We start from the raw sequence: 144,179 nt of genomic DNA, 5'->3' as shown, positions 1-144,179 counted from the left end.
GAAATTACATGACCTTGATAATATATGTTAAATTGCTGCTTACAAACAGTAGAATAACATAGAAACAAGTCATTTATGGAACTTGCTCTCCTAAAGAAATTAGTAAAAAGACCTACTTTCCATTTTGAACTGCGATGCTAGAATGTGTAGTGTCTGTTTAGCAAGGATCCTACTTTTAGATCTCATACCCACACCCATGTCATGTCCGTTGGACACGAGAATAAGGACAAATACGGAGAGTCCGGATACTGAGGGTGAATATATAAATATCTTGGCTAGATACTCTTTTGAGTGTAGTTCACGATGAGGCTAAATTTTTATGCTGTTTGGATGTACCACTTTGTGGTCTTTTTTCCGAGCCATTTGGGTTGCTTAAATAATGAAATCCAAGTTCTCACTTATATCCAGATTTGACCTGAGTTTGTCATAAGAAGTTCTTTTTGGCTTAATTAGCTCCAAATCTGATCATTGGGGAGCAATTTCGAGAACTCTCCAAAGTCTACTGATTTTTACCCTTCTTATATTAGCAACTGAGAAGAGTTTGCAATCCTCCAGTCTTGGCTCCTTTTACATACTTAAAATAAGAGTATTTAATTAGACTTGTTTAATGAACTAGTCTTACACTTGTTTAATGCACTAGACTTGTATGATTGCCACTGGGAGCTTCTTTTAGAATTTTATTTCATTTAAGCATGCCAATTAATCCTTTCTAAAGTTCAGGAAGGTCATCAACCAATTCAAACTTTCCAATCTTTTAAAAAAATAATATTGGCTAGAAGTTATCTTAACTGAATAACTTTAGTTAACACTTTAAGATTAAGAGGCTGCTTTTTAGTGTTGTATGGTATCTGTAGAGTAGTAACTTATAAAACATAATTGAACGACTAAAGAGTGAAACAAGATCACAAAGAAGAAAAATATCAGCAATTATAAGTTTATAGCTCACAAGTTTTTCAGTAAAGAAAGATATGAATTGATGTAGTTTGTACTCTGTCTTCCAGATTTGATATTGATGTGTTCAGATTCTAATAATTTATTTGGGACAAGATTTTAGGATCAATGAACTTTCCTTTTTATATGTGCGATATTGTCCACAGAGAGATACCACTGGAATTGGGGGGTCGTGGTCCGAGTTTTTAGCCTATGTTGCAGCTTCCATTCAATCTGAAGAGACAAAGCTTGGTTTTGAGGGGAAGTCGGAAGTTGATGGTGAGTACTTTATTAACTCCTCGTTTTTAGTTGTTACTTGTAAGACATTTCAGCAAAACTCTATCTTTTCTGCTCAATGCGTTTAAACCAGGGATTGCTTTTTCTGTTTTAAGCAAGTAATCTTATGTATATAGCGGCGTTGACAAATCGGCTTGTAACTGGATTTTCCAAAGGCACTGCCACAATTTGCAATCTGGTTTGTGGTGCCCTCGTTTAGTCTGAATAGAAGTTGATTGCAACTATCTCTTCGACTTGTGAGATATTTAATTTTGGTCAGTCTATACTGACTAGTTACTAGCATTTTCTTTAAATTTACATTTATGATTCTAAATAGTACCAGTTAATGGACTAATAATAAAAACTTTCATGAGCTAATTTAGTCATTTCCTTAGTCATTAAATGAGCAAGAAGCTTTCAGTGATAAAATGTACTTGCGCAGAGTTATAATTCTGGTCTCCTTTATATGCTTGCCTTCATCCAAGAACCTTGAACTGTCAGATCGAACCATTTACTCATAAATATGAATATAAATAAGAATAATATTAAAAGGCTTAATGGCCCAATATTACTTGGCTTAGTTGTTCCCATCTTCTTACTTCTAAACACAAGGTATTTTAGAGGGGTTTGAAAATTCTTCCCTTTCTGTCTTAATTAAGAGGTCAACTGAACAAAAGATGGTTTGTGTGATATTTTTTTGTGAGATGGGAGTTTAGGGATGCATTGAAAAGTATATAAGAAATTGGTTCAGTTTTGGATGCTTTTTTTTAGAAACAAGCTCCAAGCTCCAAGCTCCTATAAATTTATTTTATATGGGTACGACAGAGCTAATTAGGTCTACCAATCAGCTAACAAATCCCTTCATATCAGTTTACAATATCCCTGAATATTAACTTCTTATATCTTCCATTATCACCATTATCAGCCCCTAATTTGGCTTAATAAAGCGGGCTATTAGAGATTTACCACTATTCAATTTACAACTAATATATATTCGTAATGCTAGTGATATTGACAAGCCTCTTCAAATTGATGTAACATTAGTTTGCCACTAAGAAATCTGTGCCGTTGGCGCATAAAAACTTTTGTGAAGACATCAAATGTTTGAAAATTAATATATATCTGAGGATGTTTCATAACGACACCTGTAATTGCATCTCTAATATAATGGCAATCAACTTTGATTTATTTTGTGCGTTTATGATATACCAGATTTGCAGTGATTTAAATGGCACTTTTGTTATCTGGTGTCGAGTACGATTAATTCAAGAAGCTCCAAGATTAGAAAGAAGGCCATGTAACCTAACCATACAGTTTCAGAACAGCTAGTGACATAGGTTCCATATTAAGCCTTCGTGGCGTGGAAGATTTTGAGACATTATATTGTTTCTTACACTTCCAAGATATCAAGGCATCTCCAAGAAATGTACTCCATCCCAGTTGTAGGCTTTATAGTATCCGGGCATCCAGCCTAATCAGCAACACTATATGCTCTGAAGTGAAGATTAGAATGTGTAGGAAAACTAGTCCACCCATAGGTGACCTAAATAAATATTGAATAATATGCTTTAGTGCAGCAAAATGAATATGGCCAGAGATGAATATGTCGAGGTGATTGCATGAATCTGCCAACTATATGGATGGTATATGTATATGAGATATCAGGTCTTGTAATTGTCTATATAAGTTTAAAGGATTATGTAAAAGCTACCCATCATCTTTTCGATATTTAACATTCACCTCCATTTAATAACAATAGCCTCCTTTGAACAATGAACTCACTAAGATCTTTGACATATATATACTGAATTAAGAATGCACCTTAATCTCAAGAATGAATTTCTATGCTCAAAAATTATTTAAGATTCCCAAGACCTTTCATTTAAAATGTAGCATTTAACATTTATTAATCTTTAATATTAGCAAAGTCTCAATACAACATTGAGAAGCATGGACGGTTCTATACCGCCATGAAACCACTACATAATCTGAGCTTCCTTCACCTTCCATTTTGCAAGTTGCTCCTTTTCTTTGGTATCGGGTGCAGAAATTGTTCTATCAATATGACCCCATGGTTCTTTTCCTTCGACGATATCTCAAATTTGAAAGGCCAAGTGGACCAGTTTTTCAATTAAATCGAACAAGGAAGAGATCAGATCATTCTAATTAACATGATTTAAATAAAAAACAAGAACCAGGAGATGAATCCCAAGAAAGACGGGGTAAGAAGAACTACGAATTTGAAGCAAGACAAGAAATCAAATACTAGATGAGATCAGTTCTGATACCACGACAAATAGATAAGAAAATGGTTTATTCTGAATGCATTTCCTTACAAACAAGCTCCTGTATGTGTAAATACAGCAGAGCTAATTAGACCTACCAATCAGTTAACACTCAACAGATTCCTTTATATCAGCCTATTATATCACTTATTATCAACCACTAATTAGGCCTAATTAAGCTGGCTATTACAGATTTGCAGCTATCAATTTACAACTAATGCTAAAAATATTAACATGCATTTGAAAAATAATTTTTAGAAGGATTTGACTTTGGCATCATAAGGACATTGAAAATAGTTTTTTTCTCAGGTCCTGCATATGCAAAACTGATTGCTCAAAAGACGAAAGGGTTGCCAAAAATTTCTTTTCCTCTTGATAAACTGGAGGCTGCTGCTGCGACTGAGGTGAGGAGAAATGTTTCTCTTGCACTTTTTGGAGCATTTGATACCTGCCAGAGTTTACTAGTAAAAGGTAAATTCTGTCAAATTTCCTCATATACAGTGTTTCTCAATAAAGAATTGTTTTACTCTTTGGAATTCCTCAATAGTGAACTTGAGAGAACCTACTCTAAGCTTTCATATGGCTGAAGGCATGATCATTGGACTATAATGTAATTAGAATCTTAGCTTAGAAAAGTGTTAGGAAGCTAACGTGTTAATCGATAAAGCCAATTCTTTAATATATTGTTACAATGTGTGTATATACGCATGTAAATGTATCCAGGACAAAGAAAAGTTTTTCTTTTAATATCAAAATAAATTGTCGTGCTTTAATCTGTAGCCACACTATCATAATATAATCCAATGGTAATAGTTGTAGACTTCGAGGACTCCAATAACATTTGGACTCCATAGATACTATCTCTAATATATCTAAAAGGATCCAATATTATTTTTATAAATTGTAAATAATTATATTTGATATCCTTTATTATAATACTTAAGTCTACCACAGTATGCAGTTAAACAATAAGAAAAGAGGAATTATCTTATGACCAATCAAAAGCCATTCCTAATTTTGGACCAATGATATTCATTCACCAATCAGAAAATAGGAATTATGTTAGAACCAATCAAAAGCTTAAATTTTAGACCAACAATATTTATTTTTCAACTTTCTTTCTATTAAATTTTAATTAAGATATTAACCGCATACAAGTTAATAATATATGTTCCTCAACTTTCCTTTTAAATTTTAACCATGGCATTAACCACATAAAAGTTTATAATATTTGAGTCTACACAGTATGCACTTAACCAATTAGGAAAGAATTATATTTTGAGGTAACAACTAAATTTTAGACCAATCATTTTTTTAAAATTTAATTTTAGACCTTATATATTATTTTGGGACCAATACCACCCCTAAATTTTAGACCAATAATATTGATTCCTAAATTTTGTACCAATTACATTTATTCTCTAAAAATTTTGTTTTAGACCATATTTATTCTTTAGCTATCTTATTAGTACATGATGATAAAAGGTCTGTAATTTTTAAAATTTATAAATTTACGGTTATGCTTTATTAGAACTTAATAATATATATTCTTACAAATAAGTTAACTACCTGTAAATTTTTTATGTCTATAAAAATTATAAAAATTAATCATGGGAACAAATTAGTTAACCAATCAGAAAATATGAAAATTTTAGGACCAATCAGAAGTCATCCTCAAATTTTAACCAATAATATTCATTTTTCAACTGTCCTTCTATTAAATTTTAATAAAGATATTAACCACATACAAGTTAATAATATTCATTTCTCAACTTTCCTTTTAAATTTTAATCATAGTATTAACCATATACAAGTTTATAATATCTGAGTCTACCACAATATGCAGTTAACCAATCAGAAAAGAATATATTTTGAGGCATCGACTAAATTTTAGACCAATCATATTTATTTTTTTATCAATTAATTTTAGACCTTATTTATAATTTTAGGACCAATACCACCCCTAAATTTTAGATCAATAATATTCGTTCCCAAATTTTATGGCAATTACATTTATTCTTTTAAAATTTAGTTTTACACCATATTTATTCTTTAGCTATCTTATTAGTACATGATGATAAATGGTCTGTAATTTTCAAATTTTATAAATTTACGTTTATGCTCTATGAAAACTTAATAATATATATTGTTTACAAATAATTTAACTACTTGAAATTTTTATATATGTCTATAAAAATAATCATATATGTATGGAATTCTGGGAACAAATTAATTAAGTTATATAATTATATGTGAATAAGTGACTAATGACCTTAATCCGCTTCATAAAGGGCGAAAAATTGGGGACTTTGAAATTCCCCAACCCACTCCCCATTTTTCATATATAATATTAAAATTATATAAATTATTTAAAATAATATAATTTTATATGTATTTTATTATTCTTTTTTAAATTTTATTATTTCATAGTAATATGATTTACTAATAATATTTGTATGTTTATTTTATAATTGTATTATGGTTAAATATCATAATTGAGTAATTAATTAATTAATTTTATAGTATATTACAATATATTAATTTAAAATATATGAGAATGCAAATATTCTTGGTTAAACTGGGACCAAAGAGCAAATTAATATCCAGTCAACATCATAGACAATTTGGATCTCACAATGACCCCGATAGCGGGTCTCTAACTAGAGAACCTCTTATATATAATACTCCCTCCGTCCCCCTCAATTGTTTACATTGGAGGGGGACACGGAGACCAAGATAATGTATGAAAAATGAGTAAAGTTAGATGAAAAGTGGGAAAAGTGGTGGGACCCATCAATATTTAATAATAGATTTGAGATAATGGAGGAAAGTAGTGGGTGTAATAGTAGTTTTTATTGTTAAATATGAGATAGTGGGGGAGGATAGTGGGTGTAATGATTGGAAAAACTTACTATTTATAGTAACGTAAAGAAATGAGAGGGACATCCCAAAATAGTAACCGTAAAGAAATGAGAGGGACAGAGGGAGTATCTACTTGAAAAGAAAATATGATTTACTATATATTTTGTTTAAAAAATTTATACGTAAATTTATGTAATAAAATCTTATAAAATATTGTTTAAATAATTTATACTTAATTTATATATTAACAAAATTATTTTTAGATGGAAATAATACTCAATGCGTAACATGGGACCATGAGTTAACATCATCAATTATATCCGCTTTATCCATGAATATATATATATTTATATAATTTTAATTTAAAATATATTTTTATATGATTAATCAATATTTATTATTTTACTTAAAGTTAATACTCCCTCCGTCCCATTTTATGTGACCTCATTTCTTTTTTGGGACGTCCCAAAAAGAATGAACCTCGAATACTTACTATTTTTGAACACTACTTTTCACTATTACACCCACTAACTCTATATATTTATACTATCTTATTATTAAATAAACACTATTACACCCACTACTTTTCTCCACTATCTCAAATCTATTATTAAATATTGATAGGTCCCACCACTTTACCCACTTTTCAACTACATTTACTACCTTTTTTTTAATCTCCGTGAAAGTCAAACCCATTCACATAAAATGGGACGGAGGTAGTATATATATATATATATAATAGAAACCAAATTAGCCTAAAAACTAAAAACCAGTTTATGGACAGTTTTTTATCACTATTTTTAACTACAGAAATCACTAATTTGTACATAACATATCACTAATTTATATATAGCATATCTCGCGAATATAAATATATATACACATATATGCAACGTATATGACCATCATCTTCACCCAAATCGTAATAATGGACCTCTTACCACCATTACCAGACGTTTCCATGACTTGCCACTATTGTCTATTATCACCAATAGTCACATACACTTTCCATCATAACTTACAAAAAATTAAAGACTACTTATCATCATCATACAATTCTCTTGCGACTTCCTACCGCTAAGAACCTTCCTACGGATGAAATTGATCATCTATAATCAATTATCAATAGTTTAGATAAGTAGATTTTCTCAATTTTGATAATAAAAATCGTTGTTTACATACTTTATAAAAACAGTGATTAGTGTAGTATAAATTAGTGATACCCGTAGTCATAAATAGTGGTAGGGAAACTGGTTTCTAGTTTTTATTTTAAGAGTGGTTTCTATTTTATCATGGGCATATATATATATACATATATATATATATACATATATATATATATATATATATATATACTCATACTCATGGCCATAGTGTTATCTGTCCTTAAATGGCGCCACTACTTGCTTGGGCGACGCTTTATAGTCCATACCTACCGATCAGTAGAGTTTGAAATACCTTTTGGAACAACGTGAAGTTGGGCCTGAATACCAAAAATGGGTTAGTAAATTAATGGGGTTTGATATTGGAATACAGTACAAACTAGGGGCCTCTAATTGGGTTGTCGATGCACTCTCTCGACAACACCCATCTCAGCTGGAATTAGGTGTTTTGATATCTTCTCATGGTTTGCAATGGGTAGACGTGCAAGCCTGTATACAAGATGACCCTTTCATCACCTAGTTGTGCGCAACTGTGACTAACGGTAAGTCGTTGCAGACAGGTTATCACCTGGAATACGGAGTGTTAAGGTATAGGGGACGTGTAGTGTGAATTGATTCCTAAGTTGTTATTTTCCTATCATGATAGCCCAATAGGAGGGCACTCGGGCGAGTTGAAAACTTACCGAAGGATTGCTTCATGCTGGTTTTGGCCTGGGATGAGGAAGCGGATCAATGAGTATGTGCAATCATGTGCAATATGTCAGCATGCCAAGTCGTCCTCTCTCAAACCTGCTGGGCTTCTTAACCCAATGCCGATTCCCTCTACGGGATGAAGTCACCATGGACTTCATCGAGGGCCTCCCTAAGTCCAATGGCATGGATTCGGTGTTCGTGGTCGTGGATCGACTCACGAAGTATGCCCATTTTGTGGCTCTTAAACACCCGTTTAATGCACAGGGAGTGGCAAAGATGTTTGTTCAGGAGGTTGTGAGGTTACATGGGTTCCCAAGCACAATAGTTTTAAACAGGGACAAAATTTTTCTTAGTTTATTCTAGAAGGAACTTTTTAAACTTGAGGGCACTACATTGAATCATAGTACTGCATATCACCCGCAGTCGGATGGACAAACGGAGGTCGTCAACAAGTGTATCGAAACATATTTGAGGTGTTTCGTTAATGGGAAGGCTCGCACGTGGAGGCCCAAAGACAACTTAAGCCCAATGGACCAGAGCTACCTAGGAGTGGTAATGTTGAGAGTATTTCTAATATAGCGGTAGATGGAGGTCTAGGGTGAGTGGGTTATCATCTATCTTGTATTGACTGAGACATTTGGGAGAGGCCATGTCTTGAACTGTGGTAGTTATCCGGTATTTACGTTTTTTCTAGTATATGAGAAGCTGCTTATTAATTAGAGTGCGATTTATACTTGCAATTGTTAAATTGAATAGCTGAATCTACAGCAGATTCTCAAACCGATCGCAATGTTATGTAATATTTGATTTATTATATATTTCATTTAATATAATAAGGAGACATTTATAATGGATCAAGAGGACTAAGAAATGATATTACTTTTAAAGAAAAATTATGCCATTATTTATGTAATAAAATTGCATAAATGATGTTGAATGGATTTATACTTAAATTTATATGTTAATAAAATTAGTTTTGTTTAAAAATTAACTTTTCGGGGCGTATCATGGGTAAAACGCTAGTTATTATTATTTATTATTGGATAGTTAAAATTAACATGTTCATTCAGCGGAAGAATGAAGCAGGTCGAATACTTTGTGTTGTGAATATAATTGGTACTTCATGCTTGTTAATTTTGCGATAACAACTATTAACATTACCAATGGTTATTATAATTTTATGCATATATTTGTATAGGAAAAGATAAAATTAACATTTATTATTATTTTGACAGTAGTATTAGTTAGTAGACTATAAAGTAACTCATAGGTATATAAATTTCTGTTAGACGTAATTGTAGAAGTAGTTTTACACTTCAAAAAAAAAGTAAATGTATCTTTTTTAATTAATATGGAAGTAAATGTTTGTATCTAGAATTGTATCATGAAAGCAAAAAAGCTTGTAGATCTTTCATATAAGGTGTAGGTTTATAGTTTAGGTCTATGATTATCATGTCTTCTGTCATTATAATGAAGAAAAGCTAAGCTGATGCCAAGATTCTCTTGTTTATGATTATATTCACTTAAGCCCAGAATTGTAACCTGATTATTAGCTGATATTTCTGGTAATGTTTCGACAACTAAACTAGTGATGAAAAAAAAAGAAGACGAAATGAGAAGAGGATTATATTTGTTTATGTATACATATATATTTAATTAAGAAGACAGATATTGGTCCATGAGTACTGGCTGATAATTAGAGGTGACTTAATATTGTAATATGGGATAATCTTTCACCAAGTCAGCAGTCAGCTCACGTTCTCCGTTATTTCTGTTGTGTTTTATTTTTTGTTGATGGCTTTTGGTACACAAGGATTAGTGTTCACTAACTAACCTTGCTCCATTTATTTTGGCTCAGAGAGAGAGGCTGGGCAAAAACTAAAGGAATTGATAGCAGCTGAACAGGTATCTGTACACATCGCTACCATTATTTAGATGATGGAGTTCTTTTTGTATAGATTTCGTGGACATGTTGTTTGTGTTGCAGGTGTTAACATGTTTTTTATATCTTTTGTTGCATGACTTACCACCATTCCAATATAGATGTAGTCATCATACTGACTGGTTGATGGCAATTTTCCATCTTTATTGTTTTCACTAGTACTGGTGTTAATGTCACTAGCTTTTAGGGTTATGATATGCTGGGATGTTAAAAGTGAGGAGTTGCGTACAGGTAAAAATCCATATTGTATGGCTATAGTGTATACTTGAGTAACACTGAAACTATCCAGAAGGCTGGCATGACATTGGATTAACGTGCCTCGAGTTTGGAAGGGGAAGACTTTGCCTGCTCTGTGTCTAAGAAAGTCACATATTTATTCCAAAAGCCGTCCTTGTCTTATCATTTGTTCCTTTTTATCTATGTCATACTTGTTCTTCCCCATATGCAACAGCACTGTTTGCTTCTCCAATAAAACCATGATTTTCCCTCTCATTTCTTCACACTAAAACTGTATGACTGTGGTGACGCTTGAACGCACATGCACTTTAGGCAGAGAGTGTTAGGAAAGGGAAATTGGAAAGTAGAAGATATTCTTGTGGATTATGAAATATGTTATTTAGTCTTGTACCTAAGAAATATATTTGTGAAATGCGGGAGTTATCTAGATTTCCATAATATACAAGTTTCCTCTTGGCGAGTTTCTTTGTATCACTTTATTCACTCCATTTGATTGTATCTCAAGCTTTCATTGTGACTCATTATTATTGATCTGGGAATTTGTAGTTTCAGTGGTTTCTACCTCTTATCACTTTTGGGGGTTCCATATCAACATTGTGCCCTTACCTTGAGCAGTTTAATATCTTAATATTGCATCTAAATATGGTAGAATAATGTATGAAAACACTGGCTGATTATGCAGAAATCCAAACAGTAAGATATGAAAACAAAACAGAAAGTCTTGATTAAAAATATGGTGTGTGTTTTTTCTCTCTGTGTGTATATGATTGAATTAATGCATATGTTATCAGGAAAAGAGTCACAATCTCAAGACAAAACTTGATTCAGTTTTGTCTTCCAAAAGACACAAGTCACATAATGTGAAAGAGGACGGAACCTCACAACCTTTGTCTGGTAACACTTTACTAGGTACTTCAGGTGCACAAATCATTCTGTTTTGTGTCTATTTTGTAGGCTGTTGGCCATTCATTAGGCAAAGATCTCCATTTATTATATGAAAATGAGATTCATCTGGAAAGTCTTTGTATGCGTATTAGCTATTGCTTGGAATTTGACAAAGCAAAATGAAATTCAAGTTAAGCATGTTTTCTCTTTTCACTGCCGAAGATGTTTAACTAATGAATTAATGATGGTAACCAGTGTTGTGAGAATCGCGATTAATCGCGCTTCGCGAGTAAGCGAAGATCCAGCGAGTTGCGTATGACCGATTTAGCGCGATTTTGAAATTGTCCGAAAATCGCGAGTTAAGCGCGATACTCGCAAAAACTCGCTGTAAAAAGCGCAAAAACTCGCAAAAGTATAGAAGGACCGAAATACCTTTAAGTTAAAAAAACCCTACTTGTATCTTTATAAATTATAACCTACTGCCTCACAACTCATAGATGAAGATGAGGAGGAGGAGAAAGAATTTGAAGGACCTGAGATCGAGCTAAACGATTCGGAAGCCTTTGACTTACTAAATGTTATTGATTGATAATATGATAGTTTATGTGATATTTCCACTATGTTGAAACTATTATTTTGTTTGAAACCAATATTAGAAGCAACATTCTCGGAATTATATAATTATATAGATAATTTCATTTTTGTCTAAAAATCGCGCAAGTAATCGCGCTTCGCGAGTTGCGCTTCAAAATTGGAGCTTGCGTTTTTTTTTATTTTGCGTGTTTCACAACACTGATGGTAACTGTCAATAGCGTAAATGTTTAAATTTATTTGTAGTGTTAACATGGTATTGAGGCCAGGCGATTGATTTAAAATTTACAACTTAATAGTCTTCCTGTGTATTAGGCCCCCTCTATGAAATGAAAAGGATCCGTAGGTTATTTCTCCTCTTTAGTATTTTCAGACCCAATTCCCTGTGCCCCGTATCAGGATATTTAGAATGAATTTATGGTTGACAAAAGAGAAATGAAGATACTTTGTGTAATACATGAAATTCGTGTCACCTTGAATTCTGTTCTACTCCTAGTTGTTAGCACCCTTGCGGTACCAATACCGTGTCTGGTGATAAACCTGCGTACCTGAGTGGAGCGATATTTTTTTTTGTTTAGAATTCATTTTTCTTCTTCCTGACAAATGAGGGAAGTTTTTAAGTTGTTACTCCCTCTGTCCCATTTAATTATATATGTTTCTTTTCAACTGCTCGACACACATTTTAATGCTCTTATAAAGTATAGTTCCGTAACTTATTTTTGAGATTTGTTTTTCTGAATAAAAATTTAACATCCAAACTTTAATTCAGAAAAAGAAAATTTTAAAAATAAATTGCACAACTACACTTTACGGGAGCATTAAAGTCCGTGCCGCATCCCCGTCCCCCAATGTATACTATCCAGGGGGATGGAGGGAGTATATTGGTTTAGAATTTGGATGAACTAGGTCTGCGTGGAAGTGGTTCATATGAGGTCGAGTTAGCTATTACTTACACATCAGTTTGCATTTGATTGAATATTGCTGGTATAGTTAGGAGCACCAAGAGAATTTGTTTAATAATTTACTAAAGAAGTAAAAAAATACATCGTAGCTATGATATTTTCTGCAAGTTGATGATTATGTTTTAACATTTAAATATTTGCATTTTTTCGTAATTAAAAAATAAAAATAACATCATACTGCAGACAAATCTTGGCATGTTTTCAGCATTTAATAATAAAAATTACGTCTTGTATATACTTGCAAACAATATATTTTTTTTTCTCAATTTCGGTTTTTATGTTGTAAAATTTGGTTTACTGTAGGTACAGTTGAAAACAAGCATGGAAGCCAGAAAATGGGTCCAAGTAAAGTTGCTAATCGCGTTGTACCAGCATACCGCAGGTTATACGTGTTTTACGAAATTTGATGTCTATGTTGATATATTGAATCACTTATTCTGAAATTTAGCCTTTTACTGCCAGGTCAAAAGTTAGAGGAGTTCTTTTGCAAGACACCGAAGATGATGCAGATAATTGAACAGGACACCTTAAATGTAGCTTGAGTATGCTGTGCATTACACCATTAGAAATGTAGATGTGACAAGTTCTAGACTTTTGTTTCTTCTTTCAGTTCTATTATGTTCAGTTGTGGTAATTGTATTTACTGCATTATGATTAATATGCTTAAAGGCTCATACTTTGGGATGTAGGTACTTGTAACTTTCTGCTCCTGTATCAAAAGCATTTGCATATTGTTTAATAACATAATGTGCACTGGATGCATACATTTTCAACTTCTATGTTTTAGAATATGTTTTATATGTTAATTAATGAAAAAGAATATGTTTTAGCTGGCGTAAAGGGAATGCAATTTGATGCAATCAATTTTGGCATCTCCTCTCCGATTTTCGAATAAATTAGGCTTATTGAGATATTCACATTTTCTTCCTCCTTTTCCAGTTTCAGTATCATTTGGTACATTGTACTGTACTTTTTATCTTTCTCAAGTGATGTTTATAACTTATATGTTCTTTGTTCAGCAATTTTACAGGTTCTTGCTTAATCCAAGTTCAATCTCAGGCCCTCAAGAAGTACAACCTGTGATGATTATCTAGTAATACTACACAACACAAATCACAAAAGTTGGGGCCAACTACCAGTGCACAGGCACTCGATTTACCTGGTGTTGGGTCTAGTAGGGTGGTTCGTATCTGGGGTTTACTTATAAAAGTTTCCTGTCAATCTGTTAATTTGTGTATAAAACTATATAAATATTTGTATTAATTTTTTTACTCGGAACATGCATATTCTGCATCCTCTTGATCTTCTGCCTAGGTTTTCAAATGTCCAGCAATCTGGTGTGAAGTTTTTGTCCACATTCGTGCTTGATGTCCAGCAATCTGGTGTGGCTTTTCGTTGAATTGCACGTTAAGGCAAAGTACAACTTCCTCGATAAGTAAAGACCAAGTTGTTTAGAAACCACAGGACAAATTTAGAGAACTTTGCTACCCTTATAAAGGCGTGACGGAACTTTGATCAGAGTATAACATTTCACCAGGGGAAATAATCGGTATATAACACTAGGTCGATGAAACTACGAAGTACGAACACCGATGGTCATCGGAGTTAGAGCACCTTCCTCCAATCCTCCAAAACCATTGCCTAAAATTGAATAAATGATATTGTTATGCCCAAAAATCGGCATGGCCTCGGCAGGCCCATAGTCATATATGGATCACGGAGGTGGGCCTGTCCACCTCTATTTATGAAGATTATCCGGTTCTCCTGCCCGGAGGGAGGAGGATTGGGCCGCGGATTCTGGACTCAATGATTGTTCTAGACTGAGTTCCTTGGGCTCATCATTCTAATAGGCCATCACATTAGTGAGCTCCCGCTACTTAGAAGATTTATGAAGACTTAAGGAGGACTCTATAGAGGTCATCATCCCTAAAGGTCATCATGAAGATAGAACAGTGAGCCTACGGCTTCACTATCTCATGATCTCATTATCCTTGGGGGTCATTATAGATGAAGGTTGCTAGTCTGGGGGGGGGGGTCCCCATCCCATGGCTCACTCTCCAGCTAGGCCTCTAGGCCCCTTTCGCTCAACTACAAGGTGGCCTCATCGGAGAGGTTAGGTGCTTTATTCTACTAAGTCCTTTGGGCTCTCGTCATCAGAGCTACGCCTTCCACTTCGGGTTACATCACCCCGTAAGATGATGATCGGGCTCCCTCGCCCCATAGAGGATGAACGGGTTCCCTCGCCCCATACGAGGATGATTGGGCTCCCTCGCCCCATAGAGGATGAACGAGCTCCCTCGCCCCATAGAGGATGATTGGGCTCCCTCGCCCCATACGAGGATGAACGGGCTCCCTCGCCCCATAGAGGATGATCGGGTTACATCACTCCGTAAGATGATGAACGGGCTCCCTCGCCCCATAGAGGATGATGAAGACGTGAAGGCTCGTGCCTGGACCCGTTGGGCCCACGAGTATGGGTCTCGAGGTCTTTACCTCCGCTTATTGGATCATTATCTACATTTCGACCCGCTCCATGACAACCTCTTGCCATATGGGCCTAGGCCATACGAGTACGGGCCTCTTTTGACGGCAGCCCTCAAGGTCCTACGGACCTGGGCCCTGATGGACCTGACTGACACTTAGCCCATGCTAAGAAGTTTGGCCCGTAAGAACTACGTGGTAGCTTGAACCCCTATAAATAAGGGTACGTAGGCCTCTTGTGCTAATAATCTGATTCTTGCTGAGAAACGCTTGAGAACACTTTCTCTCTTTCTCTCGAGGATCAAACACAAGATCAGCTACATCATCCATCACTTCCCGTCCCGTGTTCTTCGCTGTTCCTTCTGGAAATCACTCAGGTACCCACATCTGTTGTTAACCAATTTCTCCCGTTAACAATTTGGCGACCACAGCGGGAGATCAAAACATCTTAGGGAGAAAGATGCCGTAGGAAGAACAAGCCCAAGAGAGCAGGGAGGACCTCTCAAGCAGGCCTCGATGAGGAGAACAGTGCGGTCCCTCATGCTGATGACCCGAAAGGGGACCCCTGGACACTCCTGAAGGAGAGACCCCAAGAAAAAGAGAGGCATCAAGAAGACTGGTCGTTTCTCAAAAGACAAGAGAGCCTCGAAAGTGACCCCCAAGAGCTGGGAGAATGATTTTGAATGAGAGGTGGAGGCCAAGCAAGCAGCTAGGAGGGAGAGAGAACACCAACGCAGAGAGGAGTGACCCCCTCTCATCAGGACGAGAGGGAGAGGTCGCACCACTCAAGGTCCAGACGGGAGAGATCCCCTCCCCATCATTCCCGCCAACCATCTGGGCCGCGGAATAATGAGGATGAGGAAGAATCCCGGATGCATCCCAACGGGAGGAATGATCCTCCGCCATCTCTCCATAGTGAAAATGATAGGCGTGGCGGCAACAATGAGGACGAGCGCCTTAGGAAATTGAATGGCATGACCTGAGAAGGATATTAGATCGAATGGAGGTGGAAAAGAGGCTCTTTCCAGCTATTGTGTCACGTTCTCCCCTCTCTCGGGCCATCTTAGAGTCGCCTCCTCCTCCTTTCTACATGAGGCACCATCCGGGGCTCGCTTGTGACGGGATTAATAGCGCCTCAAAGCTAGCATGGGAGAGCCGAAGTGCCCCAAGCTAGAGGTGTCCGGCCTAGCGCGGGAGAGCCCAAGTGCCCCGAACTAATGTTGGAGATGCCAAGTGCCTATGCCTAGCATGCATGGGAGAGCCCAAGTGCCGCAAGCTAGAGGCCAAACAATTTTTAAAGAGAGAAAAGGAGCGCCAGCGCAGATAGGAGCGATCCCCCTCTCATCATGACAAGAGGGAGCGGTCGCACCACTCAAGGTCCACGACGGGTGAGATCCCCTCCTTATCATTCCCGCCGACAATCTAGGCTGCGGAACAATGAGGATCAAGGAGAATCTAAGATTCGGAGCAGTAGGAGAAATGATCCTCCTCTTTTCTGCATGATGACAATTACGAGCGTGGGCCACCTTAATGAGGACGACCGTTTGGGGAATTTGAACGTAAAAGACTTGAAGAGCACCCTGGAGGGGTCGTCGTCCTGGGGGGTCGTTACCCTGAGTGGTCCTCGCCCGGACGGATCGTCACCCTCGGGGGTCATTACCCTGATGGGTACCTCGCCCTGTGGGGTCGTCACCCTGGAGGGGTCATCGCCAAGGGGGGTCGCTACACGTATCAACAAGAGCCTAGGGGTCGCTACCTCTTGGCCTCGCTGCCCCTTGGCCTCGTTTTACCTCAGTGTTGTCCTTGTTGAAGACTGCTAATGAGCTTCCCTTACTTGGAAGATTTATCAAGATCAAGGTCCTCCCCCCTAGAGAGGGGTCATTACGGGCTCACATGATGTCCCCCGAGGTCGCTACACGTAGGCCTCGCTATCTTGGGGGCGCTTCACTAGGGGTCGCTCCAACTGGGATTGCTATACTCAGGCCTCGCTATCTTGGGATCGGTTCACCAGGGGTCGCTCCCTGAGGGCCGCTTCACTTGGGGTCGCTGTATCTCGGTAGCCTCATTAGGTGTCGCTCCCTCGGGGTCGCTCCCTGAGGGTAGCTTCACCAGGGGTCGCTGTCTCCCGGTGTCACTTCTCTCGGGGTCGCTCCCTGAGGGTCGCTTCACCTGGGGTCGCTGTATCCCGATGTCGCCTCTCTCGGGGTCGCTCCCTGAGGGTCGCTTCACCTGAGGTCGCTCCACCGGGGGTCGCTATATTCCGATGTCGCTTCTCTTGGGGTCGCTCCCTGAGTGTCGCTTCATCTGGGGTTGCTCCACCGAGAGTCGCTGTATCTCGGGGTCGCTCTCTCCGGGTCGCTTCACCTGAGATCGGCTCCATCAGGTAGCTAGGTGAGGCCTCACTACTTTTGGGATCATTGTCCAGGCCTCATCATGTACATACATACACATTGTTTGAAGGCCTCGTTCGGATTCCTCCTCGCATCTCTAATGGCGAACACGAATCGGAGGTTATTTGTTATGCCCAAATTTGACATGGGCCTCAGCAGGCCCATATTCGGTTATGTATCACCAAGGTAGGCTCATCTACCTCTATTTAAAAACATTAATTGCTTTCCAACTGGAGGGAGGACTGGATCGAGTACATTAGGCTTGTGATTATTTTGCACTAAGTACTTTGGGTTCATCATTCTGCTAGACCGCCTCATTGATGAGCGGCCGCCTCATTGATGAGCCTCATCTACTAAGAACATATTTGAAGGCTTCAAGTCTCATCATTCTGCTAAGCCGTCTCATTGATGAGCCCCCTCCACTTAGTAGATATTTGAAGGCATAAGGGCTCATTATTGTGCTAGGCCGCCTCATTGATGAGCCTCAACTACTTAGAAGATATTTGAAGGCCTAAGGGCTCATCATTCTGCTAGGCCGCCTCTTTGATGAGCCCCCACTACTTAGAAGATTTTGAAAGGCCTAAGAGCTCATCATTCTGCTAGGACGCCTTATTGATGAGCCCCCACTACGTAGAAGATTTTTGAAGGCCTAAAGACTCATCATTCTTCTAGGCCACGTCATTGATGAGCCCCCTCAACTTAGAAGATATTTCAAGGCATAAGGGCTCATCATTCTGCTATGTCGTCTCATTGATGAGCCCCCACTACTTGGAAGATTTTTAAAGGCCTAAGGGCTCATCATTCTGCTAGGCCGTCTCATTGATGAGCCTCATCTACTAAGAACATATTTGAAGGCTTCAAGTCTCATCATTCTGCTAAGCCGCCTCATTGAAAAGCCCCCTCTACTTAGTAGATATTTGAAGGCGTAAGGGCTCATCATTCTGCTAGGCCGCCAAGGGCTCATCATTCTGCTATGCCGCCTCATTGATAAGCCCCCACTACTTAGAAGATTTTTGAAGGCCTAAGGGCTCATCATTCTGCTAGGACGCCTCATTGATGAGCCCCCACTACTTAGAAGATATTTGAAGATCTGAGGGTTCATTATTCTGCTAGGCCGCCTCATTGATGAGCCCCCATTACTTAGAAGATATACGAAGACCTGAAGGCTCATCATTCTGCTAGGCCGCCTCATTGATGAGCCACCACTACTTAGAAGATTTTTGAAGGCCTAAAGACTCATCATTCTTCTATGCCGCCTCATTGATATGCCTCATCTACTAAGAACATATTTGAAAGCTTCAAGTCTCATCATTCTGCTAAGCCGCTTCATTGATGAGCCCCCTCTACTTAGTAGATATTTGAAGGCGTAAGGGCTCATCATTCTGCTAGGCCGTTTCATTGATGAGCCTCCACTACTTAGAAGATATTTGAAGGCCTAAGGGCTCATCATTCTGCTAGGCCGCCTCATTGATGAGCCCTCATTACTTAGAAAATATACGAAGATCTAAAGGCTCATCATTCTGATAGGCCGCCTCATTGATGAGCCTCCACTACTTAGAAGATATTTGAAGGCCTAAGGACTCATCATTCTGCTAGGCCGCCTCATTGATGAGCCTCATCTACTAAGAACATATTTGAAGGCTTCAAATCTCATCATTCTGCTAAGCCGCCTCATTGATGAGCCCCTTCCACTTAGTAGATATTTGAAGGCGTAATGGCTCATCAATCTGCTAGGCCGCCTCATTAATGAGCCTCGATTACTTAGAAGATAGTTGAAGGCCTAAGGGCTCATCATTCTGCTAGGCCGCCTCTTTGATAAGCCCCCACTACTTAGAAGATTTTTGAAGGCCTAAGGGCTCATCATTCTACTAGGACGCCTCATTGATGAGCTCCTACTACGTAGAAGATTTTTGAAGGCCTAAGGACTCATCATTCTTCTAGGCCGCCTCATTGATGAGCCCCCTCTACTTAGAAGATATTTCAAGGCATAAGGGCTCATTATTCTGCTAGGCCGCCTCATTGATGAGCCCCTACTACTTGGAAGATTTTTGAAGGCCTAAGGGCTCATCATTCTGCTAGGCCGCCTCATTGATGAGCCTCATCTACTAAGAACATATTTGAAGGCTTCAAGTCTCATCATTCTGCTAGGCCGCCTCATTGAAGAGCCCTCTCTACTTAGTAGATATTTGAAGGCGTAAGGGCTCATCATTCGGCTAGGCCGCCAAGGGCTCATCATTCTGGTAGGACGCCTCATTGATGAGCCCCCACTACTTAGAAGATATTTGAAGATCTGAGGGTTCATCATTCTGCTAGGCCGCCTCATTGATGAGCCCCCATTACTTAGAAGATATACGAAGCCCTGAAGGCTCATCATTCTCCTAGGCCGCCTTATTGATGAGCCCCCACTACTTAGAAGATTTTTGAAGGCCTAAGGACTCATCATTCTTCTAGGCCGCCTCATTGATGAGCCTCATCTACTAAGAACATATTTGAAGGCTTCAAGTCTTATCATTCTGCTAAGCCGCGTCATTGATGAGCCCCCTCTACTTAGTAGATATTTGAAGGCGTAAGGGCTCATCATTGTGCTAGGCCGCCTCATTGATGAGCCTCCACTACTTAGAAGATATTTGAAGGCCTAAGGGCTCATCATTCTGCTAGGCCGCCTCATTGATTAACCCCCACTACTTAAAAGATTTTTGAAGGCCTAAGGGCTCATCATTCTGCTAGGACGCCTCATTGATGAGCCCCCATTACTTAGAAAATATACGAAGACCTGAAGGCTCATCATTCTGGTAGGTGATGCGTTTAAAATTAATATCCGCAAGTGCACGGTGTCTGTTATTAGCAGAGACTAGCAAGTACGGGATCGTATCCACAGGGAGACAGGTTTCAAGAAATTCAATCTAATTATTGCAAATTGCTTCCGGAATAACAAAGATGAGTTTTGAAGATTTTTATATAACTAACAATGCAAATAAATGTGTTCTGAAAATCAATTAACTAAAGGTCTAGGGCAATCGGATTCACCATGCTTACACCAAACTGGCTTCTAAACTGAGATGATAAAAGTGGTCACGTAGCTAGAGTATGTCAGTCTCTCTCGAGTACTAACACTCTCGAAACATGATGACACAATTAACAACTCTTAGTAATTAAACTGATCAAGTAATTAGAACATGTGTTAATCTCTCTCGAGTATTAACTTTCTCAGAATTCCAATGATGCTCTCGCATTCACATTCATTCGGCTAATCGTATGTGTGCCTCTAATGGGTATTTTATCTCTCAATTTATTACCCTTATTCGCATACACTTAATCAAGGATATTGGCCAATTACAGAAATTAAGCATTAAAACATATCGACTAGAATTACTTGTAATCAATCAAACTACTGTGAACATCATGCCAATACTATAGTGTAAACATGGATTCTCCTTACGCCCTAGAAAAGAATTACTCACTCATGCTAAGAATAGAAGAAGTATAAACAATCATCAAAGACATGTAGAGAGAATATATAAAAATACCTTAAACTCGTATTAATCAAGAACTCAATATCCAAGCTAAAACCCAAAAAACTACAGTGTCTACGGGAGGAAGAAGATGAAGCCAAACCTAACTAACGTAAGTCCTATATATCTCCTTTTCTCCCAACTAATAATAAAAACTAAAATAATATATTTTTCTATTCCTACAATAATAATAATTGTTTTTAATGTTTTTGAACCAATATCTCAAATAGAACTCCAAAGCAAAGTAGGATTAGTCTTCAAAATTCGCAGCTGTCTTTTCCTCTCTGTTTCTGGCTTTTCCAGTAGGATTTTGCTTTTTGGGCTATCTCTGAATTAAAGAAAATCTCCCAAGCTTCGCGTGGGCTGTAAGATCATCCAAATCCGACATCCGGAACTCAAGATATGGCCCGAACAGTGCGGAAACCGGGTAGAGCCCAACAAATCCGATTTTTCATAGAATTTAGCTCCAAAAATAGATCTTTTTGCTCAAATCCTTCTCAACTTAGACATTCTTTATTTCCTACAATAAAACATTAAAATCTATTAATAACAATCCAAATCAATGCAAAATATAATGAAATATGAGAATAAAATCATATAGAATATATATAAAAATATATTCTATCAAACATCCCCACACTAAGCTTTTGCACGTCCTCGGGCAAATAAGCGAAATAAACTAAGTTCTAACTAACTAGCACCACTTTCGTAGATGACACGATTGCATTGAGCGTATGCAACAAGCCGTTAAACCCCTAGGCAGCCCTAGTAGGACGAGTTTTGTCTCGTGAGGGTTTATAGTGAATATACCCACAAAATCCATTGTTCTGCCAAGTCTCAGATATGCAACTAATATGAATGCAAACTAAATGAATATACATGAAATACAATCATGAAAGCATCAACCTCGTCAACAGATAATCCTCAGAATAAGCAACAATCAAGGATTTCATCTATATCACACATTAGTCAAGCAACTCTTCCACTGCAAGTACGGAGTGCATCGTGTGTGCTCAACATACTCTCTAATGAAACAAAACATAGACTGGCAAATTTCAACAGAGTCTTAAACATGAGTCATTAATCAGAACAATGCTTAAACACTCCATTGCATTAGAGTCAACTATAGCTCAGGGTCGCAAGGGAATTTTTATGCCTCTCCTATATGTTTATACATCTTTTTTTTTTCTTTTTTTCTCTTTTTTTTAATCTACTTGCATGCTCAATCTAAGGTTGGGACGCTTCTCAGGGTAAGTGAGTTACGACTACCATAAGATTTCGCTAGCTAATTATTGTTTTTTTTTTTAAGTCAAGTAATTCTCCAGTAACCAAGGGTAGTGAAAAGTCACCAAGAAAGATTTATTTCTAGTACAATCGCGCTTAATACCAGCACATGTACATGGATCGTCCCTTTCATAATTTGCCACCCGCTGATCTCAAAGGAGTACTTGATACTTTATTTGCAATATTTATATATATTTTTTTTCCTTTTTTTTTCTAAGAAAGGCATATACTTCCCACAGCTTTCCCAAACATAAGATTTACATACTCTAAGCTCAAAAGGGAATAGTCAGAATTCTACGCTTGACTCATGGCTATGATTCAAGAAGTAAGCTAGTCTAAGTCGTGTCTCTAGAGCATCAAATAGTGTCATTATAATTTCCGCACAAGCAACTTCCAAGCATGCAAAACATCACATATGGTCTAGATTACTAACCAAGATATTATGCAAATAAGCTCATCACGAGAAATTGACTCGGTATTATATACTTTCATGAAATATGCAAGTGCAACCTAAAAGCATGTCAAATTAATTAACTATATGCTCTAAATAGATGCAACTAACATGAATTTCCTAAATTTGAGACATGATAATATATAATTTTTTTCAATTTTTCAATTTTTTTTGATGTTTTTAATATATAATTTTTTTTTGATTTTTTTTTGATTTTTGATTTTCTTAACATTGAGACCCCATCCCCACACTAAAGCGGTTCATTGTCCTCAATGAACAATTAAACTATAGACTAGACTCACATACTGATAGAAATTACTAAACCTACGCTATAAAGAAAAGAAAGAAAACTCCCCTGAGATTAAGATGCATGGTGTGAAAAGTGTTTCACAATAGAAGCAGCAATGTCAGACAATTGTTTTTCCATGGAAGACAATTGTTTCTCCACTCTCTCTTGAGTTTGAATCATTTGAACCTGGTTTTTCTTTAGCTCATCAACCTGTTGCTCGAGTGTTAAGGCTGGACAAGTCGAGCAAAATAGCGATAGCAATGACTTATAATATCAGAAGCATAAGCATCATGAGCTATATATCTTGTGGTTGAAGGCAATCCTGTGATTTTAAGCCAAAAAGGGGTAGCATAATCCGCCGGAAGTTTCTGCGGCTCCACTAACTCCCAGTCAAACATGTTAGCTAGTTGAGCTTTTGTGATCTGATGATTTGTATTAGCAATCCGGAATGATAACAAACCCTCTGTAGTCACCGTGAATGAGCTCAGAAATTCATAGGTAAGGGTAGAATAAGAAGGTTCATCCATCAATAACAAACCACGCCATCCAACTTTAGCAAGCTTATATGTCAATTCTTTGGTAATATTCAAGTGATAAGTGGCATCAGAATCAACATACTTGTTGGGGAACACCGGACGTTTGGATAATGTTGCATAGAGATTCCGTTGGGTGTCTCCACTGGTTTTGACTGCAGGGTACTTGACAATAACAGGCTTTTCGGTTTCAGAGCTTTGTTTTTGTTTCTTCTTTGGAGGTGAGACAAGTGCAGAGGTACGAGTCATGGTAAACACCGCGAGAAGCAACAATTGAACTCCTTTTAATGTCTAGGCTAACAGTGCATACAAGACCTGTAAGCCGTAGCCTGCTAGCGGCAAAACTGGCCGGCTGATTTGCGACCTTTGAGCCTACCAACTTGTGTTGCTGTGATGGAGCACTGCTACAGAATATTGCTGCTGAAGGGTGTCCGTGCAGGTGGGTACAGAAAAGAATTCTGGATACAGGTAACTGTAAATTCTCCGTGTGCATATACACCAAGACTAGCCTGCAAGAAAATCGACCAAAGCTCTGTTTTTTTCGTGTTGATTCAGAGGAAACAAAAAAAGAACGTGCACACCCTGCATACAAAACTGTATCGCTGCGGAAGAGAAGAGATCAGATTTCAGCGTGCTTCGACTAGCTGGTCAGGCTGCAAAACTGGTGGCTTGCGTTGTTGCTGTAAACAGACGTGAAGGAGGGTAGCGGGGTGTTCAAAGACTAGGGTTCAGAACTCTTCCTTATTCCGATGAAAAACAGAGCTGCTCTGGGTTTGGTTAAAACACACCTGGAACATCACGTACGTATACATAATAGAATACTTTACAATTATTACAAAAATTTCTTTTTGTTTTCTTTTTCAGATTAAAAAGAAAAGAGTTTTAATATAATAATAATAATAATAATAATAATAATAATAATAATAATAATAATAATAATAATAATAATAATAATAATGAATGTATTACATATATAAAATAATACAAGTTGTGGCATATATATAATATGATAATATACGTTGAGAATTTATACATATATAATAGAATATAATAAATTATAAATATTACATAAATAATATAATAATAATAATAATAGTAGTAGTAATAATAGTAGTAGTAGTATTAATAATAATAATAATAATAATAATAATAATAATAATAATAAATTAGTTACATATATTATAAAATAAATAAGTAAGATTAGTAAAATAACAAAATAAATATTTATATAATATATAATATACAAATAATTATATAATTATCAATAATGATAATTTAAAATAATTATATGTTAGTATAATTTATAATAATAATATAATTAATAATTTATAATAGATAATGATTAATCTAAAAACAACAACAAAAAAAAAAAAAAAAAGAAAACAAACAAACAAAAGCTGAAGATACGTGATGTTCGTGTGTTGCCAGAAGGTTAGGAGCGCTGGCTAGCATGTAGCGCACTGCAGCTCCCCGGGGACAGCTCCGCAATTACTTTAACCAGTAGGAATTTAGCCGTAGCTAGGCAGAGTAGAGCCACAGCTCTCCTGACCATTTCTTTGATAGCTTTTAAACAGTAGATTTTGAGCCGTGAATATGTAAGACGGACCTGCAGGTCTTTGTTGCCTTAACATTTTTTCCTCTTTATCTACCGTCAGAGCCCCATGAGTAATCTATTAAAATATCTGAAAACACTTCACACAAAAATTATCAAGACACCTTGGGAGTATATAAAAAAATACAAAATATAAAAATTCTACAAAACTCTATATAATTTTATTTTTTTTTGTTTTTAATAGCTAACTTACTATGAGCTTGGGTTGCCTCCCAAGAAGCGCTCTTTTAGAGTCATTAGCTTGACTTCTAACCTTGATTTAGATGTTAGTAGAGGGGTTGGGGATATAGAAGGTCTCTATTCCACCAACAAATGCACCATCAACATATATAGTTTCAGTCTTTGACCATTGACCTTGAACTTCGTCCCATCTTGTCCCATAATTTCAACAGCACCATGAAATTTGATATCGGTTACCGTGAACGGTCCAGACCATCGAGATTTAAGCTTGCCAGGAAAAAGTCGAAGTCTCGAATTGAATAAAAGCACCTTGTCACCAACTTGAATATCTCGGCGATGGATCATCTTATCATGCATTCTTTTGGATCTCTCCTTGTAAAGCCGAGAATTGTCATAAGCATCAAAACGAAGCTCATCTAATTCATTCATCTGAAGAAGCCTGGCTTCACCCGCAGCTTTTAGATCCATATTTAGCTCCTTTATAGCCCAAAAAGCACGATGTTCTAGTTCAACTGGAAGGTGACATGACTTGCCATAGACCAACCGATACGGAGTAGTTCCAATGGGGGTTTTATAAGCTGTCCTGTAAGCCCACAAAGCATCATCTAGCTTCAAGCTCCAATCTTTTCGAGACTTGGCCACCACTTTCTCTAAGATACTTTTTATTTGACGATTTGAGACTTCCACTTGGCCACTTGTCTGAGGATGATAAGCTAGGCCAACTTTGTGAGTAACACCATATTGCTTCAATAGAGTTTGAAATTGTCGCTGGTGAAAATGAGAACCACCATCACTAATCACAACCCTTGGTACTCCAAAACGTGGGAAGACAATCTTTTTGAAAAGTTTCATAACAACCTTGGAATCATTGGTTGGTGATGCAATAGCCTCTACCCACTTAGATACATAGTCAAATGCAACTAGGATGTATTTGTTTCCACAAGAAGTTGGGAAAGGTCCCATAAAGTCAATGCCCCATACATCAAATAACTCAACCTCCAAAATACCGGTTTGTGGCATCTCGTGACGTTTAGATATATTCCCTGTTCTTTGACAAGCATCACAAGCAACACAAAAGGCACGAGCATCTTTAAATAGAGAAGGCCAAAAGAAACCTGATTGAAGTACCTTAGCAGCAGTTTTAGATGGACCATGATGTCCTCCACATGCCAAAGAATGACAATGTTGAAGAATGTCATTAACCTCAGATTCCGGGATACATCTACGAAAGATTCCATCAGCACACTTCCGATACAGGAAAGGGTCATCCCAAAAATATAGTTTAGCATCATGGTAAAACTTCTTCCGCTGTTGAAAGGTCAAATCTGGAGGGTGAGAGCCACTCACACAAAAATTAGCAAAGTCTGCATACCATGGAGTTTCTGCAGTGATAGCAAATAAGTGATCGTCTGGAAAAGAATCATCGATGAGAGTGTCAGAAGCAACATTGGATTTGAAGTGCAATCGTGAAAGGTGATCAGCAACCACATTCTCAGCACCCTTCTTGTCCTTGATTTCCAAGTCAAATTCTTGGAGGAGTAGAATCCATCTGATGAGCCTTGGTTTTGCTTCTTTCTTAGCCAAAAGATATTTCAGCGCAGAATGATCAGTGTGAACAATGACTTTAGAACCAATGAGATAAGTTCTAAACTTATCTAAGGCATAGACCACAGCTAGAAGTTCTTTCTCAGTAGTAGCATAATTCACTTGAGCTTCATCCAAGGTTTTACTTGCATAGTTGATTGCATGTAACACCTTATCTTTTCTTTGGCCAAGAACTGCCCCAACAGCATAATTACTTGCATCACACATAATTTCAAATGGGAGACTCCAATCTGGAGGCTGTATGATAGGTGCAGTTATCAAAGCATTCTTGATCCTGTAGAAGGAATCCAAACAAGCATCAGTAAACACAAAAGTGGCATCCTTAAGCAACAATTGAGTGAGGGGTTTTGCAATTTTTGAAAAATCTTTAATAAAACGCCGATAAAACCCCGCATGACCCAAGAAACTTCTGACTCCCTTGACATCAACAGTGGGAGGAAGTTTCTCGATCACCTCAATTTTTGCTTTGTCAACTTGGATGCCACGCTCAGAAATAAGATGACCAAGTACCACTCCTTTATTGACCATAAAGTGACACTTTTCCCAATTTAAAACCAGATTAACCTCTTCACATCGTTTAAGCACTTTAGAAAGATTATGCAAACACTCATCAAAATCAGATCCATAAACACTGAAATCATCCATAAAAACTTCCATAATAGACTCAATGAAATCAGAAAATATGGATGTCATGCAACGTTGAAAAGTAGCAGGCGCATTGCACAGTCCAAAAGGCACTCTACGATAAGCAAAGGTACCGTATGGACATGTGAATGTTGTCTTTTCTTGGTCATCGGGGTGTATTGGGATCTGAAAGAACCCTGAATACCCGTCCAAATAACAAAAGAATTTATGTTTTGCAAGTCTTTCAAGCATTTGATCAATGAATGGGAGAGGATAATGATCTTTTTTAGTGGCGGTGTTCAACCTGCGATAGTCAATACACATTCTCCAATCCGTGACAACTCTAGTGGGAATCAATTCATCTTTATCATTCCTAATTATTGTGGTCCCTCCTTTTTTAGGAACTACTTGAACCGGGCTCACCCATTTAGAATCAAAAATTGGGTAGATGATGCCCGCATCAAGTAGTTTTATCACTTCCTTTTTAACTACTTCTTGCATGTTAGGGTTCAAGCGACGTTGTCCCTGAATGCAAGGCTTATGATCATCATCAAGATTTATCCTATGCATGCAAAAGTTTGGGCTAATCCCTTTAAGATCATCAATACTATACCCAATAGCTTGTTTATGCATACACAACACAGTGAGAAGCTTAAAAATTTGATTATCATCAAGTCTTGAACTAATAATCACAGGATAAGACTCATCATCATCAAGAAACACATACTTAAGATTAGGTGGTAGAGGTTTTAGCTCTCGTTTCTTCACATAAGATTTATCACAAGAAGTAATAGAGTTTGTTACCTCACAATTCCTCGGATCGACCTTACCATCCAACTCAAGAATTAATGAATCAATTTCGGCATGTCCTTCTCCTTCTGAAGCTTCAAGCATAAGAACTGCTTCTAAAGGATCATTCAATAAAACTTGCGGTAGCTCATCATCAACAATTTCATCTATGACATCAATCCTGCAACAAGTATTCTCCAACAATGGGGACTTAAGAGCAGAGGTTAGAGTAAAAGAAATTGTATGATCACCAATGCTCAAAGAAAGAGTCCCATTTTTAACATCAATTACAGCACCTGTTGTACAAAGGAATGGTCTACCCAAAATAATAGGTATTTGACTATCCTCTTCCATATCCAATACCACAAAGTCCACAGGGATATAAAATTTTCCAACCTTGACAGGCACATCCTCCAAAATACCCAAGGGATATTTAATAGAGCGATCTGCCATTTGTAATGTCATTTGTGTGCATTTTAGCTCTCCCATGTTTAATTTTTGAAAAATAGAGAGAGGCATGACAGAGACGCTAGCGCCTAGGTCACATAAAGCTTTGTCAATAAACAATGCACCTAAATGACATGGGATTGAAAAACTTCCGGGGTCTTTAAGTTTAGGTGGAGACTTATTTTGTAAAACAGCACTGCATTCTTCAGTAAAAGCAACTGTCTCCACCTGACCGAAAGATCTCTTCTTTGTAAGAATATCCTTTAAAAACTTTGCGTATGAAGGAACTTGAGAAATCAAGTCAGTAAAAGGAACAGTTACCTCCAGATTTTTGACAAGGGTCATAAACTTACCAAACTGCTGATCTACCTTTGTTTTGTTCATCCTGCTAGGGAATGGTAGCTTAGGCTCGAATGGTGGAGGAGCACTATTAATATTCTCTTTATCAATTTTCTTGCTTCCTTCAGTTCCACCATTATCTTTCTGATCAACAACTTCATCCACCTTGTCATCTTTAGTGCTTTCCGTTTTTTTCTCAGTAGAAACATCTTGAGTAGGCATTGAGGGACCATCATATGTGCGACCACTTCTAAGAGCAATAGCATTCACGTTCTCTTTGGAATGAGTTGGTTGAGATGGTAAAGAACCAGGTTGCCTTGTATTTGAAGAGCTAGCCAATTGAGCAATTTGAGTCTCCATCATCTTGTTATGAGTCCTCAACTCCTTAATCTCTCTCATGTTCTCCTGCATTTGTCGCATGCTTTCTTCTTGACCTTTTTGCATTTGCATTAGTATCTTCATCATATCATTGGTTTGATCAGGCTGTGTAGCTTGAGGGATTTGTTGTTGAGGGGGTTTCTGAAATCCAGGTGGATTTGTAGGTCCCTGAGTAGGCCTGTATTGCTGTTGCGGAGCCTGTTGATATGATTGTTGATATTGCTGCGACTGATTAGAAGGGAGATTCTGAACATTGTTATTCTTGTATGAGAAGTTTGGATGATCTCTCCATCCTGGATTGTAGGTGTTGGAGTAGGGATTGTACTGTTGTCTCTGCTGAAACGCATTTGCGTGCTCCATTTGAAAATTTTGTGAATTCTGAACATTGTAGGAGCATTCATTACCCATGTGGCCTTGGATTCCACATACTTCACAAACTTGAATATTCATAGGAGCCACAGAAGATAGTGCATTAATACTCATAGGAGGAGTAGCTGCCGATTTCGAAGTCTTTAATGAATGGATCTCTTGAGTCAATGTAGCGAGTTGAGATGATAGAAGAGAATAGGCATCAACTTCAAATTTACCCCCTTTCTTAGGTGCTCTCGGGTTATTGAAGTGATTTGCAGCTAGATTTGCAAGAAAAGCATAACCATCATCAACTCCTTTGTCTAGAAAAACACCACCTGCAGCATTATCCACTGTGCTCTTCATTTCAGAGTCAAGACCATAATAGAATCGCTTGAGAAGAAACCACTTCTCAAGACCATGATGAGGACAAGAGCGTTGAATATCTTTGAATCTGTCCCATGCATCCTTAAGAGTTTCATCATATTCTTGTTTAAAAGTGGTCAACTTGTCAACCAAATCATTAGTTTTGTTGGGAGGGAAATACTCAGTGAGAAAGGCTTGAGCAATTGCATCCCACTCAGTCACATTGATATCATTCAACCACTTCTGAGCTTTATCACGAAGAGAAAACCCGAACAACATAACTTTTACTTGATCTGTAGTGACTCCTTGAAACTTGATGGTAGAGCAGAGCTGTTGAAACCTTTGCAAGTGAAGTGTAGGATCTTCAGTTGGAAGACCAGCAAACTGATTCTGTTGGATCATAGTGAGCAACGCCGGTTTGATCTCAAAGTTTGCTGCTTGAATATTTGGCATAGCAATGCCAGTAGGCACACCACTCGGAGAGGGCTGCGAATAATTCTTCAAAGATTTAACAGGAAGATCACCCATTTTAATCTTTGACTGTTGTTTCCCCTTCATTTGTCGATCAAGGTATTGTTGTAAAGTAGTGTCAAAATCAGGATCAGGAGGAGTTGATTCCGCGTCTCCTGTAGACCTGGGCATGAACAACTAAACAAGGAAAACAGTAAAAACAGTCTCAATTGGAACTAAAGCTCCAACGAGACAATGGAAACAATCTAAATAATCAAACTAAAATCTGTAGAAAACTAGCCGTCTCCCCGGCAGCGGCGCCAAAAACTTGATGCGTTTAAAATTAATATCCGCAAGTGCACGGTGTCTGTTATTAGCAGAGACTAGCAAGTACGGGATCGTATCCACAGGGAGACAGGTTTCAAGAAATTCAATCTAATTATTGCAAATTGCTTCCGGAATAACAAAGATGAGTTTTGAAGATTTTTATATAACTAACAATGCAAATAAATGTGTTCTGAAAATCAATTAACTAAAGGTCTAGGGCAATCGGATTCACCATGCTTACACCAAACTGGCTTCTAAACTGAGATGATAAAAGTGGTCACGTAGCTAGAGTATGTCAGTCTCTCTCGAGTACTAACACTCTCGAAACATGATGACACAATTAACAACTCTTAGTAATTAAACTGATCAAGTAATTAGAACATGTGTTAATCTCTCTCGAGTATTAACTTTCTCAGAATTCCAATGATGCTCTCGCATTCACATTCATTCGGCTAATCGTATGTGTGCCTCTAATGGGTATTTTATCTCTCAATTTATTACCCTTATTCGCATACACTTATTCAAGGATATTGGCCAATTACAGAAATTAAGCATTAAAACATATCGACTAGAATTACTTGTAATCAATCAAACTACTGTGAACATCATGCCAATACTATAGTGTAAACATGGATTCTCCTTACGCCCTAGAAAAGAATTACTCACTCATGCTAAGAATAGAAGAAGTATAAACAATCATCAAAGACATGTAGAGAGAATATATAAAAATACCTTAAACTCGTATTAATCAAGAACTCAATATCCAAGCTAAAACCCAAAAAACTACAGGGTCTACGGGAGGAAGAAGATGAAGCCAATCCTAACTAACGTAAGTCCTATATATCTCCTTTTCTCCCAACTAATAATAAAAACTAAAATAATATCTTTTTCTATTCCTACAATAATAATAATTGTTTTTAATGTTTTTGAACCAATATCTCAAATAGAACTCCAAAGCAAAGTATGATTAGTCTTCAAAATTCGCAGCTGTCTTTTCCTCTCTGTTTCTGGGCTTTTCCAGTAGGATTTTGCTTTTTGGGCTATCTCTGAATTAAAGAAAATCTCCCAAGCTTCGCGTGGGCTGTAAGATCATCCAAATCCGACATCCAGAACTCAAGATATGGCCCGAACAGTGCAGAAACCGGGTAGAGCCCAACAAATCCGATTTTTCATAGAATTTAGCTCCAAAAATAGATCTTTTTACTCAAATCCTTCTCAACTTAGACATTCTTTATTTCCTACAATAAAACATTAAAATCTATTAATAACAATCCAAATCAATGCAAAATATAATGAAATATGAGAATAAAATCATATAGAATATATATAAAAATATATTCTATCAGTAGGCCGCCTCATTGATGAGCCTCCACTACTTAGAAAATATTTGAAGGCCTAAGGGCTCATCATTATGCTAGGCCGCCTCATTGATAAGCCCCCACTACTTAGAAGATTTTGTAGGCCTAAGGACTCATCATTCTGCTAGGCCGCCTCATTAATGAGCCTCATCTACTAAGAACATATTTGAAGGCTTCAAATCTCATCATTCTGCTAAGCCGCCTCATTGATGAGCCCCCTCCACTTAGTAGATATTTGAAGGCATAATGGCTCATCATTCTGCTAGGCCGCCTTATTGATGAGCCTCGACTACTTAAAAGATATTTGAAGGCCTAAGGGCTCATCATTCTGCCAGGCCGCCTCTTTGATGAGCCCCCATTACTTAGAAGATTTTTGAAGGCCTAAGGGCTCATCATTCTGCTAGGCCGCCTCATTGATGAGCCTCATCCACTAAGAACATATTTGAAGGCTTCAAGTCTCATCATTCTGCTAGGCCGCCTCATTGAAGAGCCCCCTCTACTTAGTAGATATTTGAAGGCGTAAGGGCTCATCATTCTGCTAGGTCGCCAAGGGCTCATAATTCTGCTAGGCCGCCTCATTGATGAGCCCCCACTACTTGGAAGATTTTCGAAGGCCTAAGGGCTCATCATTCTGCTAGGCCGCCTCATTGATGAGCCTCATCTACTAAGAACATATTTGAAGGCTTCAAGTCTCATCATTCTGCTACGCCGCCTCATTGAAGAGCCCCCTCTACTTAGTAGTTATTTGAAGGCGTAAGGGCTCATCATTCTGCTAGGCCGCCAAGGGCTCATCATTCTGCTAGGCCGCCTCATTGATAAGCCCCCACTACTTGGAAGATTTTTGAAGGCCTAAGGGCTCATCATTCTGCTAGGACGCCTCATTGATGAGTCCCCACTACTTTAAAGATATTTAAAGATATGAGGGTTCATCATTCTGCTAGGCCCCAAAAATCGGCATGGGCCTCGGCAGTCCCATAGTCATATATGGATCACGGAGGTGGGCCTGTCCACCTCTATTTATGAAGATTATCTGGTTCTCCTGCCTGGAGGGAGGATTGGGCCGCGGATTCTGAACTCAATGATTGTTCTAGACTGAGTTCCTTGGGCTCATCATTCTAATAGGCCATCACATTGGTGAGCTCCCGCTACTTAGAAGATTTGTGAAGATTTAAGTAGGACTTTATAGAGGTCATCATCCCTAAAGGTCATCATGAAGATAGAATAGTGAGCCTACGGCCTCACTATCTCATGGCCTCATTATCCTTGGGGGTCATTATAGATGAAGGTTGACAGTCTGGGGGGGGGGGGGGGGTCCCCATCCCATGGCTCACTCTCTAGCTAGGCCTCTAGGCCCCTTTCGCTCAACTACAAGGTGGCCTAATCGGAGAGGTCAGGTGCTTTATTCTACTAAGTCCTTTGGGCTCTCGTTATCAGGGCTACGCCTTCCACTTCGGGTTACATCACCCCGTAAGATGATGATCGGGCTCCCTCGCCCCATAGAGGATGAACGGGTTCCCTCGCCCCATATGAGGATGATTGGGCTCCCTCGCCCCATAGAGGATGAACGGGTTCCCTCGCCCCATAGAGGATGATTGGGCTCCCTCGCCCCATACGAGGATGAACGGGCTCCCTCACCCCGTAGAGGATGATCGGGTTACATCACTCCGTAAGATGATGAACGGGCTCCCTCGCCCCATAGAGGATGATGAAGACGTGAAGGCTCGTGCCTGGACCCGTTGGGCCCACGAGTATGGATCTCGAGGTCTTTACCTCCGCTTATTGGATCATTATCTACATTTCGACCCGCTCCATGACAGCCTCTTGCCGTATGGGCCTAGGCCATGCGAGTAAGGGCCTCTTTTGACGGCAGCCCTCAAGGTCCTACGGACCTGGGCCCTGATGGACCGGACTGACACTTAGCCCATGCTAAGAAGTTTGGCCCGTAAGAACTACGTGGTAGCTTGAACCCCTATTAATAAGGGTACGTAGGCCTCTTGTGCTAATAATCTGATTCTTGCTGAGAAACGCTTGAGAACACTTTCTCTCTTTCTCTCGAGGATCAAACACAAGATCAGCTACATCATCCATCACTTCCCGTCCCGTGTTCTTCGCTGTTCCTTCCGGAAATCACTCAAGTACCCACATCTGTTGTTAACCAATTTCTCCCGTTAACAGATATCATAAATAAGTTGAATAAATGATATCATAAATAAGAATTATAGAGACTTTGAAATTTCTTCACTTTAACTAAGCATTTCTCAAATTTAATAAGTCCCCGAACTTAGTCAAATTTTGTCGAACTTATATAACAGATTCCACATTATTTATTAACACAATTAAATAAAATTGTATATCTTAATTATAATAGCTTAAAACAATAAAAAAATATACTATAATTAAACTATAACCAAACTCATGTTGTCGGCTATATTAGTCGAACTATAGAGGAGATTATATTATATATATACACCAATTTGAAATGAGGGTCATGTTCAAGAGAGAACCATTAGAGAGGGAACCCTTAGAGTTCTTACCTTATTTCTAGTATTAGTTAGGGTTCTGCAGCAGAACTTTACATGCAAAAATGGTCAATATCTATGTATTATATTTTAAATTATTTTTGAACACACACAACGATGAAAAAACATGTATTTAGATTTAAATACTAAAAATATATTTAAAATTTAGGGTGCTGCAGCAGAACCTTGGTGGTTCTCTGGTTCTATTTAAAGGATCAGTTCTCTCTTGACCGCGACCATGTGATATATTACATTTTAACTAATAATTATAGTATTTACCATCAGAGCATAACGGCTCATGGGTTTGAGAAATCATTTTGTAAAAAAAAATGAAGAAAGAACCCAAATTAGTGCTACAATGATATTAGTCATAGTGATTTATAGCCTGCTAAGCTATTGGACCATGTAGATCAATCCAGTAATACATCCAGTCCACTCAAGCACTGTAGATTAATTAGTTAGTCACAACAGAATTTCCCGCCTCTTGTGCATTAATTTTCTGGTAATACAACTTTTCATTAAAATATCTTTCGTCTCTCTCAATTATAATGGTATGAGAGCAAAGATCTTCACTTGAATAGTACTACAAAAATTAGGTTAATAAACAGTATGGCAACACATGATATATGCCCCAGTCTTAACAAATTCCATGACTATGAACAACTTATACAAATGAAATATATATAATAGTACCTGATGGAAGACAAGTTAGAGTTCAACATGTGAAACTAAATGAGGACATTATCCTTCACAAAGTTTTACATGTTCCCAAATGTCATTTCAACTTGATCTTTGTGAAAAGGTTATGTGATGATATGCAATGTGTCAACTGCAAGTTTACTAACCAACCTTGTTTTCTTCGGGTCCTTTCATTCAACAGGCCTCTCAAACCATTCTCTAGAAACTTGTTTGAGGTCATAATTGGATTTGTTTAAGCAGCAGACACGAGTGTGACCCGTTGTTTAAAAGCAAGGAGGAAGGCGCATATATACTTCTTCAGGAAGATCACCGTGAAAGAAAGCGTTATTGACATCCAATTGATGATGTGGCCAATTTTTAACAGTAGCAACTGAGAGGAGAGAACGAACTGTGACAAGTTTTGCAACAGGAGCAAATGTGTCATGATAATCAATGCCTTTTTATTGTTTATATCCTTCGCAACAAGACGCGCTTTATAACGATTAACCCGAACCATTAGGGGAGAATTTGGTTTTGTATACCCATTTGCAGCCAACGGCTTTCATCCCAGGAGGCAATTGAGTGAGTGTCCATCTGTTATTTAGCTCCAGGACTTGAATTTCCTTAACCATAGCGTCCTTCCAATGAGGGTATTTCATGACATCATGGAAGGTACGTGGCTCATGTGTAGTTAAAATAGATATCAATTCTTTTTGATGGATGGAAGAGAACTTCGCCAAAGGGAGAGAAGTTGTGAGCGGAGAAGGAGATGATGATATACATGTATTAAGAGAACAATGATAGTCTTCCATGCAACGTGGAGCACGATGGGAACGAGTTAGTCGGGAAGGACGGGTAGGGGAGCATTTGTAGGAAAGGCTTCCAAAATAGGAGAGGACTCCAAAGAGGGAATCGAAGATGAAATGGAGGGAGATGGAGAAGCTTCTTGACATGAGAGGAATTATGAATGTTAGTCACAGGAAAATCGTTGGACTGTTTTTCTGTAGGATCGTCATAATAAATTGATGTACTTGGTGCAAAACATGAAATTACACACCCAGAGGGGGGGGGTGAATAGGTGTTATGGCTAATATGACCGATTTTTAATTGTTACCGAATAGTTAAACTGTCACAGATAGCTTGCTGTTAATTTCAGAGTAAACAGTCAGCTAGCTAACAATGCAGATGCAATGCAAAACAAATATAATCAGTAAGCTAGCAACACAGAGAATTTTAACCAGGTTCGACCCCTAACCCTAATGGTCTACGTCCTGGTCCCCTACCAACTGGTAAGAGATTATATTATTAATCAATAATGTTAACAATTACAATGATTCAATAATATAACTCCCTTTAACCCTTGTTCCTGTTATCAGCTTGCTGAAACCCCTGAACCACGAACCAAAAGCTCTCCAAGACCTATACTTCCCAAGTATACTCTTCTAGCTAACTAGTCCCCTTGTTCCCTTGTTTCACAAGCTGGATACACAGCAACAAACCTTTACACTTTGAACAATAAAATGTATGAGTGTAATACAACCGAAACTATGAACTCAATATAGATATATAATCAAATATAAGTACTAGAGCTCAAGTAAAGATTTTGCAATGAAAGTATGTTGTATTTTAGAAAGCTTGAAGTGTGTTCTTGTTTTTGAAAACGGAAACCACACTCAAGTATATATACACAAAGATCCAACGGACAAATTGCTAACAAATTCCAACGTTCTTGTTCCAACCGAACTCACGCATAATTTGTTCCCAATTTGAACGTTTAATCTTGTGAAGTTTACTGAGTAAAAAGCGTCAAAACGTTGTGAAGATATCTCAGTAAAACATTTATATAAAAACCATAATTTGAAATCAAATAGAAGTAGTTAGAGATAAGATCGAGTAAGAGATAAAAACTCCTATAAGTTAGGAAATCGTTTTTGTTTGAAACTCTTGTTTAAAACTGAGCTCTAATATTTATATAAGTCATATATAAATATTAAAGTCCTTACAAATCGATTCCTAATAAATCTCCTTGCTTTTCGACTTTGATCCTTATCCATTTGTTATTCTGATCACGCTGTGAGCTTGCTGATATAACCTGAATGACAACCTGCAAGCTTGCTGACAGTTGAACATAATACTGAAACATATCAAGCCGTTAGCACATGCATATATAACTTTGATAGCTCGCTAACAAGCATCAGTTTTATGCTATTAGCTTGCTGGCAGTGTGATCATCAAAACACTGAGAGTATCAGAACATTGAAGGTAATCTGGTTGACGAGAAAGTGCATCAGAATATGAAAAAAGATGCTCATAAATATTGACATGTCTAGATACATAAATTTTCTTTGTGGCAATATCAAGAATTTTATAACCTTTATGGTTGAAAGGATAACCTATAAAAATGCCAGGTTGAGCACGAGAATCATATTTATTGGAGATGAAATTATAATTTGGAATTGTTCCAAGAAGAGTCTCATGCAGAGATCGATTAGATAAAAGAGGAGTTGGAATTTTGTTGATGATAGGCAGCGGTGAGTAAATATTCGCCCCAATATTGGAATAGAAGATTGGATTAAAATTGTAAAGCTTGTGCAGCAATAAGCAAATGTCGATGTTTACGTTCAACAACACCATTTGTTGAGGTGTGTAAGGACAACTTCTTTGATGATGGATGCCATTAGAAAGAAGCCAAGATTGAAAAGCATTAGAGAGAAATTCAGATGCTTTGTCTGTTCTAATTTTTTGTAAAATAAGAAGATGAATGGAGCTCTGACTGGTAGAGATTGTATTGATATGTTTAGAGTATTGAGTGCGAATGAATGTGTTAAACAATTGCATGAATTTTAATGTTTCATTTTTAGGATGCATGAGATAAATCCAGGTGCATCGAGAAAAATCATTAATAATTGTCAAAAAATAACGTGCACCAAATGTGCTAGTTATAAAAAAAGGTCCCCAAATATCGACATGTAAAAGCTGAAATGGATATTGAGAAAGAATTGAACTTTTATTAAAATTAGGATTTTTTATCCCGCTACGCATGGGTATTTAATTTTTTATAAATTAAAGATGTAAACAGACAATCATAAACAAATTTTATGTGTAATATGTTATTGTGTCTAAATTATTTAATTAACTAATCTCCAATCTCATTTATTTACATATCTTTTTGGCACACATTATAAATATATATATGAAATACATCTTCACAGTTTATCTTTCAAAGTTTCTTTTTTAATAAAATTTAAATATTAAATTTGTATTAGAAAGTTTAAAATAATTATGAAACTATACTTTGTAAAAGTCTTAAGAAAACATTTTAAAATCTTATATTTATATTAACAGTAAAATGTACTAATACTATGAGTTAGGCATGTAAATTAAAAAAACCTTGGTAAAAAAAATAAGAACAGTGGATAAAATGTGAGATCGATTAATATTTAATGTACAAAGTAAGTAAATCTTTTTTGATAAATTTACTCAATAAATCTTTTTTAGGGAAATATAATTTAACAATTTAGATATATAACGATAATTTAAATTTTTTCACTTACCAACTCGTTCTCATTCTATTATTTTAAATAAGTTTGATTTATATTGTGTTTCATTTAAAGAATTTCATGATGTTTGGACTTCAAAGTTGGAACTAATTAAAATTGTTTGTAATTTATAAAAAAAAAATATTTTGTATTTATATAAAAATCAAAGTTATATTAAAAATAATAAAATTCCATGTGAAATATTAAAATACTAGGTGTGCATTAAGAGCAGTTTCACATGCCCTGAATCCCAGTATCACTTACTCTGCCCCCGGGACTTCTCTTCATCCTTTCAAGAACCCTTTCAAAAGTAGGCTTCCCAGTGGTCTCCCCTAGAGCAGCTATCAGATCTGCTCTTCGTGGGTCTAAAAATGCTCCAACTGCCGAGCCAAGTGCAACCGCAGCCTGTTGCAACCCATTTTAGACGAATATGAGGCTGGTTTATCATATTTGTGTTTCCTGATCAACGCCAATATTTAAGCAGCAAAAACATGATAAACATGCTCAAACTTTTAGCACCAGCAACATCATAAAATGAGTAGCATAACACAGTATATCAACAGTACTACAGCCACTAAAAATCTACAACCTAAAAAAAACATGGAAACATAGGAACATATTGATGAAAAATTAAATCTTTATGTAAGTACGGATATTATCTAATGATTTTCTCACTTGTGCGCAAAGAGACTTTTCCAAAACTTGAAGCTTTCATTAAAATCCTACACATCACAACATAAAAACCCATGGAAATATTTTCTTCCTATTATATTTATTCCTTCAAAGCTAAGACAGTATGTCTGGATGGATGATATAGAGCATTAAAGGCCTTGGAAGAAACACAGAAACATAGGTTGTAAACATGATTAATGTCAATAAACATTAAATACTTATACAAACAAAAAAATCAAGGTCAAGCTCGTAATGTCTCAGAAACTTCCTATAGAAGCATAAGACCTTGAAATTTTCCTTGCATGCGATCACTTGGCAATAATGTCACTTGGAAATTAGAATGGATTTTGGAACCAAAGGGCATAGAGCACCATTTACTCTGTTCTTTATTCATATACAACTAAAACACAGAGAACCCTTCTTAGCAGACAACATATCTTCACGCTCTTGAAACAATTTTAGTAACTTTAGTGATGGAGAGTTTGAAGCTTGCCTCAGTTCTTACAATCGTCTTCATGGTTCTTGTGGCTTGCTCCAGTGTTGGAGCCACAACTGCCCTTGATGTCGAAGCTCCTGCCCCGTCATCGACAACAGAGAGTGCTGGTACATCATTATTTGTTCCTGCATCTTTGTTTTCGTCGCATCATAAGTTAGTTTCAAACAATAAATATTGAAAGCAACTTGTATATACATCCCAAAATCAAACCATTAATTTAAATAAGAAATACACTTACAAAGTGTGAAAATTATCAGCCTTTTCTTTCAGACATTTCATCAAACAATTTCACAGCAAAATAAACTGCAAACAATATAAACTTATTATCGCTAAGAGCATATGCACTGCCAACATCAAAAAAGCAATTCATCACCATTTTCAATTTTGTCCTCCAAAAACAGAATGCACCGCATGTGTTTGTACTCCATAAATTATTGATGGAGCATTCATTCAGCAATCTCTCCATAAATTAATAAAGGAGTGATTAATGGCCATCAAATAGTGGGGCCTACACAAATGTACTCTTTTTCCATTACTTTTCTTACTTTACTCAACTCCAGTACACATATATATAACGGCTATAAAATTGTAACGGCTATAATTTTATTCCTAACAGCTATAATTTTAACTTTTAACGGTCATATATTTTTGCTTATAAATTACAATTTTGTGATTCAATTGTAACATAAATTTTTACACACTCAAATACTTCCCAGATTTTCTATTTTCTACAAATACATATTTTACAGAAATGGGTACTAATTGGCTCCCTTCCGAAGATTTACAATTATGTGTTTCGTGGGCTCGACAATCTGTTGATCCCATCACGGGTCGATATTCAAACAAGAATAATTTATGGGGGCGAATTCATCAGGATTATGCAAAACATTGGTGTGGAACTCCGGAGAATCCTCATGCCAAACCTCATTCAAAAGTTGCTCTTGATTCGCACTTTGCACCGTTGAATAGGTCACTAAAAAATAGCAATGTGCCAAAAATCAAGCTAGTAGGCTTAGTGCAAGAGGAACCAATTTGGTGGATGAGGTAAGATTTTTATTTATATATTCATTTAAATATGCTTTTATATTATTTGTGTGAGAACTTAGAATCAAAAATTTGTTATTTTTTCAGACAACTCAGGCTCAAGGACTATATTTCAAGGAAATGAATAAGACATTCGACAAATGGGAATGTTATGAAGCGGTTGCGGCACATCCTCAATATGTAGACGTTCCTACTACTTCTCATCCATTTCAACGAAACTTTCCAACACAAGTGGAATCGACAATCAATTTGAATAGTGATGATTGCATTGATGAAGAAGGTTTCACGACTCCAGATTTTAATCGAGAAATGGAAAGTCCTTCTAGTCCAGTTAGACCGATGGGAACAAAGGCATCCAAACATGCAAAAAAGAAAGGAAAGCAAGCTATGACCCAAAAAGAAGAGATGTTTATGGAAATTTTCAATAGTATGCAATGTAACCAAAAACAACTAGTGGAGGCTAACATCAAAAGTGATGAGGAAACCCTTCAACTGTCGAGGACGAAAACATGAATAAACAGAAAGAGAGAGATATATATAAATAGCCGGAGAGAGGGGGGGGGAGAGATTCAGGGAGAAAGAGGAGGGGACTTACATGGATATAATACGGAGGTTATGGAGCTTTGACACGAAAAGAGATGAATTTGAATGTGTTTGAATCCAATCCAATGATATGAATTTGAATTTTGAAATTGAAATCAGAATAAAGAGGTCGAGGAAATAAAGCAGATGGTACTGGGTGACAGAAATACACTGCATTTTCGTTTGTTTTCTGAAAGAGGGGAGATAAGCATGCGGGGATGTGGGCATGTGGGAAAAGTAGCCCTGGTTATATCATGTATAAAGAAACTGCAGTATACGCACACATTTATGTATGAGCGCTGCTGAGTCCAAGTTTGACTCCAGTGGCATCGTGTGTAAATAGATATGAAGTCTTGGGGTAGCCCCAGTAGAAAGTAGCAAAAAGAGCAACAGGATTTATCATAGTTACATAGGACGCGGTTCGATACGAAACGAGGTACGAATTCGGATACGTGGAACATTGTTTTGATCGTTTCCGGTACGAGGGAACGTGTGGGTACAAGGAAACGTATGGGTATGACGGGACGTATGGGTACGAGATATCACATAAATTATAAATCTTTTTAATTTCTCGAGATCAATATCTCACTTCTGATATGGCCCGTCTTTGCAACTTTTTATAATCTTTTAAATCTTTTGTAATATCATCAATGATTTGTTTATTGATAAATATTTTCATTGCAATTTTTTCAAGGATTATCAATAAAAACAATTTAAGTTTTATTTCGTTATAATATATTAATAATTGAAATAAAAACCTAAATTTTCAATATTTCTAGGTAATGCAATTATCAATAAATTATTAAATATTTATGGTTCCAACATTATTAAGTTATCAAAGTCTTACTAGAGGTAGAAACATGAATTAAACTAGATATAAACCTGGAACAAAAAAAGGGATAACAAAAGTAATTTAAATACATGTGCAGCACGGTGATCGAGGCAGTCTACTCTGCAGTTCTCTTAATTTCCTCCCACGCAAAATATACTAAATTAAAAACAATTAATTTTAGTCTTGATGTGCGTGCATATAGATACACACATGCATATAGATACAGCTGTGCAGAAAATTGAAAACTTCAATCGGCGTCGTCTTCTTTGTTTCTTCTCTTCTCCCACCAATCTTCATCTTCTTCTTTTTTTCTCTCTTCTTTTCGCTCTTCTTCTTTTTTTCTCTCTTCTTTTCGCTCTGTTAAGCCATCTTTTTATCCCTTGTATGTTAGTCTTATGTTTTCTTCTTAAAAGACTTGGTCGCCGGAATTTGTGTGGATCGCCGGAGTTGACGAACCAGTCGCGAATTATGGCGACCTGGGTCGGAAACGACCCGTGTTCCGGGTCATACGAACTGGTTCGGGATACGCGGCGGCGTACCCGTTTCCTTGTAACTATGGGATTTATTATATAGTCTACTAAAACGTGATTGTTTTGCCTTCAGGCATACATCACAAACTGATTTGGAACTAGAATAAATAAAAAAAAAAGAACGACATAAAGATTGCAAACTATCAGAACTAGGATGGCCTAATCTAGCCTGCCAAACATCCAGCGTGTTATTTTGAATGAAACTAATACGAGTAGAAAGCTGGAGCCCATAAAGACCAGCAAAAGAGATGCCTTTACATGAAGACTGTGAGAATGTGACAAAACAATTAAATCGTTTTGTTAAATGAACCATAGAAATGAGAATTAATTTGAATGAAGAAATGTGGTAAACATCATGCAAAATAAGAGAGGACGAAAGTGAAAGGCATATGTTCAGCCTATTTGTATTTAAAGAGGTACAACTCAACTCAGATAAGAAAGCTCAGTAAATAGCAAGTCATCGGAATCAGTACGAAGAACGTCAAATGATTTATGGAAATCATATGTCAGATAAGTTCCAGGATGCTGCTGCACGCCACTGAAAGAAGTTCATTAATATGTTCAAGCCTCAGTGCACAAATAATCTTTTGTGGCACGTCCAGGAATTCAGAAGACATAAAGTTTCTATACTTTATTTCATCAGAAGATTCCATTTAATGAAGATGTACGTACAAGACGAAGACTCGACGAACTAACCAAATTCTTATTGTTTATTTGACGAAGAATATTTGATTTAACTAGATACAGATGAACCAGACAGTACATCTATGTATCAGTTATCCAAATTAAATATTTGAAGTCAAGCAGAAGTGGTAGTTCGCTCGTTCGACAAATCAAGAAGAAATTATTCAAGTTTAAAGAAGACCGGAAGTTGTTCTACTGAAGATTGTGTGATTAAATATTTTAATAGACTATTATTTCACTTCTCAAATAATTATATTAATTATGTAATTTATTTATTAAATTAATTCACTCTCGAATTAATTTAATTTATGAATTTATATGATTAAATTAATTAAGTGAATAATTTTCTATTTTAATATACCATTTTATTTCTTTATTTAATCACAAAAATCACCTCAGCAAGACAATTCTGGATTGTCTTGCCGAGTGGATTCATCATGCTTCCAAGACAATTCTTCATTGTCTGCATTAGCCTTGATTGAATCAGCAAGACAATCTCTAATTGTCTTGCCGATTCATTTCAATGGTGTGCAAGACAATCCTTGAAGATTGTCTTGCCGAAGGCATGTGTAAGTCTGCAAGACAATCTGTTTGTCTTGTCTTGCCGAGAGACACACTTCCAGCAAGACAATCTGTTTGTCTTGTCTTGCCGAATGCTTAAGGTGTGCAAGACAATCCTCCATTGTCTTGCCGTTTGTAGTGTTTGTCTTTCTGACAAAGGAATTGTCTTCCCTTCCCTTTTGATTGTCTTACTGACTTGGTTGAAGCTTGGTAGACAATCTGAGATTGTCTTCCCTTGCCCCTTATTGTCTTGCCCAAGCCTAGATTGTCTTACCCTTCTTGTAATTGTCTTTGCTAGCTTGTAATTGTCTTGTCTAGTGATTGTCTTGCATGTACAAAGCCTTGCCTATAAATATGGCTTGGTTTCTTCATTTGAAAGTGTTCATTCACTTTGTATTCAAAGCATTTGTAAAGCTTTCAAGTTGTTAGTAACTTGCTTGTTCGTTATATCCACAGTTTTCTGTGCTTTGATAACCCGGTTGTTTTAATCACTAAATCTAGAATATACCCTGTCGAATTTATTCTACGAACTTTAGTGGACATTAAAACTGAACCATATTAATTATATAACGACTTCAAACATTGTTATATTAATTAATTATAATCTGATTAACAAATCATATTCAATCAGATTCACTTCCGCGACGATTTGGTACTGATTGTATTCAACCCCCCCCTTCTACAATCATATCTGGACCTAACAATTGGCATCAGAGCGGTTGATACCATTTTTCCGTATCAGATCCTATACACACTCTGTAACGTCCAAATATTTTTTATTCGAATTAATTTTATTCCAAAAATTAATTTTGATTAAAAATATTTTTCTTTCAAAAATCTAAATCTCTCCAAACACTATTCACTTTAAATTCCTAAAAAATGAGTACGCAAAAGATCAGTAGCATTAAAATCCCACCGTTCAGCCAGGAACACTTTGGCCTATGGAAAAGGCATATGTTCTTATTCCTCCGAACTGCGAACAGAAAATACATCGGGATTTTAGACAAAGGTGTTACTACTCCGATGAAGGTCATATTAGCACACGAAGAGGATGGTGTGTTGATACCTCATCAGGTCATTCCGAAAGAACTTTCTGAGTACACAGACGAAGAGAGTGATCAGATGAACTTAGATGATGCTCTTCAACTAATCTTGGTTGAATCTCTAAACCCAGTAATGTACAATGCTGTTGTAAATTGTACGAACGCCAAGCAAATCTGGGATACATTAGAGATTATCAATGAAGGCTCAGAGGAAGTTAGGGAAAACAAGAAAGAGATACTGATGGCCCAGTATGAACAGTTTGGTTCTCATCCCGGTGAAGGGATTTCAGAAGTATTTATCAGACTTAATAATTTGATAAATAATTTAAATCTGAATGGGAAATTCTACGACAAGAAAGAGGTCAACATGAAGTTTCTCTTAACCCTTCCTGAACATCTGGAACACAGAATCACTGCCATCAGGGAAAGCAGAGACCTGAATGAGATTTCTCTGGAAAGACTCTACGGAGTTTTGAAAACTTATGAACTGGAGCAAGTTCAGAGTAAACAGAGATATGGCTGGGGTAAAACACAGAACCATTCGAGAGCTCTAGTTGTTGAGTCACCTGTACTGGAAGAAAAGAAGAAGGATGTTGTTGTTCCTTCTGAGACTACTCAGGAATTTGTTGTACCTGAGATGGGTCAGACTGCTTCTACCAGTGGTGATGAAGAGTTCTATACAATGGAAGAGCTGGAACAGTTAGAAGATCAATCTCTATCACTGTTTGCCAAGAAGTTTGGAAACATGAGATTCCGGAAGAACCCTTCCTATAAATACAAACCTACTGTTAGTAAGTTTCAGAAGGGAGGCTATTCATCTTCTACAAGTAAAGGAGGATATAAAACTGGGATGGTGGACAGAAGCAAGTTCAAATGCTTCAATTGTGGTGAACCTGGACACTTTGCAACTGAATGCAAACAGCCCAAGGTTCAAGGAAAAAGAAAAGATTCGTATGATGAGCTGAAGCAGAAGTATGATGCACTGGTTAGAAAGCATCATGGTACTTCTGGAAGTCAAGGTTTCAAAAGCAAGTCTTATCTGGCAGAAGGCAAAAGCTGGGATGATACAGATAGTGATGAAGAGGAGCAGCTAGGGAATGTTGCTTTCATGGCTACTACTGGATCATCTTCACCTCCTCCTGCTGGAAGCTTTCAGGTAGATCCTACATGCCCTAAACTGTTTATGCAATTAGGACTTGAAAGAGATGATGCTATTAAAAGGATGAAAGCTGCTAATCTTAAAATTGATACTTTAGTCTTAGAAATTCATGCTTATAAAATGAATGAGATGAAAGTATTAAAACCTAAAATAGAACAATTGACTATGGACTTAGGATTACAATGTGCTAAAGTCAAAGTTCTAGAGAAAGGTGAGATTGCTTTAAGACTTCAGCTAGACGAAGAGAAAGTGAAATGTAAAGCCTTTAAGGATGCCTCCTTGATAGTCAAAGAACTCAATGATAAACAAGAGATCAAGAGAACTGTTGGAATAGGCTTTGACTATAACAAATCTGTAGGTAAGGCTAGTAACATTACTCCTTTTAAGAAGAGTGCTGAAGAGAGAGGGATTCCTTTTGTTTTGAAAGATTCCCTTAAACCTTTGTTTAAAACCTCAGAAGCTGAACCTCTTTTAGAGACTCCTGTTGTCATTAGATATGAACTAAAACAGGAAGACCTTAAAATGAAAGAGAGTAATGAGATGAGAGATGAGATTCTGACAAACCTGAAACCAATTAAAGTGAAAGGCAATGTTAGGTTGCCTAAAGCTGGTTTAGGTGTCAACTCTGAGAGAACTAAATTCAACAAGCCCAATAATTTTGTTAATAGTAAGAACAAGAACAATAGATGTCATTCTACTGAGAACTTTAAATCTGATAATAAGGTTAGAGTAGAATCTATTGATGTTCCTACTACTGTGACTGATACTTCTGTTGCTCCTGCTTTTGATGCATGTCATAAATCTTGTAGTGTTGATAATTGTATGACTTGTGCTTTCAATTTGATGTCTGCTTATTTTAAAAATTTGCATGCTAAAAATGAAAACACATCACCTAGACAACACACAAACAACAAGCATGCTAGATCAAAGACTGCTAGTCCTTCTCACAAGAGAAAGGAGACTTATGTTCCAAAGCCTAAAACCAAGGTTTATAAGGCTGTTGTTAAGGAAGTAAGTTCAGTCAAATCTGAACCAAGTATCAGTCCAAGAGGCTCTGTTGTATTACCTGATAGAAATCAGTTCTTTAAGACTGCCGGACCCAATCAAGTGTGGGTCCCAAAGACTGTCTAATCAAGTTGTCTTTTGCAGGGTGCCAGTGGAGTTGTTCGTGTTACCTGGGTGCTTGACAGTGGAGCGTCAATGCACATGACTGGCAACAAATCCCTGCTGGAGGACATAAGAGAAGGAGCTGGCCCTACAGTCAGTTTTGCTGATAATAGCAAAGGTCGTACTGTGGGATATGGCAAGTACAAAATTGGGAGGATCATCATAGAAGATATTGCAATAGTTGAAGGACTTCGACATAATCTCCTGAGTGTCAGTCAATTCTGTGACAAAGGTTATTATGTTCATTTTGAAAAGGAGATATGTATCATCAAACATATCAAGGATAAGCGTCCTTCACTATGTGGCATAAGGAAAGGCAATATATTCGTAGCTGATTTGTCTTCAGGACCAGGAAACGAAGTTCACTGTTTCTACGCCAAAGCGTCTGCTGAAGATAGTTGGTTATGGCATAAGAAGCTCTCACACCTCAACTTCAAAACCATGAACTCTCTAGTCAAGAGAGATCTAGTGAGAGGGTTGCCTTCCCTGGAATTCTCAACTGATGATCTTTGTGAAGCTTGTCAGAAAGGAAAAGCGAAGAGAGCATCTCACAAAGGCAAAACCATCAATACCATTACAGATCCACTTCATTTGTTGCATATGGATTTGTTTGGCCCCGTGAATGTTGCATCTATTGATGGAGGAAGATATGCCTTAGTCATTGTGGATGACTTCTCGAAATTTACTTGGGTTTACTTCCTCTCTTCCAAGGATGAAACTCCCCTGACAGTAATTGATCATATCAAGTTGGTTGAGTTGGAAAAAGGTGTTCCTGTAAAAGCTGTAAGATCAGACAATGGAACTGAGTTTAAGAATCAAACTCTAATCAACTTTTACTCTGAAAAGGGAATTAGAAGGCAGTATTCAGCACCAAGGACTCCTCAGCAGAATGGAGTCGTCGAAAGAAAGAATCGTACACTGATTGAAGCTGCAAGGACTATGATTGCTGAATCAAAGCTTCCACTGTACTTTTGGGCTGAAGCTGTGGCCACTGCTTGTTATACCCAGAATAGGACTTTGATCAACAAGGATCATATGAAAACTCCATTTCATTTGTATAAAGACAAGAAACCATATGTTAAACATCTTCATGTCTTTGGAGCCAAGTGTTTTGTTCTCAAGGATGGTGAAGAGAACTTGAACAAGTTTGAACCAAAGGCTTCTGAAGCAATTTTTGTTGGTTATACAAATAATGCTTATAGAGTTTTTATAATTGATACTCTGTCAGTGAAAGTTAGTGTCAATGTTACATTTGATGACACTAAACTTCCAAGTATACAATCTGCTGATTCATCTGAATCTCTGAAGTTTGACAACTATCCAGATTCTGATTCAGATGATGATGTTCCACCTGAGGTTGCAACAGGAGATGACAACAATGATGATGATCCAGGCAATGGTGGAGGAAATAGCAATAATGCTGGAGATTCCACTGATGCCAGTGGTGGATCATCAAGTCAACCTGGCAACAACTCAGGGGGAGCTGATGGATCAACTAGTCACACATTTCAGCTTAATGATAATACTGCTGAATCATCAAGGACACAACTTCCAAGGGAAAGGATTTGGAGCAGAGATCATCCCTTTGATTTGATTATTGGTGATCCTGATGTTGGTGTAAGGACTAGAAGTGCTACGACAAATGAATGTCTATTCTCTGGGTTTCTATCTCAACTAGAACCAAAGAAAATAGAAGAAGCACTTGCTGATCCTGATTGGGTTCTTGCCATGCAAGAAGAACTCAATCAATTTGAGAGACAAGAAGTCTGGGCCCTGGTTCCAAGACCAAAAGGAAAATCTACCATTGGAGCTAGATGGGTCTTCCGTAACAAGTTAGATGGTGATGGCATTGTTGTAAGAAACAAAGCCAGACTGGTTGCAAAAGGTTATTCTCAGGAAGAAGGAATTGATTACGATGAAACCTATGCTCCAGTTGCTCGTCTTGAAGCCATCAGAATATTTCTTGCATTTGCTGCACACTCCAACTTCAAGGTATATCAAATGGATGTGAAAAGTGCATTTCTGAATGGAAAGCTAGAAGAAGAAGTATATCTGGAACAGCCCCCTGGCTTTGAAAATCCAGAGTTTGCTGATTTTGTATACTTCCTATTCAAAGCTGTCTATGGACTCAAGCAGTCACCAAGGACATGGTATGACACTCTCTCTGAGTTTTTAATAGAAAACAACTTTACTAGAGGTGTCATAGACAAAACTCTCTTTTACAAATTGCATGATAAAGATATGATATTTGTACAAATATATGTTGATGATATTATATTTGGTTCTACTAACGATAACTTGTGCAAGAGATTTGCTAAGTTGATGCAGAGTAACTATGAGATGAGTATGATGGGTGAGCTGTCCTACTTTCTTGGTCTTCAAGTAAGCCAAAAGGAAGATGGAATATTCATTTGCCAATCCAAGTATGTCAGAGATCTTCTTCGGAAGTTCAATCTAGAAGACTCTTCACCGGCAAAGACACCCATGGCCACTGCCACAAAGCTTGACCAGGATAAATCTGGTAAGAAAGTTGATATCACAAGCTATCGTGGTATGATTGGCTCTCTACTTTATCTTACTGCAAGTAGACCAGATATCATGTTTGCAACATGTTTGTGTGCTAGGTTCCAAGCTGATCCTAAAGAATCACATCTTATAGCCGTCAAAAGAATCTTTAGATATCTTAAGGGTACACCTGGTTTAGGTATTTGGTACCCTAAGAATACTGGTTTTGACTTAACCGGCTATACAGATTCTGATTATGCAGGATGCAGGATTGATAGGAAGAGTACGTCTGGAAGCTGTCAATTTCTAGGACGTCGGTTGGTTTCCTGGTATAGCAAGAAGCAGCACTCTGTGTCTACCTCTACTGCTGAAGCTGAGTATATAGCTGCTGGTAGCTGCTGTGCTCAGATCTTGTGGATCAAGAACCAACTGAATGATTATGGTGTTGTAGTAAACAAAATTCCTATATTTTGTGATAATACAAGTGCCATAGCCATTTCCAACAATCCGGTTCAACATTCAAGAACCAAGCACATTGATATCAGGTATCATTTCATTCGAGAACATGTCATAAATGGTACAGTGGTGTTACATTTTGTACCCACGACTGAGCAAATTGCTGACATCTTCACGAAACCACTGGATGAATCCACTTTCTCTAAGCTGGTTTGTGAGTTAGGGATGTTAAATATGACATAGTTCTCTTGTATATATTTTTCATATGCATTATATGTTTTTGTATATTTTTGTGAATTTTCTGTATAATTATATCTATTTTATTAGATTTTATATGATTTTCTGTATATTATCTGATATTATTCTAATTAATTATGCATGCCTGTAAATTAGTAAATGATTTTCTAAATGCTCATACACTCCCCTGTAATATTCTCTAGGCATTTAGATAATTATTTGTAATTATTTTGTATTTTTCAAAATTAATTAAGTATAAATATTTGATTTTAAGTTAATTCATTTTATTGAATTAAAGTTAAAGTCGTAAATAGTTATATTTAACTAAAGTTGAAATTTACAAAATATTCGTGTATTATATACTATTGTTTTTATTATAGTTTTTTTTTAGTTTAATTGCAAAATGTTTTATCTTTTAATATAATCAAAAATCCTATTATTTTTATTTGATTTTCGGCAAGACAATGGTTTTGTCTACAATTAGGCTCGGCAAGACAATTAGATTGTCTTGCTGAACCGGTTTTTCACCGATTTTCAAACAACTCGGCAAGACAATCCCATTGTCTTACCGAGTCTGTCTTAAGTCAGTTGTCGTATCAGTAAGACAATCAGATTGTCTTACTGACACAGCCTTTTGTCTGTTATACTTGGTCTCGGCAAGACAATTTTGAATTGTCTTATCGAGACTACTCTCCCGTTGTCTTACTGCGTACGTGTATATATATATCTACAAGACAATCGTGCAAGACAATTCGATTGTCTTGCTGATCCTACTTCATCTTCTCCATCTGCCCTCTCCTATACACGATTTCCGTTCATTGTTTTTCAAGTTTTATCATCAAAAACTTGCTGGGTTTGGTTTTTACAAGCTTTCACGCTTGCTGGTTACTCGATTTCGTCCTTGTTTAAACGAAACTCTGCCGGATTTTAGTCAGATTTTCGCCGAAGTTTAGTCGATTTTTAAAGCTCTTCGACTGAGTTTGTACTGTGGATTGACTAGAGTTCGATTAATCTGTGTTATTCGTGTGACCTTCGAACTGATTTGAAAGGATTTGGAGTTAGGGTTCTTGGTTAATTTGGGGATTTTCTCAATTAGGGACTGTTTGGCTGATTTTGTGAGTTTGTGGTGTTTGAACTTAAGGGAGTGTTTGGCTGAGTTGGATTATTTGACTAAGCTCCATTTTAATTAATTAACTTTTAATTCGAGATTATTCTAATATTTCGAATTAATAATTAATTAATCAAGTTTAATTATTAATTGAACTTTGCGAGATAATTGAAAATTAATCTTTTATTTGAAAATTTCTCGCTTAATTCAATTTTTAATTACTAAAAATGGCCGGAGAATTTGAGATTGCTGAGACCAATTATTGTGCTAACCTAAACTACGAGGATTGTTCTGATCGTTTCAAGAAATGGATTCGCTTTCTGACTCAACAAAGTCTTGTCAGTACTGCACTAACCGCTGATGTTCCTATTCAAGTCCAACCACTTCAACTTCTACAAGATTATCAATCATCCAGCCAATCCTCACATTACTCTCCCTACAACCCTCCTTATAATTCTCCACAACAATCACCTCACCAATCATCATACAATTCTCAACACCAATCTCCTCCACAATACAACTTCTTCCCAGACCAACAAGCCTCCATTCTTCCCTCTCAATCTGAACCAATACCTTCACCTACACATCCACATACCATTCCTCCACCACAATCCACCTCTCAGCCTCTGCCTGCTGATTCTGCTATCAATCCAGAGCTACAGGACTTCAGGACAGATTTACAGGTAGCTCAGGTACTTTCTAATCTCACTGATACCTTTAATATTGATATTGCAGATTTTGATTGTGATATTGGATTTGATTTCCAGACTCCCAGCATTGAACCTGTCAACACCCAGGTTCATAACCAAGCTGACGTTTTCGTTTCAACAACTGATTCTTCGTCAAACACATCAACCGACACTACTCAAACACCAGTTGTTCGAAAGGTAGCCCGGAAACGGAGTGGTAGTGCAATTCTGAGAGAACCCGCAGCTCTGTCTCATAAGAAGCAAAGGGTGGCAGAACCGGAGACAACTGCAGCCGCATCCATTTCCTCCCAAAAGGATTTGGACACTGACATGGTAAATATACAGTCTCTAGATTCATTCTCTCCACAGAATGCATTTATTGAAATTGGCCGTCCGACCGCGGTATCCTGTAAAGAGTCAAGCACGCAACTAGCACTCACGCTAGTTGAACCTTTGTCTTTTGATTCTTCACTTAGAGAGAGCACAGATATTCAAAAAATGTCATATGAAAAACTTTCTGATCAATCTTTCTTTTTGGATCAGGCTATACTTGGCAACCTGCAAGTACATCCGCCTTCACAGGCATCTGAAGGACAATTTGTTCCTTCACAACCTACAGTTCCATCTTATGGTACTATGGTTGTCTATACAGGTACTGGTGACGGTGTGACAAACACGAGTGAAATCAGGCAAACACCGAGCGAAACACATGCACGAGAGGATAGTGATAAATCTTTGAGTGTTCGTGAGGTGAGTGCACACACCAACACTGATCTGTTACAGGAACAATTGGCTGCTATGAAAGCTGAGATTTCAAGGTTGAATGCTGAGAATGCCAGATTCAGAAGTGAAGAGTTGGTGACTCTACAGGAAAAAGTTGTTGATCCTTCATATTCTTCTCTCAAACAGGAATTAGATGCTCATGTCAAGGGTATTCATTCTAGGATGGACAAGTTTGATCAATCTCAGGAGCTCTGTCTGACAAAGCTTGGAAACTTGGAGCAAACTCTGGCTCAAGTTATTCATCACTTAAAGCTTAATCCGTCAACAGCTCAGTCCACTCCAGAGGATCCCTCAACTAAGGGGGAGAAGGATAAGGAAGATAAGGACAAAGATGATCACAGCAATGCTGGTGATAGGAGTAATAAGGATGATGCTGACAGGAGTGATAAGGGTGGAGAAAGAGCAAGTGGCAAAGAAACTTCTGAAGCTGATAAAAGCTATAAAAGGTCTAAAGGCAAAGAACCACTACATCAATCTGAAAATGTCTTCAACACTGACAATTATGATGATTATCCCAAAGACATGGATGATGATGACGTATTCGATGCTACCTATCGTCAGGCTGAAGAAGAAGGTAAATTTGATGAAAGCTATTTGTTTCAGGAAGAACCTGTTGATCCTGAACACGAGGAGAATGTCAGGAAGTTCAAAGCAGAAAATGAAGCCAGGAAGCGTAAGCTTCGTGATTATCAGAAACTTCTGGAAGACAAGTTGATCACAGAGGAACAAATCAAGATTGAAAAGCAAAAAATCTATGATGCTGCGATCAAGCAGAAGAATCTTGAAATTAAAAGAAAAGAAGGAAAAGGCTGGGACATTGCTAGGAGAATATTCAATGGACCTCAAAGGGAAACTTTCGATGATAAGAAGTTCTTATCTCTGATATATGACCTTCGAGAGGTGAACCCTGATGAGGATGTGTTTATGCATGCCTTTGCCTTAGAACTGGAATATGTAACTACTGCTGTTAGGGGACTGCTAGAAGAATGGGAGCTGATTGTCTACACACGGAGAAATGGTTCATTCAGACTATCTGTCGAATTTCTCAAATCATTCTCCGTATCTGAGCTCTGGGTACTTCGCAACAAAGTCAAGCGTTGCTCAAACTTGAATGAACTTCTTCGTGACAAACTGTTGGATTGTGCTGTTTTCAACAGTCCTCAGGTTGTTAAGAACCCTTACTGTGTCAAGTTTGTTCACTTGGAAATCCTCTGCACTGTCTATTTAAATGAAGAGGCTTTGCCAAAGTACCCTGCCAAACGTCTGGCTCTAGCATCCACCTTACTAAGGACCAAGGGCTTCGCATCTAAAGCCAAGTCTGATGCTGATGATGTAATCTCATCCTACTGCACTCGAAGAAACATTTCTCAATACTTTCGGAGGATGAAGGGTGTAACAAAATCTCAGCCATCTGACTTCCGTGAAGACCCTGTGGATCTGGAAGTTCTTCACCAGCTAGCTCTGGCTCGTGAAAGAAAGAAGCGTGGAGAATCCACTGCAGCTGAAGAGCCTACTCAGAATGAGCCTTCTACTCCAATTATTCACTATTCTGATGCTGAAGAAGGAGAAGTCACTCATTCTGAGTGAATAGATTGATTAGGATATTTGTTAGATATGTTCAAGGAACATCCTTTTGTAATCTATTTGTGATCATGGTTTAATGTTTAATGCAAGCCATAAACTTTTGCTATTTACATTCTATTGTTTAAATCTTTGTCTTATCTGTTAGTTGAGTTATCCTCTAGGAAATTTGCATGTTATGTTAACAAACAAATAGGGGGAGATTGAAAGGCATATGTTCAGCCTATTTGTATTTAAAGAGGTACAACTCAACTCAGATAAGAAAGCTCAGTAAATAGCAAGTCATCGGAATCAGTACGAAGAACGTCAAATGATTTATGGAAATCATATGTCAGATAAGTTCCAGGATGCTGCTGCACGCCACTGAAAGAAGTTCATTAATATGTTCAAGCCTCAGTGCACAAATAATCTTTTGTGGCACGTCCAGGAATTCAGAAGACATAAAGTTTCTATACTTTATTTCATCAGAAGATTCCATTTAATGAAGATGTACGTACAAGACGAAGACTCGACGAACTAACCAAATTCTTATTGTTTATTTGACGAAGAATATTTGATTTAACTAGATACAGATGAACCAGACAGTACATCTATGTATCAGTTATCCAAATTAAATATTTGAAGTCAAGCAGAAGTGGTAGTTCGCTCGTTCGACAAATCAAGAAGAAATTATTCAAGTTTAAAGAAGACCGGAAGTTGTTCTACTGAAGATTGTGTGATTAAATATTTTAATAGACTATTATTTCACTTCTCAAATAATTATATTAATTATGTAATTTATTTATTAAATTAATTCACTCTCGAATTAATTTAATTTATGAATTTATATGATTAAATTAATTAAGTGAATAATTTTCTATTTTAATATACCATTTTATTTCTTTATTTAATCACAAAAATCACCTCAGCAAGACAATTCTGGATTGTCTTGCCGAGTGGATTCATCATGCTTCCAAGACAATTCTTCATTGTCTGCATTAGCCTTGATTGAATCAGCAAGACAATCTCTAATTGTCTTGCCGATTCATTTCAATGGTGTGCAAGACAATCCTTGAAGATTGTCTTGCCGAAGGCATGTGTAAGTCTGCAAGACAATCTGTTTGTCTTGTCTTGCCGAGAGACACACTTCCAGCAAGACAATCTGTTTGTCTTGTCTTGCCGAATGCTTAAGGTGTGCAAGACAATCCTCCATTGTCTTGCCGTTTGTAGTGTTTGTCTTTCTGACAAAGGAATTGTCTTCCCTTCCCTTTTGATTGTCTTACTGACTTGGTTGAAGCTTGGTAGACAATCTGAGATTGTCTTCCCTTGCCCCTTATTGTCTTGCCCAAGCCTAGATTGTCTTACCCTTCTTGTAATTGTCTTTGCTAGCTTGTAATTGTCTTGTCTAGTGATTGTCTTGCATGTACAAAGCCTTGCCTATAAATATGGCTTGGTTTCTTCATTTGAAAGTGTTCATTCACTTTGTATTCAAAGCATTTGTAAAGCTTTCAAGTTGTTAGTAACTTGCTTGTTCGTTATATCCACAGTTTTCTGTGCTTTGATAACCCGGTTGTTTTAATCACTAAATCTAGAATATACCCTGTCGAATTTATTCTACGAACTTTAGTGGACATTAAAACTGAACCATATTAATTATATAACGACTTCAAACATTGTTATATTAATTAATTATAATCTGATTAACAAATCATATTCAATCAGATTCACTTCCGCGACGATTTGGTACTGATTGTATTCAACCCCCCCCTTCTACAATCATATCTGGACCTAACAGAAAGAACAATATTACCAATATGTTTAACATAAATAAAGATAATTGACAACATATATGATGAGTCGCATCACTGTCGATGTACCACGGTGGTTCATTTTTGCCAACGCCAAGGACACGCCACCAAAGAGTTCGGACAACTAGCTCGTTTTATGAAGGACAATGATATCCAAAATCCAACTCCTGCTATTAATAAGACAACACTTCAACCAAATAAGAAACGACAATAGTTGTTTAATACAGGCTAACAACATCATATCACGAACGACCCAACTAATTACACCACCTCTTTTTCAAATTATGGAGGTCTAGAAGAAGTTTTGATCGGCAATGGTTCTGGTCTTCCAATAACACATACAAGAACATCTCATTTAAATAATGATGCAAAAAAATTTATATTAAATTATGTCTTACGTGTTCCATCTTTAAATAAAAATCTTACTCAGTGGCAAAATTCAGTAACACTAACAATGTTTCAATTGAATTTTTTCCCTCACAGTTTAAGGTAAAGGACCTCAAAACGGGAGTGGTAATACTACGCGGGGAGAATTATAATGATGTCTATTATGCTCATTCTATTCCACAAAATCTCATGTCTCCTCAACTAAATGTCACCAACTCCATATTGAGCTAGTTCTACTCTATCTGACCCACTGTTTTCATGTAAAGCATGTAATTATAATAGAAGCCATAAACAACCTTTTGGTGTTTCATCAATGACAAGTTCTCGCCCTTTAGAATTGATATATACTGATCTTTGGAGTTCTACTTTCATTTCTATTGAGAAATTTAAATACACGTTATCGGATTCTTCTTGGTAGTATGCATAATGGCCTCTATTGTATAAAGCTAATCTCTGATCATCATACAACGGTTTTTCCAAACCAGTTTTGTACTAGTGCTCATCATAATTTGGTTGATCTTTGGCACATTCGTTTTGGTCATCTGCCATTTCAATAATTATAATTGGTTGCTCAAGTCAGGTCTGTCAAGGAATACTTATCTACTTGTATTTGTTAGGTGTGTCCAGCTGCCAGACAAACCAGGAAATTATTTTCTTGTAAGTGATATCAAGACTACTGAACCTTTTTAATTACTCCATGTTAACATATATATAGGTTCCATACAAAACAAAGTCCTTATCTGGTTGTACGCAATTTTCAACAATTGTGGATGATTTTAGCCATTTACTTGGGTACATTTGCTCGATTACAAGTCTGATGTTCGTGCTATTTTCTGGAATTTCCACGTTATGTGCATAATCAATTCAAAGCTCAAGTTTTATGTATTCGTTCTAATAATGCACAAGATTCTATCAAAAAGTTGTATCACTGTTTTGGTATCATACATCATACTCCTTGTGCATACTCTCAACAACAAAATGGCATTATGGAGCGCAAGCACATGCATTTGCTTAAAACTGCAAGAGCTCTACACATCCAAGCTTGTCCCTTATCTACCTGATAAATTTTGGGGTGATGTTGTCTTATGCGCTACCTCATCAACCCAGACACCTTATCACAGGCTATATAAGGAGCCTACATCTATTATTCACATTAAATCTTTGGTTGTCTTTGTTTCTTCTTAACTCTTAAAGTTCATCGTTCAAAGTTAGATCCTAGAGCTAATACTGGGGTTTTATTGAGGTATTGCAATACCAGAAAGGCTACAGAGTCTATGATTTGCTACATAATACAGTGATCATCTCTCAAGATGTTTCTTTTCATGAAAATACATTTCCATTTCAAATTTAATCTGTCCATAAACAGACTCAGCCACAAATGCTTTCTCACATTTATCTACCTGTGATGTCAAATGTGTCTAGTAACAGTCCTGAAGACAAAGATAATCATACATTTTCATCAGCTCATGACATTTCACGTCATGATTCATTATCATCTGAGAACACCACTTTTCCTTATTCTATTGATATTTCATGTAAATTTACTCGACAAACCAAACTCACTTCTTATTTACAGGATTATATCTGCAATTCGTTCAAAACACTATTACATCACACTGGTGTAATCTTGTTTCCTCAGCTGACTTATCAATTACTCATTCTGCATACCAGTCCATCATTACAAAGCCTTTGAATGTCCAACACACATCTAGTCATCCATTATGGGTTTCTTCAATGCAAAAGGAAATCCAGGCCATGGAGGCAAACAAAACTTGGGATTTGGTTATTCTTCCTACTAGTAAAATGGCTATTGGAAGCAAGTAGGTTTTAAAGTGAAAAGACATGTTGATGGTACTTGAAAACGAAAGCATGTTTAATCGCTATGAGTTATAACCAACTGTACGGACAAAATTAGCAAATGACATCATTCATCTGGGATTTGTTCAATCCAAAAATGACTAGAGTCTGTCTAAACATCGCCATGAAAATGCTATTACTATTCTCATTGTCCATATCGATGATATAGTGATTACCAATAGTGATGAAGCACATATAACTAGCATTCAAAATAATTTAGATATTGTGGTTGGCATGAAAGATGCAAAATTGGATAAAAAATATTCATAACATAAGTATAGGTTAAGTTTTGACTGGAATGACCCTGTATATGTATTAATAGCTTAAAATATCCCATTTTAATTATAATGTCATTTTATACAAAATTTTGTACTCAATTTTGTGCATAAAACACTACTCCTGGATAATTACTTAGTCGTTAAACAATTTCATGCCTTGTATACCTTCTACATTCATATAATTTTTCATTTCACTAGAATACCTTTCATTTCTCTCGATTATCAAATGGTGAAATGGGTGGCTCACACCATTCTATACACCAAAGCAAACCTTATTAGTAGTACTGAATGGCTTAATTTTTCCGATATTTTAATTATTATATGTTTATATTTCTTAAGAATTTTATAATAAAATATGATGTAGTTACTATATTTTACTTTTGTTTATATATTTCAAATGATACCATATGAGCTCAAATTTACTCTTTCTAGCCCCCTCAATTTTTACATCGGGGAACACGACACACATTTTAATTCTTGTGTAAATAATAGTTTCATAAATTATTTTAAATTATTTTTTCTTTGAAATGAAAGTTCGATGTTAAAACTCCTAAATAAAAAATTAAAAAAATTATGAAATTATATACTTCATATACGGTGTCAAATAGTGGAGAAAAATTATAAAAATGATGGGAAAGAGGGAGTAACATGTTTTGTGGGTGTTGTACTTAAAGATGTAGATGAATTTGTTTTAATAGTATTATTATAAGGTTAAATATCTAACTCATTACAGCCTGATGATTAAAGTTGGTCACTGATTGAAAGAGTGACTCATATTAGTTACTCATTTAAAATTTTTTATCAGAAATATCATTCTATCGTTAGTCGAAATTTTGTAAGTATTATATATTGAGTTTCGCACATTTTTTATGAATGGTGTTGCATCCAAATGAAAGGTTTCGAGTTCTACTATTTTAGCTAATTTTGTTGGATTTTTAAAATTTTATCAACTATTCATCTTTAATTTTTTGAATGTTTTATTTGATTTAAATAAAAAAAATAATTGATAAAATTTTAACCCTATTTAACCCTATTATTATATATGACACTATATCAATCGAAATTAGTATTAGATATTTACATTGTAAAGGCCTCGTGTGAATTTGCAAGAATCAAGTCATATAAATGCAAAATGTTAGGTAAAGAAAAAGAAATATTCTCATAATAGCAACTATGCAAATGCAACTAACTTAACTATCTTCCTGTAAATGCATGTGAATACATCTAAATTACTAATAAACTGAAGCTACATCAAAATTCAGATCCATCTGTCTGCAGTGTTGCATGGGCAGAAAACATCAATGAAACAACAGTTTTCAGATCTATTTCCTCTACACATTTGTTGGTGTTATATATCATGAATTTGTGTCTTTTGGGCGAAATTTGAAGGTATAGAAACAGATATCTGTGTTTAAAATGGACAGTGCCAACATATCAGACATGTCAGAGGCAAGACAAAGAGCAGCCGGAATGGTGTGTTATGCACCCAAAATGATACTCTCACAGGGAATACTTGAACATGAGAATCCGTTAGATTACTCTGTCCCCCTCTTCGTCGTACAATTACTTGTGGTTTCTTGTCTGAGCCGCGTGATCCATTTGGTTTTCAAGCCCTTCCGCCAGCCTAAGGCACTGTCTCAGATCTTGGTATGTGTTTGTGTTTCTTGCACAGAAAAAGGCTCATGCATGCAAATGTTATCATCTATGAATGTGGCTTAAAACATAAGGGCCACCTACTATCTGTATAAAAACTGACTCTGTATTATATATGGTTTCAGTGCGGAGTAATCCTAGGTCCTGCTATACTGGGAAGGTCGAGTGTCATATTAGAAGCCTTGTTTCCTTTAAGAGGCGTGGTAGTGTATGATACAATGGCAAACATTGGACTTGTGTTCAACCTCTTCCTCATCGGAGTAGAAATGGATATCTTCCATTCCTTTCGTATGGAGAGAAGGTCAATAACTATTGCTTTTGTTGGTATGCTCCTGCCCTTTGCCATAAGTTGCTCCATCTCTTACATTCTTGAAGTCCACTTACCAAAAGGCCTAAACCACACCAACTACATTATCTTTGTAGCTCTTGCCGCGTCTGTCTCTGCTTTCCAATTGCTCTCCCGCCAACTGGTAGAACTTAAGATCCTCAATACTGAGATAGGCAAAACCGCCTTGCAGTCTTCTATTCTTAATGATTGCTTTTCATGGATTGCGGTCATTGTTTTTCTTGTTGTGGCTAAGAATGACGGTGTGAGTTCTAGTCCTATTTGGCTCTTGCTCTGTAGTGTAGCTTTTGTTCTGTTCTGCATATTTCTTGTTCGCCCAGCTATCTGGCTTCTGATTAAGAACACTCCAGAGGGTGAAAGCTTTAGTGAACTTTCCATATGTCTCATTTTTTCTGGTGTAATGATGGCCGGATTCATTTCAGAAGCCATTGGTATGCATGCCATTTTTGGAGCTTTCGTCTTTGGCCTTGTTATTCCCAGCGGACCTCTTGTACAAGTCCTTATAGAAAGGCTTGAAGATATTGTCACGGGGATTCTGGTACCTCTTTATTATGCAAGTTTCGGGATCAAGGCCAAAACAGATGAGTTTGGTGATGGCCAACACTGGGCTCTTCTACTCATCATTGTATTCGCTTTCATTGCAAAAGCCATCGGGACTTTCCTCACTGCCTTGTTCTACAGGATGCCCCTTCGAGATGCAGCTACACTTGCCACTCTCATGAATGCTAAAGGTCTTATAGAATTAATCATCCTCAATCAAGGGCTTGAACACGAAGTACTTTCTGTCTCACTTTCTCTCCTATCTAACCTATATCCATATGTCTTATATCTCTCTAACAGAGCATATCAATCATTTGCAGATAATAGATGCCTGTTCATTTACTATAATGTTGTTTGCAACTTTATTTACAATCGGCATTACCCTGCCCCTGGTAAGTATCATCTATAAGCCATCAAGGAAACTTGTAACATACAGAGGGCGAGCAATTGACAAGGCAAAGTCGGAAACTGAACTACGTCTATTAGTTGCAGTTCAAAGCAGTAGAAATGTGCCAACAATTATCAACTTCCTGGATGCTTCAAACACGACTACCGGACTTCCATTATGTGTGTATGTTCTTCACCTGGCAGAACTCACTGGTCGTGCATCCGCTATGCTAATTGCTCATGGCACGCAGGAAAAAGGCATGGCACCCCTCAACAAGGCACAAGCCCAATCTGAACAAATTCTCCAGGAATTTAAAAAACTGGAGGAACAGAGTAGATGTATATCAATCCAACCCCTCACAGCTATTTCTCCCTACGCCACAATGCATGAAGATATATGCAACTTGGCCGAAGACAAGAAAGTTGCGTTTATCATGATCCCTTTTCATAAACAGCAAACTGTTGATGGTGAGATGACGACCACCAACCCTGAGATCCAGAAGGTTAACCAGAGGGTACTAGAAAATGCAGTTTGTTCTGTGGGGATTCTTATTGACAGAGGCCTGACTGGAATCTCACCCATGGCAGGCACCGAGCTAGCTCACCACATAGCTGTGTTATTCTTTAGTGGACCTGATGACCGAGAAGCACTGTCATTGGGAATGAGGATGGCTCAACATCCTAACAATAGTGTCACTGTGATTCGTTTTATCCCAGGAAAACAGGCTGCAATGGAAGGATCCGAGCATAGACATATCCCGCGTAGAAACCATAGACCAACCCCTATGGATACTGAAAAGTTTCTTGACGATGATTACATAAGAGAATTCAGGTTACTGGAGGCACGGGACGAATCCTTATATTATGCAGAAACAGTGGTGAACGACAGTGAGGAGACGGTGGCAGCAGTCAAGTCAGTGGATAACATCCATGATCTGTTCATCGTTGGTAGACGACAAGGAACACTCTCAAAACTCACAGATGGACTTACCGAGTGGAGTGAGACCCCAGAACTAGGTGCAATCGGAGATTTATTGGTCTCTCCTGATTTCCCAGCAAGAGTTTCAGTTGTAGTTGTTCAACACTACTTACAGTAGGATCACTAGCAAAACACATAGAATTGGTTTAATCAGCCTGGCAGCAGCAATGCATGTAAATTTGCATACAAAGGTACGATCATATAACAAATATTTTCTTCTCTGCCTTGTCATTCTTCTAAGTATACATTCTCCGATTGCTTAACTTGTTGATATACATTTTAGTGATATCGGTTAAAAGGTTAGGCATGGTACACGTACATCTTGCCTTAATAAACTGTAAAATTTTACACAAGAAAGACTTAGCTCTTGGGATTATTATAATTTTCATATACAAGCTGAAGAAACAATGGTACTATTAGGAAAGATGAGCACAAAAATTAATAAATTCTCAATAACATCCTAAGTTAAACCTCAAAGTGCTCTAGTTGAACATCTTTGGAGGTCAATGGAACGTAGTCTCCACGGTATACCTCCAGATGATCTGCCAGGGATGATTTATCGATGTTTTCGTGGTGATAAGATTTGCAGATGAAGTAGATGATTGTTTGGATCACAAGTCCAAAAAGTAGCAATACGGACAGCAACATAAACCAAAGATATGCATACCATAGTCTTCCCCAGACAGAGTCTCCCCCAACAACACTTACTTCAAAACCTACTTGAATCCCAAGCAAACATAGGTTAAGTATAAGAAAAATCACGGCACAAACTCCAGTGTTTCCCTTGATCAAACCCTTGCTCTTCACCATTGCTTGAATTCCATACACATCTTCTAACACGGAGATAACGCTTGCCAAGTGCCATATAATGCTGATATACACGAACCCTGACAGATATATGAGCAAAAGAATGATGACAACCACGATTCCAATCACACTTGGTCCTAAAGTAACAGCCCACAGAATGAACACAAGTAGGGTAACAATGTTATACGCGAAAACAATGATGAAATTCCAGATGAAAGTGACCATAAGTCTCTTCCAGACTTTGGGAACCACTTTGATGACCTTAGTGTAGGTAATTTCTTTGGCAGTATAAATGCATGCAATGGTATAAACAATTGCTGATGTCGAAAGCAGGGAAAGGATGAGGAAAAAGATGAAGTATGCTATCTTGAATAGCCAGAATGCAGTCCACTCCGACGACAGCATATCTGAGACCTTAGAATATCTCTGAGACCCCATTTGAGTATGATCCAAAACATACTCATTGTGTATGATTTCTCCGAACAAGAATTCAGATATTTGTATTTGAGCCAAGAAAATGAAGGACAGAGGAAGGATTATCGACAGTGTTATTTGCCCGAAAATCTTCCTATACGAAGTTGTGATATTTCCAGCTTCCTTCAAGATGCCAAAGAAGCCAAGAAACTGGATTTCTTCTTGTTCTCTGTCCATTGCTATATTTTTTGAGATAGAAAACAAATGGTGCAGGGGAAATATAAGTTGATAAAGGTGGCTCTGGAGACTTGGTTAAGAAGGGTGGACTTTGAATTTGTCAAATATGTGATGCTTTTCTTGCTTCTTGGTGTCTTAACGTATGAGTTGTGGAAAGAACATGGAAAGAAGAAATCATAGAATACATTAGTCATGGTCACTGATGACAACATTTCATACTTTTATTGCCAACTTGAAGTTTGATTATTCCATTGACTATTCCAGGCTATTGAAACTTCTTTGTATATGCAACTACCGTGGAAAATGTTTATAATAAAAGTGATGGTGATATGAAACATACCCACCACTGCAAACAATTCTACCCTTCAACGGACGTTATATCGTTATCTGCAACTCGAAAATGAAATCCAGCTTCTTCCAATATTACTGCTCAGAATCTCACGCTTCCACCCGTTTGTTTATATTTGGACAGTAAGGAAAGCTCACTATTCTACTTATATATATTATAGCAGAACAGTACTTGTTAAGCCTCCCTCCTGAGCAAATAAATTACCTATCTCCGAACCTGAGCCGAACTCCGAAATTAACTCTCGCTCATTTATAAAAAAATTGTATTTCACATGATTTGAACCCTTGACCTTACCAATGCATATAAACCATCCAAACTATTTAAACTAGACAAACTTTAAATTTTTTTGTGGAATGCATTAACCACATACATTAAAGCTGTTGTGTTTATTTTCTCTTAAATATTTTATTTATTTCAGATCCAACTATTGTTCAATTAAGACTCATATATTATTTGCATGATAAATTAATATCTACTAATTAATTATTTGTATCAATGAATTTAATCATGAAAATGAATTTGAGTAATCGAGCTCGAACCTTGATTTAGATTTCAAAAAATAAACATGATTCATATTCGAATAAAAACGAATGATTTTCTACTTATATATATTATAGCAGAACAGGTACTTGTCAAGCCTCCCTCCTGAGCAAATAAATTACCTACCTCCGAACCTGAGCCTAACTCCGAAATTAACTCTCGCTCATTTATAAAAAAATTGTATTTCACAAGATTTGAACCCTTGACCTTACCAATGCATATAAACCATCCAAACTATTTAAGCTAGACAAACATTAAATTTTTTTGTGGAATGCATTAACCACATACATTAAAGCTGTTGTGTTTATTTTCTCTTAAATATTTTATTTATTTCAGATCCAACTATTGTTCAATTAAGACTCATATATTATTTGCATGATAAATTAATATCTACTAATTAATTATTTGTATCAATGAATTTAATCATGAAAAAGAATTTGAGTAATGGAGCTCGAACCTTGATTTAGATTTCAAAAAATAAACATGATTCATATTCGAATAAAAACGAATGATTTTAAATATCATTGAGAGTTTAAATGAGTATCAACATTGATCTCACAATACTAATATTTGATCAAACGTATTTGGAGTAGTTCTAATATTTAAGTATATCCTAAAATAAAATAAAATAAAAATAATATTAAACGTGTGCTCACATTCACTCAAAAGAGGTGTCAACTACTGTAAAAGACGACTCTAAATTTACATATTGATTAATTTAAAGGTTTAGAAGAAAATACACATCGCGATATTGTGTCAATTTTTTAGAAAAAATTTCTAGATTATGAGCTCACAATATTTTAACACTTTTTTTCTTTCATCATACTATCATATCACAGACTTGCTTATACAATATATTGTTTCTCATATGCAATTTCTAACAAATAGACTATTGATTTGGAAAAATATTATTAATAATATTACCACAATCTAGATAAAGGTCACTCAAAAAAAACTTTATATCATAAATGTGAAGAATATGCACAAAAACTAGGGGTTAACAAAAAAATTGTCAAACTTGAAATTTAAACGGGATTTTATTAATAAATCCAAATCTGATCATGATCACAACTTTTTATGCACCCGTTTATCCGAATTCTATCCATTATTTGTATTAAAATCCTAATACTATAATTTTTAATATGTCATCAATCAATATATAACATACCAGTTAAGTAAAATGAGTCAAGCTACAATTAAATTGATTAAACATTTACAAATTAAACTAAAAAAATATAATTGATTATGAACCGGATAATTCGACACGATATGGTTAAAACTAATATCTGATTAAACAGAATTAGAACAAGAATAGTTTTTTCATAATCTAGAATATTGAAAATCTGATTTGATCTTTAAGAATTGAGCATGACATGCTACATACAAGCATCAAAATATTTAAAAATGTGAGTTTGCACAAAATTAAAAAAGTAGCACTACAACTTACTGAGCCTAAATATTTCATGTCTTTATGAACTTTATGGGACCTAACTCACATCTACTCTCTTTTTGCTATTTCAAGTTTCAAAAAATCATTTTGTTTGAGATGTGGTCCATAACAATTACATGAAAAATCAGTTAAAGCCTTAATCAATAAATGACTCGATATCAGAAAACTAATGGTTAAAAATTAGAATTTTATAATAGGTCGATATTGATATTATAACATACAGTATCAAATTAATAATCTTTTAATATTTTAAATTAACAATAAATATCTAAGACAATGAAATACTATACAGCTGATATGAAAATTAAAAGAGAAAACCACATCAAAGTTGTCAGAATTTTTTTGATACAATTATAAGGTTAGTAGTTCAATTGATACTTTTATAACAAAATAAGATATGGGTCTTTTTACATACAACATTAGTTCGAATTTTTATTTATACAAAGTGTGTGCAACATATGCTAAAAAAGACAGTGTTGATGATCTGTACCCCCAATATATATCGCTTAACAAAGACGCCAAATATATGCTAAAAAGAGGGGGGAAAAATATAAAAACCACAGGCCCCACATCTTCATTTAATCATGGTTTAGGATCATAATTCACATATTGAGAACATGTTGTCATTCAAATCATGTTATATTATTTTTTGACATAATTTGATAATTTTCAAAAAAAATTACAAATACATTTAATGAGGTATAATATATTTAAAATCTAAAAGTTTCAATATTCGTTTCGAATGTAGTTTTGAACACGTAGACAATATAATAATGAACTCTATATCTTAACGAATTTGAATATGGAAAAATTAGTTCAAATGTAATTTTTCGTCCATATTTTTGTAGGAACATAGTACTTTTTGTTATTATTATTATTATTATTAATGCTATTAGGTTGCAATGTTATATTTTCATATTTATATATTTTGTTAAAGGATAAAAAATAATATTTACGCTCGAAACAATATGATGACACATTAATATATTTAAAACACAACATAAACTAGAGGCCCGTGCCTCACACGGACTTTTATGCTAGTTGGTTTATAAATTTGAACAAGTATATACAAAGTATTGGATAAAAGTAAATTTAAAAGTTATATGTGAAAATTTTGAAATCAACTTATAACAATGAAAAGGGTACAAGCATAGATACAAATGAGAAGAAACTATTTAAAACGGTTATGTTGTTAAAAAAAACGTTGTCAAAATTACATAATTGTTTGATAATTTTCTTCTATTTGTATTTTGAGTTATAACATAATAAAGAACTAGCATTAAAGCCGGTACTACAAAGCGCGGGGTTCTGGTTTATATTGTGCTTTATTTTCTGACAAAATAAATAATATGTATTAGGTCCAAAGTATTGTAGAAGGAGGGTTGAATGTGATACTCACTGCAATTTAAAATTCTTTCGAATATTACGGATAAATAAATTGATGAGTTTCGTGTTCCGAATATTTATCGGGTCGATTTTCGAGGATATGAAAAATATTAAACCAACAGTTGTATTTATAATGCAAATTAGACAATACTTCAAATTATTTTCATTCCCAAATTTATTTAAATATTTGAAGTACAAAATAAATATTTTTCGAAAGTCACATGTGATTATGTCCAACTTATGTGTCTATCAATTTATATTTTTGTTTTAAGATAAAAATTAATATTTTGAGTTAAAAATAACATTTAAATTATTTTCACATCAAAAATTATAAATTTCAGATAGCTCAAAGCGATGTAAATGTTAATAAGAAATATAGATTATATCTAACAAGATAATGCATTTATATAATGTTATAATAAAGAATGAAATATATCCTCTTTTCTTATTTAATTTTAAACTAAAAAGATACTCCCTCTGTCCCATTTAATTGTATACGTTTCTTTTCAACTGTTCGACACGCATTTCAATGCTCTTATAAAATATAGTTCCGTAACTTATTTTTGAGATTTTCTTTTTCTGAATAAAAATATAACATCCAAACTTTAATTCAGAAAAAGAAAATTTTAAAAATAAATTACACAACTACACTTTACAGGAGCATTAAAGTCCGTACCGCGTCCCCGTCCCCTAATATATACAATTCAGGGGGACGGAGGGAGTAACTGTATAAACCTAAATATGAGATATTATGGCAGGAGGTTACATGTCAGATATAATGCCTTAGAGGATGAACAGAAGTAGCGTATCAAAAGTGGATTAAATTTTACCTAGTACTCCCGATGTCCCATTTTAATAGTCTTTTTAGAAATGAATGTTGTTCCAAAATATGTGATTTTTTTTATTTTCATGCACTATTTGGTAGGTGAATTTCTATTTTACCTCTCATTAATGTAACTTATAGTTTCCATGCAACAAAAATAGTACTCCCTCTGTTTTGATTTATAGGTCGCTTGACTTTTTTGCACGTATTTCTAAATCTTTTGACCGCGTGTTAAAAATTATTATTTTTGAATTTTTTTTTTCTGAATAAAAATATATACATATTTTTATTCCAAAAAAGAAAATTTTAAAAATAATGATTTTTAGCATACGGTCAAAGCACTTAGAAGTGCGTGCAAAAAAGTCAAGCGACCTATATTTCAAAACGGAGGGAGTAGTTTAGTTTGAATTTATTAGGGGTAGCTATGTAAAAATATTCAAATATACATCTCAATAAATGTAAAAATTGGTTGTGTGCTTCTTTCTAAAAAAGCAGTTAAAATGGGACGGAGGGAGTAGGTGATTGTGGTTGTAGTGGTGTTTTTGGAGGAAATTATATATGTATGCTGCTTTTGAATGACACCTCGGCACTTTTAGCTAACATGGCGGAGGTGTTGGGTTCATGATTTATGAGCCTGGTTACCGGAATCGAAATCTCAATCACATGGGTTTGTTATGTGATGGTATGAAGTGGAAACCCCTATCCTCTTGGATTAAATCATACCATTCTATCCTTGGATTTTCATATCATTCTCATTCACATATCCTTCATTCTCATTTATGATTCTCATTCTCAACCTTAGCTTAAACGGCCCCTAGGTTAAAAACAACTTATTCATATCTTTTGTGTAAATAATTTATGAGTTGTCTTCCAACTTATAAGTTAAGAAGTTGAAAATCCTCAATTTAATAACTTATTTTTATTTTTGAAATTTGAATTTACAAAAATGTATAGAACCACTTCAATATTAATTTATAATAATTTATTATTATATTAATGATTTTCTATACCCGATAAATTGTAAACACCAAAAAAATATCCAAATACATAAATTAAAAATTACTTCTCACTTATAACTAACTTCTCATTTATAAACAATAAGCACTTCGAAATCTCCAATAGTCTCCTAACCCACTCTTAAAAATAATATAAAAAAATTAGACTCCTAGTAAGTTAATACAAATTTAAGAGTCTAACTCCAATAATATTCTTTATACTTGCTCTTAAGTTAATATTTTATTCTTGTTTGGACTTGTATATGACACAAACTCAAATGTAATTGGAAGGAAGAGATATTTTATTGTAAAAATTAAGTTAAAGCTTTGCAATGGCTCTTAACTTTGAGGAGAGAGGAGAGAAAAACAAAGAGGCTCTTAGTGATATGAAGAACTACTAAGAGTCTCTTGGAGCAAAAATTTCTTTCTCCCTCCTCAAATGTCAATTTAAGAGCTCATTTAAGAGTCTCTTGGAGATGCTCTAAATGCCCTGGTGCTCCAAATAACGGTAAAATAAAATCACTGACTAGTGGTTAACAGTATCTGTGAATGATCAGGAGCTAGAATAGCACCAGTTCTTTCTATATATTACATTACAACACAAACATATACAGATAAGCTCACCTTCTCTTCTAGGAACTAGGAAAATCAATGGGGAAAAGAATCCTACAAAAAACACTTCTCCATAATTCTTTCCGATTTCCTTAACCTTTTGCTGCTTCTAAGAGCCATGATAGTACTGTGATACGTAACACAAAGCAGATAAATGTGGCTGCTTGTTCTTAGCTGAGGGCGGTAAAAATATTGTAGCAGCAACCAACATATTAAGACTGTGATCTCTCCCGCACTTTAGCTCTGGCAAAGAAGACACCAGCAACAAGACCTGCAAATTACAATCGACGCTTATGGTTTGGTAAGCTCAGATGGAAAAAAGATTATTCTTGGAAATGGAGCTTACCAAATAATATGCTTGCGGAATTCTCAAGACTGGTTGGGACTTTAAACAGAAGGATTCCAGCGACTGAAAGGGGTATCTTATTTAGTGACCCCACAAGACTGCAAAATGAAAAGAACCTTCTTAAGATTAAGATGAATCATCTACAAGTCTTCACAATTACAAAACAGAAAGAGCTTCAACAAAAAAAAATTCTTGCCCCGTGATACTTGCACCTTATAATACCACTATGAAGTCCTCTATGTTGTTCTACTGTTTCTTTAAGAATATTCAGGTTTCATTTATCTCAAACACCAGTTATAGCCAAATACAAACCATCAACACCTTGTATAATGTGAACCAGAGGTATTCTGTGTAATACTAAATTTTAATTACAAGAAATGTATGAAATTCTCTAATCAGAAACAAGTTCATCGCTTCATCAGCTACTAGCTAATCTACAACTAGATCAAACCTGAACCACAGAAATGCTAATTCCACCTAAGTAACAGGTGGATTTTTACTGAAATAACAGAATTAGGAATACACTCGATAATTATATATTCCCCCACAAATTCTATATAATTTCTTGCAAATAAAGTAAAAACAGCATAGAAGGGTCACCTAAATTATGATTACTCACAAAAAAGAAGAGTATATACATTTGACTAAAAAACAATAATTTATAAAATGCATATTTTTCATGTTAAACCAAACAAACATTTATTTGATTAATCTTATCCCTCAACTAAGGCTTTGTTTGGAATTTTTGTTCAAAAAGTGATGTGATGTAAGAAAAATTATTGCAAAAATCAGATAATTGTTTGGTACTATAGTGCGCGCATCAATTTCGGTATAATATAAATCACGATGTTTTTGGTGAGGTTTGATACTGAAAGAAAACAGTAGTTGCTTCCCGCAAAAGCCGAAAACCAGCTTTTTCCAAATGTATAGAGGTACAACTTTCTCTTAAAGTTGTTGTCCATAAGTGTATGAATTCGATTGTAATTAAACCTTCCATATCATATGCATCATGTAGATTACATTTGTAAAGTAAATCAACATAGATGACTTTTGTACAGATGGCTTTTTGTATAAAAATTTAAGTATATAATACTACAAAGTACAACCTACTGAATAGTGATTATAATTTAATAACATAAACTTCACTCACTCTACTAAAAATTAAATGAAACAAAACAGGCATATTTATATATATATATATATATATATATATATATATATATATATATATATATAGGGGCCTTCTCCTTGAGGAACTAACAAATATGGTAACCTAGTAACTCTTCTAAAAACTAACTGTTAAAAGATACAGGACATACCTGACCAAATTACAGGACATAAAACTTGTCTTGAAACCTGACTGTATATTTATAAATAATACAGTACATAAAATACATAACATTAAAAATTGAAGAACAAAAAATACAATGTCCTGTATTTATTTATATTTTGTAGTTTTCTCACAGGTTCTGTATTTTGTTTGTTATATATAATATGATTTTTTTTATTTGTGTAATTTTTTATTTAAAATTTCTCGCATGTTCTGTATTTTATTTGTCATATTTCATTGTTTGTTATGTGTTCCGTATTTTATTTGTCATAGTATTAAAAATATTAATATGAAATAAAAACAGAATAATTAATCAACATGTAAGGATTACAGTTATATGACTTGCAGTTACTCAAAGTTACTGGACACATGTAGTTAGCTAGCAGTTACAGAATGGTGGGGTAGATGCAGAAGGGAATTGTGTGGCTAAGATCGAAAGTTACCAGGTTACTAAAATAGAAGAGTTCCTCATTGAACCATACCCTATATATACACACACACACACACACACACATAGACACACACACGCATAAATGCACACACAGATTCTTACTCCAATACAAACCTCCTTAAAATACAAACAATCTAAAATAAAAAAAAATTCTAAACTACATCGAAATATAGCACATATAGTATGCAAATTGAACGTTGGGAGATGAAAAAAATACAGTGCAATCCGATTTAAATAAAAAGTTCACCGATTGACGGGATAAATTCATGTATCCAATCAAAAAGTTGGGGTAAATATTTGAAGCCAAAGGAGCAGCAGTTCTACTACAAATTACCAGGTATAGAATTCACATCTTAGAATGTTCTCATTCGAAATGAATCATTTTGGAAATCTTCCGCATTTTGAGTCTTTGACCTATTGTTGTAGCTGATGGACATTAGAGTATACGGTACACTAGTGTTACTTAGCATTCTACATAATCTATTGAATTGAAGATGTCACAATTTGACTTGCATTAATATTTTTACATTCCTTCATGTGTTTGCTTATATATGTGGTTCTTATCGTTTACTATTTCTTTAGAGTATTGTGAAGCATCATTTCTAATAAGAGTGCAAGCAGAATATATGGTTCCTCTAGCATAGATAGGTCTGAATTTTTTTTTTTTGGAAGTTACTAAGGTTGGATGAGATAAATGAAAATAAGTAGATTAAAAATCCATAGTAATTCAGGTGAAGAAAAGGTTCAGCAAGCAAAAGATCAGAACTTAATATCAAATTGAAAAGTAGGAAGTATAAACCATAGTATATGATTTAACCGAAATCTGAGTCAAAAATAGAGACAACCACTCTTATATAAACCTAATGAAAATTTCTAACCTGTAGGTAGTAGCACTTGTCTGATGAAGAAACCACATAGAGGTGAAGCTGATCGCTAAACCCAAAAATCCACTTAAAGTTATCACCAACCAGAACGTGGGTAGCCTCAGAAGTGGTCTGACAGTTATCACAAACACATATGAGTTTCAGCTAATCACATTATTACAAATGCTGGTGACAATAAACAAATGTCAGGAAAAGACCACCACGATTGTTAAAAACAAAAAGTAGGGCAAGGGCAGAGTATGTTATTAAGGTGAAGTGGAACCTTTAGATAAGTGTATTTCCAACCAGAAGAAATTTTGAAGTATATACTATACAACAAAAGACCAAGTGCAAGCATCTTAATTTTAAGAAAGCTATAAAACAAATTTCAAAATCTGTAATCACAAATGCTGCCTTGTTACCCTTTTATAACAGTGCACATCGGAGAAGGAATGGTTAATAGTGCCTGAAGGTTTGTAAATATTTTGCTTTTATGCAGTAATGTGCATTTCGTAACAATTTTATGAAAAACATGCAGATAAAGCTTGAATTGACATATCAGTGTAACGAAAGATTATACAGAACTTCGACTAGCACTATGGATATAAATTAGCTGGATGGCTTTGATCTCTATAAACCTTCAACATATTAAGCCATAGTACAATGAAGATTTATGCACAATTATACAAAGATATACTCATTATTATTATAATCAAATATGTTTTTTCTTGAAGCAATATATTTATTGGTAGTCAAAAAAAAAAGCATCAATATATTTATGGGACTTCTACATTACATGCATAGCTTTCTTATTAATTTTATAGGATGCTGCACAGAAAAACTCACGTCGTAGCAAGATAGTCCACCTCATTGAACACAAATATAAGAAGTAAACCGAGGGGCAAAGAGAGGGTGTTATTTAGCAAAACCATCGAAAACTCATTCAAGTTTCCGGACTTTGTCACTACTTTTGCTGTATCCATAACCCTACGCAGTGTCAACTGCATCACAAATCGATATAGAAAAGGTAAAATTCAGGCAGGTGTTATATTAGAAAAATAAAGAATCATCAAAATCTAGTTTATATACTGATAACTATCAGGGACAAAAGAATCCCAAAAGGAATTACTAAAAAAGTTTGACAAGCGGGTATTTAATTAGTTATAAGTGGTTCAAAGCAAAGGTTCCATTATGAAGATCCAGAAGATGCTACTTGGCTGCATATGATTGGCGGGAAAAACTAATTAGAAAACAATAGGAGTGCATCTTTCAATTTCGACGAACAATCTGTACTCAAGGACCTGAAATCTTTCTATATCTCTACCCTCATATATATAAAAGTTAAATATATAAATAATACAGTACTTTAACATTTGGTGTTAATGTTATCATGAGACTATTATTAGATTATGACATTTGTTAATTTTCCGGTTGAAATCAAAGAAAAACTAGAAAAGCCAGCACTTTAAAAATAGGTAATTATTTTGGCAAAAAAGAAAATTGTTCTGCTGAATTGACATGTTATATATGATATGTGAAAATATCTTTGGACACGGTAACTGAAAATACCAGAATGGCCAGAGTCTACTTGTATCATTGTGTATTATGCCATCTCTTACTAGGTACATACTGCCATACTGGAGTCTGATACGTTGGTGTACAGTAAAACATCAGGGTGTACGTTAAATGGCCTGCTTCTATAACTTTTAAGTAATTTTTAGTGTACACATGGTTGTCTTCTGTACTTCTCAGTGTATAGAATGACTTGCTTAATCTCTCCAAGAATATATCCTAGAGTGAGATCAGGAGGAGCACGAGAAAGTAAGTACAGTAAAGAACACTTGACACTGGCAAAAAACTAAAAGAACATGTATCCACTATCCAGTGACTCAATGTAAACACTAGTACCACGGGCAATAACCAAAGCCAAAAGCCTGAATGAGGAAATTCAGTGAAAAAAGAAGAAAGAAATAGAAGTGACTGTTAGTAAGATTCAGGGTGAATTGGGACAAACCAACATAGTATGATATAAATAAAACACATACAGAATATGATGCTGTCAGGAAACAATTAATAATCTGCCACGTATAGCCAATAGCATGAAAAGATAGATCAGTAAAACCACCAGAGATTGCTGAAATAATCTGCAAAATGCAAAAAAAAACAATTTTAACTTAACATCTGTTTTACCCTAGGGAAAAAAACACAGCAAACAGTTAATTAATCACATTGCAGATTTCCTATCTAAAACAAAATTGGGCTTGAAAATAATTCGGAAACATTACACCATCTTGAAAAACTAAATCATTCAACTCTAGTTATCCAGTAGTTATCTCAATGACCTGATCACGTGACTAATCATTTGCGAGTGCAGCATTATACCGAGCACAGCTTTTTTAATGTGGACTCAGAAAGTAAGCCTGAACAAAGCAATCCCAGAAACGCAAACCACCCCCCACCCCACCCCAAAAAAAGGAGAGAGAATCACAGTCATAAGACAATAATCTCGAAAGGTAACATACCATTAAAAACAGCGCAACCCAAACTCTGTTGTCATGGTGCTTACTAAACAGATACATTTCACCAACTGCTGTTATTACATTTGTAACATTCTTCAGAACTGTAACCATGGCGACATTAATGTACCTTAGACTGCAAAACATTAAGATCAACTATGAGAAAAATTCAACACAACTAGTTTAATAAGACCAAACAAACAAATTCATAAGCATACGGAGCGTATGTATCCGCTGAAAACATTGCATCAAAAATTCGATATATGTTATCCACTTCAATGATAGTAGTACAAAAGCGTCTAATATCAAGTTTAATATTAAAAATCCATTATTATGGCATATTCATGGGGAACGAAAATAAGGGATTGATGTATATTTTTTTAGTTAGTTCAAGTATATATAGTGTAAAGATAGAATATGTGTTTCTTTATATGTTTTATAAGTGGGTCAGGAGTTTATTAAGTAGTTTATCTATAATAAAGTGGGCCTTAGTCCATTAGGTTATACTAGGATTTTCTATTCCTATATAAGCATAGTAACCCCATATGATCATTAGACTTGATTATGTTGTTAGGATTTTCTATACCTATATTGGCATTCACATTGTAATTAGACTTGATTATCGAGATTCGAGATACTATTGAATATTGAATTGAGTATCTTTCATGGGTTGCAATCCGTTTCCCCAGTGCGAAACACTAGGACTAGAGGGTTTTCTGCCTTTAATCCACCCAAATTATTAATATTCTTGTTTCTCTATCTAATGTCCATCATTCTACATCTTGTCCTGCAGCAAATGGTATCACATCTTAGATTTCTCCATCAATTTTTTTAGTTGTTGGGCGATCTTTGATTTTGGAAAAAAAAAAAATATGTTCATCGAATTCACTATTCATTGCTGGAGTTACTGTTCATGACGGTTCTGTTCACATCACTATTTCATCATTCCAGAATAGTTGGCTGCACCTCCTTCACTTGGTAGTCGGTTTTCAGAATATTTCGCACCTCAAACGTTTTTTGGCTGTTAGTTTTCTGAGTATTTTGCACCTGAGCAGATGTTCAAGGAGAGCATAAAATTGTTCTTCATTGTAGTTCAGTTTTGCATGATTCTTGCCTTCCGCAAAAATCATGGTCGAGTTTTCTCTAACAATGGGAGATTGATGGAGAACGAAAATAGGGAATTAATGTTGTGTTTTTAATTAGTTCAACTTTTAGTGCAGAGTCAAATAATGTAATTATCTATATGTGTTATATGCAGGGTTAGGGGCTTATTAAATAAGTAGTCTATTTATAATAAAGCTAATTGTACGGTCCATTAGGTTATTATTAGGGTTTTGTATTGCTATATAAGGACTGTAAGCCCCACAATATAATTAGACTTGATTATCGAAATATTGTTGAATATCGAATTGCATCTCTATCATGGGTTGCAATCTGTGAATTTTATCCCTTCCGTGGGGGCAAAAGCCTTGGGATAGTGAGTTTCTGCGGTTTATCCACTAAGTTCATTATTATACCTGTTTTTCTATCTAATATCCATCAGTTATGCATCACATATCCTGTATTGAATTCACATGAAATTAGGGAAAGGAGAGGGTGAAACATATATTTTGTTAATTCATATAAACGTGACTCTTAATTAGCAAAGAAAAGAAAATTGACTTAGTGGCAGAACACCAAACTTTATTAAAGAAGAGAAACCTAGAGTGTGCACAACCTAGTGAAATTTATTATTATAATTTAAACTTTAATCATTTTGCTGCTTCAATATTGAAGATGATCATTTTTCTAGTAAGACATGGTAGAGATCCAGAATGCTCTGTATACAAATTCTTGTCAAAAACATATATTCTGGAAGTTATAAAGGATGACAGTAATTTCAGGGTTCCAGCAAGGCAGCAACGTTTAGATATGCCTCAAATATGGTACAGAAAAAACAGGTGTAGGGACTTGGATATAATACAATGCAAGGCTTCTAGTATAAGTTATAAGTAGGTCTTACAATTAGGGAATATATGAAGTGTTATTGTAAAAATGAAGCAGCAAACTCAACAGAAATGGTGACGAGCGGAGATTCTACTAGGCTTATATTCCACAATGCTTCATAACTGCATAGAATTAATAATCTGAATAACACAGCCCCCCTCTTCCTCACTTGCAGCACGTTTTTCACATGACAGTGTGGACATATATGCTTGGGTGATGTGTAGGATGTTAGCCAGTAGGCATTCCATAGGAGCAAGGATATCCAATCAAGGCATCCAACTCAAAACAGATTCAACATGAAGTGAACCATCCCTTTACTCATACATTAACCTTATATATTTTTAAGTGTCTGATTGATGACCAAAATTCAAGGTTTTATTCATTCTGATCTGACGGGAAATATTCATCTTAAAACTCGCCCAAAATATAAAGATTTTTTAATGGCAAACTCTGAAAATTATTATTGGTAAGTGGAAAGAAAGAGAAAATTCATACCTAAACATACTTGTGACTAGCATCCCAACAAATATTACATTTACAGGCAACCACACCTTGATCAATCTCCACGTCAATGGTTCTGTTGATATTACGCCAAGGGTACTCAGCATAGACACAATTAATACTGAAACAAAGTTCTGCAGGAAACAAGGAAACTTTTTAAGCATATGGAGTGCTTTTAGCGTATGGAATTTCTTTGAGCTTAATTAAAAACTAAACAATTAGACGTAACCTGGTAAAGCATCAAAGATATTCCAGCACTGAAATCGTAGCTGGAGAGAACATACTTGTTAACCAGTATCATACTACATGACGATAGACAATACGCTAAACCAGATAACAACGCCTGATTGTTTATCTGAACTACTCTGCTACTCCGTATCAACTTTTCTCTTTCGTTATCAAATTCTCCAGTTTCTACATCAAACTCTTCACTACCAAGAGTCTTCATCGCAAATGATAGGCTGTACATACATAACAAAACATTACAAAACTTCAAATTACTTTCTTCAATATGCCTAAATCTGTACTAAAGTAACTTAAATATGTGTGACGACATAAAAAGGAGGAATCCTGAAATATAAATCAAATCGTATTATAGTAGCAACTCGCCAACTCTTGTTAACTATATCTCGTTGTGGAGTTAATAAACAATATAAAAAAAATTGTACACTTAAACTAGGTATGTGACAGTAGGTATTTGAAAAGTAGAACTGTTTTGCGATGATCTAACATGTAAAGTATATGTTGAGAGGCTCAAGATTTTTAATAAAACGAAGATAGTAAAATTTAGTGTAAAGTACCTATCTGATCCAGTTATAGCAGCAAATATTATGAAACTAAAATATTCAAACTGGACAGGCAGAAGCAAGATAGAAATTTGCAGGTAAAGCAGCTTGAGCCATAATTTCATATATATAAGGAATTATACAGCATATATAATAATCTGTTTTTGGAAGTGTAGTTGAAGGACTAAATAGCAAGTTGAACAGGTCAAATTAGATGTGCATAAGTCATAACAATCTCCAGGTACAGCAGATCAGAAGACACTGCATAAATACATAAATGAGAGAGAGAGAGAGAGAGAGAGCGAGGGAGGGAGGGAGGGAGAGAGTACCTAAATCTTGATCAGCAGAAAATAGTCATTGCTAATTAGAATCTAATCGGCCAGAGGCGCTGAGAAGCAAGGGTTCAACGGTCGCGCCGCCGTGAATTAAACCGCCAGTGAAATGAATCTCTGAAGATTGGAGGGAGAAAAAATTGAAATAGGAAAGGACAAGTTGGAATACAATGCTCTCTTGTGGAATACAATGATCTCCACTTATCAATTGATACCTGTGTTTTTATAAGTGAACGTTCCCGGAAACTTTTTTAACTTATTCATTAAAAATTGCATCTAATATTACTCGCCAAGTTTTGAAATACTTTGATTTTTTGACACGCAGTTCTAAATTTTTTGACCATATAATTATAATTATTATTTTTAAAAAATTTCTTTTTTAAATAAAAATATATGACCAATATTACAATTCAGAAAAAAAATTTAAAATAATAATTTTAGCTATATAGCCAAAAAATTAAAAAATATGTGTCAAAAAGTCAAGCGACCTCTATTTCAAAACAAAAGGAATGGTATTTAAAACCCACGTCCATAAAAAAAACAAATATGCATGTATCTTTTTTTTTTATGGAAAATATGTAGGCATCTCGACCCAAGAGCAGTCAAAAAAACACGGAGGTCACCCCTTGATTTTTAATTCATAACATTTGCCATCGTCTGTGCGAAGAAGACGACAACTATGATATCCATCAGATTACGCTCAGAAGTTCATGTTCTTCAACCGGAGACAATACCGCAACCTAGGATTCAACTTTTTATTAAGTTACCACAGGAACCTCCGCCCAGTCAATTCCGCTCTCCACCCACACTGCTGGAACCTCGAATCCAACCATCATCGCTGCCCAAACCTCGGCTCCGCTACTATTCAGCACGCTGCCCCCCATAACTAGCCTTGTGGCAATCACCATCGTTACAGGGACTCATTACTTAACAGTCATGACGACCGCAAGAGGACCAACGGATGAGTATGAAGTTTATACAGACAACGACTCCTCCGAAGAGTCGGAGAGGGACTATGATATTCCCCCACGAAGAAGGAGTGACGGAGACCAAAGCCAAGGCTCCCACCACCACTCTAGGCAGAATAACCTCTTGTCCCGTCGACCTACGGATCAGGAATATGAGGCTAGAAGTCGAGCTTTTGAAGAGCAGGTAGTTCAATTGATGACAGACATGGCAGCACACCAGGCCAGGCAGCAACCGCCCGAACCTCGATCAAGGCCTGAGAACCCTCAACACTCGGGTATGAATAGAATTCACTTGTTGGCTGCAGGGGATTTAGATAACCGGATTGCACCATTCACGGAGGAGATCATGGCAGCAAGGATCTCAAAGAAATTCAAATTGCCCACTATTAAGGATTATGATGGAACAGGTGAGCCTGCCAATCATGGACGGACGTTTATGAATGCTTTGTTGTTGCAACCAGTCACTGAGGCCATCAAGTGTCGAGCTTTTCCCCAAACCTTGAACGAGATGGCACAACACTAGTATGGTCGACTCCCCTCTAATTCCATATAATCATTTGTTGATTTAAGCCGAGCTTTCATAGTCCTATTTATTGAGAGTAAAACCCACGGCAAGAGTCCAACTTCGTTGATGAACCTTCACCTAGGCATGAACGAGTCCCTACATCAAGGAACCACGGATGATAATATTTAACGATCACTAGCCAGAGCTCCATGAGAGATCCGTAAAATATATTAAGGAAGAGGAAAGCATGAGAAAATCCAAAAACAACCAAGGACCAACCACGGAATCTTAGGTGGAAATGCTATTGAATATGCTGTTGATGATAAGTATTTGAAGAGGGAATATGATGAAAAGTCACCCACCAAGAAGCAATCAGGACCCTCTCACTGAGTATGTGAGGCTGAATGCCCCCAAGAGTCAGATTCTGATGGAAAATGAAAAAGAGGGAGAAGTTCGATGGCCGAAGCCCATTAAGACTGACCCCGAATATAGGAACAAGGACCTATATTGTAGATTTCATAAAGACACGGGACATAAGACTGATGATTGTGGACACTTGAAACATGAGATTGAATTTTTGATTCGGAAAGGCAAGTTGTCTATGTATACCAAGGACAGAGATAGGAATCCCCGAGACAATGATAGTCGCGATAGGGACAATGATGACTATGATAGAAGAACCCAACCTCGAGGACCTGTGATTAATGTAATATTTGGAGGAACAACCGCTGCTAGTACTTCTAGCAACTCAATGAAGGCTTATGCTAGAGAAGTGATGTGTATTGTTGGGAAACCCCCGAAGAGCGCCAAGACTGAGGTTGCCTTAACCTTTGATGATTCTCGTTATTGGAAACTCACATATAAGATTCTATGATGGAGTTTCTGTGGACATCCTCTTCTATGATGCTTATGAGAAGATGGGGTATGTTGATTCACAGTTGACACCGTCCGACATGCCAATCTAAGGTTTCAATGGAGTAAAATCCAAGATTGAAGGAGTGATTCAGCTTCCCATGACAATGGGAGCGGAGCCACGACATGCCACTTATATGTTGAACTTTCTGGTCATTAAGGCCTCATCAACCTATAACGCTATCCTAGGAAGGATAGGGACCATAACATCTGCATACCACTTGAAAATCAAGTTCCCAACCAGGAATGGAGTTGGAGAAGAAAAAAGAGACCATAAAATGGCCAGGAGTTGTTATATTGCAGCCTTAAAACTCGAGGGAGTCGGGGGGAGCTTCTACCAATTGAGGACTTGGTTCCCATCTCCTTGTATCTCGATAAACCAAAAAAGGTTATGGCATTTGATATTAATAATACAGGAGCCATGTATTTGGCGTCTAGCTAATAAGATGTTTAAGCATCTAACTGGGAAGACCATGGAGGTCTATGTCGATGATATGCTAGTGAAGATCTTGAACAAAGCCGATCATCTTGAGCACTAGAGAGAGGCTTTGAATTCATAAGGACATATAAGATTGAATTCTTGACAGACCATCCCCTTAAGAACATAATGCATAACAGTTTGATCCATAAGCCAATAAAGAAGGAATGAGACTTGCTCTCTATATGATATGTGAGGTCCAAGATCAGGCCAACGTGAACATAGTGAAAAGCCATAAATGAGCTTCCTATTACTACAACCTCCTAGTCAAGGAACGATTCTTCAGAAAAGAGGATTTAGTGTTAAGGAAAGCTGAGGCCTCAAGGGTCGCTCCCAAGGGTAAGATGGCCCCAAACTAGGAAGGAACCTATCAGGTTATGGATGTCACTGGTCGTGGCTCGTACAAGCTTCAGACCCTGGATGAAGTCGAGGTTCCAAGGAGTTGGCACGTCACCAACTTGAAGATTTATTATGTTTGATTGTCTTAGTAAGTAGATGACCATTGAATAAGGTCCGATAGACCATTGCCATTTAGTTTCAAACGTAGTTGATTTCAATTGTTTGTCTCTACTGCTATAGTTTCAATAAAATTTCTCGAGGATTGATATCCCTATCGAATGTTTCAATGTTTGCCTTCAGTTTTTGTGTATCTACAATGAATGAATCAACTCGAAACAGAGCTTCTATGGTCTTCTTGTGGCCCTCAGCTTGATTCTTCCAAGCTTTAACCTGATAAGGCCTAGTAGAACCCTATTATGGAATTAGCCTAGAAAGAGCTCAGTCTTAGTTAAAACATTGGGTAAGATATGCATGGGTGATTATTGTTCAACTTAACAAAAAGATTAGTCTCGATAGGACTCTAACTGACCTCAGCACCGCGAGTTCCGAGAGGCTCGACTTCAGCACCTTCAAAGCTCTTAATTCGACCTCATTAAGGTCAGGTAAGGCAGCACTCTTGGATAATTTGATGCCTAGAACGTCAAAGCGCGAACTCTAGCTTTTTGGGCCCATAGACCTGGATGGTTAAGAAGTGCTTACTTAGAGCTCAACGAGGTATGTCTTCCAGCTCATGTAGCTTTTAGACCTGGGTGCCATAAGTACCCTAAATCGACCTAGGAGAGGTCAAGCGCCTAAAAGCGCCCGAGAAGCACTCGATCAGCGCTTCAGCATCAACCTGGGTGCCATGAGCACCCTAAATCGACCTGGGTGAGGTCGAGCGCCCAAGAGTGCCCCATCAGCGCCCGATGAGCGCCCCAGCGTCGACCTGGGTGCCATGAACACCTCAAATCGACCGGGGCAAGGTCGAGCACCCAACAGTGCCGATGAGCGTCTCAGCGTCGACCTGGTTGCCATGAGCACCTTAAATTGACATGGGTGAGGGCGAGCGCCGAAGAGCGCCCAAGCGTCGACCTCGGGGCCCTGAGCACCCTAAATCGACCTGGGTGAGGTCGAGCGCTCGAAAAGCGCCCGAAGAGCACCCAAGAGCGCCCGAGGAGCTAACCATGATCGACCTGGGCACCCAAGACACCCTAAATTGACCTGGGTGAGCATCATCATCGTCTTGAGTGCTAAAAAACACACAACGCCCGAGAACGCCTTATAAGCACCCTAGGAATGCCCAAGAGCGCCCAGAATGTCTTACGAGATCACCATGATCAACTTGGACACCCAAAGAATCCTATATTCACCTGGATGAGCTTCAGCCCCGACACTGCCCAAAGAGCGCCCCAACACGTGCTAGAGCCCCTAGCGCTCGCTAGATCGCCCTATCGCGCCTTGAGGTCTGCCCAGGATCGACATGAGCACCCCAGGATCGACCTGGGCGCCCTAGAGCACCCTGATTCGACCTGGGTGAGCCCCAAGAACGACCTGGGCGCCCCAGAGCGCCCTAAATTGACCCGGGTGTGCCTCAGGTCGACCCAGATGCCCGATTTTGCTCAGAAAACTTTGAAGAAAATTCTAGAAAAGGCTTAAGAAGTCGGTTAAAATGCTCCAAAACTTTAGAAAAGTTTCTACGAAACTTCTCCATAGTTGGGGGCAAATGATATGGGTCTGGAATAAGCCCTAAAAATTATTAGGTTCTAGAAAGCCCAAGTGTGATAGAAGGCCTGAGTATAAGGACTTGGTTAATGATCTAGGATCTCAAAAATCGTAGCTAATTATCTGAGGCTATAAAAATCCCGCTGGACATCCCTGTTTGAGAAACGTGGGTTGTCCAACCTCAAGGCATAAGCCCCCAGCCCTACCAAGGCCCAAAACTCGAATCCTAGTCCTACTAGGAGCTAGATTGATTAGTCCAGGACTCCAAGAGTCCTACAAGGATTCTGACATTCGTAGATGACTATCTAGAGTCCTAGATAACCTCTAGCAGCTCAAGATAAGGATGAAAGATCAGTTTTATCCTATCTCTTACTCAAACACCTACTTTTACTAGATCACTAACACCTAAGATCCTACTCCTAATTAGTCTCTAACCCTGAGACATCTATATAAAGGGCTCTACCCCTCCAAACTAGAACTACGTTTTTGACTTGATTCTTCACCCAGCTGAAGATACGTAGGCATCTCGTAAAGACCCGTTTGAGTTCCGACTCACGAGAGTAGTCAAAAAGCACAAATCTCACCCCTCCATTTTGATCCAAACACACAGCCCTTTTGGCATATCTAAGTGCTTTGAAAGGCTCAATCCATGTTGTTAAGATGCACAAGCGATTGTTATGACAAATTTATTTCATTGGAAATATAAGATCGTGCTTAGGCAATAGTGTCTGCAGTATGCATGCACTTATATTGGGTAGTGCATAGTAATTATGATTGTTGTCTGAGACACTCAACAAACACAATCTTTGGCTATAAAGTATGGCTACAGTACATTCTCTCCTTAGTTTTTCCCATTAGTCTCAAATACAGATCTTGTGAGTGCAGTAAGAGAGAGTAGGAGATGAAAAAATCACGTGTGTCTCCAAGAAAGGTTTTTGTCAAAGTGAATGTGCATGCATTCACTCTTGATCATGCCATTCCAAATGGGAATGATTCTGGGATATGAATAGTGCTGAGGGATCACAGAGGTACCATCATCAAGATGTACTCTAGAAGGATCCCCAATCTTATCAGGAGAGCAAAGGAATTGTGGGCTATGTTGATTGGTCTGAAAGGTGCCTTTTTGGACGATGAAACTCAAGTAGAATTTGAATCAGATAACAAGGAGGCTGTCAAGGAATGGGACGAGTGGATGTGATTCGTAGAGCCTAATCATTCAAGGTCGTGTAGCAACTAGAGCAGCGTAACAGTGATCCAAATTTAATAGTGGTGGTTCGTCCGATAGATGAGTCATAAAATGCGCTGACCAGGTAGCAAGCTCATGTTGGGTCTTTGCAGAGAACAAGGCTGGTGGTCATCCTTCACATTTTTGGGGAGGTTAAGGAGCTGCGGATGGTGGATATGGGCTTAGGAACCTACCAGGGTGAATTTTCCATTTCTGAGAATGAATACAAACAGTGGGTGTGAAAGGATGAAGAAATGGAGGAAGGTAATGGGTTTGAAGTGGTGGAACTCTCTGATGAAGATAGTGAGGAAACAAGCACGCTACTGGCCGAAGTTGGGCAATCAGGAATGAGGAACCGTCATGGTTGAAGTCGAAGATCAGCAGCTGGAAGTGTAACAGCCCGTTAGGGTTTCGGTTGGTTATTTTAAGTATTAATTAGTAGATTAAATATGTAAGTAATGTTTAGTAGTTGTTTTGGATTAGGGTCTCATCAAGTTCACGCCTTTTGGTATGTCCTACTATGTTTTTAATCAAGCTTAAGTCTTGATGAATTTTGGCGTTCTAGTGGTCTAAGATTTTGTGAAGGCCTGAGATCTTGTAAACGACTTTAGACAACTTTTCTATAGTCAATTTTCGGTTCTCATTTCTCTAAATACATATATAAACAAGAAAAATCAACTTTTATTAAAAAATTATATTTTCTAGATGTTTATAATTTATATTTTAAATTTTATTACTTTCATATTAATATATTATAATTTAAAAGTTTAAATACAAAATAATTTGATAAATATAACTCTAATATGTAAATTTCTAATATATATATAGGGTCCTACTCCAATAGAAACTACTAGAATGCAAACTAAATGGAAACTAATGCGATTAAGTAGAATGATGCGGGTTTTGGGACTGGGGATGGACCCCGAGATGGGACCCAGACAGGGTCTAAGTGGGGCCTAATAGGGCCGGGTCGGGGCCTAGTGGGACCATGGTCGGGGCCTAATAGTTAAATTGTAATTTTAAGTTTTGTTCGGATTTTTTTTGTCAATTGTAGTCCCTGAAAAGTGATATGATGTGTTGTGTTTTTCGGTTGTGCGAAGAAGTCATTTCCCTATTTTACGTTAGTAAAATTCTTGAATTCAGAATTTGGAAATTGTATGTAATAATTTGTCATCCCAGAATTTGGCATATATAGAAGTGTAATTTTGATAGACGAGCAGTTTAGATGGTCGAGCAGTTTTGATCTCATTATGTGTTTTAAGTTACTGACTTGCCCAAAGATTATAATTCTGTTGACAGGAGGTCTGAGTTATGTCGTAAAATAGTGGAGGCCTTTGAAGGCTGTGCAATTTTCCAGGCGGTTGATCACAGTATTGACAGCAATTTGATTTCTGAAATGTATAGTCTTTTTTGTGAATTCTTTGCTTTGCCAGTTGAGGAAAAGCTCGGGTATGATACAATCGGTGGTAAGAGAGGTAGTTTCACTGTCTCCACTCATCTTAAGGTACATTTAAGATTAACCACACAATTACTATAATGTATGATAGGCTTTGATTTGTACCCACATGATATATATTGTTAGAACCATTTAGATATTACACGTTAAGGTTCTTAATTTAAATCGATGTTCTTAGGTTCGTAATGCTTCTGAGATCTCATCAGTGTTCCTCATTAATGGAAGAACTAGAGGTGGACTAATTTAGACTGCAACCTCGACCGAGCCTAATTTAATGATAATGCCACTAGCTTAGAATGCCAGTCCAATTATTATGACACTGAATTTAAAAACTATCCATTGAAAGTTCATCCATTTATAGTCAAATATCAATTATTTATGATTTTATGGATTTAATTGATTGCTTATCTGAGATAACAAACTAAGTTGTTTTTCAATTTGTTTTTTTTGATGTGGTGAGTTTTCAGATATTGTTGATGTGGAGCACTTTAAGAGTGTGTTGGCTAATGATGTAAGAATAATTTCATCGTTGCCATCTACTCAAGTGATGTCAAGGCCAGTTGAAGAAAAATACACTCCTCTTCATGTATCACCGCAATGGATTCGTGCATGTTATCTCAGACGGGTATGGCACTCTGTCCATCTCAATGCTTTCAAGTTGATTGTGATTTAAGCGATACACAGTCTTTTCCAGAATATTGATTGTTTATTGTATTGCTTTAAAGAGTATGAGAAAGCAAACCTTAAGTAGCTGTCTGCTTTATCAGTGACTTGAGGATAGCTGGTTGATCATTAATGTGTATCCTGGGAACTTAGATAACTGATTAAATGCTTTATAGACAATACCTCAGATAAAATAAATACAAACTTATTCTTTTAATGTTTAAAATATATGTAATTGGTCCTGAGAAGTAAAATTTGAAGGCAACTTCAAATTTTGGAAGTAATGTAAGGGGTAAATTTTTCTTGATGGTAAACACATATGTTTCCTTGACATGTAGTAATGTGGTCGACTGGTTGTAAATTTAAACTGCTTCAAATGCCTACAAGTTACTGTTGCAGGCTTCTACAAAATGAGATTGGTTTAATTGCATTAACATTTAAGAAGTTATATAAATTATATGCGCGCGCGCACACACACACACACACACACACACACACACACACATATATATATATATATAAATATAATTTGGTTTAAGTTGTTCACATGATCTCACTGACATGATTTATATTGGTTTTTGCAGATGAGACGGGAAGGTGTTCTTCTTTTACGTGGTTTGGATTCAAGGCTATCTAAGGATCTCCCTTCTGATCTTCAAAAACTCATGTCCTTAATTAACAAGCAGCTGCAATGAACACAAAACTCAGGTCCTTAACAATTCCACCAGCTTCTCTTCCATTTTCTCCCGTCGTCTTCATCATGATTTTGGCACCAGTGTATGACCATTTCATCATCCCATTCATGCGTAGAGTAACTAAAACGGAAACAGTAACACACATCTACAACGCATTGGTTTTGGATTAGTTCTGTCCGTCATTATAATTAACTTTATTCTTTTAATATGAAGAGTTGTTAAATTTATCAAACTCTGTAGGATTTGAAGGAACCAGCTGAGAAGCAGTCTTCCGGAATTCCACCAGCAGAGTTATTTAATAAAGTATCTTATAGTTTAAGCAAATGTGCCAAACCAAAAGCCACGGGACAGATTGGGTCTAGCATAGTGTGTTACTTTTTGTTGGAATTACAACTTTTGTTAGAGCAATATGTTTGTTAATCCTATTTCTACCTGATTTTTTTTCCAGCTCTCTCTAAAATCTGAATGTGGAACAATGATATACAAGTCAAACTCAGACCAGGTGACAATGGTTAGTTCACCAGATATTTTATGCCATTTATTTAGAAATCTACTATCTGTGCTGTACTCCAAGAATTCCAGTAATAACCGGTCATTTTTTATGAATCATAGCGTTCAAAGGACAAGATCTAAATAGATGGCATAAATTAACTAAAATAGAAACATGAATCACACATCTACAACGCATTGGTTTTGGATTAGTTTTGTCCATCATTGCAATGGGAGTTGCAGCTGTAGTCTCCCATGTAAGTTTTTATGTCTATATGTGTGTATAATATATATGCCTAAATGTTGTTCTTGGTTTATAAAGTTTGGATTTTTGATGGGTCTTTTGTGTAGTTGTGTTTTGATGGGTCTTTTGTTTGGAGAGTTGCTATAGGAACAGAATGAGAAAGAGATTGTTTGGAATTTGAAGAAACCGTGATTGATTGAATTCTAATACTGCACCAGAGTGTTCTGCTATATTTCTACCAGAGATTCATTTGTCCGTGTGTGTTGCAGGTCTCGAGGAAATTTGCTACCAAAGCTGCTCCTCCAAGGAAAAGAAAGTTGAGGTGATTTGCTAATTACAGTAATCTCAGAAGTTCAATTTTTTGTGCACCATTGAGGGAATTTTTAGATTTATAATATACTTAATAATTGGACTGATTTAAGCTTCTTGTGATATGCTTTTTTGTGTTGAAGCTTAATCAAACAATCTTATACTTATAATTTGTATGACTAAAGATATCTGTTGCGCTTTTGCTTAACAGATTAGCTTATGAATCAGACTCTTCACCCTTGATTATTAAATATAATTCTGACCTTTAGATTGCTTAATTACTAATGAAGTCATGCGTAATTGTTGGAATGGTGAAAACAAAATGAAGGTGCTCCTGATTAAATTTGAGAATCCAACTGTACTCTATTGTAGTTAGTAGCCCTGTGCAATGAATGCAGAAGTACTATATTGTTTGTGTTACATATTTGATGATGTCACAGGTATCTAACTTGTTTAGTGTGCAGAAGCAAATATCAGAGTTTAGCTAGAAATCAGAGTTTAACGACTGACAGCTGGATCAGAGTTTATCGATGATCAGAGTTTGCAGGCGGCTGATTTTCAGGAGCAGATCTGACTAAATAAGGAAGATAAAGATTAAGGGAGATTGTGCAGATCAGGACAACAGAAGGATAGCTACTGATTAGATTATTTTAGGAAGCAGATAATTATTAATCAATCAGTAGATATCGTGTAACTGTGTATATAAACACAGATTAGGGTTTACTCTATAAGAGTTAGAACATCGAGAATATTATTCTTGTAACCCAGCAGCTCTTAGTGATAAGATATAAATCACTAAAAGAGTTTTTGTAACCTACTGAGTTTTGTGAATAAGAGTTTACTTTGTTAATTCTCTTATTTGAGTCATCTGTTATTGATTGTGTTCATTATATTGATTTATATAGTGAATTAATTCGGCCTAACAGTTTGATTGTCATAATTTTTTTTCTAACAGCAGGGTATAGGAAAAAAACAATTTTAAGATAGAGAATTGATGAATTATTGAAAGATAAGAATTTTAGGAAATAAATGATGAATATTGCTTCCAGGATTTTATTGCAAACTGTCCCTGTTTCCACAAAAATGCCCATGGTTGATAAGTATTAGTGGAGAGGTAAGTACCAATTGTTTTAATTCCTTCTCCCTTTCTTATATTATATGGATTCTAGCCATGTTATTCCATACTGTTTTAATTCCCACATTGCAGATGAACTTGGTTGATTGGTTTAAAGTGATGGTTGCAAGTCGTCGTTGAGAAGAGTTAATAGATAATCTCATTGAAGTACATCCACCACCTAAAGCATTGAAGCGCGCATTGATCCTGTGCCTCCATTGTATATACTTCCATCCTCTGAGCGGCCTAAGATGGGGCAAGTTGTACACATGCTTGAGGTAGAAGCCTTTCCTTTTCATAGTGTAACTTTTCATTGTGTTTTGATAGTTATGGAAACCAATACTTTTGTAGTAAGATTCTTTTGAGAGAGGGAAGTCATTAAAAAAATCTCGGGTTGGAGGAGTTAGCAGTTTAGGCAATAAAAAAAATCATGTATTTAAAGTTTTTCCTTTTTATATATTTTTTATACGTTTTATCACATTAAAAAGTGCATTAAGTAAACAAAGGTCGTAATGAAAAAGGATACCTGATACTGCTTTTTGGTGTAATTAAATTTTGGTCAGTTCTGTGTAGGATTGAACTGCAAAAGAGAAGTTAAATTTCTGTAACAAAATCCGCATAACTTATCAAAAATAAAAAAAAAAGAATATAAGTTTGCAAATGAAAAAACAATTACATAATAAATAACAAACAATATTATACATAATATGAAATTAGTCTATTTAGTAACATTTATATAAATTAATTTCAAATGAAAATTTCATGATGGTTTCTCATTTAATATACACAAGAACATTTTTCTACATTTTTTTCGGATAACATTAAATTTATATAAACATTTTTTATTAAAAAACATTTTGCATGCTCTTGAGAAGCGGGCATACATACTAGTTTTTGATAGTAATCACACAACACCTTTTATATTGTACTTCCTCCGTCTCTTTTTAGTTGTCACATTTGGTATTATGTTGGTCAAATTGACCAAAGTTTGACTGAATTTTTTAAATATTTTATCAATTTTAAAAAATAAAATAAATATGTCACTGAAAATAACTTTTAATCTATTTTAAGATGTAATTTTAAGTTTTTTAAAATAATGAAATAGTGACTCACAATCATTGATCAAAAGTTAATTAATTTGACCAAAAAAATTGATATGTGACAACTAGGGGTGTAAACAAACCAAACAGTTCGTGAGCTATTCGACCTCGGCTCGTAAAATATTCGAATTTGATTTGGTAATAATCGAGCCGAGCTCGAACTCGAGCTATTTGGATGTTTTCCCGAGCCGAGCTCGAGATTCAAATTACTCGGTTCGTAAGGTTCGCGAGCATTATCGAGCCTCTATTATTTTTTAATTTTTTTATTATAAATATTTTTTTACAAATATATTTAATATTTTATTTATAATTTATATATTTAATCGAATCGAACTCGAGTCGAACCAATCATATTTTGAGTTTTTGTCAATATTTGGTGACTCGATTCGAGATTTCGAGCCGAACTCGAGCCTATCGAACTATTTACGAGCCGAGCTTCGAAATTGAAATTAAAGGCTCGGTCGAACTCGAACTCGAGCCCCGAACTTTTCAGTCGAGCTCGAGCCGAGTCTGGCAGTGTTCGACTCGGCTCGGCTCGATTACACCCCTAGTGACAACTAAAATGGGCGATTAATTATCAAGTTGGTCACTGAAGTGGACTTAATGTATCAAGTTGGTCACTGAACTCAAAACGTTATCAAGATGGTCACTAAAGTGGCCATAAATATCAAACAGGTACCTTGAAATATAAGTTCAAGTAGTAAAAATATTATTTATAAAGTTTTACACATTATTTTTAAATGTTACCACAACCAACTAAAAGGTTATGACTTCTAGTATTTAAAATAATATATTTATATTTTATCAAGTTTATTTAATATTTATATTTTATTATATAGTTATTTTCTCTGTTTTAATTAAAAATAAATAATAAATAAACTTGATAAAATCCAAATATATTATCATAAATATTAGAAGTCATAACCTTTTACTTGGTTTCGGTAACATTCAAAAATAATGTGTAAAACTTTATAAATAATATTTTTACTGCTTGAACTTATATTTCAAAGTACCTGTTTGATATTTATGGCCACTTCAGTGACCATCTTGATACCGTTTTGAGTTCAGTGACCAATTTGATACATTAAGCCCACTTCCGTAACCAACTAGATAATTAACCTTAAAATGGGAGGGTGGGACTTGGGAGTAGATGGATTGTTTTATTTTTAGTCAGTTTCCGGTTCTAAATACACTTGCTTCAATTGTGGTGAGAAAGGTCATTTTGCAACTGAGTGTAAGAAAGCCAAGAAAGAAAAGGAACAAGGCTTTATCACAAAAAAGGGAAGCTGGGCAGACTCATCAGAATCAGAGGAAGAAGTCAACTATGCCCTGATGGGAAACATGGACAACAGCACTGAGGCTGTTGAAACTAAGGTACCTCATTCCACTCTTGCTTTTGACACTGAAGATATAACTGAGTTATGATTGTTTCTCAAAAATATGCATGTTAGTTATAGAGATCAGACTTTAGAAAATGAGAGACTAAAATCTGAAATCTTAGAAGTTAAGAAAAGGAATGATTATCTTGAGAAAGAACTAGTTCAGATGCTAGAAGTTCAGAAGGAAAGAGATGACTCTGTTTTTGTGAAAAATGAACTCTTAAAGAAAACTGCTTCTCTTGAATCAGAACTTGTTAAGGAAAGAGAGATAATTGATAGAGCATATATTTATATATGTTTTTATATGATTTTATTCCCATAATTTTTAGTATTTTGTAAATAATCGGGATGTTACTAATTGATTTTAAGTGTTTAATTTCAGGAAAATAAATATTCCTAAAGTTGGATTAAATCAAGCTTATTTGGGCTTAATCAGATGAAAATTCGGACTTTATGGTTAGCCAGCGAATCAAATCTTGTTTGGGCCGTAACTTGAGTTCTGGACGTCAGAATTGGGCGATTCAACAGCCCACGCGAAGATATTGAAATTCTCTACAAGTTTAAGGTGGTCCAGATGTCAAAATCCAACTGGATCAACCCAGAATCAGGCCTGAACAGAAGCCTACGAATTTTAGCATCAGAATCCAACCTGTTTTAGGATATTATTTTATTTTCTTGTAAATTAAGAAAACTCTTATATATATTAGGGTTTGATAGATATTAGAGACAACTAACTTGTATCATATTGAATAACATAGAGATAGCCTTTGAGAGAGGAAAGGGAGAGAAGCACTTGTGAGAGTTATTGGAAGAAGGAGTGAAGGGATTCATCCGGACGTCAAGCACTTTCGTCAAGTTGTATTCTTCGTACTTATATTCTTACACTCATGGTTTGTGGTATAAATATATATTTGTTTCATCTTATCATGAGTAGCTAATCCTTTGATCCAAGAGTTAGGTAGTATTCTTTGGCTTATTATGTTTGTTTAGTTGGATTGTGTTTTCTCTTGATTTGTTAATCTGTCATTGAGCGCTTTATACAATTAGAAGAGTAGCTAACTTTTAATTGAATCTTGAGGAGTTATAACGAATCGGGAGAGGAGTTATAATTCTAGTACATGATATGATGGACACAATTTGAGTATTAGATCGGGAGATTAATATGAGAATTGTGAGACATAAAATCCTTGGTTCTTAATAGTTTACAAGTGTTCTTTGATTGACCATGGGAGTGGCTTTTAATGGATAATTGTAGGCATTATAATCTACCTTGGGAGAGGATTTTATAAATATTAGAAGGATATTTTTAGCAAACAAGAGACACAAATTAGACATTCATGATAGCCATTGAAGAACTCTAATTCTTGGGTTGTTTTCTCTCATATTTATTATATAGTTTATTTATTTATTATATTATTTAGTTGATAACCATACATCACCAAATTCTTCTCCACACTTCTGAATTGCAAGAGATAAGAGATTTGAAATTAGTATTGATATCAGTCCTTCCCTGCGAACGATACTCTTCAAAATACTCGACAACAATAATCAGAACTTGGACTAACTCAGGAAAGACTACTCAGAATATCTTAGAAAGTAGAAACAGGAAGAAAGGTTTAGGATACTCTGATAAAGATGAAGCTGAGTCACATAAACAAGAAACCATTAAAATTGAGAAACCTAAGGTAGTTCCAGTAAGATTTGTTGCGGAAACAAAGGCTCAGAACAAATCAAAGACTGATAGACCTAAACAGGTTAATATTGGTTTAATGACTCAGAAACAGCTTAAGCATAAGCTCAAGGAGGTTAAGAAAGAAAACAGGATTAAGGAACCTAGGAAAAATAGAAATGGGAAGGTAGGAATAAACAAAAACAACAATTATATGCCTATTCCAAATGCTCCTAGGAAAACTTGTCATAATTGTGGTAATCCTAATCATCTTGCTTCTTTTTGCAGGAAGAATAAGGACATAAATGCTATGTCTTCCAAATCAGAAGTTAAGACTAGGAACACTAGATTTAGACCAGAAAACCCTTGTTTTCATTGTGGTAGTTTATGGCATTCCATTTACACTTGTAAGGAATACCATAGTTTATACTATGATTATTATGAATTGAAACCTTTTTTGAAGAAAAAGATTGATTCTCTTGGTTTAAACTCTGTTAAAAAGTCTGTTAGCACAAACTCCGATTTAAACTCTGATAAATCTTCCGCTGCTAGTGTTAACAAACTTAACAAGAACAAAGGATCCAAGCAAGTCTGGGTCCTTAAAACTAATCATTAGTTGTGTATGTGATTGTAGGGCAACAGGAAAAACATCCTAGTTCTGGACAGTGGATGCTCAGGACATATGACAGGAAATAAAGCCCTGCTATCATACTTTGTGGAGAAGGCTGGCCCAAATGTTTCATATGGAGATGGCAACATAGGGAAAACTTTGGGATATGGCAATATCAATCTTGGAAATGTCATCATTCAATCTGTAGCTCTGGTCTCAGGACTTAAGCACAATCTGTTGAGCATAAGTCAAATCTGTGACAGAGGATATCATGTTGATTTCCTAGAAGAACACTGTGAGGTTATTAGTAAAAGCACTGGGAAAGTTGTTCTGAAAGGATATAGACATGGAAACATCTATGAAGCCAAGCTCTCTTTAAACTCTGAAAGCTCTGCAATCTGTCTACTTGGCAGAGCCAGTATTGAAGAAAGCTGGAATTGGCACAAGAAACTATCTCACCTGAACTTCAACAATATTAATGAGTTAGTGAAGAAAGATCTTGTGAGAGGACTTCCCAAATCAGTTTTTACTCCTGATGGACTCTGTGACTCCTGTCAGAAGGCAAAACAGAGGAAAATCCTCATTCAAAAGTAAAACTGAGTCCTCAATTCTTGAGCCATATCATCTGCTTCATGTTGATCTTTTTGGACCATTAAATATAATGTCCATTGCAAAGAAGAGATATACTCTGGTCATTGTTGATGAATTTACCAGATATACTTGGGTATATTTTCTACACAGCAAGGATGAGACATCATCTCTTTTAATTGAGCATGTCAGACAACTGGACAAAATTTCTAAAGATGCAGTCAAGATCATCAGAAGTGATAATGGCACTGAGTTCAAGAATTCTAAGATGGAAGAGTTCTGTAAAGCAAATGGAATTAAGCAAGAATTTTCAGCACCTGGAACACCTCAGCAAAATGGTGTTGTAGAACGAAAGAACAGAACTCTGATTGAAGCTGCTAGAACCATGTTGGAGGAAGCAAAGTTACCAACTTACTTCTGGGCTGAAGCTGTGCAAACTGCCTGTTTCACACAGAATGCAACTCTGATAAATAAAAGCTTATTTGGGTGTAAGTGTTTTGTTCTGAAAAATCATCCTGAACAGTTGACCAAATTTGATTTAAAAGCTGATGAAGGAATATTTGTTGGCTATCCTCTGTCAACAAAAGCCTTCAGAGTTTACAATCTGAGAACAAGGGTTATCATGGAATCCATCCATGTATCCTTTGATGATAAGAAAATTACTGGGATGGAAGATTTTGATGATCATGAGCAACTGAGATTTGAAGATGAAGATACATTCTCTGACTCAATAAACTCTGACTCTGAGAACATATCAGAGTATATTATTCCAACTCATCAACCTCAAGCACATGTTGAGGGGGAGCACTTTCACAATGAATATCTGAATGAAAATGTTGGAAACACAGCAGAAAATACAAACTCTGATTCTGACTCATCAAACTATGATCAGTCTACATCATAGGATCATAAGAATACATCTTCAGGGGGAGCATCAGAAACTCAGAATACTTATGAAGACAGCATGAATCATGGGGGAGAGGCATCAGAAAATCAAAATCAGAATGACATTGGAAATAGCATGGATTATGGGGGAGGATCAAATTCCATAAGTCAACTGCCACATGAGAGAAAATGGACAAAGTCTCACACACCAGATTTAATAATTGGTGATCCAGATGCAGGAGTGCAAACCAGAACTGCAACAGCTAATGAATGTCTCTTTCACTCATTTTTATCTTAGACAGAACCAAAGAAAGTGGAAGAAGCCTTAAAGGATGCAGATTGGGTAACAGCAATGCAGGAGGAGTTAAATGAATTTGAGAGAAACAAAGTCTGGACATTAGTACCAAGACCAAAGAACAGATCAATAGTTGGTACCAAATGGGTGTTCAGAAACAAGACAGACAGTGATGGGGTAATCACCAGAAACAAAGCCAGACTGGTAGCCAAGGGATATTCTCAACAAGAAGGAATTGACTATGATGAGACCTTTGCTCCAGTTGCCAGATTAGAAGCAATCAAAATTTTCTTGGCTTATGCAGCACACAAGAAATTCAAAGTGTTTCAGATGGATGTAAAGAGTGCTTTTCTAAATGGAGAGCTGGAGGAAGAAGTATATGTTGAACAACCTCCAGGATTTGTGGACACAAAATTTCCAGATCATGTCTACAGACTGGATAAAGCACTGTATGGACTAAAGCAAGCACCAAGAGCATGGTATGAAACTCTGGCTCAATTCCTCTTGGACAGTGGTTTCAACAGAAGTACAATAGACAAAACTCTATTTTATCTCAACCATGGTAATGATCTGCTGTTAGTTCAAGTTTATGCAGATGATATCATTTTTGGATCTACTAATCCTAAACTCTGTGAAAGATTCTCTAAGCTTATGTAGTCTAGATATCAAATGAGCATGATGGGAGAGATGAGCTATTTTCTGGGACTACAAGTGAAACAGATTGATGAGGGTATATTCATTAATCAGTCTAAGTACACCAGGAACCTACTAAAGAAATTTGGTATGCAGGAGAGTTCAGCTGCTACAACTCCCATGGCAACAGCCACCAAGTTAGATAAAAATACTGGATCACCAGTAGAAATTACTAACTATAGAGGTATGATAGGCTCACTTTTATATCTAACTGCTAGTAGACCAGATATCATGTTTGCTACCTGTCTCTGTGCAAGATTTCAAGCAGATCCAAGAGAACCACATCTGGTAGCAGTCAAAAGGATTTTCAAATATCTCAAGGGAACAGTTGAGATGGGACTCTGGTATCCCAGAGAATCAGACTTTACACTGATTGGTTACTCTGATGCAGACTTTGCAGGGTGCAAAATAGACAGAAAGAGCACAAGTGGGAGTTGTCAATTTCTTGGAGGAAGACTAGTGTCCTGGTTCAGCAAGAAACAAAAATCAATTTCAACATCTACTGCAGAAGCAGAGTATATTGCTGCAGGAAGCTGCTGTGCTCAGATTTTATGGATGAAAAATCAATTGTTGGACTATGGTTTATCTCTTACTCAAATTCCTATTTACTGTGATAACCAAAGTGCAATTGCTATGACGGGAAATCCAGTACAACATTCCATGACCAATCACATCAGCATAAGATATCATTTTATCAGAGAACGTGTGATGGAAGGAACGGTAGAACTTCACTTTGTCCCAACAGATCAGCAGTTAGCAGATATCTTCACCAAACCCTTGGCTGAAGCAACATTCACAAGACTTGTAAACGAATTAGGGATGATATCTGATCCTCTCTAAACTCTGCTACATTTCATAATAAGATATCTGTTATTAATTTCTTTATATACTTGATCAACATCTGCATCTGTTATTCTCTGATCTAAACTCTGATGATTATGCTCTGATTTGACAAACTCTGATATTTATACTCTGACCTGACAAACTTTGATGACATGAATTTTCACTGATAAGAGAAATTCCTGTGAAGAATATGTTGCAAATACTTGAATTAAGTCATGAACATCTTTAAAGTCTAATTTTTGTGATATTACATATGTGGAAATCTGTGTTACACAGAACATGATTTAAATTTGTTGCCTAGACTGCCTTACTTCTTAAATATTAGACATGCACTCAATGACGAACTTGCTTTATTCCCATTATAATCTAAGAGTGAATAAGTCTCAGATATGGATCAACAAACTTGTTTCTTCTCTCACAACAAAAAAAAAAGAGAGATCTCGGGTACTCCTTTGAGATCTTAGAAATTCTGTGAAAGGAAAGATCCAAGTGCACTGCTGGTATTAAGCAAAATGCATCAGAAAAATTGTATTTTTCTTGGAGACCTTTCGCATTCTCTGATTACTGGAGAAATACACTGAGAAATAAAAATCTGATGAAGGTTATGACTCACTTACCCTGAGAAGTTTCCTGTCAAAAGATACATGTATTACAACAGAGAAGAAAACTTATACTCTGATCCATAATGTGAGAAACTCGGCTTATGAGATGGTTAAAACATCTTCTGTACATCTGATTCTTTCTAATATTTTTTTTAAGAAATTTGTCAATCTCTGTGACAATAGAAGAATCATGTCAACACACACCTTTCACTCCGCATTTGTGATTAACAAATTTTATGACATCGAGTGATTTTTGATAAAATTCAAATAATCATTTGCAAACTCTGAGGAAAAATTGCTATTCAGACTTTCAATGTCTATCTCTCATCAATACAAAATTTGATGAACAATCTCTGTTTTGTCTCATAATCTGCCATTTATTTAAACTCTGGTCAATGGTCAAACATCTGATTCAAGTCGGAGTTTAAAATAAATGATTTTTGGTCACGAGAATATTAGATTGTCAAACGGTACAAAATCCATTTGAATTCCTGAGTGGAGAAAAACAGGGTGAATAATTGTGTTTTCTCGGTAATTGTTGCACAGTAATTCAGATTCACACGCCTGTCATCATTATCTCTCCACTACAATTTTTTTTACCGTTAAACACTTGCCACGTGTCCCACTACCACTACGAGCCAGTACATCGTGTATACACACATATATATCGTCTTTGAAATTTTTTTTTCACTTTTTACACACGATATTTTACTGTTTCTCTCTCTCTCTCTCAAACTCTGCTTTCATTTTCTCCTACACATTTCATCAAACACCTTACATACACTCACTTAAACTCTCATTTTCTCTCAGAAACTATGTCGACTACAGCATTTGAGTTCAATGGGGCGAAGTTTGTCACCAACAACTATGCTGCCATCCTAGACAATGATGAAGCCCCCAAGGAGTTTCATCTTATTCAGGATTTTCTCGCTCACAGTGAGCTTATGTATGCTCTGACTCAGCCGGAGTCAATCTCTCCCTCTCAGGTTCTCACCTTCTTGAGGACTGCTAATTATGATGATGGTGGTGACCATGGCTCTCCATCTCTGACCTGTGAATATGATGGTCAGGAGTATTTTGTCTCACCAGCAACAATCAGGAAGGCTCTTCATCTTCCTGATCACAACAAATTTGATTCTCCAGTTCCCATTCAAACTTTGAGAGATATGATGATGAACTTTTTCGGCTACTTAGCAAGCACTGATAAGATGGGGGAACTTAAACGTCCACATCTATGCAAGGAATGGAGTTTCTACTACGACTGCATCACACGGGCCTTTGGAAATAAATGTAGCAATTTTGATGTTATACCTCTTTTCAGTCAGCAAATCGGGTATTCTCTGATTCATAATCTTAAGTTTGATTATGCTACCTCTATACTGCGATTCATAGGAGATAGGAGAAAAGAGAATATGAATGTTGTATATTATGCTAGATTTTGTCAGCTTATATTCTCTTACTGCTTTCCTGCTGTCCCAATACCTGAATCTGGGAATGAACTCCCATTTAAGATTACAAAACGTGCATTCACTGATCTAATCAAGAAGGACAGTAAGAAACCCAATGTACCTGTTTTTGCCATTCCTGTCACAGTTCAGGATAAGTTGAGGGGTGCCATGCTAGACAAATATGGACCCATATTCTCTGATGAGAACATACCGCAACCTTCCACCTCTACTGTTCAAACAGACACCGTTCCAACCTCTGGTCCTTCTCAACAAGGACCAGTTGTAAAAACTGACCAAATCTTACCCTCTGGTCCTTCCCAAAAAGGGCCAGTTGAAACATCTTCACCAAAGAGGGTTCTCAGGTCCTTAAAATCCCCAACCAAACCCTCTCCTCCTCCCAGAAAAAGAAGATTCCTTCAGAAGATATCAGACTCTGACTCTGATGAAGCACCTCCACCTCCTCCACCAGCAAAGAAACAGAGAAAGAAAATCAAGCCAACCACCATCACTGACCTGACTGTTGAGCCACCTCAGTCAGAGGATCCCATACAGGCTTTGATTCCACTCTCTGAGCAACCTTCAGGTGCAGAGCCAATCCTGATTGAACCCATCTCTGCAGTTTCACTAGACATTGTGGCAGCTGACATCCAAATGTCAGAATCAATCTCTGCACATAATGATCAACCAGCAGTGGCAAAATCAGATGAAGGGCTGAAGTTGAATCAAGAATCTCTGATTCAACATGAAGATATTGTTGCAGCTGATGCTCAAGTGTCAGAAAAAGCTTCTGATGTGCCCAGTCAATCAGAAGATGCACAGATAGAGATTGTCTTGCAGATGATTCAAGACTCTCTGATTCAACCTGAAGCTATTGATGCAGGTCCTGCTCAGGAGATTACTACAGCTGCAAATTCTGATGCAGCTACTGAAGCTCTGGCATCTCATACTCTGAGTATTTTTGTTAATGAGAATGAAGATAATGATGCAACAGAAGTTACATCTATTCCTGTACAGATCCCTGATCTTCACCTGTCTATCTCTGATCAAGTCAGAGATACTACACAAGTCAAGGATGATTCTCAAACTACAGCACTGTCACCAGTCAGAGAATCTTCTCCTATCAGAGCTCCTATAGTTCCAAGCTCTCCACTTCCATCTTCTGTGCCTGCCAGAAGAAGAGTCTGTAACTTAACCTATTTTCAAAGGATGTGCAGAGCTACACCTCCTTCTATTGAAGACAGACTTACTTCTATTGAGGCCACTTAAACTTCAATGCAGCATACTCTGGCTGATTTGAGTTCTTCTGTGGCTCAGCTGGTTCAAGTTCTCACCTCTGCTGATGTCAAAAAGGGGGAGAAAATATCCAAAGACAAATGCAAATCTGACCAGCAAATGAATAAGAAAAGGCCAGATGGTGATGAGGAAGGAAAAAGGGAGATGGCTGACAAGCCAAAGCTGCTACAGATCAAAGAAAAGGAAATGAGCAATAAGGAAGGAGCAAACTCTGATAGACCCAGAGAGTCTCAAAAACACAAGTCAATGGAGCTGACTGTTATGTCTCAAGTTAAGAGCATAAGTGAAGCAGTCAGAGATTCAAATGTTATATCTAAAGAAATAGCTCTTGTGAACTCTGTGGTTGAAAAGAAGAAAGAGGATCTGATTCCTGGAGCTGATAAGCTAATTGAAGCTGGAGACCCTGAGTCTCAGAAGTTCTGCCAAACTCTGAAGTTCAGAGGCAGAGAAACCACCTTTTTCTACAAATCTCCTTCTTTGCAAGCCATTGATGAAGCTGTGGCAAGGAAAATTTTTGAACAGGAAAATCCAGGAGTGGATATAGAAGCTATCAGACTTGAGGAAGAAAGACTAGCTGCTGAGAAGAAGAAGATCAGCAAGACAAAGTCTGATGAGCAAAAACAGATTACTGATCCCTCACAAAAACAGAAGACTCCAAAGCAAAAGGGGATAGTAATCAGTGAGATGAACTACACTGACATCAACAGACCAAGAACCAGGTCTCAAACTCAATCTGAGTCTGATTCAAAAGACAAAGGGAAGAAACCTGTTGATGGAGTTCCTCCAGTTCCTCCTGTGATAAAGAAATCAATGATCAAGATAGCATCAGAAAATTCTTCTCAGAGGATGATCAAGCTAAGCAAGAATGTGAACATAATTGCTGATGTATCTGATCAAGTAGAAGAAAAAGAAGCTGGTTTAACCAGAAGAAGAAAGGTGATGACAGGTGAATCTCTGACATGACTTTAACCTCTGACAATGCTCAAGTTAAAGCTCCAGTAACAGAAGATAAGAATGAAGATGCTAAAGCCTCCTGGCTGAAGATAAACTCTGAGAAGACTCAAGATAAGAAGAAAAGGAGTCTCTTTGGAAGCCTTGGTACAAGTCTGTACAAGGAAAGTCCAATGCTCACCAGAATAAGGACTCATGGAACCAGAGGAAAGGAAGCTTATGACACAACTGGTCTAGGTCACCGGAAGGAGAAAATTCAAACAAGTTCAGCAACCACTTTCAGAGATCCTTATCCTCTGACTGAGAAAGTGGGAGATGCTGTCACTCAGAAGGATCTAGATAAAGTTGAATCAGTGCAGATCCTCATGGATACTCATGATGGGCCAGAAGATAAAGAGAAAATTGCTATATTTCTGGAGTCTGGAAGAGTTTACAGAATCTCAGAAGCTGATCTTTTGCTGAAATCTCTGAGAGAGCTTGAACACTTCCATTATATGTTGGAGATCAAGAATGAAGCTACTCAGAGGTGGTCTGATCTGATGAAAAGGACTATCAATGAAAAGAGAAGATTTTATGGAGTAAAGTCCGATGAAGAATACATTCCAAAGATAGCTCAAGATGATGGTTCTGAAATTTGTATGGAAAAGAATATCTCTGTGATGGAGACTATTGCAAACACCAGAATCTTGGGTTACAATAATGATGCAGACAGACCAAGGGTAATTCAGCTTGGAGAGGCAATGCAAAGAAGCAAGGTGAATGCCTTGAGAGCAGCTATTTATCAGACTGGGGATGAAACTGAAGAACTCAGAAATGTTAAAGCCCAGATGATACAGACCTTGAAGCTGAAAGAAGAAAATCTGATCAACCAGTTTGTCAGAGAAAGCTATGGATATAGGTTGATTTGATAGATAGGTCTGCTAGTTCTGTAAGTTGTAATTAATTGTGTAAATTAATTATCTTATGCATTTGTCCTTGATAGTTTTTGACATCATCAGTACATATATATAACTTGTTCATTCTGTCTAATGTACAAGTTGGGGGAGATTGTTACATATTTGATGATGTCACAGGTATCTAACTTGTTTAGTGTGCAGAAGCAAATATCAGAGTTTAGCTGGAAATCAGAGTTTAACGACTGACAGCTGGATCAGAGTTTATCGATGATCAGAGTTTGCAGGCGGCTGATTTTCAGGAGCAGATCTGACTAAATAAGGAAGATAAAGATCAATGGAGATTGTGCAGATCAGGACAGCAGAAGGATAGCTACTGATTAGATTATTTTAGGAAGCAGATAATTATTAATCAATCAGTAGATATCGTGTAACTGTGTATATAAACACAGATTAGGGTTTACTCTAGAAGAGTTAGAACATCGAGAATATTATTCTTGTAACCCAGCAGCTCTTAGTGATAAGATATAAATCACTAAGAGAGTTTTTGTAACCTACTGAGTTTTGTGAATAAGAGTTTACTTTGTTAATTCTCTTATTTGAGTAATCTGTTATTGATTGTGTTCATTATATTGATTTATATAGTGAATTAATTCGGCCTAACAGTTTGATTGTCATAATTTTTTTTCTAACAGCAGGGTATAGGAAGAAAACAATTTTAAGATAGAGAATTGATGCATTATTGACAGATAAGAATTTTAGAAAATAAAGGATGAATATTGCTTCCAGGATTTTATTGCAAACTGTCCCTGTTTCCACAAAAATGCCCATGGTTGATAAGTATTAGTGGAGAGGTAAGTACTAATTGTTTTAATTCCTTCTCCCTTTCTTATATTATATAGATTATAGCCATGTTATTCCATACTGTTTTAATTCCCACATTGCAGATGAACTTGGTTGATTGGTTTAAAGTGATGGTTGCAAGTCGTCGTTGAGAAGAGTTAATAGATAATCTCATTGAAGTACATCCACCACCTAAAGCATTGAAGCGCGCATTGATCCTGTGCCTCCATTGTATATACTTCCATCCTCTGAGCGGGCTAAGATGGGGCAAGTTGTACACATGCTTGAGGTAGAAGCCTTTCCTTTTTATAGTGTAACTTTTCATTGTGTTTTGATAGTTATGGAAACCAATACTTTTGTAGTAAGATTCTTTTGAGAGGGAAGTCATTGAAAAAATCTCGGGTTTGAGGGGTTAGCAGTTTAGGCAATAAAAAAAATCATGTATTTAAAGTTTTTCCTTTTTATATATTTTTTATACGTTTTATCACATTAAAAAGTGCATTAAGTAAACAAAGGTCGTAATGAAAAAGGATACCTGATACTGCTTTTTGGTGTAATTAAATTTTGGTCAGTTCTGTGTAGGATTGAACTGCAAAAGAGAAGTTAAATTTCTGTAACAAAATCCGCATAACTTATCAAAAATAAAAAAAAAAGAATATAAGTTTGCAAATGAAAAAACAATTACATAATAAATAACAAACAATCTTATATATTTATATAAAGGAGGTTCCCAGCAGGTGACGTGTCATGCTTGAGAGACCTCCTTTTCAATTCTCTTTTTTCCTGAATTTTAACAGTTTAATAATTAAATATTTTTTTAAAGCTGAAAAATATAAAGGGCAAGTGAAAAGATAAATTGCCCCTTTATTATATTTGTGTCTATTTAGTATCCCTTCTTCACCAGCCACGATCGCCGGGCGAAACTCATCGGACCAACTAAGCGCGCTTGCACCAGTCTAGCCCTGAAGGTCGTCCTGGCATCACTCCGGAAAAAGAGAGTCCAAGAGGGTCGTCTCGCTCTCACCACTCGCTCGATTCCAATTATTTTAGCTTCCGCGTAACTAGGGTTTAGCAATGGGTGCTGTGAACATCACAGACGTCACCGTTTTGGACAATCCATCCCCCTTCCCAAACCCTTCCGCTTCAAAATCTCCTACGAGTGTCTCCTCCCCCTCCAAGATGGTGATTAACTGATTTTCATTTCATCTCATCGTTTTCTTTGTATATGTATATGCTTTTTGGTGTGATTGAATCAGTTTCATCGAAAAGAGCTGTTTATTGTGTGCTTGAGTCTGTTCATTATCGAGAAAATAAAAGAAAAGAAAAGAAAACACTGTTTATATTATTTGTTTGGATTGTAGATGATGGTTAATTAGAAGATCTGTTAGCTTACGAGAATCTGTGACTGTAAGTGATTGAAATTGTTGTTGAGTTGCGATATCTGAGTAAGTTAGACACTTATACTGTTTAATTAGGTATATAGTGTTTATTAATTTGGTGATTCGTTGACGGGTGTTTCTGATTTTTGAGTTTCTTGGTGTCTCTGGCTTGTGGGTCTTTTTGTGTTCTTGAAATTTGCTTTTCAATGGATTTTGTGAAAAATCTTGGCTTTATTTATTTGTGGCGAATTTTTTGGATCCGGGTTTGCTTTGGAGTTGTGTAATTGTCAGTTTGGTGATTGATAGTACACGAGTTTCGTTAATTGAGCTGGTTGGAATTGATATTTGATGTGCTGGATGTAATTGAAATTGGTTATACAATGTTTGACACTGTTGCTTTTTTCCAAACAGAGGAAGCTCTTGGTGAAGCTATATGTCAAGCAGTGGGTCTTGGTTTGATCAAGTCTGGCAACAAAGTGTTCTCACCTCTAAGGTCTGGTGCACGTTCTTTAGTATCATGTTCATATGATTAACACTTTGTATTCTTCTAGAATATTAAAGAACAAGACACAGTATATAAGACCTGTTAACTACCTTTAAACTTTTTGATTACCGTATTCACCTCTAGAGCTATTTTAATGTAAATTAATTTGTTGCCTTTCGCTTGTATCATTATAATTTGAAATAAGGAAGTAAAATGGCACGGTTATTATATCTGTGAACGATGTAATGTCAGCAAAACTGATTGTGCTACAAGTCTGGTTGATTTTAGATTTCATGTTTTGTCCCTCAATATGTGTCTGTTAGTCAGTATCTTAGATCTAGATTGGCTTCCAATTATAAGATTTTACTTTGGAAAATCGAATCAACATTTTCTTTTTGCTCTCTGATGAGTTTGGTTTTGCATGTTTTTGGCTTAAGGCTAAGCATCAAGTTTTTATATGTGTACTCGAGGTGGATGTTAAAGTTTAGGATTGACAAATTAAATAGATTTTCCTTTGTTCGTTAGGATTAGTGCATTGTGTAATAGAAGTTTATGCACATTTGAACATAGGAGGCCTCTTTGAAACTACAAGATTCTGCTGCTCTGCTTCATAATGGATCACAAGCAACAAATACATCACAATTAGTATCTCAGACTCCTACAAAGGGTTAGTATCTTCAAGCACTATATTGGTTTCTTTAGTCTTTGTTTTGATTCTTTAAGTGTACTTTTAAACACATTATTGCTCTTGGTGCATTATTAAGATTGTGCCCTCTTCTATTAATGCATACAAATGTTTAACTGTTTTGGCCTTTTGTTGTGCCGATAAATCATTTTCAGTCAAGTTTGTATAATTTATGTTCAAGTCAGAGCAGTCAACTTATTATGATATATAAAATAAGGAAAAGCATTTAGAGGTTTAGCCTAACTCATTTCCTTCTATTATCTGTTGCAAAGAACACAAGATTTCATGAATTATGGGGAAAATACGTCTTTGATGAATAAAATAGTCTTTTTCAAGATAAGTTGCTGGAATTGCCATTATTTAGCTTCTATCCTACTATAAAGCATTACGTTATAAATTAGAAGTGGTCAGAATTTTCGGGTTCTTAGGTACATTTGATTTGTGGTTTTAGGATTTCTTTTCAAAAATAGGCACGCATGATCTTTGTATATAAATATGTTTGCATATGGTATATGGACGGGAAGGTGATGCTTATTAATATGATATGCAAGAGGAAATTTTTGTAGTTCGCTACACTCTACACATTCGGTATAATTTCTGGTAGTTAGAAGTATTACTTGAAAATTATTGATCTTATAAGTTCATATTTTCTCTTAAACTTTGGACATAGCTTGCAGCAAAGACAGAATCTTCTCTGAAATTATTGATCTCATAAGTTCATGTTTTCTCTATAAACTTTGGACATAGCTAGCTGCTGAAACGTCTTACGGACATAGGGTACAATGATGCAGCTGTTGACAACAGAGTTCTAAAAGCTGATATCGAGACCATCACAGCTAAGGTATAGCTGAGCATCTTGCTTTTGACTGCAAGTTGAGGTCTGAAACCTACAACAGTACTCTATGTGGTTTCTCATGTTATTTATTAGTGCATACAAAGCTGCCTAAAAAGTTTCCTTTGCCATAAAAATTGTAAAGGCTTGTAGTTTGCATTGGAAGCTATTTCTCTATTATTTTTTTTTGGCATGTGTATTACAGGTGAAGATGGCTGAAGAGACTGTTGCCATCATATTCTGGGAGCCCGTCTGACACATCAGCTGATACTATTCAAGATGTTCAAAAACAACACTTCTATCAGCCTGCTCCTATGAGTCACTTGCCTGCTCAAGATCAGAGAGCCCAGAATGGTTTACTACTGGTTCCACCGGTAAATAATTCACAAAAGCATTCTGCATCAGGCATTGTTGAAGGAAACAAGATAGAAAGAACTTTTTCAATGCAGCGAGTGCCTAGCTTGGAGCATCTTCAGAAGGGGATCTGTGGAGGTGTAAGCTCATCTGAGACCCTGGCCAGTGGTAAGCAGTAGAAGGTAGCCAAGAGACCTTGAAATGTGAGGATTAGTCAGAGGTGCTGGTGTGCTTTTATTTCAGCTACATCTATTGGTTCATAGTAATAGAAATCCTCTTATCTCATCATAAATTAATGCTCTGTGGTCTTGTGGATACAAAACCATTTCCCCAACTTGGACTATGTGTAGTTGCTGATAGGAATAGCATCTTCCTCAGATTAATGATTTGAACTCTTTCTTTGGGATTTCACTTTCAAGCTTTTACCCGGTCCTTTTAATTTGCTTAGTTGGGCAGGCATGCATGCATTTACATAAATTTTACTTTGCTAAAATGTTTTACATTTTATAATTTTCTCACTAGCGCGAAGCGTGTTTTTCCGCTTTACAAAATAAAAGGATTTTCTTATATTTCAGCTAAAATTACAAGATAAAAGGATTCAAAAACTATAGATCATAAAAATCTTTTAAAATGTCTTATATTCTAACTTTTTCTCACTCGCGCGGAGCGCGTTTTTTTCACTAATATTATACATAATATGAAATTAGACTATTTAGTAACATTTATATAAATTAATTTCAAATGAAAACTTCATGATGATTTCTCATTTAATATACACAAAAACATTTTTCTACATTTTTTTCGGATAACATTAAATTTATATAAACATTTTTTATTAAAAAACATTTTGCATGCTCTTGAGAAGCGGACATACATACTAGTTTTTGATAGTAATCACACAACACCTTTTATATTGTACTTCCTCCGTCTCTTTTTAGTTGTCACATTTGGTATTATGTTGGTCAAATTGACCAAAGTTTGACTGAACTTTTTAAATATTTTATCAATTTAAAAAATAAAATAACTATGTCACTGAAAATAACTTTTAATCTATTTTAAGATGTAATTTTCAGTTTTTTAAAATAATGAAATAGTGACTCACAATCATTGAACAAAAGTTAGTTAATTTGACCAAAAATATAGATATGTGACAACTAGGGGTGTAAACAAACCAAACAGTTCGTGAGCTATTCGACCTCGGCTCGTAAAATATTCGAATTTGATTCGGTAATAATCGAGCCGAGCTCGAACTCGAGCTATTTGGATGTTTTACCGAGCCGAGCTCGAGCTTCAAATTACTCGGCTCGTAAGGTTCGCGAGCCTTATCGAGCCTCTATTATTTTTTAATTTTTTTTTATTATAAATATTTTTTTACAAATATATTTAATATTTTATTTATAATTTATATATTTAATCGAATCGAACTCGAGTCGAACCAATCATATTTTAAGTTTTTGTCAATATTTGGTGACTCGATTCGAGATTTCGAGCCGAACTCGAGCCTATCGAACTATTTACGAGCCGAGCTTCGAAATTGAAATTAAAGGCTCGGTCGAACTCGAACTCGAGCCCCGAACTTTTCAGTCGAGCTCGAGCCGAGTCTGGCAGTGTTCGACTCGGTTCGGCTCGATTACACCCCTAGTGACAACTAAAATAGGGGGTTAATTATCAATTTGGTCATTGAAGTGGACTTAATGTATCAAGTTGGTCACTGAACTCAAAACGTTATCAAGATAGTCACTGAAGTGGCCATAAATATCAAACAGGTACCTTGAAATATAAGTTCAAGTAGTAAAAATATTATTTATTAAGTTTTACACATTATTTTTAAATGTTACCACAACCAACTAAAAGGTTATGACTTCTAGTATTTAAAATAATATATTTATATTTTATCAAGTTTATTTATTATTTATATTTTATTATATAGTTATTTTCTCTGTTTTAATTAAAAATAAATAATAAATAAACTTGATAAAATCCAAATATATTATCATAAATATTAGAAGTCATAACCTTTTACTTGGTTTCGGTAACATTCAAAAATAATGTGTAAAACTTTATAAATAATATTTTTACTGCTTGAACTTATATTTCAAAGTACCTGTTTGATATTTATGGCCACTTCAGTGACCATCTTGATACCGTTTTGAGTTCAGTGACCAATTTGATACATTAAGCCCACTTCCGTAACCAACTAGATAATTAACCCTAAAATGGGAGGGTGGGACTTGGGAGTAGATGGATTGTTTTATTTTTAGTCAGTTTCCGGTTCCAAGTTGTTGACAGAAAACCATACTCCGCAGCTGTATATTGAATTCAGAATTTGTTTAGTAGACTTTTAAATGATTCTATTGTATTCCTACAATTTCTTAGGTATGGCTAACGATCGTAATTTGATCAAACCAAGTCTGTTTAATATAATATCAAATATATTCTTAGCATAGTTTCTGATCGATATCATTGTTCAAAAATACACTAATTCGTATGATATAAAATTTTAATCATTAAAGGATGGCCATATTATTAAAATATTATTTCATTACGTCAGAGGGGTGATGTTACGATGTTTTTATAATGTTGACGACTTGGTGGGGCTGGAGCCCCGGCCCGAAACCCAGTAGAAGTTTTTTTCCAGCTACGGATGCTCTCTAAAAATGATATGAAGAAAATTTTTTGAACTCCGGATAAAATTCAAAAATCTTTGTATTAACTGATATTTTTTTTCTTCAATTAATTGTTGTTAAATATTTGAGTTTCAAATATTTTTTTTAGCTCCGGATGAGTTGGTCTCCTGATTCCGCCACGATCAACCGAATTTAATTTGTATTAGTTGGTCTCCACTCTCCCTGTGTTCCTGATAGTGAGTGTAATGATGAGAAAAACTTATTATTTATAGTAACGTAAAAAAATGGGAAGAACATCCCAAAATAGTAACTGTAAAGAAATGAGAGAGACAAAGAAAATAATTTTTTTTTTTCAGGACAGAGAAAATAGTTTACTCCCTCTGTCCCAGTCAATTGTATTCCTTTCCTTTTTACTGCTCGACACGCTTTTTAAGGCGCTTATAAAACATAGTTCTACAACTTATTTTTAAGATTTTCTTTTTTTGTATAAAAGTATAAATGTTATACTTTTATACATAAAAAGAAAATCTTAAAAATAATTTATAGAACTATATTATATTGAAGCATTAAAATCCGTGCCGCGCCCCCGTCCCCCAATGTATACTATTGATTGGGACGGAGGGAGTATAATTGAAGTCATTTGATTTTAGAGTTTGGAGTTGACAGTGAACCAGTAGGTTGGGCAGTATCCACTGGCAATTTTAGTGGAGGGGCCATAAATCCAGTAAAATTATTAACCAAATTTTGAACCACAAAGCTCATTTCAAAGGAGCTTTATCGGTGGATACGAAACATCGAACAAGTCAAATGTGCATCGTCTTGATAAAAAAAAAAAAAGTCAAATGTGCATCGTGCAGCCAGTTCGGCCTGAATTTTTTTGAAAAATATATATATTTATATATCTTTCATATAAGGATAGTAGTTAAGAGCTATTTCACATTACATATCTTTTAAAAATAATATTTATTTTTCAGAAATAATTTTTATGATTATTTTTAGATAAAATAAAATTATGTTTAGAAAGTAATATAAATTAAACTAGTGTCAAATTCGCTTAACCGACCCTTCTTAATAAAATTCTGAGTATCTTTTCTTTTCTTTTATTATTTGGCTCAGTATGATACTGAATCTCCGCAAAAACATTTGGTTATGGATGAATTCAAATAATAAAAATAATATCTAAATATCTAAAATGAACGTTGAGTCTATTAAAATTACCGGGTATTATTGTTTATTTTTAAAATAATATTATAATTATTTATTTTAAAATAACTAGCGTCTACTCTTCTGTTCCACTCATTTTTAAAGTTTTTCATTATTTAACACGCATTTCAATATTTTTATAAAATATAGTCCTATAACTTATTTGTATTTTATTTTTTGAAATAAAAAATTAAATATTTTACGGGAGCATTAAAGTGTGTGTCGTGTCCCCGATTTCAGTAATACAAGTTAAGGAGACCGAGAGAGTAAATGATAATAATCATATACATTTTCATTTAATTCGAACTTATATAATATAATTTACTTACGAGAGATTTATACAAAGGATGGGTGGTCTTAGGGGTGAGCACGGTTCGGTTTGGACGGTTTAATACCAAAATATTAATAATATCATAAACTTTTATTAATTTAAAATAATTTCGCGTACTCCCTTTTTTTATCACTTAACGACATACTTAATAAAAGATAAAGATGAAATTTGTACAATTATTTGATATAAATAATTTTAGGTGCTACCCTTATACGTTGTTATAAAAACAAATAATTCATTTTATTTTAAAACTAAACAAAATATTTTATTTAAAAGAGAAAAAAGAAGAAAGGTTGATTATTAATGACGAGTAGATAAAGTAAGAATGGAGAAAAAGAGGAAGAATAATTTTAAAAAGTAAGAAACATCCATAATATTGATCAACACTTGAACACTTAAATACCTAAATTATATTTATAAAATTAATTACATAACTTATGTGATAACGGTTCGGTTCGGATATTTCGGTCGGTTTAAAAGTGAAAACCGAAACCAAACCAAAAATTTTCGATTTTCTAATTACCAAAACCAAAAACAAACCAAACCGTTATAAAACCGAAAGATTCGGTTTGGACGGTTTGGATCGGCCGGTTTGAACCGGTTTCGGATAATTATGCTCAGCCCTAGGTGGTCTAGTACGGAGAATTTATTCTCATCTTAAATTGATGTGGTATTCTGTCGAATCAATATACTTATGTAAAGGAGAAGCGTGAGGCGTGTAGGTGGCGCCTCTCACATCGCTCCGTTCTATTTTTTTAATTATCTGGAATTTTTGGATGAAAAATATCAAGAATTAGAATCACTTATTTTAGTTTCGGATCTATTAGAAGCAAGTTTTAGAATCTGATTTTGTTTCAGATTATTGATGGAATATAGTAGCTTGAAAGTTTCTGATTTTGTTAGTTTCGGGTATATTAGAAGCAAATTTTAGAATTTGATTTTGTTTCAGATTATTTATGAAATATAGTAGCTTGAAAGTTTTAATCTGATTTTGTTTCAGATTATTTAATTATGGGAAAGAGTAGCACAAAAGTCTGTCTGCACCTATAAATACCCCTAGAGATTGTAGGATTTTAAATTATCTAAACGCAACTTCCTCTCTCTCAATATCACAACCCCACCTCTCTCTGGTGATAGTTTTCTTGCTCGATTTCTAACTCGGTGGTGCTGTTCTTCTGCAACGATAAGTGAAGGCTGTTTAAACAGTATTAAAAAAATAAAAGTTGTTGCAAGGAAAGGTAGTTATAGACCGCTATGTGGCTATGTTGGAGTCGACAAATCCAAACACGGGAAAAGAATATAGTCTTGACATGATATTGATGGATGATATCAATAAATTAACTGTTAGTGATGTATGTTTGTTGGTTTTTATTTTATAATATTTGTTTTTTTCTTGAGACATGTTAGTTGTTGTTAATTTTTATATGATTATTTTGTATACAGGAAAAAAATTATTCATGTATTATTTGTTTGCTCCGTTCAAGCAACTTGTAAGTGAAGACTTTATATACAGTATTAAAATATAAAACTTCTTATCTCATAGATTTAAGTTAGATGTTTTTGTGCACAATCTATCCAAAAAAATTGGAGTAAGGTGACAATGTAAGAACATGATTAAAAATATTTATGACTTCTAGTATTTAAAATAATATATTTATATTTTATCAAGTTTATTTATTATTTATATCTTTCATACAAAAAAGTTTCTCATCTAACTGAAAGTCATGCAAGCATAACTCCGGACGTTTAGACAATAAAGCTTAAATGAATGAGAAAAGAGTACTCATACACGTAACAGCTCACTTCCAAAATATCCTTAAAAAAACAATCAAACAAAACATAAATCAATATACACGAAAATCTAATAAAAACAAAAACAAAAGAGTATATATATATCAGAATAGAGAGGAATATATATATATATATATATATATATATATATATAGGGATAGGATCAAATAAAAACTTTTTTAAGTTACAAACTTACAAATTTTTTTTTGAATTTTTTTTAATCTTCCAAACTGTTAATACTTAGTTATAGCAAGTATCTGTGTTGAAATTTTTTGAAAAAACATCACAATTTTAAATATAACGCATTAGATAAATCGTGTATTCAACACATTTGTAACTGGGGTTCAACATTGGGTGTAGAACATTAATTATCATTTTGTTGAATATATCTATAAAGATGCTTAAACTATACTTCTGGGGTTTGGGTAGGATTTAGAAAGATAAATATTGGTTAATAATACGTTTAACTTAGTTCATACATTAAAAAAATTAGTTTATGTACTTCTCCAATACAATTTTAATTGATGTTCAACAAAATATCTTAAAAAATGTTGAACTCAAGTTATATATGTGTTGAACAAAAAAAGTTTGTAAGTTTGTACCAGAACCCTCCCCTATATATATATAGATATATATATATATATATATATATATATATATATATATGGGCTATTCCACTACAAACCACACTTTCATACAAACCTAAAAACCACTATTTCCACTCCCATTTTTGCTATGACCACTCCAATTTATTTATTTTTAATTTTCTAGGGAGCCCACTACTGACGTGGCAGCAGGCCCGCTGCTGACGTGGCAGGTCTACTGTCACGTCACCACCTGCTGACGTGGTACTGCCACGTCATCACTGGGGGGCCCTGCTGACGTGGCAGATGACATGGCAGTGCAACGTCAGCACCTGCTGCCGTGGCAGGGTGACGTGGCAGTGCCACTTCAGCAGTGGGGGCCCCAGTACTGATAAGTGGATTTCGTATCCACTTGGAAGCCTTCGTTTTGACTTAAAACGATGGAATGGCCTCAAGCTTTTGATGTTTTTGATATTTTTTAGTGTTGTGTTGTGTAGGTTTCTTGGAAGGAGGACAAAGAGGAGAATCATAGCTTTCTTTGAAAAAAAACGGCGAAGAAATCGGATGCACGAGGAGAGAGTTATGGGCAAAGAAGTGTCGGGTGCGCGTTCTGCCATTGTGAGGCCCCCGCCTGAGCTGTGAGGCCCCCGCCTGAGCTGTGAGGCCCCCGCCTCACACTCTGGGCGGGATTTTTGGCCCGTTTTGACCGTTTTTGATCCATTTGAAGGCCCGTTCGCTGGGGAAGTACAAGAAAGGCTTGGGGAACTAAAAACATAACCTAGAAACATGCTAAGGAGCACGTGACGGCTACGGAGAAGATCAAGATCGAATTTCATAGTTTTTACCTTTGTAATTCTTCGAAGTAGGCGTAACTTTGGATGCTCGTTTCAGATTTGTTTCTTAACTCTTATTCTCGTACTTTGAGTTTGTTTTTCCTATTCAGTACCATATTTACTCTTATTCCCATGATGATGAGAAGTTCGATTATGAACTAATTATTATCGTGGGATTCTAGCGGATTTATATATGGATTTCAGTAGTTGATTTGCCTTAATTATTTGTGTGATGAATGTTTGATTTCTTCGTATTGGTTGTGCTTATTCTTCTTAGATGCGTAGCTAACATCTAAGTTGTGGGTTAATCTTTATTGAAGCGACAGTGGATATATTGATTTAGAACTTGCCATGCGAACATAGGATTATGTATTCGATATACATGATTAGTGGTGTGATTTTAACCATCTTGGATCGCCCTATGTAATCTTGATAGATAACTTGTTCTTCAACCGTTATGTTTTCAAATTCTATAGACATATAGGGTCTAAGCATAATTGGTGTCTGTTTACCTTCTATCTTAATTGTGGATGTGTAGCAGTATGGTGCACGTATAACGACAGTTAGCGTGTATCAGTTTCGTGTTATCTGATTAGTTATCAATCATCACATATCGATAAGGCATAACTCTGAAGGAAGTATAAATTGAAGTTAGAATCCCATGTTTTATTCTCATAAGTAATTCAATTTAATTCTCTTAGTTATAAGTCGACTTTAGTTAGTTAATTTAGATAAAAACCAACCAACTTGTTAATTGTCTGAGCATTGGATAATAATCATACATTAGTGCATAAGTGCATATTTCTGAATACATTAGTCTCTGTGGGAACGAACTGAATTTGATTCTATACTACTTGTGTCCACGTACGCTTGCGTGATTTTGTGCGAACAAGTTTTTGGCGCCGCTGCCGGGGACTCGGTGTTATATTTTAGTTTATGTGCTTGTCATCAGTGGTCGTTAAAGTTCAGTGACTTGGATTCTTTTCTCACTTTTATTTCGTTGTGTGTGTTTCAGGTACTTGAGCGACGTGTATGCGAACACATTCTCAGGCCCGTAAAGAAGCATTGGCAAAAGCAGAAACGATAGTGAGTACTACAATGGGTGATCGACCACCAGTTGTGAATGATACTAAGGCTCTTAAGTCTTTCTCTGAGCCTAAAATCAATGACATTCAGTCGAGCATTGTCAGGCCACCACTTTCGAGATCAAACCGAGCACTATTCATATGGTGCAAAACTCAATGTAGTTTGGGGGTTCTCCGACTGAGGATCCTAATACGCATATTCGGGACATCATTGAGATCTGCGACACTTTCAAGTTCAATGGTGTTACTGACGATGCCATCAGATTGAGGTTGTTCCCATTCTCTCTGAGGGATAAAGCTAAAGGATGGTTGCATTCTCTTCCTGCATGATCTATTACGACATGGGAGGATCTGGCACAGAAATTTCTTACTAAGTTCTTCCCTATGGCCAAAACAGCTGCAATCAGGAATGCTATCACTTAATCCTCTCAGCTGTCTGGTGAAACTTTATGTGAAGCTTGGGAACGCTACAAGGAGATGCTTCGAAAGTGCCCACATCATGGGATGCCTGATTGGATGGTGATAAATTGCTTTTATAATGGCTTGGATCCTCAAACGAGGCCAATGCTCGATGCAGCGTCTGGTGGAGCTCTATGGGCTAAGAGCTATGATGAGGCTTATGAGTTGATCGAGATGATGGCCGCGAATGAATATCAGAATCCTACTCAGCGTCTTCATCAGGGTAAGGTAGCAGGGATTCTGGATGTTGATGCTACTTCAGCCATAGCTGCTCAGCTTAAGGCTCTTACTATGAAGGTGGATTCTTTGGTAAATCTAGGAAATCAGCAGCCACCTTCAGTCTGCGAGCTCTGTGCTGGAGCACATTCTTCGGATTAGTGTGCTATATCGAGCGAATCTGCTCAGTTTGTGAGCAACTTTCAGAGGTCGCAACAGCCAGCTCCGGCCACTTATCATCCCAATAATCGGAATCATCCGAATTTCAGCTGGAGCAATAATCAGAACTATATGCCACAACAACAGCAACAGTTTCAGCAGCAAGGATCTAGAGCTTTTAACCCTTCTGGTTTTCAACAACAGTTTGCACCGAGGTAGCAATTCCATCCACCTGGATTCCAGCAACAAAATCATGGGGTGGCTGGACAGTCTTCCAATGAAAGATCAGAATTGGAGGAATTAAGACTAATGGTTAAAAGCCAATCGGTGTCAATCAAGACTTTGGAGAATCAGATTGGGCAAATTGCTAATGCGTTGATTAATAGACCACAAGGAACTCTTCCTAGTGATACTGAGGCCAATCCGGGCAAGAAGGAAGTGAAAGAACAGGTACAAGCTGTCACCTTGAGGTCCAGAAAGGTTACGAAGGAAAAAGAATCAGCAACAGAGCGAAACAAGGAAGAAAGTGATCAACAGGTTGAAACACCCGTGCTCTCATCTGAGTCTGATAGTGGAAAAACTGTTGTTGAAACTGACAAGAATAAAATCAACGAGGAAGCTGTTAGGGTTATACTGAAATATTCGTTTGAAGTATATAACAATTATTTGAGAATCTTCAATGCATGTTTTCACATTGTCTGTATATTATATATTGTAGACAATCTAGTATCAAATGGGATAACAGAAGATTAGATTGTCGAGTTCCTAATATAATATAATAAAGGTTCACAGTCGAGGTGGTGTTAGACAAACTACTGGAACAACTGAAGTATTATTTGGAAATAGTTTATCTTGACTATTGAATAATACTTGTATACTTTGTGTATATTGAACGGGATCAAAATAGTAGAATAATTGTTTCTTTAATTCTGACAATAAATAACTAAGATTCTATGATGTTATTAATGCTTAAGTTCTTAATCCGGATATAGTGATTGACACTTGTATTTAATGCACATGCCTTGACTCATAAATTAAGTAATTTATTTTAAATTACGAATTTATGTATTGGGCAATGACATTATATACAGAGTGGGATATTGACTAAAGAAGGAAACCGTGTTCGAAAAATATATTAGGGTGATGATGTCCTCTTGAAAGCTCATAAAGATAATTATGCTTTAGTCCTGCAGGCATATTTGTTCTTGCATAATTATAAGGTTGAGTGGATGATCAAGGATAAAAGATATTGATTAAATTAATTGTCAGAAATTAATTTAATTAATGGACATGCGATATCTTAAACATGGGGAATTTATAAGCAATTAATATGGGAGCCGAATTAAATAATTAATTTACGGAATTAGGAAAGGTAGTGCAAATATTAATTCTTTAGTGGATAGAATTAATATTTAATGACATTGGGCCTGGCCCGGAATGTCATTGGAAGGCCTGACCTAATGATCCATGATCCCTACTGTAGCCTATATATATTCTCGTTCTCCTAAAGCTGAAAGACACACCAAAACGAATTAATCCTAGAGTACGAGAGAGGCAGACGTTTTTCTCAAGGAGACAGCTAGGGTTTTGGTTTTCGGAGCTTTAAGGAGAGGCACACCTTGGGAGATCGAAGGCCACACTTCGTCCAAGGAGAATCAAGGAATACAGTAGAAGACGTGGATTTGAATCGCTTGCGCTGTAGCGATTAAGGTTAATATTCTGTTCGAACTTTTAATAAGTATCATAAAACGTAGGGCCAAGGTCCGATTGTTCCTACAATGGTATCATAGCGAGGTTGCGGTTCTGCGATTTATGATATGTAGTCCATGTCATGATTATATATGCATGTATATAGTGATTCTATGATTAAGGTCGTTGTCCACTATTATGGCCATGTTTTAATTACTTTGTTATGTTTGGATTCCACGTGGTTTATCGTGGCTGTTGTAAATCACGTGGGTGATCGTGATAGTTTAATCTTGTAATTCAATTTGTAATTGTTTTAGATTATGATCTGATGTAATAGAATAGGCTGGTTCGTCTGTACAATTTGTATGTAATTGTTTGATCAACGGGGATGCAAGAAACAGAGATCTTCCGCTGCTGCGATTAGGGTTTCGGGGGTGCTGCACTGTTTTGGTCGTAACTTTTGCATACGATGTCCGATTTGGGCGAACGAGCACTTTTCGGAAATGGCAGAACGAGACGAAGGTAGCTACAACCCGGCAGAGCCCGGTTGAGGTGTTTTTGAGGCTGTTTTCGGGGTTTTTCGAGGCATTCTGAGGCCGTTTAGGCCTCCAAACGGGCTCTCGAAGTTTTCTGGATTCTGTCAAAGGATGAATTCGAAGCTGATTTTTCCGGGGCCATAATAGTGGATGTGTTTTATTATGATTCTTGATTATTGTTATTATGTGTTTCTTGTTTGTGTTGTTATGCCATGTGATACTAACCCTTCGCATGCTAGAATGACATAGACATAGGGATGTTTTTAATTAATGCTTTAATCATGCTAGTATGCTGCCATGTAATGTGTTTTTTGTGTTGCTATAACCATGATAGTATGCATGTGGACTTCGAAGAACTAACATAGGGCGATGCATCTAGATTAAAATCCTCAAAGTAAATTCTAAGTGGGAGAGGGAATTAATATGATATTAAATCCCATGGTCTCCATCATTGTTTGTATGTAATTTAACATAAAGACGAATATAAATTATGTATACGTCACCCATCGTGGCATGTAATTTATGGTGTCTAGAATGTTATAGATATTACTGGAACAAACTTCTTAAATTAATACGAATAGATACGAATTTTCTTTATCTCTGATTTAGGGCGATTTCTAAGGCTTATGGGTATTAAGTGAGACCGATGTGACTCCTCCACTGCCTAGAAATCAAACCAGACACGAATATTGAATTGAAGTATTCTATTCAAGAAATATTGGAAGGTATACATGCCGCCCATCGTGGCGTGCCAAGTTCCATAGGTTTCGGGTAATTTAAGATTTGATGATAGTATACACTTAGCTATGAAAAATAATATAGACCACCCCAACGTGGCTTATTGTTTAGTAATAGGACCGAAGTAACGTTTAAACAAATTTAGGTGGTATACATGTCACCCATCGTGACGTACCAGAAACTTATGGTGTTTAAACGTTAGTGCATTTAATTTTAATAATTGTTAGAGGAACCAATAGGTCTTAATTTTTATGCACCCTTCTATATGTGTAATGTGATTTTTTCATGCATGATTCTCAGGATATAATGGGGTTTAATCCACTGTTCACCATACTTAAGGATAACAAACTTACCGGACCTAACTATATTGAATGGAAACGTAATTTGGACATTGTGTTGACTGCTGAGGAGTACAAGTTTTGCACTTATGAACCCAAGCCTGAGCAGCCTGCTGTTGATGCTCCTGATGAGGAGAAAGAGTATTATAAGCGGTGGACAAAGGCTGATGAGATGTCGCGATGTTACATTCTGGCAGCAATGTCGGGTGTTTTGCAGCATCAGCATCAGGCTATGGCCACTGCTTCGGATATGCTCTTTAATCTCAAAGAACTTTTGGAGATCAGAATAGGGCTGCTAGGCAAGTAGCCGTGAAGGCTTTAATGAACACTCAGATGGCTGAAGGTACACCTGTAAGGGATCATGTTCTCAAGATGATGTCACATCTGAATGAGATAGAGATCCTTGGTGCTGAGCTTGACGGGGAAACCCAAATTGACATTGTCCTTATGAGCTTGCCCAAGAGTTTTGAGCAGTTCCACTTGAATTACAACATGAACAAGAGGCAGTATAGTCTTGCGGAACTGCTGACAGAACTTCAGGCAGCTGAAGGATTATTTCGCCAGAGTGTTCAAGTGAATGTGGCTGAGAAAGGTTCTTCCTCTAAGCCGAAAGGCAATAAGAAGAAGAAAAAGGCTCAGACACAGCAAGCTGTGAAGGCAGTGGGGGTTCAAGGTGGTGTGAAAAAGCCTAAGGGGAAGTGCTACCGGTGCAAGCAGTCGGGTCATTGGAAAAAGGATTGTCCTCTTCCTAACAAGACAAACAATACTGGTATGTCTCTTTCTCTAGTTACAGAAACATTTATAGCGGCTATATCTACGAGCACTTGGTGTGTAGATATTGGAGCCACTGATCATGTTTGTAACTCTATGCAGGGAGTCCAGCAATCCAGAATGCTTAGAGATTGCGAGATATACGTGTTCATGGGAGATGCTACGAAAGTAGCAGTAGTTGCAGTAGGAGTTATTCATTTATCTTTTGGTTCCGATAGGATTTTGGTTTTGAACAATTGTCTTTATGTACCTTCTTTTAGAAGGAATTTGATTTCGGTTTGTAAACTTGCTTTGGATGGTTATAATGTTTGTTTGGATCGTAATGTTTCTATTATGATGAATAAACGGATTATATGTTCTGGTACATTGCAAGACAATTTGTATATAATTAATCCTAGTGAACCTGCACTGCAACTACAACATAGGGTATTGAACAACACATCTTCTACCTCTAATAAAAGAAAGGAACCTTCTAGTTTGAACCAAACATATCTTTGGCACTTGAGATTAGGTCATATTAACTTGAGGAGGATTCAAAGACTGGTAGTAGACGGGCCTTTAGGCTCATTGGCAGTGGAGCCATTTCCAGTTTGTGAATCCTGCTTGGAAGGTAAAATGACCAACAGGCCTTTCAAGGCAAAGGGGAATAGAGCCAAAGAAGTGTTAGGATTGGTTCACTCTGATTTATGTGGACCTATGAATATCCAAGCAAGAGGTGGTTATGAGTATTGTCACTTTTATTGACGATTATTCTAGATATGGTTACGTTTATTTGTTGCGCCGTAAGTCTGAGTGCTTTGATAAATTCAAGGAGTAGAAAGCTAAAATGGAGAAGCGACATAATAAAAGTATCAAGTCACTACGATCAGATCGTGGTGGCGAATACTTGCTTGGGGAATTCAGGGAATATTTATCAGAGAATGTGATAGAATCCCAGTTGACTGCACCAGGCACACCCCAGCAGAACGGTGTAGCAGAGAGAAGGAACCGGACTCTTTTAGAGAGTGTTAGATCGATGATGAGTTATTCGGATTTACCCAAGTCGTTTTGGGGACATGCCTTAGAGACAGCAGCTTATCTTCTGAACTTAGTACCTTCTAAGTCGGTTCCTAAAACCCCTTTAGAATTGTGGACCGGGGACAAACCAAGTCTGAGACACATTCAGATATGGGGTTGTCCGGCACATGTGCTGAACAAGAACGCGACTAAGCTAGAATCTCGTACTGAAGTAAAGCTGTTTGTAGGCTACCCCATGGGAACAAAAGGTTATTTATTTTATAGTCCTAAGGATCGGGATGTCACTGTTAGCACCAATGCAAGATTCTTAGAGGAAGACTATATAATGAATCACGAACCCATGAGTAGTATCGTTTTAGAGGAATTAGTGGGAGGGACGAATAATGAACCTGTAGTACAAGTAGAACAACCACAACAGACTGTGCAACCGGTCACTAATACCGTACCAGTTCCTCGTCGTAGTGGGAGGGTTGTTCGACAGCCCGACAGATTCATGTTTTTGGGAGAGTCTTCGGACTTGGTCTCTGGTGAATATGATGATGATCCCCGGACATACGAAGAGGCAATACAAGACAAAGATGTAAGTCTTTGGCAAAAGGCAATGGATTCTGAGATGGAATCAATGTATTCTAATCAGGTCCGGGAGCTCGTGGAACCACCTAAAGGTGTAAAACCTATTGGATGTAAGTGGGTCTACAAGAAAAAGAGGGGATCAGACAAAAAGGTGAAAGCCTGGAAAGCAAGACTTGTTGCGAAAGGGTATACTCAGAAAGAAGGTATCGATTATGAGGAAACCTTTTCGCCGGTAGTCATGCTTAAGTCAATCCGTATTCTTTTATCTATAGCAGCTCATCTCGATTATGAGATTTGGCAAATGGATGTCAAGACAGCTTTCCTTAATGGAAATCTTGAGGAAACCATCTATATGCAGCAACCAGAAGGATTCATTAAAGAAGGCCAGGAGCATCTTGTATGTAAGCTGAAGAGGTCTATTTATGGACTTAAACAAGCTTCTAGGTATTGGAACATTCGCTTTGATCAGGCAGTCCAGTCGTATGGATTTGATCAGTGCCCAAGGGAAGCATGCGTGTATAAGAGATGTGAGGGAAATGCAGTGGTTATTCTAGTGCTTTATGTTGATGACATTTTACTTATTGGAAACAATGTTAAGATGTTGTCTTCAATAAAGGCATGGTTGTTCAAACAATTTGAAATGAAGGACTTAGGTGAAGCAGCATACATCCTTGGGATCAAACTTATAAGGGATCGCAAGAAAAGGATGTTGGCTTTATCTCAGGAGCCCTACATAGATGACGTATTAGCTCGTTTTAACATGCATGACTCCAAGAAGGGTAATTTACCCTTCAGACATGGAGTTACTCTATCAAAGAGGCAGTGTCCTTCGACACCTAAGGAGATAGAGAACATGAAGGCAGTTCCTTATGCTTCGGCATGTGGGAGCCTAATGTATGCAATGTTATGTACGAGGCCTGATATCTGCTTTGCCGTGGGCATGGTTAGCAAATACCAGTCAAACCCAGGACAGGAACATTGGAGTGCTGTAAAAGCAATACTCAAGTACCTGCGAAGGACTAAGGAGTATATGTTGATTTACAAGTCCTCTGATTTATTGCCTCTGGGATATACCGATTCGGATTTCCAAGCAGATAAGGATAAGAGAAAGTCCACCTCGGGATGTGTTTTTACTTTGGGAGGTGGAGCCGTAATATGGAGGAGTGTGAAGCAGAAATGCATCGCAGACTCAACCATGGAAGCCGAATATATGGCAGCCTCGGAGGCAGCCAAAGAGGCTATATGGTTCCGAAACTTCCTGCTGGATTTGGATGTGGTTCATAATCTGCCACAGCAAATCACGGTTTATTGTGATAACATTGGTGCTGTGGAGAATACCAAGGAACCACGGGCCCATAAGGCAGCGAAACACATAGAGCGTAAGTATCACCTCATACGACAGTTCGTTAAGCGAGGAGATATCATTGTGGCTGACAAAGCATCGAAGGATAACCGGGCAGATCCTTTCACGAAGAGCTTAGCAGCTAAGGCTTTTCAGGAGCACGTGGAAGCGATAGGAGTCAGATACTTGGTCACATAGTTATATATAGTTGGTAGAGGATTGCTTGTAATAGACACTGATATACTCAAAGAATATCTTGAGTATAAGTGGGAGATTGTTAGGGTTATACTGAAATATTCGTTTGAAGTATATAACAATTATTTGAGAATCTTCAATGCATGTTTTCACATTGTCTGTATATTATATATTGTAGACAATCTAGTATCAAATGGGATAGCAGAAGATTAGATTGTCGAGTTCTTAATATAATATAATAAAGGTTCACAGTCGAGGTGGTGTTAGACAAACCACTGGAACGGCTGAAATATTATTTGGAAATAGTTTATCTTGACTATTGAATAATACTTGTATACTTTGTGTATATTGAACGGGATCAAAATAGTAGAATAATTGTTTCTTTAATTCTGACAATAAAGAACTAAGATTCTATGATGTTATTAATGTTTAAGTTCTTAATCCGGATATAGTGATTGACACTTGTATTTAATGCACATGCCTTGACTCATAAATTAAGTAATTTATTTTAAATTACGAATTTATGTATTGGGCAATGACATTATATACATAGTGGGATATTGACTATAGAAGGAAACCGTGTCCGAAAAATATATTAGGGTGATGATGTCCTCTTGAAAGCTCATAAAGATAACTATGCTTTAGTCCTGCAGGCATATTTGTTCTTGCATAATTATAAGGTTGAGTGGATGATCAAGGATAAAAGATATTGATTAAATTAATTGTCAGAAATTAATTTGATTAATGGACATGCGATATCTTAAACATGGGGAATTTATAAGCAATTAATATGGGAGCCGAATTAAATAATTAATTTACAGAATTAGGAAAGGTAGTGCAAATATTAATTCTTTAGTGGATAGAATTAATATTTAATGACATTGGGCCTGGCCCGGAATGTCATTGGAAGGCCTGACCTAATGATCCATGATCCCTACTGTAGCCTATATATATTCTCGTTCTCCTAAAGCTGAAAAACACACCAAAACAAATTAATCCTAGAGTTAGAGAGAGGCAGACGTTTTTCTCAAGGAGACAGCTAGGGTTTTGGTTTTCGGAGCTTTAAGGAGAGGCACACCTTGGGAGATCGAAGGCCACACTTCGTCCAAGGAGAATCAAGGAATACAGTAGAAGACGTGGATTTGAATCGCTTGCGCCGTAGCGATTAAGGTTAATATTCTGTTCGAACTTTTAATAAGTATCATAAAACGCAGGGCCAAGGTCCGATTGTTCCTACAGAAGCAAGCACGGATTCAGCTGAGAAGTCTAGCCCGAAAACTGATATTGGGGTCAAGCAAGTATATCCACCTCCACCTTTTCCGAAGAGACTTCAACAGCATAAGCTCGACAAACAATTCGCTAAATTTCTAGAGGTCTTCAAGAAATTACAAATCAACATACCTTTTGCGGAGGCTCTAGATTAAATGCCGAGTTATGCTAAATTCATGAAAGGTATTCTATCTCGGAAACTCAAAATTGAGGAATTGGAAACTATGGCTTTGACCTAGGAGTGTAGTGCTGTGTTGCAACAGAAATTGCCCCCGAAACTGAAAGATCCGGGAAGTTTCACAATCCCGTGTACTATTGGGCAATTGTCATTCGACAAGTGTTTATGTGATTTGGGAGCTAGCATCAATCTGATGCCCTTGTCTATTTTCATGCAACTTGGTCTTCTGGAGCTGAAACCTACTAATATGTCTTTGCAGCTGGCTGATCGTTCGATTACATACCCAAGGGGGATAGTCGAAGATGTGTTGGTAAAGGTGGATAAGCTAATCTTCCCTGCTGATTTTGTCATTCTCGACTTTGAGGAAGATAAGAAGATTCCCATCATCTTGGGGAGACCATTCCTTGCGACAGGGCGGACTTTGATTGATGTTCAGAAGGGTGTACTCACAATGAGAGTTCAAGATCAGATGGTCACTTTCAACGTGTTCAATGCCATAAAACTTCCATCAGATGAGGAGGAATGCTTTAAAGTGGATATGCTCGAAGCTGCAGCTCATTCGGAAATTGACAACAGGCTGAAAACTGACATCTTGGAAAGGGTTCTATCAGGTGACTCAGAATTCGGAGAGGAGGAGGAAGAAGAACAACTTCAATACTTGAATGCTTCTCCTTGGAGAAGAAGGATGGAACCTCCAATTGAATCTCTCGGGTTATCGGAATTGAAGGATTCTCATGAACGACTGAAACCCTCTATTGTTGAAGCTCCTAAACTTGAGCTTAAGCAACTTCCCGAACACCTAAGGTATGCCTTTCTCGGTGAAGCTTCTACATTACCTGTAATTATTGCATCTAACCTTTCAGGTATCGAGGAAGAAAAGCTTTTGAGAATTCTTAGGGAGTTCAAATCAGCCATTGGATGGACTTTGCAGATATCAAGGGAATCAGCCCTTCTTATTGTCAACATAAAATTCTGATCGAGGAGGGTAGTAAACCCACTGTTGAACATCAAAGAAGACTCAATCCAATCATGAAAGAAGTGGTAAAAAAGGAGATTCTTAAGTGGCTTGATGCTGACATTATTTATTCAATCTCGGATAGTTCTTGGGTGAGCCCTGTTCAATGTGTGCCTAAGAAAGGAGGCATGACCGTGGTAGCTAATGAGAAGAATGAGCTCATTCCGATGCGAACAGTCACAGGTTGGAGAATATGCATGGATTATCGGAAGCTCAATAAAGCCACCAGAAAAGATCACTTTCCGTTGCCTTTCATTGATCATATGCTTGATAGGTTGGCTGGTCATGAGTACTATTGTCTTCTTGATGGGTATTCAGGATATAATCAGATTTGTATCGCACCAGAGGATCAGGAGAAGACCACTTTCACTTGTCCTTTTGGCACATTTGCTTTCCGTCGTCTTTCTTTTGGACTTTGTGGTGCACCAGCAACTTTTCAGAGATGCATGATGGCTATTTTCTCAGAGATGATTGGTACCAATGTTGAGGTGTTCATGGATGACTTTTCTGTGTTCGGTTCTTCGTATGATGAATGCTTGAGCAACTTGACAATGGTGCTAAAAAGATGTGTGGAAACTAATCTCGTTCTTAATTGGGAAAAATACCACTTCATGGTTCAAGAAGGCATAATTCTTGGGCATAAAGTTTCGAACAACGGTCTTGAGGTGGATGAAGCTAAGGTGGAGACAATTGAAAATCTTCCTCCACCAATCTCAGTAAAGGGGATTCGGAGTTTTCTTGGTCACGCGGGTTTCCATCGACGGTTCATCAAGGATTTCTCAAAAATCACCAAACCCTTGTGCAACTTGTTAGAGAATGATGTACCCTTCAAATTTGATGGAGAGTGCTTGGTTGCATTTGAGACTCTCAAGAATAAATTAACCACAACACCTGTTATTACTGCACCTGATTGGAATGAGCCCTTCGAGATGATGTGTGATGCTATGCAGTGGGAGCTGTGCTTGGTCAGAGAAAGAATAACATCTTTCATGTGATTTACTATGCTAGTAAGACTCTCAATGGTGCTCAGCTGAATTACACTACCACGGAGAAAGAACTACTGGCTATTGTTTATGGATTCAAGAAATTCAGGTCTTATTTGCTTGGGACGAAGGTGTTGGTTTACACCGATCATGCTGCCATTCGGTATCTAGTATCAAAGAAAGACTCGAAGTCTCGATTGATTCGATGGGTTCTTTTGCTTCAGGAATTCGAGTTGGAGATCAAGGATAGGAAAGGTACTGAAAACCAGGTGGCTGATCATCTCTCTCGGTTGGAAGATCCAGCGCGAGCATCGAAGGACACCACTTTGATTAACGAGTCTTTTCCTGATGAACAACTATTTGGGGTTCAAGAAGAAGAGCCATGGTTCGCTGATATAGTTAACTATTTGGTGAGTAATGTCATTCCTCCCGATTTGTCTTATGCTCAAAGGAAAACTTTTCTTCATGAGGCGAAGTGGTATCGTTGGGATGAACCATTCTTGTTTCGACAAGGTTCAGATCAGATTATTCGAAGGTGCATTCCATACAGTGAGATTGAAGGAATCTTGCAAGCTTACCATGACTCTACTTATGGAGGACACTATGGAGGACAGAAGACAGCTGCTCGTATTTTGCAGGCGGGTTTCTTTTGGCCTACACTCTTCAAGGACGCTCATCAGTTTGTGTTGAAATGTGATCGTTGTCAAAGGGTTGGTAATATCTCTCGTAGGGATGAAATGCCCCTCAATGTACTTCTTGAGGTTGAAATCTTCGATGTGTGGGGTATAGACTTCATGGGACCCTTTATCTCGTCTTGCAATAATCTATACATTCTTCTCGCAGTGGATTACGTGTCTAAATGGGTTGAAGTCATGGCTTTACCAACCAACACCGCTGCGGTAGTCATCAGTTTTCTTCAGAAGAACATATTCACTCGTTTTGGCACTCCTCGATTTATAATCAGTGATGAGGGATCACACTTTTGCAATCGCAAGTTCACAACGCTGATGGAACGGTTTGGTATTAATCATAGAGTTGCCACTGCTTACCATCCTCAAACAAATGGGCAAACTGAGGTATTTAATCGTGAAATCAAGCGAATCTTAGAGAAAGTTGTGAGTCCTTCGAGGAAAGTTTGGGCGTTGAAGCTTGATGAGGCCGTCTGGGCCTATAGAACGGCTTATAAGACTCCATTGGGGATGTCACCTTTTCAGTTAGTCTATGGAAAAGCAAGTCATTTGCCCGCGGAGTTAGAGCACAAAGCATACTGGGCCTTAAAGAAGTTGAATTTTGATATGACAGCGGCTGGTGAGAAGAGAATGCTTCAATTAAATGAACTCGATGAGTTCAGGCTTCAAGCGTACGACAACAACAAACTTTACAAGGAAAAAGTCAAGAGATGGCATGATAGGAAGTTGGTGCAAAAGGAGTTCTCCATTGGCCAACAAGTTCTACTTTATAATTCTCGTCTCCGACTTTTTCCGGGGAAGTTGAAATCTAGATGGTCTGGTCCTTTCACAATTAAAACGGTGTTTCCACATGGAGCGATTGAAATTTTCGAGACAACACCGAATGAATCATTTAAAGTGAATGGACAAAGGTTGAAGCCTTATTTTGGAGGAACGGTGAATCGCGAGTCGGTAAGCATCGTTCTTGCTATTGTGTAATTCTTCGGGCTTCACGTCGAGCTAAAGACGTTAAATAAGCGCTTCGTGGAGGCAATCCACGCGTTTTCGAGTTTTTGCTTATAAAAATAAACAACAAAAAAAATTTTGTACTTGGAAAATTTTTGGGTTCTTCCATACTGGTGGAATGGGGCAGCCGCGCCACACACCAGGCAGGGGCCTGGTACCACCAGTAGCTTCCCCAAGAAAAAAAAAAATTCGCCTAATGCTAGCGCAAGGCGGCCGCGTGAGCGGCGCCCCCGCACCGTGAGCCGCGCGCCGGCCTGGTGAAGGCAGTGGCTGCGTTTCTTTATATATAAAAAAAAAATTCCTCCCTTTTCTTCTACAAACCCAGCAGCCTCTCCACTCTTCCTAGCCATCACATACCCAATATCTAAACCTAAAACCACCCCTAAATCCCTCTAACCTTATACAAATCTCCTCCCACCAATTCCCACCCTCATATACATATACATACACCTATACATACACATCTAAACCCAATTCATCTCTTTTCACCACAAATCTCTAAACTCTCTCTACCACAACACATACTTTCAAGTCAATGGCACCTAAGAGAGCTAGAAGAGCCGAAAGTAGTAGTGTGCAAGCCCAATCCTCAGATTCTTCGGGTATGGGTTCCGGGGTTAACAAGTTCACATCTCCGGAAGCCCAAGCGGAATTTACTCGTCTTTTGGGAAAGCCAATTGCTAAGGAGAGGGGTTTCTTACCTTCCTCGGGTGATGGGGAATTGGTAGAGATGATTCAAGAAAGAGGTTGGGAATCGTTTTGTGAAGCACCGGGGCCAATTCTTATGAGTATTGTACGGGAGTTCTATGCTAATGCTCGGGCGGATCAAAACGGGTACTCGGTTGTTCGAGGTTTGACGGTGGATTACACATTGGAGGCGATCCGCCGACTTGTCGGGGGTACTGAGATGGAATCTACGCAGGATGATTGGGTGTGGAAATCAAAGCGCTTAATGGATTTGGATGAAATCATCGGTGGACTATGTGTCCTGGGCACGGAGTGGAAGACTAATCCTTCCACTAATGAGAAGTTATCTTTCCCCGCTTCTGCCATGAACAGGTATGGCCGAGCTTGGAACTTGTTTATCTGTGCTAATATTATGCCTTCTAGTCACCCACATGATGTACCTGTTGCTCGTGCTATATTGTTATATGGGATTGTGAGTGGTGAATATGTGGACATTGCATATGTAATCCATCAGAATATTGTTAAGTTTTTGTCCACTAGCACGAGAGGGGCCATACCTCATGCGACTATTGTGACCAAGTTATGTACTGCGGTGGGAGTTCGTTGGTCCGATGATGAGCAGCTACAGTCGCCAAGCGCTCCCATTGATTATACTATTATAGAGAGGTTGCCTGAGGAGGGTATTGGCAGACCCCATCCTAGGGGGTGGGGATATTTGTTTGGGGGTCGACATCATCAGTCACCTCCGCGCCGTCCACCAGCTACAGCAGGGCCTTCTCGTCGGGCAGTTCAGCGTTCGGGGTTCAGTGATTCTCAGTACAGGAGGCTAGCATGGCGTATGGATACTATGCATGATATGCATAGCCGATTTGCTCAGGATTTGACACAGGCTTTAGGGACTGCTTTTCGTGCTACGGGCGTAGACATTGAGTGGCCTGTGTTTGGTGCTGGCATAGTCTATCCTCCCGCTGACTCTTCACCCGATGAGGGTGCGGAGAGTGATCATTCCGACTCCTTCTAGGTATATTCGATCCTTTTTATCACCTTCAATGAGGACATTGAATATTTTAAGTTTGGGGGTGGTAATCTAAGGACTAGTAGTAGTGTGTGTTCATAACTTCATATAGGTTGCATGTTGCATATAGTTTAGCATATTATCTCATATACTTTGCATATTAGTACGTTTCATATATATATATATATATATATATATATATATATTGTTGTGAGAGGAATTGATACAACACCCCCAGAACCGTGTAGCACAATTATAGGGATATCTATTACAACTACGAAAATCACGGCTAGCTCTTAAGGGCTACCGTTAGCACAAACTAAGAAAAACGAATGAGAAACAAGTGTGTTTAAGGGCTGAGCTTGCAAAGAACCAAACAACGAGGCCGGAATTATGGGATTCCGTCCTGCGATTGCCCGGAAATATATGTCACAAAGGTTACACGTGCCTCTCTTTAGAGTGTAGAACTCGTGAAAATGATCCAAGTCCCTTTGCAAGGTGCCTACATACCCTATATTTATAGGGATCAAGCCTATGTAGTTCTCGATTTAGGACTCTGAAGAGATAAGCCCTTATCCCCTCTAGTTTGAGATAAAACAGCCTTCTTTCAGTAGTTATCCAGCGGTATCCCACTCCAAGTAGGTCACTTGAAGCCTTCATCTTCAACATATATCCGAATATTCTTGAATTATCATCCCCGATTGTAATTATCTCCATAATGCACGTATTTATCTCTTAATTTGTAGATAAATAATAGCTGATACACTCCCAATATGTCTCCAATTCGTCCCCCTTGAAACAAGGAAGAAGAGTCCTGTTTGGAGTCTGCCTGCCATTCTGCCCAGGCGGCGGAAGCCCTACCAGCGGCATCCCCTAACTACAGCCCCGTAACTGCAAGCCAGGGTGCACTTAGCGGTAACCCCTAGCAGCGGTAACCCCTAAAGCGCCTTCAGGTGCAACCCCATTCTGATGGCGGTCTTCATTATGCTTCCAATGCAAGTCCATATACCCTCTTGTACACCTTCAATGATTCACCCAGCTATGGTGAAGCCCATTATCCTTAACCAAATGATTCCAATAAGCCCAAGTGAAGCCCAAATAATATGATGGGCTATAAAATAAGCCCAGGGAGATTTTATGGCACAACAACTACCCCCCGGTTCCTTGAAGTATTAAATACGAGAGGAACCTAAGAACGGTAACCCTCAATCAACCAGCTGCAAGCCCTTAAATTATGTCAGAGATTAATCGTAAATTATTCCTAAGCTTACGTGGGCGTAGCCCGGTGTAAGAAACAAGAAATAATTCAGACGTAATTCCCACACATAATTATAAAACCAATTATATTAATTCAGTACAACCACCGAAAACCTTGAATATTTATTCCCAAAATAATAAAAATTATTTTCCACGAATATGTCCGAGCTTCCACAATTTTTATTCCACCTTTCTAGTTTCCCGCGTGTGCCATGTCAGTTTGTGATAAGGCTAATTCCAAAGATTTCGGGGTTTAATTTAAATTCAAATTGGTTTGAATTGCAACAGAAAATCCCTAATTAGGTGGTGCAGCTGTAGAGTCCTAGCCTGCCTCTACCTCTTCAGCCACCCACCTAGGCCTCGGGAAGCCCTGCGTCATCAAAGCCTTCTCCACGCCAAGCCAGTCACGGCACGCCACCTGGCGCAGCTGTCCCCCACTTCCTACCGCTATATATACACACGCATATTGCCTCGTTCCTTTTTTCTTTTATCTCTCAAACACTTCACTCCACACTCTCTCTTCCGACCGAAGCACTTCCAGGCGCACCTTGCTCTTTCTTTCCGGCGTTTCCTTCTCCGACTCCGTTTCCAACTCCAACCAAAGGTAAGCCCCCTTACTTTCGTCTTCGTTCTTCCTCATCGCATTTTCACCATGTCTGCAACTAAAAGTTTATATGATCCATGCCCGTTTGTCTCTTTTTCTCTTGACTGTTCACCTCGGTATGCGTGCACACACTCACACTCGCCTTGCTTGATGTTATTATGCTTGATTAAACTGCTAATTTGCTCTGCATGCCAGTATAGTTAAACATGTGCTCTCATCCTTTGAATGTACACACACCACTAGCTTTAATTGACTCCAATTAGACCCTGATTGTTTCCCAACTGGGTTATCATTCTTGGCATTGTTGCATTACTTTGAGGCCATGATCGTAGCCCTAGATCGTAAACCCTAGGTTCCTAATTGCCTCCAGGGGGAACCCCTTTTTTTACAATCGAACCCTCTTTTATGCCCCTTATCCGCTTTGGATGTTTTGTTGTGTGATTTGCTGCATTGTACTTGCTTAGATGGTATCTTAGGGTTGTGATTGGACGTTGATTGTTGTGGTTGAGATTAGGGTTAGGATTAGGCTTCCCGCTCCGGGTCCCTTGTTGGGCTTCCCGAAGAAGATGAACCGTCCTCCGTGGCCTGTGCTGCTTCCTGTGAGGGATGTAGTCCCCTTACACTTCAGGGCTCCAACTGAAGCCTTTTCATTCCTTATTTGCACCCGTAGGGCTCCATCCTTGCAGCCCAGTCTTCCGCAAGCCCTTTCTCCTTCTCCCTTTTTGTTTTTCCTTCTTTCGGCCTCTTCTCATCTTGCTGTGCCCTTTCGTTAACCCATCCTTTCCTCTTGTAGATGTCTCAAGGATCCACGTCCTCACATTTTTCACAGTCTGCCACAATCAAGGCTCCCGTTGTCGTAGTTGACACGGGACCCTCTCCTAGCCTGGACCTTCAGCCTGCTCAGCCGAGTTTGGGAGTTAGCTCCAGGACCCGCTCCAGGCGCAGCTTAGTGGTGAAGGGGCTCAACTGGACCACATCTGAGTCCAGCCAGGCGGATATGACCCCGAGCCTCCCGCTGGACCCTGCTGCTGAAACCCTCGAGGGGAGCCCCTAGGAGGCTGAACGGGAGGCTGAAGCTTCCGTGGAGGTGATCGAGCCTCCAGCTGTAGTCCTGGCCTGCGAGCACATGGACTCCATCATGACTCCTGCGAGGCTGTAGTCCCTCTTTGAGTCCTGCAACCCTGGCTGCACCCTGGGGATCCCGAAGCCAGGAGAGAGATGTCACCGCTTCGACACCCTCAAGCCGGGCACCGGCTACCCCAAAGCCGTGCTCTCCGCTCAGTTCTTCAGACTGGGCTTGTCTCTCCCCCTCCATCCTTTCATTCTAGAGGTCTTGGACTTCTATGAGGTCTCCCCTATGCAGCTCACCCCCAACTCCTACCGCATGGCGGTCTGCCTTTACATCCTCTACGATATCCACCATGGGGTGAGGATGTCTGCCTTGGAGTTGGGTTGGTTCTTCCAGCTGAAACTTACTGGGAGGACCCCAGGGTTCTTCTACCTCACTGCCTTGAATACCCATCACAAGAAGGGCATCAAGGGTAACCGCCAGTCGATGTCGGACTGGCAGAAGCTCTTCCTTTACTGCTACGACTGCCCAGTCTACAGAAAGGACTTCAATCTCTCCCCCAGTAAGCCAGTTTTCCCCTTGTTCATTGTCTAGTTTAGCCCTTTAGGGTTCCCGTTTAGTTTCCTTATGCTTGTATTTGTTGTAGACATGCCAGTGCAGACTCCTTTGGCGGTGGAGTCCCTTGAGAGGGCCGAGCACGTGTTGGGGCTGTCCACCAAGCTAGGTGATGGCTCCAGCCTGCTTACTCCAGAGAACCTGGAGAGGCTCGGTTTTTCCACTACGGTGGTAGATGCATCCCCCGTTGACGAGGAGGGTGCAGATGTGGAGGCGATGGAAAGCCTAGGTTTCCTCTTAGCTTGCACCCTTGAACTTGTTTTCCTTATATGATATTCGCTTTATAAATTTCCTGTCACACCTCCTGCATGCTTTATAATTTTTTTTATGCCATCTGCTATGCTTGCATCCTGTCGTTTCTCCATTACTAATTGCATAGTTTCTGATTGTTTTTTCTTTGTTTCTTTCCACAGATATGGTTGCCAAGATTCCCAGATTTGTCAAGCGCTCCACCAAGTATGAGGACCTCTTCGGAGAGGCCTCCGGTTCACAGACTCCTCTTCCCGTCAAGCCACTCTCCCAGCTTCCCGCTCCTTCCCTCGACCAGAAGAAGGCTTCTCCTGGGAGCCGCAAGAGGGAGACCTCCAAAGCTGGGGAGGCAGGGTCTTCAGCTGAAGGCCGCTCTAAGAAGCCCAAGGTGGCCTTGGCGCGTAGCTCTCCTGCCTCCTCCTCTTCTCAGAAGACTCAGCTCTTCCAACGGATGCTCTCCGATCAGATCCCTGAGGCCACCATCCGGGAGTGGGATAGACTCTCCATTGCTGAGGCCACCCGCGACAAAGTGGTGGCCAATGCTAAGAGCCTGTTCCTTGACCTGAAGATGGGGGAACACGTTGCTGATACTGCTCGAGTCAACGAAGCCACGAGGGCAGAGCTGAAGCAGGCCAAGGTTGATCTGGCCTCCACCGCCAAAGAGAGGGACGCCTTCCAAAGGGCTAACCTCAAATTCAAGGAGGCGAAGACTAAGGCCCGGCAACTGAAGGAGAAGGAGGATATGGTGAGGAGGGGGCTAGAGGAGGAGGTTGATGGCCTGCGTAGGCAGGTTAAGGAGCTGGAGTTGCAGGTGAAAGGCCTCCAGGATGCGGCAGCCGCTGTCAAGGCGGGCAGGAAAGACCGGGAGGCTACCATCTTCGAGGCTGGAGTCGCTGCAGGCATCAAGGACTGCGTTAAGTCGGCCTACAGGTTCTTTCCCGAGAATGACTGGGCGAGACTGGGACCCGATGCTGCGGTAGCCCTGGAGGAAGCGAAGGCCGAGGATGAGGCCGGCATAGATAAGGCCCTGGCTGCTTCTCAGGGTCTTTCCGGCGATGGCGGCGACAAGGGGGTTACGGCTGAAGACGAGCCAAAGCCCGCAGAGCTGGTTTCTGCGGGTCTTGTGGTGACGCCCCCGGAAGGGGTTCCGGCCGTAGCCCCGGCGGTAGCCTCGCAGGATCCCCCCGCCGTTGATGAGAAGGACTCCTCCTCCCCTGCTGCTTTTTGACCTCCTTTCCCCCTGTTTTAATCAACCTTTTTAATTACGAATATTTTTGCTTGTCGCTTGTCGTCATGAATTGTTATTTTGATGAGGGTGCGGACTCCTCCGAAAATCTCGCAAGATATTTTTGATGCTACAAGGGCCTCCCACTGTTGGTGTGGGGAGGAATTTCCCTTGTAGTTTATTTTATATGTAATTGCTTTCACTTCTTCATTCCTTGCCTTGTATGCCTTTCTTGTATTTCCTTGGATATTTTTGTGTTGGTCGCCTAACTCTTCCATGCAGGTAGAAAGAATGAATATAGGGGATAGCCCTTGCGTTGAAAGCGTACACATTGTTCACTTTCTGGGGGGTTGTGATCCTTGGGACTTTGTTCTTCAAGGTCGTTTCCTTCTTTGCGAATGTATGTTGATGTATGTGTTTGTGTTAACTCACCAATAGCGTACATAAAAGCACTTAATCTTTCCTTGTAATAATCCGTTCAAGCATAGTTGAATCTGATCTCACATGTGTGAGAATCTAGGAACACCATTGGGCGTAAGCCCTAAAATGACCCCTAGGTCTAAGCCTTTAGAGTAGTCTCCAAGTATAAGTTCTGAAATAATTCCGCCAAGTGAGCTTTTTAGTAGTCCCACCAAGTTAGCCTTGTAATGATTCCACCAAGTAAGCCTCGTGAGCCTGGATAGGCTTCAAACCCGAAAGCCTCCATAAGCCTTTGGCCTTGAAAGCCTTGACGGGCTTTAAACCTTGAAGGGCTTCTGTAAGCCCAAAACCATGAAAGCTTGAAAAGCTTTTGCCTTGGAAGCCTTGATAGGCTTGAGACCTTGAAAGCTTGAAAAGCTTTAGCCTTGAAAGCCTTGATAGGCTTGAAACCTTGAAAGCTTTGATAAGCTTTAGCCTTGAAAGCCTTGATAGGCTTGAAACCTTGAAAGCTTGAAAAGCTTTAGCCTTGAAAGCCTTGATAGGCTTGAAACCTTGAAAGCTTTGATAAGCTTTAGCCTTGAAAGCCTTGATAGGCTTGAAACCTTGAAAGCTTTGATAAGCTTTAGCCTTGAAAGCCTTGATAGGCTTGAAACCTTGAAAGCTTGAAAAGCTTTAGCCTTGAAAGCCTTGATAGGCTTGAAACCTTGAAAGCTTTGATAAGCTTTAGCCTTGAAAGCCTTGATAGGCTTGAAACCTTGAAAGCTTTGATAAGCTTTAGCCTTGAAAGCCTTGATAGGCTTGAAACCTTGAAAGCCTTGATAAGCTTTAGCCTTCCCACCAGTGCAGCCAAGTTATCAAGTTGTGTTCACGAGTTTTAGTGTTTTCGATTTCCAATTTCAAATTTAAGCTAAGTAATGTTAATGATATGCCTACTACTACCCCCCGAGTTCTTTAGCATAATTTTAATTATGGTGGAGAACTAGATGCAATTGAAACCCTAAATACTTTTTAAAGCACACATGAAGTATTCAATTAACAATCATGGTAAGCAAGCAAGCATATACAACATTTTCGTAACGGAAAGCTGCGAAATTTTATTGAATCACATGGTAAAAATTGACATAGCATAATATTGGGGGGTGTAACGACACTACCCCCCGAGCGTCCTAGCAAATAAAGCAAATAGTAGCCTGATAATTTTCCTAAAAGCATAGCGATTACAACTAATAAATCGCCTTTATTTCCTGACCCTTAAGCCGAAGCCTACAGAAATACTACCCGGGTGAAGCTACTGGTAATACCACTTTAAGTGTTGGGCGTTCCATGCCCGTGGTATGAGTCTTCCATCCATGTCTGTGAGGTGATAGGTACCTTCCCAAAGCACTGTTTTGATGATATATGGGCCTTCCCACTTTGCACCGAAGGCTCCATGAGCGGGAACCCTCATGTTAGGCATCATTTTTCTGAGAACTAGGTCTCCCGTTTTGAGGGGTCGAGCCCTTACTTTCTTATCAAAATATTTACGGGTCCTCTGTTGATATGCAGCAAGTTTCAACTGAGCCGTATCTCGTACTTCTTCAATCAGATCTAAGTACAGCCTGTGGTTGACTTCATTATTCTCAGGGTCGTAGTTATCCCTTCGAAAAGATCCTGCTCCGACTTCTACGGGAACCATGGCTTCACACCCGTATGTTAGGGTGAACGGGGTTTCGCCAGTGGTAGACCTTGGAGTGGTATTGTAAGACCACAACACCATGGGGAGTTCCTCTGGCCAGCATCCCTTTTTCTCTTCCAGTTTGGCCTTCAGGGTGTGCTTAATAATTTTGTTTACGGCCTCCGTTTGACCGTTGCTCTGGGGGTGGCACACTGCTGAGAAGCCTTTCTTTATGCCAAGGTTTTCACAGAAATTCATCATTTCATTGCTGTCAAACTGTTTCCCATTGTCTGATATGAGCTTGTAGGGAACCCCGTATCGACAGACGATCGCGCGATAAACGAAGTCTACCAACTTCCTTGCAGTAATGGAAGCTAGGGGTTCAGCTTCAGCCCATTTAGTAAAGTAATCTACAGCCACGACCGCATATTTCACCCCTCCTTTCCCTTTTGGTAATTCACCAATCAGATCTATACCCCAAACAGCAAACGGCCAGGGGCTTGTCAGGGTCTTCAGGGGTACCGCGGGGCTCTTGTTTGTATTAGAGAACCTTTGGCAACTGTCACAGGCCTTGGCGAAGGCATGGGCATCCTTGTGGAGGGTAGGCCAGTGGTAGCCTTGACGGAGGATTTTGTGAGCGAGGGAGGCACCCCCCGAGTGATTCCCACAGATTCCTTCATGCACCTCGCGCATAATGTATTCACATCTTACCCCAGCAACACACCTGAGGAGGGGCCGATTTAATCCCCTTTTGTAAAGGATTCCATCATAAATTACATACTGGGCTGCCTTGTACCTCAATTTCCTGGCCTCATCCTTGTCTGTAGGCAGGGTTCCGTTGGCTATGTATTCATGGATTGGGGTTGTCCAGAGGTTAGTTTCATCAGCTTCAACGTCCATGACTTCAATTTTGGGGATGCTAGGCTGATACTGGATTTCGAGGGGGATCACCCCGAGCATGTGTGCATCCCTCTGAGAGCCTAATTTGGCTAAGGCATCGGCATCCGCATTCTCAGATCTTGGTATTTGCTCTAGCTTGATTTCCCTGAATTTCCCAATTAGTTCCTGGGCATACCGCATATAGAGATCGGTGCGGGGACCCCTAGCTTGGAAGCCTCCTCGGATGTGCCAGACTACCAGCATAGAATCACTGTAAACATTCATATTTTCCACTCTCATCTCCAAGGCCAGCTTCAGGCTAGCTATTAGGGCTTCATACTCCGCGTCGTTGTTAGTGGCTTTAAAGTCGAAATGAATGGAGCTTTGCAGCTTATGGCCTTCCGGACTGACTAAGACAATGGCCCTGTTTGTTTACAAGAAGCAGAAGCTGCTTCTGGCTTCTGCTTTTCTTGACCCGTTTGTGTAAAGAAGCAGAAGCACTTTTAAGAAGCTGAGAATCCTAGCTTCTCTCCCACAGCTTCTGCTTCTTTTCCAAACACTTTATTCACTTATTTACTTCTCACTTCTGCTCCACTTCTCTAGTTTAAGCAAGAAGTCACTTCTTTTAAGCTTGTCCAAACGGCCCCAATGCCAGCCCCGGCCCCATTTCCATTTACAGCCCCATCGACGTACAGGTTCCACCAAGGGGAACAATTCTCGGGTATGGCTATTGGAGACTGGGGTTCAGGTATGCATTCCATCCCTTTGACTTCAAAAGCGGGTGGAAATTCCAAGATGAAGTCAGCTAGCGCTTGCCCCTTTATGGCGGTTCTTGGCTTGTACTCTATGTCAAACTGGCCTAGCTCGACTGCCCATTTCATTATTCTTCCAGAGGCTTCCGGCTTGTGCAAGACCTGTCTGAGAGGGAAAGATGTTCGTACTTCAATCTTGTGAGCCTGAAAGTAAGGCCTTAGTTTTCGGGAAGCCAAAATTAGTGCGTAGGCTAACTTCTCCATGTTTGAGTAGCGGGTTTCAGCATCAAGTAATCTCTTGCTCACATAGTATACTGGCTGTTGGGCTTGCTCTTCCTCCTTGATCAGGACAGCGCTAATTGAGAACTCGGAAACCCCTAGGTAGAGGATCAAGGCTTCACCCTCCGTTGGTTTGGCCAACAGTGGCGGGCTTCCAAGTTGCTCCTTCAGCTTCAGGAAGGCAGCCTCACATTCTGTCGTCCATTCAAATTTTTGCCCCTTTTTTATGGCTGCAAAAAATTCTCTACATTTATCTGAGGATTTTGAGATGAACCGGTTTAGGGCGGCAACCCGGCCTGTAAGGCATTGCACCTCTTTTACATTCCTAGGCGACCTCATTTCAATTAAGGCCTTGATCTTCGCAGGGTTAGCTTCGATTCCTCTGTGATTGACAATGAAGCCCAAGAACTTGCCGGATTCAACCCCGAATACGCATTTTTGGGGATTCAACTTCATCCTGTAATCCCTCAGTATGTCGAACATTTCTGATAAGTGTGTAACATGATCATAACCTTCCTTTGATTTTACTAGCATGTCATCCACATACACTTCCATCGTTCTCCCAATCTGATCCTTAAACATCTTATTGACCAACCTTTGATATGTAGCCCCAGCATTTAGTAAACCAAACGGCATGCCTATATAGCAATAAAGCCCCCTGTCAGTGATGAAGGAGGTGTGTTCCTGATCTGGCTCGAACATGGGGATCTGATTGTAGCCCGAGTAGGCGTCCATGAAGCTTAACAGTGCATGCCCCGTAGTGGAATCCACCAATTGGTCAATTCGAGGGAGCGGGAAGCTGTCCTTAGGGCAAGCCTTGTTCAGATCAGTAAAGTCTATGCAAGTTCTCCACTTTCCGTTAGGTTTCTTCACCAACACTGGGTTTGCTAGCCATGTGGGGTAAAAAGCTTCTTTCACTAGGCCTGCCTTCAATAGTCGGTCTACCTCTTCTTGAAGAGCGGCAGCCCTTTCCCCACTAATTGGTCTTCTCTTCTGTCTGACTCCCTTCCTGTCTGGGTCAATATTGAGGTGGTGGCACATGACTTCCGGGTGAATCCCGATCATATCCGAATGGTTCCAAGCGAAGACGTCCAGGTTATTCTTTAAGAATGCGGTCAGGGTTTCCCTTAGGTCCGGCCCCAATTGCTCCCCAATTTTTAGTTCTTTAGTGGGGTCGGACTCATCCACCAAGATGGACAGGGTATCCCCAGCTGCTCCAGTCTTCACCTGGGTTTCCGGCATCCTTGGGTCGAGGTCGATCTCAACGGTAACCTCTTTGTTGCCACCCTCTTGGGGTTGCGTACCCAGGATTTCATGAACAGGAAGCCGTGTTCGGTTTCCGAGTTGATAGGTTACCATAGCACTATTGAAGTCACAAGGTGCCTCGCACTCATTTTCTTGCTTTTTATTTTGGGGCTGCTTTTGACCATCCCCTTCAAAGTCACTGTCAGTAACATCTTCCACAACCCCTTCGACCAGGGTTTCAGCTGTATCAATATTCTTCATTGGGAGTGCATCCGTGGGTACAAGCCCTTCATGCACGGCATGTGAGGCTTCTAGATAAGGGTCTTCCCCCGGATGTTGCACGATAATCACCATGTTGCAGGTTGCTTTCACAAACTTTATTAAAACCCTTCCCTGAGCCTTGGTTTCGGGTTCCTCTTCTATATCCACTTGCTTGTAACAGCTTTCCGGGATGTCTTCATCCATTTGTTGGGCTTCTTTACAGGCTTTTACTGCGGCCCTCAAAGCCTTGCTGTAGCATTCCCGGGAGTCAGCTTGACATCCCCGTACGCATCCTACCCCATTGGGGGTTGGGAACTTCATTGATAAGTGGTAGATTGAGGTCACGATTCGCATATCCCTTAAGATAGGTCTGCCCAGGATCCCGTTATAGGAGATGTCTTCGTTCACTACCATGAACTCTGCAACCTGAGTGGCAGCCCGGGGTTCCACTCCAAGGGTGATCGGGAGTCTTACCTTTCCAACAATATGGACAGCATTCCCCGTGAAACCATACAACTCATTATAGCAAGCCATCATATCTTTATCTGCCATTTTCATTCTTTGGTACGCACTGTAGGCCAAGATATTGACTGAGCTTCCGTTATCGACAAGAAGCCTGTGTACATTGACATTTCCGATCACGGCTGTCACCACCAGGGCATCGCTATGAGGATGGTGTACCGCACGTGCATCCCCCTCAGTGAAGGTAATGTCCATGGTCTCCCCTTTGAACATCTTGGGAGGCCTTTCAGACATATGACACACATTGGTTAAGGGTGGCCCTCGGGCCTCCCGTACATATCTTTTCATAGCGCTGCGTCCCTGGCCTCCCACGAAGGGTCCTCCGATGATCATTCGTACACTACCAGCCCGGGTGTTACGGTTGGCTTCCTGGTTATTTGTCCTTTCAGCTTTCTTTTCCTTATATTTCTTAGCCTCTTGGGCTACAAACTCCGTCAGGTATCCTGTTCTGATAAGATCCTCTATGTGGTCTTTAAGATGAACACATTCCGCCGTGTCATGTCCG

The 144,179-nt window shown here is 37.5% G+C and overlaps 4 protein-coding genes, 2 long non-coding RNA genes and 1 other non-coding gene across 14 annotated transcripts in view; 4 read left to right on the top strand and 3 right to left on the bottom strand.

Annotated features, from left to right (window-relative positions):
- Positions 1-13,599, top strand: part of LOC108215176 (uncharacterized) — a 16,578-nt gene extending 2,979 nt beyond the window's left edge. Inside the window, exons 2-7 of one of the 8 annotated variants that reach the window (XM_017387558.2) lie at positions 1,098-1,209; positions 3,801-3,962; positions 10,068-10,114; positions 11,180-11,297; positions 13,130-13,208; positions 13,289-13,599. In XM_017387558.2, coding sequence (XP_017243047.1) covers positions 1,098-1,209; positions 3,801-3,962; positions 10,068-10,114; positions 11,180-11,297; positions 13,130-13,208; positions 13,289-13,343 — 573 coding nt within the window. In that variant the 3' untranslated portion in view covers positions 13,344-13,599. Of the gene's footprint in view, positions 1-1,097; positions 1,210-3,788; positions 3,963-10,067; positions 10,115-11,179; positions 11,307-13,129; positions 13,209-13,288 lie in introns of all 8 variants that reach the window. The other 7 variants (XM_064090915.1, XM_064090914.1, XM_064090911.1 and 4 more) reach the window with 7 other exon arrangements.
- A 47,530-nt stretch (positions 13,600-61,129) lies between these two features.
- On the top strand, positions 61,130-63,864 carry LOC108212351 (cation/H(+) antiporter 15-like). Its single transcript, XM_064089928.1, has 3 exons — positions 61,130-61,410; positions 61,542-62,537; positions 62,623-63,864. The coding sequence occupies exons 1-3, from the start codon at positions 61,180-61,182 to the stop codon at positions 63,784-63,786; spliced, it is 2,391 nt and encodes a 796-aa protein (XP_063945998.1). The 5' UTR covers positions 61,130-61,179; the 3' UTR covers positions 63,787-63,864.
- Positions 63,865-63,990: 126 nt separating this feature from the next.
- On the bottom strand, positions 63,991-65,315 carry LOC108211027 (uncharacterized). The gene has a single exon (XM_017382505.2). The coding sequence runs from the start codon at positions 65,124-65,126 to the stop codon at positions 64,134-64,136; it is 993 nt and encodes a 330-aa protein (XP_017237994.1). The 5' UTR covers positions 65,127-65,315; the 3' UTR covers positions 63,991-64,133.
- Positions 65,316-71,163: 5,848 nt separating this feature from the next.
- LOC108215376 (GDP-mannose transporter GONST1) lies at positions 71,164-80,618 on the bottom strand. The gene is made up of 9 exons (XM_017387870.2): positions 80,389-80,618; positions 79,504-79,735; positions 79,269-79,408; positions 76,794-76,923; positions 76,317-76,415; positions 75,118-75,272; positions 74,287-74,403; positions 71,628-71,725; positions 71,164-71,552 (listed from the first exon to the last, which is right to left on the bottom strand). The coding sequence occupies exons 2-9, from the start codon at positions 79,720-79,722 to the stop codon at positions 71,494-71,496; spliced, it is 1,017 nt and encodes a 338-aa protein (XP_017243359.1). The 5' UTR covers positions 79,723-79,735; positions 80,389-80,618; the 3' UTR covers positions 71,164-71,493.
- Positions 80,619-89,967: 9,349 nt separating this feature from the next.
- LOC135151644 (uncharacterized) lies at positions 89,968-91,774 on the top strand. Its single transcript, XR_010290446.1, has 4 exons — positions 89,968-90,079; positions 90,336-90,388; positions 91,385-91,489; positions 91,583-91,774. It is a non-coding gene; the product is annotated as an uncharacterized LOC135151644 (long non-coding RNA).
- A 14,728-nt stretch (positions 91,775-106,502) lies between these two features.
- Positions 106,503-109,666, top strand: LOC108213975 (uncharacterized). Its single transcript, XR_001805428.2, has 4 exons — positions 106,503-106,763; positions 107,372-107,453; positions 108,015-108,111; positions 108,877-109,666. It is a non-coding gene; the product is annotated as an uncharacterized LOC108213975 (long non-coding RNA).
- Positions 109,667-118,168: 8,502 nt separating this feature from the next.
- LOC135151899 (small nucleolar RNA R71) lies at positions 118,169-118,275 on the bottom strand. Its single transcript, XR_010290806.1, has one exon. It is a non-coding gene; the product is annotated as a small nucleolar RNA R71 (small nucleolar RNA).
- Positions 118,276-144,179: the final 25,904 nt, after the last annotated feature.

The sequence above is a fragment of the Daucus carota genome, chromosome 3, assembly GCF_001625215.2.
Source record: "Daucus carota subsp. sativus chromosome 3, DH1 v3.0, whole genome shotgun sequence".
Lineage (NCBI taxonomy): Eukaryota > Viridiplantae > Streptophyta > Magnoliopsida > Apiales > Apiaceae > Daucus > Daucus carota.
Note: the sequence above shows the minus strand (reverse complement) of the source record. Positions and strands in the feature narration are given on the sequence as shown.

Bases quoted from the DNA above. Each gene is read 5' to 3' on its own strand.
- LOC108212351 (XM_064089928.1), top strand. From the start codon at position 61,180: ATGGACAGTGCCAACATATCAGACATGTCAGAGGCAAGACAAAGAGCA. The intron at 61,411-61,541 runs GTATGTGTTTGT...ATATGGTTTCAG, and splicing joins AGGCACTGTCTCAGATCTTG to TGCGGAGTAATCCTAGGTCC. The intron at 62,538-62,622 runs GTACTTTCTGTC...AATCATTTGCAG, and splicing joins ATCAAGGGCTTGAACACGAA to ATAATAGATGCCTGTTCATT.
- LOC108211027 (XM_017382505.2), bottom strand. From the start codon at position 65,126: ATGGACAGAGAACAAGAAGAAATCCAGTTTCTTGGCTTCTTTGGCATC.
- LOC108215376 (XM_017387870.2), bottom strand. From the start codon at position 79,722: ATGAAGACTCTTGGTAGTGAAGAGTTTGATGTAGAAACTGGAGAATTT. The intron at 76,416-76,793 runs GTATGTTACCTT...TGCATTTTGCAG, and splicing joins GGGTTGCGCTGTTTTTAATG to ATTATTTCAGCAATCTCTGG. The intron at 71,726-74,286 runs GTTAGAAATTTT...TTCATTTTGCAG, and splicing joins ACAAGTGCTACTACCTACAG to TCTTGTGGGGTCACTAAATA.